The sequence below is a fragment of the Vigna angularis genome, chromosome 8 (genome assembly GCF_016808095.1).
Source record: "Vigna angularis cultivar LongXiaoDou No.4 chromosome 8, ASM1680809v1, whole genome shotgun sequence".
Lineage (NCBI taxonomy): Eukaryota > Viridiplantae > Streptophyta > Magnoliopsida > Fabales > Fabaceae > Vigna > Vigna angularis.
The window spans coordinates 31,487,059-31,602,863 of record NC_068977.1 but is presented as its reverse complement, the minus strand read 5'-3'; the positions used below and the strand labels follow the sequence as shown (position 1 = coordinate 31,602,863).

The 115,805-nt window shown below is 32.6% G+C and overlaps 10 protein-coding genes and 1 non-coding gene across 21 annotated transcripts; 4 read left to right on the top strand and 7 right to left on the bottom strand.

The window, feature by feature from the left end:
* Positions 1 to 3,423: 3,423 nt before the first annotated feature.
* TRNAM-CAU (transfer RNA methionine (anticodon CAU)) lies at positions 3,424 to 3,508 on the bottom strand. Its single transcript is given in 2 exon segments — positions 3,424 to 3,459; positions 3,471 to 3,508. It is a non-coding gene; the product is annotated as a tRNA-Met (tRNA).
* Positions 3,509 to 4,595: 1,087 nt separating this feature from the next.
* LOC108343824 (uncharacterized) lies at positions 4,596 to 7,997 on the bottom strand. Of its 2 annotated transcripts, XM_052867485.1 has the most exons (6): positions 7,762 to 7,997; positions 7,584 to 7,654; positions 6,663 to 6,744; positions 6,481 to 6,624; positions 5,215 to 5,297; positions 4,596 to 5,118 (listed from the first exon to the last, which is right to left on the bottom strand). In XM_052867485.1, exons 2-6 carry the CDS (start codon positions 7,616 to 7,618, stop codon positions 4,815 to 4,817), a joined length of 648 nt encoding a protein of 215 aa, XP_052723445.1. In that variant the 5' UTR covers positions 7,619 to 7,654; positions 7,762 to 7,997; the 3' UTR covers positions 4,596 to 4,814. The 2 variants fall into 2 exon arrangements, 1 of the variants encoding a protein (XP_052723445.1); XR_008244957.1 differs by having other exon boundaries at positions 5,215 to 6,587; positions 6,696 to 6,783.
* Positions 7,998 to 14,859: 6,862 nt separating this feature from the next.
* LOC108345255 (abietadienol/abietadienal oxidase) lies at positions 14,860 to 24,056 on the bottom strand. Of its 2 annotated transcripts, XM_017583842.2 has the most exons (10): positions 19,615 to 24,056; positions 18,519 to 18,801; positions 17,743 to 18,067; positions 17,492 to 17,641; positions 16,938 to 17,177; positions 16,712 to 16,795; positions 16,499 to 16,577; positions 16,040 to 16,161; positions 15,807 to 15,934; positions 14,860 to 15,182 (listed from the first exon to the last, which is right to left on the bottom strand). In XM_017583842.2, exons 2-10 carry the CDS (start codon positions 18,749 to 18,751, stop codon positions 15,080 to 15,082), a joined length of 1,464 nt encoding a protein of 487 aa, XP_017439331.1. In that variant the 5' UTR covers positions 18,752 to 18,801; positions 19,615 to 24,056; the 3' UTR covers positions 14,860 to 15,079. The 2 variants fall into 2 exon arrangements, with proteins under 2 accessions (XP_017439331.1, XP_052723030.1); XM_052867070.1 differs by having other exon boundaries at positions 18,519 to 24,056.
* A 293-nt stretch (positions 24,057 to 24,349) lies between these two features.
* LOC108344773 (uncharacterized) lies at positions 24,350 to 29,720 on the bottom strand. Of its 4 annotated transcripts, none has more exons than XM_017583262.2 (5): positions 29,513 to 29,720; positions 28,347 to 28,509; positions 27,816 to 28,197; positions 25,625 to 26,271; positions 24,350 to 24,809 (listed from the first exon to the last, which is right to left on the bottom strand). In XM_017583262.2, exons 1-5 carry the CDS (start codon positions 29,592 to 29,594, stop codon positions 24,695 to 24,697), a joined length of 1,389 nt encoding a protein of 462 aa, XP_017438751.1. In that variant the 5' UTR covers positions 29,595 to 29,720; the 3' UTR covers positions 24,350 to 24,694. The 4 variants fall into 4 exon arrangements, with proteins under 4 accessions (XP_017438751.1, XP_017438752.1, XP_052723031.1 ...); XM_017583263.2 differs by having other exon boundaries at positions 28,347 to 28,506; positions 29,513 to 29,719; XM_052867071.1 differs by lacking the exon at positions 29,513 to 29,720 and adding an exon at positions 29,328 to 29,506 and having other exon boundaries at positions 28,347 to 28,506.
* Positions 29,721 to 38,964: 9,244 nt separating this feature from the next.
* LOC108345195 (probable leucine-rich repeat receptor-like protein kinase At1g68400) lies at positions 38,965 to 41,455 on the top strand. The gene is made up of 3 exons (XM_017583775.2): positions 38,965 to 40,017; positions 40,188 to 40,577; positions 40,662 to 41,455. Exons 1-3 carry the CDS (start codon positions 39,147 to 39,149, stop codon positions 41,258 to 41,260), a joined length of 1,860 nt encoding a protein of 619 aa, XP_017439264.1. The 5' UTR covers positions 38,965 to 39,146; the 3' UTR covers positions 41,261 to 41,455.
* Positions 41,456 to 43,373: 1,918 nt separating this feature from the next.
* Positions 43,374 to 45,185, top strand: LOC108345743 (probable aquaporin TIP-type alpha). Its single transcript, XM_017584478.2, has 3 exons — positions 43,374 to 43,741; positions 44,000 to 44,250; positions 44,548 to 45,185. The coding sequence occupies exons 1-3, from the start codon at positions 43,609 to 43,611 to the stop codon at positions 44,932 to 44,934; spliced, it is 771 nt and encodes a 256-aa protein (XP_017439967.1). The 5' UTR covers positions 43,374 to 43,608; the 3' UTR covers positions 44,935 to 45,185.
* Positions 45,186 to 45,289: 104 nt separating this feature from the next.
* Positions 45,290 to 50,519, bottom strand: LOC108345742 (uncharacterized). Its single transcript, XM_052866859.1, has 6 exons — positions 49,840 to 50,519; positions 48,976 to 49,095; positions 48,803 to 48,856; positions 47,320 to 47,483; positions 45,971 to 46,153; positions 45,290 to 45,671 (listed from the first exon to the last, which is right to left on the bottom strand). The coding sequence occupies exons 1-6, from the start codon at positions 50,245 to 50,247 to the stop codon at positions 45,446 to 45,448; spliced, it is 1,155 nt and encodes a 384-aa protein (XP_052722819.1). The 5' UTR covers positions 50,248 to 50,519; the 3' UTR covers positions 45,290 to 45,445.
* Positions 50,520 to 58,736: 8,217 nt separating this feature from the next.
* On the top strand, positions 58,737 to 64,017 carry LOC108344724 (alpha-galactosidase). Its single transcript, XM_017583196.2, has 15 exons — positions 58,737 to 59,136; positions 60,579 to 60,637; positions 60,734 to 60,790; positions 60,899 to 60,933; positions 61,399 to 61,502; positions 61,582 to 61,657; positions 61,749 to 61,807; positions 61,885 to 61,950; positions 62,115 to 62,198; positions 62,397 to 62,461; positions 62,611 to 62,693; positions 62,795 to 62,885; positions 62,968 to 63,017; positions 63,431 to 63,571; positions 63,680 to 64,017. The coding sequence occupies exons 1-15, from the start codon at positions 58,910 to 58,912 to the stop codon at positions 63,764 to 63,766; spliced, it is 1,284 nt and encodes a 427-aa protein (XP_017438685.1). The 5' UTR covers positions 58,737 to 58,909; the 3' UTR covers positions 63,767 to 64,017.
* Positions 64,018 to 64,908: 891 nt separating this feature from the next.
* LOC108344880 (pentatricopeptide repeat-containing protein At2g03380, mitochondrial) lies at positions 64,909 to 67,125 on the top strand. Its single transcript, XM_017583411.2, has one exon. It carries the CDS (start codon positions 65,081 to 65,083, stop codon positions 66,923 to 66,925), a length of 1,845 nt encoding a protein of 614 aa, XP_017438900.1. The 5' UTR covers positions 64,909 to 65,080; the 3' UTR covers positions 66,926 to 67,125.
* Positions 67,126 to 67,546: 421 nt separating this feature from the next.
* LOC108345860 (uncharacterized) lies at positions 67,547 to 75,185 on the bottom strand. Of its 3 annotated transcripts, XM_017584680.2 has the most exons (7): positions 74,461 to 75,185; positions 74,121 to 74,353; positions 72,463 to 73,141; positions 71,708 to 72,059; positions 70,572 to 70,666; positions 69,104 to 69,298; positions 67,547 to 68,553 (listed from the first exon to the last, which is right to left on the bottom strand). In XM_017584680.2, exons 1-7 carry the CDS (start codon positions 74,656 to 74,658, stop codon positions 67,879 to 67,881), a joined length of 2,427 nt encoding a protein of 808 aa, XP_017440169.1. In that variant the 5' UTR covers positions 74,659 to 75,185; the 3' UTR covers positions 67,547 to 67,878. The 3 variants fall into 3 exon arrangements, with proteins under 3 accessions (XP_017440169.1, XP_017440170.1, XP_052722828.1); XM_017584681.2 differs by lacking the exon at positions 74,461 to 75,185 and having other exon boundaries at positions 72,463 to 73,174; positions 74,121 to 74,260; XM_052866868.1 differs by lacking the exon at positions 74,461 to 75,185 and having other exon boundaries at positions 72,463 to 73,167; positions 74,121 to 74,250.
* Positions 75,186 to 84,636: 9,451 nt separating this feature from the next.
* Positions 84,637 to 90,234, bottom strand: LOC108343693 (uncharacterized). Of its 4 annotated transcripts, none has more exons than XM_017582026.2 (6): positions 89,552 to 90,234; positions 86,379 to 86,596; positions 86,049 to 86,292; positions 85,852 to 85,937; positions 85,572 to 85,663; positions 84,637 to 85,246 (listed from the first exon to the last, which is right to left on the bottom strand). In XM_017582026.2, exons 1-6 carry the CDS (start codon positions 89,681 to 89,683, stop codon positions 84,975 to 84,977), a joined length of 1,044 nt encoding a protein of 347 aa, XP_017437515.1. In that variant the 5' UTR covers positions 89,684 to 90,234; the 3' UTR covers positions 84,637 to 84,974. The 4 variants fall into 4 exon arrangements, with proteins under 4 accessions (XP_017437515.1, XP_017437516.1, XP_052723120.1 ...); XM_017582027.2 differs by having other exon boundaries at positions 86,379 to 86,563; XM_052867160.1 differs by lacking the exon at positions 89,552 to 90,234 and adding an exon at positions 86,949 to 87,146.
* Between the last annotated feature and the right edge of the window lie 25,571 nt (positions 90,235 to 115,805).

Genomic DNA, 115,805 nt, shown 5'->3' with positions numbered 1-115,805 from the left:
TGACATCCCAAAAATACAGTCATAAACTATATAATTAGAAAATCACTTTTAACAATAATCCAAAACAGTTTTTAACTAAAAAGAAAAACGAACGAACGCTCAAGGACGAACGTCCTTAAGTACAGTCTTACAAAAAGGGAGCGAACGCGCAAAGCCGCACGTCCTTACAAGAGTTACAAAAATTCAAAGCCGAACGTAACTTGAAACCTGACCGAACGGTTTACACGGAAAATACAGAACGGTCGAATATAGCTAAAATAAAGGGATAGGGTGGTCGAACGACCTTTCAGTCATAAACCTACACTACTAGTCGAGCGTCTCACTGCTCGGTCTTCACTTCGACTTCCACCAGGTCCTCTTCGTTTAGCGCATCCTCCAGACGCTTGTCTCCCTCTCCTCGCATCCACACGGATGATCATTGCAATGACAGGACGAACGTACAAAACAAGGAAAAACGCAGGGTAAGCTTATGTAATTTAACTCATGCATCAACATACAAATTCAAGTAAACAGTTCATTGCACACATACATATCAACGCACGCATTCATCACATCAACACACTTTAACGTACGTACTAAATAAAAACTCAACACTAGACTGACCGTTCGGACTGTATGAATTCTGCGTAGTTACAGGCGTTCACGCACCCGGGTGGTGTGGTAACTGGCATCCTCATCAGCTGCCACCCGAGGTTAGTCCGTTCCGTCCGAAGTACCCCTAGGGACGTCGACCTCCTGCCGTTCCCACGCATGACGTGCGTCCTCTACTTGAGGACGAGCACTCACGGAACATCAGGATCGAACAGCCAGCATTAACTATCCACAGTCATACTTTACAACTTTCAACATTCATCCATGAGTCGTTCCTGCCTGGAACGCTCGTTCAACATTCATAACTTTCATTTCATCTCAGATACTGTTCATCATTCACTATTCATCATTACATAATCATTTTCATCATTAATAGGGGAACCATCGAAAACCGAACGTTATGTCCCCCAATAAGACCGAGGACGAACGCTGTGAGCGAGACCAAAAAAACGCTCGTTCGGATCAGAGTACGAACGACCAATTTACTATCAAATTTGAATACTATCAGGTTCTAAGTGACGAACGTCATTTACAAGGTGAATCAGTTTAATGAACTGACGCTCGTGAATTTCAAACCAATACTCCAAGAAATAATTTAAGTATAGAGGCCCTGGGCCGGATACATCAGCGTGAACATTTCAAGACTTCCAGGAAACATTTTTATAAAAATTATCATACGGAACCCACTGCCAGTCAATGACCGAACGTGGCAAATCTGAAGTTGGACGTACGCTATTTCAATAAGACTAATTTACGAGAAAGGGTATGAGCGCTCATAATAAGACCGAGCACCATTTTAGGGCGAGCGCTCAGTATAAGACCGAGCCTCATTTAGAGCGAACGCTCAGTATAAGACCGAGCACCAATTAGAGTGTGCGCTCAGTGTAAGACCGAACGCTTCCCAGTACGAATGTCAGGTGTGAGACCGAACGTTTAATAACTTAAAGTAACAGAACTTGATAAATATACTAAGGGACTTTTGAAGAAGTGTTTACGAACGGGAAATATACTATTTCATATATATATATATATATATATATATATATATACAATTACAAAAGAAGGAAGTTTATCAAAAATATCAGATTCAACAGTGCTTGGCCGAACGCTCAAGCAGAGTATTTTAACAAGGGAACGCTCGTCCTCGACTTAGGATTCCATCCGGATGATAGAATCCCATTTCCAGTTTGTTCACCAAGAAAACCGAACGGTCAGTGACCGTTTCAGTAACGAACGTACAGGCAAAGTATTTTAGGACGAGGACGCTCGTCCTCAACAAGAGTTTTAGTCGAGTAAAAGTTTTAACATTTCAAACATGTTACTGAGGGAGAACCGAACGGTCAATGACCGTTCAGTACGAACGTACATGTTCATGGGAAGTTCATTTTCAATTCCAGTTACATTCCAGTTTATTTGTCATCATAGACTTTCATAGCTTCATTCGTTCATATCAAAATTCAACTTCCACATTGCATACGATCCAGATCATCAAATCTCATGTATTTCATACATCATATATAAACTCAGTCATATTTCATTTCACCCATTCAACAACGAACGTTCATGCAACTTAATCACAGCACATCATGCATCTTATTCATACAGTCAAATAACAAACGTCCATACAGCATACATCAAAACAGTTAAATTAAATAAGCTTCCCTTACCTCTTAGATGACCGAACGTTCTCAAACGTAGAGACACGACCTCTCAAACACTGATTCGCCTACTGTCAACGCACGTTAATCCACTACACGAACGAACCCCGACACCATCAGATCTAACCATTTTTAAGAATGGTGATCAACGTACGCACACAGAACAGAGGTTTGCATGCATTGAAAACGAATGGTAGGGAGCGGAGAAAGACTTACCAGCCAAGAATCACGAACCGAACGGTTCCTCTGGAAGTTCTGGTCACCGAGCGTCCTTCTACGGTGTTGGAATTCTGGCCGGAGGAGATGGACGGTGGTTCCTTAGAGAGAGGTGCAGAGAGTGTAGAGAGAAGGTGGAGAGAATTGAAATTCTCAGAAATGGCAAATGGTGGTGCGTGCAGAGGGAGTGAGGTATAAGTTCAGAATCTCAGATTTGTTTCCCACTCCCGCCGAGCGCTCGTCCGCCCTGGCAGCCACGTTCCCGCTCTGCAATCGCACTACACCAGCCCATCACGGACGCACGTTACACTCTGGCAGGCGCATGTTCTGCACTTCTGATTTTCTGACTGCCCATAACGAACGGTCGTCCATTCTGAGCCGGACACGTGCAATCCACTCTCGCCGAACGCACGTTCACACGCTGGCAGCACGTTCTCCACTGACGTTTCTGACTGCCATGCTGGACGGACGTCCACTCCCAGGCGAACACGTGTAATCCACTACCGGTTCTGACTCAGCTCGGCGTGCGGCAGTCTGGCGTCCGTCAGTGAGGCGTCAGACGCTACAGTTCTCCATGTGCGCTGCTGAGGTGGCGCGCTTTCCTGCCGCCACGTGGACGCTCGTTTTTCTGAGGCCTGACACAAACCAAACTCTCACAATTGTAACTAAACTTGCTATAAACATTACTTCCTCCCAACTATGCATTTAATTTAAGCAATGTTTTCCTTTCTTCATGCATTTTCTTTCCTTGCATCTCAAAGTTATTTTTCTCACTTTTCTCATCAATTTTCTTGCCTTTCCGATAAAAGGTATCATTCTGAAAAATATCATCAAAGTTTTCTGTACCGATGGATCTTCACTAAATATATATTTTAAGTGTTAAAATATTTTTTAAATATACAAAAGTTTTGTCAACATCAAATATTTAAAATATATAAAAATTGTAAAAAATAGAACATGGGGTGAGAGAGGCTCGAACTCTCGACCTCAGGATTACTCAGAAGCTATGAGACCTACGCGCTAGCCAACTGCGCCACCACCCCTTGATGTTTTATTTATACCAAAACGGGTATAAATTAAAATATATATGCAATTTATAAAAGACTAATTATAAATTGTGAGGGTATCTGTGTTTGATTATTCTCTCTAATAGTTTCAGTATTTTGGTGAAATACAATTTTAAAAGATGTAATTTTTCTTGCCTAAAGTTTCAACATAGAGTTGAAAATGTCTGCAACTATATACTACTTCTATTACTCAAGATGTTAAAATAATCAAAACACCAAAAGAGCATAAAAATATATTCCATGCCTGATTCAAATGAATTAACACAATAAGGATAAATTCAGATTTCAACATAAGAAAATTAGACAGTTTTTTTTTAATTAAAATACATTAGAACAAGTTTTATGTAGTTGAACATAAACTGTAAACAAACCTTTTATAGCTTGAATCCGTTTTGTGATTTTATTTTATATTTTTTTAACAATACATTTTTATTATTTTAATATTTGATATTCGAATAAACTTGATTATTAATATATATTTATTCTCTTCAATATTTTGAACAGTATTAAATAATTAGTTTAAGTATATTAATAGCTCTCCTTTTGTAATCAATGACTAAAATATAAAAGGACGTCAATTATTTTACAATAAAGAAAAATCAAATTTAATTTATATGAAAGTTAAAATTGTTCTTCACCAAATTTCTATACACAACAGATTTTATTTATCCAACCTTGTCAATTTTTAGTGTATAACCTGGATAACTTGCATTAATTATCCATGTTTTAACGAGTCAAATTTAAAACATTTGCTTTCACATCTTTCTCCTTAATATTAATAATACAACATTCATATTATTGTAGCAATTTTTTTTCCACCATGTTCATATAAAGTTACTGATGTATATGTTTGTAGAAAAGTCCTTATTCATGAATTCATACTAAGTTTCTCATGTGTCATGTTTACAGAAAAGTTTTAATTTCAATGAAAGTTAAAATTATTCTTCACTAAATATTTTTACTTAATTTCTTGATAAAAATCGAATCCATGCTACAACAAGCAACATCCATAATGCATGGTTATAAACAAGTAATTCCTCAAGGACCACCATCACACTTCAGATGAGATGAGATGAATTCACATACAAAATTGTATCTCACATACTTGAACAGATATAGTTAGTACATCATTTTCTTTTCCAACCTTCAAAAGACTAAACTTTTTATGCCTTGACTACAATTCAATACTTTCTCTAAACAAATCAAGCATTCTGTACTAACACTAAAACCTACAGAGACAATGATGGAAAGAAGTAATCTGCCAGCGAACTGCAATTACCAATCATTCATCATCAGAACTATCGTATGCCAGGCCCAGTAATCCCCCACCAGAGTTTTCAATCCTAGGCTTAGCTTCGGTTTCCTGTGACCCCAAAGGAGCATGCTCCTCAGCTTTCTTTGATGCAGATAAAGATTGTTCCTCCACTTTCTTTGGTCCTGACAAAGATGGCTTCTCTTTTGAAGGATCATGATCAGGCTTACATGTTGTGACAGGGGCATTTTGAGAAGATGGGGTTGGCTGGTTGCCATCAGATCTTGGCCTCTTAGGTTTAATCTCGACAACTTTTTTCAGCAAATCTTGCTGCCTATATCACAAAAGCTCATAAATACTTTGAGAATCACTGAAGCTAGGAAAAGACAAGGAAATGCATGGAGGGACAAGAAAGATTGGGAAGATCTACCTAATACCACTCTTTGGCTTTGGCTCAACGCGAAATGCCAATGGTACAGATGCAGGTGTTGAATCGGCTAAACTTGCAGCTCTGTATTTGTTGGTGAAGGGAAAACAAGGTAATACATACAACTTAACAAGCAGCTTTATCAGAAACACGTTACGAGTATCATATAATATAGGTTTCACAAACAGTGAAAGAGGACAAATGAATATGTAAAGAGAGCCTAGGTTGCATTTTGTATATATCAATTCAGCAGAAGTTACTAGGATCAGACAACTATATTAAAATATGTAACACCTGTTTAAAATTCATTGAATAAAATTTCTAGACTAAAAACTGTATTACAATCATAAAGCTTGAAATATGTATTTTTGTCATGCTTAAGGATCAACCCTACTCCTACATAACTTCTTCATCAAAGCACTTGCATAGCAGTCAACATCTTAAATGTATGACGTAAGATCCAATGCATAGTTTCTAAAACTGGACCAGAATGGCTAGTTTGATTGAATTGACCGTGCACTACTGAACAGTCCAATCAATGCTAAATAACATTAAAAGCCAGCCTTGAACATGCTAAACTCCAAGTGAACTGAACTAACCGGGGAACCAGTCAGTCAGGGTTTGACCAGCCGAACCAGTGCAAGCTAAGTTGAGCACAGCCAAAATCATGCAGAAAGGGATTCAAACCCTGTGCAATAAAATTAATGCACCATCGAAGCACTAAGTCAGGAGTCAACCCTTAAAAGTACTAAGTCAGGGCCCCATATGTCAGCATAAAACTACATACCGATAAACACCATGCATTGTGAGAATAATTGTATTCATAGAAATCTGTTTGTTATAGCACATTTAAATACTTATATCGAGTAACAGTGATTTATCGTAACTTTGTAGTAGTTGATTTGTTATAAACTACTTGTACCATAATACACACACACACATTCTTATATTTTCACTTAAGCATATATATGTTACACCTTATATATATTATCATACTATGTAGTTTGTTCAAAATCTTGGTTCAACCCACCACAAAACCTTGAGCATCTCCCATTATCAGTTCACAGTCAGATCTAGTTAAGAATATATTGATTCACAGTTTTCAAGTGCAATTATGAAAATAAGATGACTCTGGTCATACGCTAAAATACATGCAAAAATAAAACAAGAAATTTGTAGTCATAGGCTATGAAAAATCAATATCAAATCAACTCAACATGAAAATGGAAACATGGATTGTTATGTATTGCAATCACCACAAAAGGATATCTTAAATGCAGCAAATGCCCTTTTCTCAGTTCGGCGAAGGAGGCGCTCTGCATCCTCCTCAGCTTCCATTTGCTCCTTGAGATAAAGTAGATCATCACTGTCCAAGGCTGCATACTTAAAATTTAAAAAACGGGAAGAAAGAAACTAAAAAAGCAGGTGAAGCAGAAGCACAAACAACAAACAGACACACAGAAGTAAGAGGAAGTGAATAGTACCGCCTCGACCATGAAGGTAACCTCCACGCTCCCCAGCAACCTCTTGCATCTGCTTGAATCAGCCACCCAATACAGGAACCCAAGATCCCTGCCGGGGCATGTTATCAGCAAAATCCCTCAAATTGCACAAAAATAATGCTTGAAAATTGAAAAAACAAAAGCATAGGCAGGCAGCACATGGCCAAAAGAGAAAACCAACACAGGAAAATTACAAAATTCTGATTAGCTACTTTCCCTGATCAAGGTCAGTGAAGTTAAAGAAAACACAAACAAAGGCATACTAAATACCTGATTCATCGCTCAAGAATAAATAAGTCCATACATAACACCAAGTTTCATGCAATGAAGCAAACAGCTACTTCATTCAAAACTTTTTCAGTTTAATTTTTCAAAATACTTTTGTCCGAACATTATGAAAATTGCATTTACATAATCATTTTAATACGTTTGTCTTATACTTTCATGTTTCTCTAAATAAATGATACCATCTCATCACATATCCGTACCAATGTTGTAGAATTTTTTCAATTCCTCGTACTGATACCATACCAATGCTAGTAACACCATATCGGAACCATATCATGCAACACAGCTACAAGGCTTATTCCAAAGTTACTATCCTAATGCCCATACAACAATTACAGAACAATCGAAATCATAGAATGGTTTCATGAATAGATTTTTAGGCATATCACAAATACATGAAAACCAATTCCAAAATATCACGAAACATTAAAAAGAAAAGGCCCTTAACCATAAGGGTTTCTTACAAAAAGAATCAGACATTAGATTAGCTTCAACAGCACATGCAAAAGAGAACCAATTTACATATTTCATTAATATCCACACACACACATAATATAACGGAGGGTGAATCAATGCGCTAACCTTTGCAACCATTCGTTGGAAAGTAATATCCTCATCGTCAATCCTATCTTTTCCCTTACCCCATTTCTTATCTGCGAAATTAACACAAGCCCAGTAATTAAAACCCAAGAAAAATCAAAACTTTAAACAAGAATAACAAATTGAAAAGTTCAAAAAAAAAAAATTAAGCATGGGATACCTTTGGGGTCGCTGAGATTTGTGTATTCTCTAACTTCTCTTCCAGCCATCGCTTTTTACTCTGCAAAATTGTCTTTGATAGTGGGAAGTGATGGAGAAGAGAACGCCGAGAGTCTGAAATTGGATTTGATTCCTTCGCTGCGTGTGTGCGTGCGAGAGACACTCAAAGAGGAAGATGACCCTTCCCGAACATAAATCTTCTATTCTACTTTTATTTCACTAAAACCTACAAAAACAATGCGGTTTATTGTTTTAATTTGTGGGGGTAAACGGATAAATAGTGTGAATGAAATGATTAATTGAATTTTATTTTATTTTTTGGTAAAATTGGAATTGACAAACAGGGAAAGTGTTTAAAAAGACTGGCATGAAAAATAAACTTGTCTTTATTGACGACATGTTTATATTAATTGGAGATACTATGAATAATGTTTTATTTTATTTTAAATTGGGTATAAATATAAAAGAAAAAAAATGTTTTCCATATTACATTATTGATAATAATATATTTTTTATTTTTAAAAGAACTATTTATATATATTTGATGGATAAGAGTATATCCATCGTTAAAAATACCAAATATAAATTACATATTTATTGAGTATAAGAGAAATAAATAAGTTTATAAGTTTACTTTACATCCCTAATAAAAGATACTTAAACCAAGGAAATAAATAAAATTATAGTTACTTCATCGATAAATTTTAAACGTTTCAATTTTCATATCTTAAAACATTTTTGTTGGAACAATTAGTTTTTCTTTCATGTCATCTCCTAAATTTGGTGAGACGTAATAGAATATAGAATACCTTGAAAAATAATAATAATAATATAGTATATTAACTAAAATTAGCATCGTTAATATAAAAAAACTGATGAAAGAATTTATTTAATCTATAAAAAAAATTTAAATAACTAAAATAAAAACTTTAATCCGAACAAGCGATATTAAAACCAATAAATTTAGGAATGAAATTATATTTTATTATGTAGTTTGTAACATCTCATTTTAGAAATATAAAATTATTGGAATAAGAGTTATAAAGAAGATAACTTCCAATAAACTTGAAATTTCAAGAGAAAAAAATCTATGCCTTAAAAATAAAAGAAAGGTTTAATGTCTCTTTAAGTCCCTATTTTCGTTCAGAATTTCAAATAGGTCCCTTTCTTGTTCGACGTCTCAATTGGGTCCTTATTTTTGTAAAATTGAAACAAATAAAGACCTTCCGTCAAATTAGACATACGACGTTTAAATTGGTGTTATGTAGCATGCTGAGGGTATTGTTTTAGATGATGTGGCAGTTTATACATAATTATGATGTGTATTTTGTAATTTCTGAATTAAAAGATCGAGGATAAATTGGGAAAAAGAAATTAAAAACGACTCTTTTCTCTAAAATTAAAGGCAGCTCCTTTCAAATATGCTAACATTGATTATATCTTCATCATGAAGCTGGAAGACCAAACACAAAAATTGGCACTCTCAGAACTATGTTTTTAACACTCTCAAATGGAATCATTCATGCTAAACTTCTACTTCTAGTTATGTCTAGGTAGATAGCACATGCTGCTCAGCTCAGATGGCTCTTTTGCCTGCAAACTCTCACTACTTCATAAGAACATTCCACCCACTTGGGCACATGGGCGTCGAACACTCTCAATTTTGTACAATCAAAGTCCTCAACCGGAAAAAAACATGTTCCTTATTGCAAATTTCTAGTTGATACCAAAATATCAGAAAATCGATTCATTATCAAAAGCCCCAAATCATGCCTAGATCACTGTTACCACATGGTAACAACAATCTGCGAACAGCTAAACAATCATGCTAATTTCCAAAATAGCATACACGATCATTCAGCGATACAAAATCAGAGATCGTATAAAGTTCTTCCATCGAAACCAAACTTACAAAACGAAACGAAAAAAAAATAAAGAAAAAAATATTGGCGTTGCAAAGGTCGTGCCCGGCGCCCATGGAACCTTCGCCGGAAGTCGCGACTGCGGGGGAGGCGGCGATGTCGTTGGCGAGGAGCTCTATGTTGGTGGCGGTTTTCCTCTCAGCAGCGAGCACCGACCTCCAACGCGCCCCTGGGTTCGAGGACACCATGAAAGCCGACATCGAAACCTGTGATACAACTGCGAACAAGCGAAGAACCCACGACGTAGCGTATAAGAATAAATCTCTTCACAGAAGTAAATATCAAAATGGGCAAAGGGAAAATGGAAAGTGAAAAGAAAATTTCAAAAACCAAAGAGAAGAAAGGAAAAACCATTACCAATTTTCCTCAGATTTCAATTGCAGAGAAAGGGTTGCCACGAAACCACTGCTTTTTTTTTTCAGGAACCCTAATTTCGCATTCCTCAGTTGCAGAGAGGGAAAGGAGCTGCCATTAATTTCTTTTTCCTAATTTGCCCTCAATTTTTTAATTCAAAAATTATAGAAATTATAAAATACAGGTCACAATTATTAATAAACTTCCACGTCATCTAAAACAATACCATCAGCATGCCACATAACATCATTTTAAACGTCCGTTTGTCTAATTTGACGGAAGGTCTTTATTTGTTTCAATTTTACAAAAATAAGGATCCAATTGAGACGCCGAAAAAGAAAGGGACCTATTTGAAATTCTGGACAAAAATAGGGACTTAAGGAGACATTAAACCTAAAAGAAACTATCTATACTGCTGCCCCACCACCAACCCCTATGGTGAGACAATTGGAAAGATGTTCTTCCTGAGTTCACACTTATTAAAGTGATCATCGCAAAAGAGAAAACACACATACAAAATAAAAGCAAAAGTAATGGTAGACTAACGATAAAACAGTTTAACATAGAAAAATAAAATTCAACATATACTTTCAATCACATAATTAGTAGAATATCTTCCACCATTCACACATATCAAAACATCTTTCCCTTTCACCCCATTGACTTGGACTTGGCCAAACCTTTACAATATAGTATAAATGTCAAGCCATGGAAGGTTCTGCACTTGTGTGGTGGAATAATTGACCCACTCAAAACTGCCACATAAGGTTAGTCCTTAAAACATCCTTTGCCACCATGAAGAAAGGCCTCAGGCTAGGACCTCCTACTTTTCTCACGACATGACTCACCACTCTATAATTGAGCATGAATGATCATCAGAGTGTTAGGATAATCCCATATCAACTTCTTACAATTTATACTATTTATACACATGAAACCCCTGATAAGATATTCTTCCTTGGAATTCTCTTTTCCAACCTTGAAAACCATTTGAAATCATACATATGTCCATACACTTCACATTGAATACCAACATATAACATCACTCATCATACATTAAATAATAGAAACACCCATACAAGTCATTAGAAATCACACAATAACAATTTTCTTCATAGCAACATGATACTCCCACTTAGGTAGAGAAAACAGCTTTGAAACCCTCACCAACAGCTCTGGAAGGTTCTAAAAACCCCAAAACGACCTAAAGAACATCCAAAATGGATACTCGAAATCCCCAATTTGGTATTTCTAACACCTGAAACAGAAACCAAAAGTGGTACGGTAGCGCTCAACACCCAAAAGCTACCCCTCAGCACCAGAGCCACTCGAATGATGGCGTTCAACGTTGGTGCCCCTAGAATGGTAGCGCTCAACGCCTGGTTTGGGCGCTCAGCGCTATCAACAGAAATTTACCCTTTTTAAAATATTTTCCTCACTTTCCCCACAACTTATAAAATCTCTTAAGACCCTCTAGACCTTAAGAAAACTATAAAAACATTGTTGTAACTCAAATTTACCACCCCAAACCTAAATTAAGCTCTTTAAGCTACCAAAACACATTTCTTCCTCTTTTAACATTCAATCCACTGCACAAGCTGCATAAACTAGTTTTAAATGACTTGATAACATACCCTAAACTCTCCAATTCAACTCAGAATCACTCCCTTAGAAATCACTACCCAAAACCCTTTATTTGGACCAAAACCATGCAAAAATACACCCTCACAACCCTCTACTACATAATACAACAAAATTTTACTGGTTTAAAGTCTCAACAAGTCCTAAATGACTTCAAAATAGTCCTCATACTTATGCTTTTCTTAAATCACTATTCTCTCAAAAACTCACCTATCAAAACCCCCCAATCCACTCTAGAGCAGTAGAAAAATGAACTCAAGTGCTCTTTCTCAATCTAAATTCATAATATAACTATTTTAAAACTTAAACCAATTATACTAGACCCTTTACCAAACTCCAAATTTCTCTTTAAACTAATTATTTCAAAATTTGACATATCAACACCCATCAATTTAAACCACAAAGTAGTAACTCAACCATTTCTCTTCATTCATCTCCAATAAAGTTTTGCATTTACTACCATACCAATTTCAATATACATGTACCCACACAATATACATACATACATATAGACGCAAGCACACATCATAAAGTACAACAATCACTTATTCACCTAATTTATCATATCCAATTTATCATGAACCACATTAAACACATCAATAACAGATTCCAAACTTCCTACTACATATATGAAAAATGAAATTAGCTTCCCTTACCTCTTAGAAACTCCGGCTAACTCTAGAGAACTTTACTTTGCTCCCTCCTCTCAAAGAGATCAAACAACATCTACAGGCCTCGAAAACATGATCAAGGTATACATTAGAATCACTAATCAATAGAGAACCTAAGATACATGCGATAAAGAGAAACTTCACACGCATTGAAGAACGTGAAACTTAGAGAAAATGGTAAAACACTAACTTACTCTATTTGAGAAATTGATCGGGCATACTTGAAGATCTCACCACAAGAATCACACAAGTGGTCTCTGATCTTCAAACAGATGAACATGGTATAAGAACCCTTGGAGAGAAGACAAAGGATTTTAGAAAAGTGGGGTCTAAAGGGATGATGTTATTGGATTTAATTCATTTCCGTTCATATATGTGCATTTATGTTCATATATTTGTATTTTGTTTTTATATTTATATTCTGTTTTTATATTATTTTAAACAGCTATATATATGAATTGTACTATTTCTTTATCATTGAATAAGATACACATTTTTCATCCTTTCTTTTCTCATAACAAATGTGTTTTAAAATAATAAAACTCATTTATAACAATTCCTTTTATATTAAAACATTTTAATATTAAAATAATAGAGTCTTATTATTTTTAACTCACTACCACTTATAAAATACTATTTTCCTAGATCTTGACGTAGTTCTATAAACAGAAGTTTGTATTCCTAAAAAAACTAGTGTCGTCAAAATGGGTTGAAACCCGTGAGCCAACCCGGCTCACCACGGGTTTGAGCTGGGTTGGGTGGGAAAAAAATGATAGTTTCCATAAATAAAATCACCTACCTTAGTTTCAATATTGAAAAATTTTAGCATCAAGCCGAGACTAGGGTCGCGGGTAGCGTGTTTTTTAATACCCGCTTATAAACGGGTCGGGTGCGGGTATTATACTATCCGTACCCACAGATATCCGCTACCCGTAAAAAATAAAAATAAAAATTTAATTTATATTTTATTAAGTTAAATTTAATTAAAATTAACATTAATTTATATTTTATAAGGTTAAATATAATTAAAATTAAAATTAAATTTATATTTAATTTAATATATATTATATTTTATATATTTTTTGTAATTTTATTTAAGTTTTATTATAACATTTTATAAAAATATATTTTTTTTAAATATTTGCACGTATCCGCGGGTATCCACGGATATCCGCGGGTTTTAAAATATACACGGGTATTTTTTAAGCAGGTATCCGTGCGGGTAGCGGGTGAATTTTTTTTTGTCGGGTCGGGTTGCGGGTAGGCACTATCTGTGCCCGACCCGACCCGTTGTCATCCCTACCCGAGACAATATTACTCATATATGCCTCTTAGATTTATTTCTAGCACACTAACACCTTAATTTGAAAAAAGAAATAGTAGAAGGAATTACAATTGGATTTTGAAATCTACTATGATTTCTCATCCTCCAAATCATCCAAATAATTGTAGTAATAACAACCACTTTAATCACTTTAAACAAAGGACTACAAAATGACTTGATAAACTAAACAACCAAATCCAAATAAGAAAACTACAAATCTTGAAAAGCTTCCTTTTAGTCGTGTCCATAACCATATGATAATAGAACAATGAAAGAACAGATGAGAGAAAAATTCAACATTATTACCACACAAAGAACACATAAAGCATACAACCACCTTTTTTTTATTGAACTTCCAAATCAATAGGTAAACAAACGTACAACAACTTCTAAAGAACCAAAGTTTTAGCTCGTGGCTTCTCATCTAACCAAATCAGATTTCCCGAATCCACACTCCCATACCAGAAGAGTAAAACTTTTTTGTAACTTTTTGAGAAAACACTGTCTAGGTCAAAGTAACAACGAAGTATAACTTTATTACATCAAAATAAGAAATTCTAACCAATTTAGATATATAAATGTCACAACACCAACAATCATTATAAATATTAATACAACCAACCTTACCTAGTGTCCAAAAAATATTTTCAAGAGAAATATCATCTGCATCCTTAATACCATGTCAAATTGATGAAAATTTAAATAACATTTATTTCTAATACTTTAAGTTAAGCAATCGAATACGTATGAGTTCAACTCAAGTCATTCTTCTATAAGCAAAACTCCCAAACTAAGCGTAAGATAAACTTTATTCTCTAACTCAATATTAGTAACTTGCAAACTACCATTCACCTCAGAACCACATAAGATAGGTCCATGAACAATTCCAGTTTTTGTGTATCTTAATTCTAAACAAAAGTTTTAATCCATTGTTCCACCTCAATTTATTACTATTATTATTATCATCAAATGTTGTAACCTACTACATTATAGATTAATGAGAAAGACTAATATAATTAACGGACTTCAATTCAAAAATTTATTTGATACTTATCAATTTCATCCATACTAAAGTAATAATCTACTCATTAAAAAAATAATAAAGGTACTTTTTGATTTCACAAAAAGTAATGAACATTGGACTTTGGAAAAAGGAAAAAAAAACACCCATAAACTGAATTGGTGTATGCTATACAACCTTTTAGGAGTAATGTACATGTTACAATATAAAAATATAATTTTACATTCATATTTTATACATGGCAAGTGACTGCAGAATTTGAACTCTGAAACATACTGTTGTTGGCGAACTGAGATAGAACTCAGCAAAAACAATAGCCAGAGAAAACAATTACTGAAAATTAGTGAAGAACTAGGGTTGATTTTGAGGTGAACTTTGTGCATCTTCTAATCTGTCTCATCCTGTCTTCTTGTTAGACAGATTTCAAAACCATTCACCAAACGAGCAGAGGGAAAGAAGGACATCCTATCTTCCTTCATCTGTGTCCATCTGTTGATGAAAACATTCAATCAATCAGCTATGGTTAAGTTTGCTAATTTATGATTAAGCTAAAAATTATTATTATTATGAGCACTTAAATGTCTTTTAACGCATTCTGTATTATTATTCTACAAAGTTGATATAGTGCTTGAAAATAATAGATTCTGGTAGTTTGAAAGAGAAGGATTACCAAAAAACTGAGACGTGTGTAGTAAGTAATACTTAACAAATAAGTTACTAAACATGTTACTAGTATTTCTCCTTCACTCAAGAATGAAGATAGTATGAAAAAACTGTATTGTTAACACTTTTCAAATGATTAGCAGCAGATTTGTAAATACAGATAGACCTTTTGGTACATTCTAATAGTAATTAACAATATTTTTATTTTAACTATAAGTGAGAATCATTATCAGTAGTAAAAAGTTGTGTTAGAAGGTATATTTTGATCTTCATTCTTAGACAAAAAGTGAAATTTGCAAACTTTTAGGTGAAGGAGTATTAAGATGTAAACTTTATATCTAATTCAACTTTACAAAATCAACTTAGAAGATGAGATTTACAATCATCTATATATTAGAAATTCATCTTATCTTTACTCGATGTAAAATCTCGAATAAGAAGGCACAATACCTGTATGTAGTAACAAAGTAATGAAGAAAAAGAGCAATTTGAAGGCGTGCCAGCTCTGCTCCTGGACAGAATCTGGCACCTCCACCAAATGGTGCATAGAATGGACTACTTCTCCAGTTTCTCTTTTCCTGCATTCAGACCATAAAAATTAAGAAAAAAATAAAATACAAAATAAAGAACTATAGAGTACTTAATTAAATCAAGAATGCATCAAAATGGTATGAGAAACTAACCTCATTTTCATGTTCCATCCATCTCCAAGGATTGAAGTCTAGAGCTCCACTGTATATTTTCTCATCTAAATGGACTGCTGAAAGAAATGGAACCACAAAGCACCCTTTGGGAATAATGAAATCTGCTCAAAAACAGAGAAGTTTGTGTTAGATAAATTGGCTGCAATAGTACTAGAATGTATCAATGGTAAGTTATTAACCAAATCAGAAAAGAAAGGTTTAGAATCTAATTGGTCTCTTACTATCAATATAAAAGAGTTATACTCTTGTATCAATGTTTTGACAGACTATTATTGATTGCTTTTGTTTTATCATTAAGATTGAATCATTGACATTGAGAGAATGAAATTTAACTGATGAATGATAAAGTGTGAATATATATCAATGAATGTAAAATGTAACAGAAAAACTATTGTAAGACTATGCTTATCATATTTACACATACTCAAAATTTTGTACCTTGGTATTGAACGTCTTCTTTTGCTTCTCTCATTAACCAAATTGCAATGCCCCCAAGTCTCAGTGTTTCATCAATGACCTGTTCGTGAAGACAAGAACAGGAAAACTTAAATAACCCACTATTTTCTACTATTGAATATACAAAAAAAATTTAAATTTACTCTAAATAAGTAGAATTTAAATTTGTCAGACAGTGAAAAGCTAATCACTTACACATTGAGTGAATGACATTGCTTTGTAGTCCTGCCATGTGAGCAATTCATCTCCAGAATCACTCCTCAGTGAACTATGTTCTTCCTGTTCAAGGAAAAAATTTGTAAGAATTATTGAACAAATTCTTCTTCAGTTTAAGTATAACTCAAGAAATCACCTAATGATAGTTTCATGTATCAAATAAACATGCAGGAAAAAATTTCAAGACTAGTTGTGCCATATATACCAGCAACTGCTTCATGGCTCTAGGACATTGAGTAAGGAAATAGACTGCAAAGAGCATTGTTTTGGTTGTTGTTTCATTTCCGGCAAAGAGAAGATTGATAATGAAGTCCGCAACAGCATCATCTGGCAAGCTTTCTTCCTCTAGCAATCTTCCAAGTACACCACTGCCTTCCATTGGAGCACCCTTTTGTCTGTGTTCCTCAATGATCTTGTTTATCTTGCTTATGATATTCTCCCTTGCCTGATATCCAAACAATGTAGATTTCAATACCATATGACTTGACAATCTCATATAATCATATTAGTCTTAGAATTGTGTTTTATAAATGCAATTTCATTACTAGACTAATGCCTAATAACAATCATAAAAGGAAAGAAGGGTGAGAAATGATAAATTTGAATACTAATGTTCTTGAGTTCACTCATTGAAGGAAGTGACAATGAGAATGATAATATTCCTCTTTAAGCCATAGTTCAAAAATCATATAACTCTGTATTTTCTGTCTGTCTGTATGTATATATATAAGTATGACTTTAGAAATTTAATTGTTGTACCTTCATAGCAGTGTGGTATGCATATCCAGGGATGTTGATTGGAATGGATAAACAACCATCAACAAAGTCAGAAAACAACTGAGCCATTTCATTGACTTGAGACTCACTTGAAACCCCCAATAGTTGATTAACCATTAAATGTATAGCCACCTGAAGTAAATCATGTAGATATGAATTGAAAATGAGCCACATGCAGTAAATACTATGGTAACCTGACATATAGAAATGCATTATCAGTTGAAATTACTTACTTTCCTACAAACATCTTGGAGAAGAATGACTTGGTTGTTGTTAAAATTGCCCAAAGTTTGGACCATGACCTTTTGGATATCATTCAAGAAGTGGAACTTAAGCTTCTCCAGACGCATCATATTGGAGGCAATTCCATGTAGCTTCCTTTGTTGCTCTCCTTGCACTGTGATCACACCATTTTTTCCAACCAAATCTCTGAAAGATTTTGGGTAGCTGGAAATGAATAATCTTCCTTCATTCTGCATTACAAAGCGGTTGAAGCTTGGATCTGCTGACACCACTGCCCATTTGCCAAATAGGCTGCATGAAAATATCTTACCATACCTGTGCCAAATGAAGGTTCCATCTGTCAGATTGGTTTCACAAATGGATTTTTAGCTTTTTGCAAAGTATTCCCTTAAGAACAACTTAGTTTTCAAACTAAGTGAATTCTAAAGAATGACCCTCTTCAGAGCATTTTTCATACAGAAATAAGCTTACATAACAGAAATTTTTCGTATTGTTTTCCTATCAGAGTTTTATATCAGTAACCTGTGGTAACATTTAATGTAGGTCTTCATTAGAAAATAATAATACTAAAAGTACCAAAATGCTTCTAAACTTATCCTTTCGTAGGGTCTGTGATCGGATTAATCACCTCTTACAAATTGAGAAATTAGCCTGTTAAAATTCTTGTCTAACTAGCAACTTAAATTCCAAATCAACCAAACTCAACTATTTCAAAAGCTAGAATATGTAGCACTTTTTGTTGAGGTGGCAAATTGGCAGTAAATACCTCTTCACCATTTCTTCAACAAACTGAGGAGGATGAGAACTTGCAACAGCATTGTACCAATTGATGCTGTCTCCAATCAAAGGCCACCCTCTCCTTCCTGGTGGTAATCTGCATTTTCTTTTATCTTCCTTCCCTAACTTGAATAGAATTATTTTTGCAAATATGGCCGTGACCAATATCACTGAGATCAAAACTAGCCAAGTTTCTGAAATATTCTCTCTCATTTTCTCCATGAAATAAGATGCAGAGAAAAAGAAATCACACCTCAACCTGGCAGAGAAAACTGCATATTCATAGTGAGCCAAACATGGTAATCATTTGTCAATGCAAATCTGAACTATTTATAGAGAAAAGGAAGAATTTATGAGGGCGAAACACGCATAGTTGACCAAACTTAAGAAGATCTGGTAGGGCCATGTTAACTTAGTATTTTACATCAATAAATCATTCCCAGAATCTATTTTATTAAGACAAGTTTGAACATGTACCGATACAACGAAAACTAAATAAAAAAAGTTGTGTTGGAGAACTATAAAATTCCACATTTAACAAAGGAAAAGTGTACATAAACATAAAAGGGTTGAGTTCAATTGATTTTAAACTTTTTGGACAATACATCTCCCTTACTTGATATAAATCCAATCAAGTGCGGACTCCTATTTGGCCCATACAATTTCTTCATGTTAACTTAGTATTTTACATGAACAAATCATTCCCAGAATCTATTTTATTAAAGCAAGTTTTAACGCGTAAACATTCAAACAAAATTAAATAAAAAAAAGTGGACACAAGATCACAATCTGGCTGCATTATTTGGGGAATATGAATCCAATTTTTTGTCTCGATATGCAATCTAAAGGATAATCATACGTCTACTACGCGGCTACCCCATAAGACTAAAAACTTTTACTATATATAATATTTGCTGACTTTTCACAATCTTACATCCTAACAACCAAATGATAGATACTATGAATCTTTCTGGTGTGAGAACCACACAAAATTGATGTTTAAAATTTGAGCAAAAGATGAGACAGTAATTTTAATACCAAGTGGTAACAAAACATTAACATACCCTACCAGAAAGAACAGTCACCTTATAACTCTGCTGATGAAGTAATATGTAGCATTCAAGAACTTGCTGTGTGTTCCTTAGAGCATAGAAACATTGAGGAAAGGAAGAAGGTGTGTCTTGTGATGCTTTCAAATTAGAATATATATAAGGAAAAGGGTCACTTAACTGGTCCAAAAGAGAGCTTTTGGTGTGCATTTAATAGTGTCATGAACTCATGTTCAAATTGATGAGCACAAAATAAGGAGCATAATGATCAACTAGTAGAGGTTGTCATCAAGAAAAGTTAGCTAGAGTTTGACTTGCCCTTCTTACGCTATGCAGTTATGTAGCAATGCGTTAATCAATTTGCCACATTCCAGTGACGCAACACTCACCTTTTGTGAAAGAAAGAAAAGAAATCATCTGAGAAAATATTCTAATCAGAGTATCATATTACTTGCTGCTATAAATACTGACAGACATTGAATAGGTGTGTTCCCTGTCATATAGAATAGACATAATTTACAACCATCAATTAGTGTAGGTAACTATAAGTAGGAGCCACAACTCTCATATCTATCAAATTTAAAACTAATAAGAGAAAAACAGTTTCTTTTTCTTTTCTGGCTTTTATAGGGTGCTTGGATGAGAATACATGTTCCAACTATACTGTCACTGAATGTATACTTACAAGAATCTGACAACATTTTGACCTGTCTGTTCAAGAAAGAAGAACATTATTCTTAAGAAGTGTTTGTCAGATTCTTGTAAGTACACCATGTTAGGATTGTTGTTAACAGAAGTTTACTGAGAAATTACTTCAAATGTTCAAACCACAAGCAAAACAACAAATGGTTTTCAACTACACTATGATGCTATGTAATTTTTTTAAAATAAGTCAATTTTATAATGAAAAATAATAGCTTTAGACGACAACAATAACAAGAATTATTTTTTTATTAAGTACATTTGACTGCATGAATCAAAGAACATCATATATTATTTGTTGTAAAATATGACAACAGAAAACATTCACTTATAAATCTTTGATGATATATACTAAAGGAAATAATGTGGAAGCTAGTAGAATTACTATTACATTATCTAAATTGGAGATAAATTCTTTCTTGTTTAATTTTCATGACTTTGTCATATGAAAAATTTGTTTCTATTTCTATGTTGATATACATCAAATAGGTGAGGGCGTAATTAATGTTTGAGTGTTTAAAAAACACATAAATACATACTTTGTGTATGATAACGTGCAGAAGTTTAACATGAAATAAATATTTTTAATTAAGTGGTAAACTTTATAATATAATTTTTATAAACGACAATAAAAATCGAAATTATGTTTTCATACTGTTCAAAACTTTTACTTTTGAGACCTTGATGAATTTTATAATATAAATACAAGTACAATAGGACATAAGAAAACAATATTCTAATTGACAAAGTTTTTTCACTCGTTACAAGTCCATTAATTTATTTGAATTTAACCAATTCCAAAATAATTACAAACTACATTTTTTATGACCTTTAGTACTGTAGGTTAATTTATTGATTTATATTTAACTAAGCTTTGCCACGTTTTAAACTTATCTAGTGAAAATATTAGAATGTGGTTTTTGTATGTATAGCAATTATGTTGCCTCATTATTATTTAATGGATTTAATTAATATGCAATTTTCTACATAACTAAATGCAATAAATATTTAAGCAGCAAAAAATATAATAAAAAAAATACTTACATTTCAAATACATACATTATAACCAAACATATGGAAATATGAAAACCAGAAACCTGACATCCTTTCATAGTTAAACAAGGAGTTTAATTTTAAGATTATATGAAAATTTTTAATTAAATTACATATGGTATATACATGGTATTTGTAATTTTTTTTCTATGTTTTCACTGTACATTGTGATTTATAGAAATAGCTAATCCTTTAATAGGAGGAAAGATTGGGTTTCTTAGGTGACAATTATGGGTGTAATGGAAATGGATGGGTTATTATGGAGCCACTAAATGGACCAGTCAAAGTGGTAAAGACTTTGAATCCTAATTTTAAGGCCTTTTTCCAGGAATGAGCACCCTAAAGCTATGCAGTAAATTATTTAAGCATTATAAATGTTTAATGCTTATTGGGTGATTGATGTGAACTCAATTATAATAAATAAATGCCAGCAACAGCCAGCCATGTAATGCAACACAATGCCAGTTATGTCAGCAAACTAGGGTAGCTTGCTTCAACACAACACAAAATAAACCAAAGGATAATCACATATAAACTTTATACCTTGATTATCAGTCATTCAAATAATTGCTTCAATAAAGTAAAAAAAAAATAGTATTTCCAATCCGTGTAAATAATATTATGATGAATGATTATTATATTTGAAGTACTTTTGTTTTGAATTATGAAATTTGAAGTTTTTGTCACAATTTTATTTTTAAAAAAATGTTTTTTATTATTGAAAAAAATACATATTTAAATGACTCTCTTACTTTCACATTCCTTTTTAGTTTATTAGTATGTAAAAGTAGTTTTGTCCACTGTAATCTATAATTGTCCTCCTAACACACTTTTAATTTTAATTACAATTTACTGAGAACTATAAAATTACAAGTGAAATTTATTAACCCACCAAATCAAATAGCAATGTCTTCATGTTGATTCGGTTCATTTTTAAAAGTGATTTCTATTTGATTGTCTTCATTTATGCTTATCTACAACTCGATTAAATTACTCCTATGCTTTAAGAAATGGACGATATTATAATCAGTGTAGTTACCAACAGCCACAAGTCACATTACTATCATCATTAAGAGCATTCCAATGTTTTTGGGGGAGATAATATGAAATGTTGGTTAATGAACTCAACTGAGATGCTAGAATCAGATATTAAATTAACGATGCTTTTATTTAAAGCAGTTGAGAATTGGCGTTTCTTGTTTGCAGAAGCCACCCCATTAATTTTATCACACAAGCATCTTGCAGGGTTAGAATATACAAATAAATTACTTGAGTTATAGTTATCTTGCAATACCAGCCAAGAGCTGTCATTCTTAAATTTTATATTACAATGTCTGCTGCATGATGAAATCAGTGACGCAGCAGTTTTGTTTGCCACAAAACATCTTACATGATCTGAACATACAATATTCAATTCAGGCAGGGCATAACACCAGAAACATTAGCCTCTCATTTCCAGGCAATTTATAAATCCACACCTTTGTTGCAACATGGATATTTCTTATGAATTTCTACTAGTTGATAAGATTTTAAAAAAGAGTTAATAATTATAACAGCTTATGATGAAACAAACACATTCTTTCTTACTACCAAATATTTTTTGTCGCTAGACTAAATGACATTTTTTTACATAAAGAATTCTCCTTAAAACTAAGCCTGAGTTGTTTTTTTATTTTATTTTATGTTGTGTATATAAGCTCCCACCATCTCCTATGCTGTTTTACCTTTTTAACCTTGCAGATGTTCATCCAATTTGGGATAAAATCTCTTTTCTTTTTCATCTGTGTTTCTGCATCTGATTATTATGGCTGTTCAGAAAAAAAGCCACACTAACAAAGTGGTGTCTAAAATGATAAAGGAGAAATATATCAGTTCCTAAATATAACTTATTTCATATTTTACAATGCTTTAAAAGAAATTGATCGCAGATACATATTTAAATACTAACTTTAGAAACAAAATACAATACAACTTGCATTGCAGGCCTTCATTGTGACATCATGATCTACCATATGGGAGCCCTGCAACTTGCAAGCCGTCATTGTGACACCAAGATAAGCCATATGAAACCTTTTTCACCCACTACCCTAAATTGTCTCCATTACAATTATTTATTTAATTTAAATTGGGTACCTGTGAGTGCATTAGATGTATCCATGCAGCAACAATCTCTTTCTAACATATACCTAACCTCGAAATATCACATTATCCTTGCTCAAATCGCAAAGGTATTATTACATAGAAAAACAGCATTTGCATAAAAAAATATATCCATTGCCATTAATGAATATAACACAGTTGCAGGACTAATTTCTATTGAACTGTCACTTCGTTTCATTTGTGTCTATGGATGGCAAAGAGCCAATCAAACAATACCCAGTTTTACATGTAACCCGAATTGTTGTGCTCTACCCAGATAGCATGGAAAAAATTATATTATATTGCATTGTATTAAATCATATCATCTATTAAAAAACGCATAGCTTTACATGTCATTTATAACCTGAAAAGTCTTTCTGTCAGATACCAAGGAAAATACATAATATAAAAGGAAACAAAAAGTTGCCATATGGTAGACGGTCCTAACATAAATGTTGGACATTACATTCGAATCTGATGCAAATCACATGGACAAAGATGGAATATAAAGGATAAGACTAACTTCTGATTTAACTCTAAGTTACCGTAGTTTCAATTTCTAATCACAGCAATTGGTGCTCATGCTTTGCAAGATTGGAGAACATAAACATATTTTGGATTGAGGGTAATCAGTAGTATACTTATTGATGGAAATCAAAACAAAATTTCAAAAACCCTTATAATTTCTTCAATTTTGGAGTCTTGTGCCTAGAGGGGGAGGGGAGGGATGCGGTCCTTGAAAACCACTTGGTTATTCTTCTAATGCTATCCAAAATACAAAAGCCTCATCATCATAAACTGACCTTGGCTTTCTTTCACCCTTCTATTCTGCTCCTCAAAATTCATATATGAAAACATAATTTGAGTAGGGGAGAAATTTGAAAAATCGAGCATTTCCTTTGAGACTCATTTACAGTGGAAAGCTAATTACCTAGACTGGGAACTATAGTATTGATCCCCTCCCGCCCAAAATGGGGGCCAAGGGAGCAGAGGAGCTAGAAACTCATGCGCAAATATCTTACAAATAAGTCGAGCAGGCAGCTTTATCATAGCTGAACTCAGCTTCAAAACCTCTGGAAATGTCTAAGGATAGCAAAAAAGGAGAATAGAATTTGCAGGTACATAAAAAGAGTTAGGAATCCCATGAATCCTATGCATACCGTCTAAGATGCACAGTAAGATTGAGATCCTTACAACTTGCACCATACACTTTCATCAAGCTTCACAATTTTTTCCAGATATTTAAGATGCCATTAGCAAATGACTTGACATTTCCCCACAAAGTTGATTTTTCTGAATAGACTGCAACATTGTTATCCTTGGTATTAGGGATGTCCCTGGATATTTGCGGGAAGGAAAGCAACTTTAATATCACACAAATTTGCGTCAAACAAAATACACATGAAAATTGAAAAAATAGAATAATATAAGGAAACACATAGAAAAGGCAGGAAATTTTGCACAAGACAGATATGTTCTATGCACATGCACAATCCATGAATGCCTATTTCAGGAAGAATAGACATAAGTTCCAAAACTCAGAAAACAACATAATCTATTTATGAACAACGAAGATGTACCCAAACCTGGTCCCAATGCTTCAACTTATATGTGTGCATAATTTTAATCTACCTCAGATGTATTTTGCACATAGAAGTGACTTGTTTTTCCTTAGTAAATTTCATTTATTAGATTTTATGACTTCTATTTCATTAACATAAAATGATGCTCTCATGTAAACTTCGTTGCACCATTTCACTTTTAGACTTTAATCAAGACTAGGAGATGTTATTCTCTGAATATTCTCCTGGGTATATAATAGGATGATGTGGGTTTCAGATTGTGTATTAGCTTATTGTACATGAATAACATTAATTTTGAAAATGTCTACGAGCCTGTTCTTTGGTGCTTCTCTACATCATTGTTTAAACTAATATTTAATTTCAAATTTCTTCATCAATGTTTTCTGCATGAACACTAAGGAGTGTCCATGGAATATTAACCGTTAGACTACGTCTATCCTCACCTTACTAAATTAGGTACCATTCCAATGTTATTCACTAGTTAACTAGTGCTGGTATTATTCAAGTGGTAATGCAAATTATAATAACATTATATTAGCTATATATCTATAAAGATATGAAAAACTCACATTTTGTACTCATCCAACTCTGAAGACTTTTGCGGTTGCTCTATTTCAAGCTTTGAACCATTGACAGCCTCTTTGTCTTTTGTCTCATACCCTGCTTTCTCAAATGCTGAATGGTTTTCCATATCAACAAACTTAGAATCGTGGTTCTTACCTTTGCTGCAACTGCTTACAGATTTTTCAATAAAAGGAGCAGAAAATTGGTTTATTTCTTCTTTTAGAGGGTGCCTTTCTGGGGTAACAGAATCAGAAGAACTAGATAAAGCTTCACTACACTTCACATCATTTGGCACCTGGAGACTTGAATGGGGAAGCTCTCTAGACAGGTCTTCCAAATCAAGTTGCTCCCTTCTCTCGCAATCTGCTTTCTTAATGCACTTTTCATCCAATTTTTTATGATTTTCTACATGAACAAAGTCATATTTGTGGCCCCGAGCTCTATCGTAACCAGTACCATCATTTTGACTAGACAAAGGAGAAAAATGATGGCTTTCCTCTAGTAGCAGCTGACTTTCAGGTGCAAAAGAATCAGAACAACTAGGGACAGCTTCCTCTGTCTTGATATCATTTGGCATATGGAGACTTGATGGGTAAGGCTCCTTAGAACACATTTTCACAAGATTACTTTCAGGTGCAATGCAATGATTATCCTGTCATAAAAAAGAAGGAAAAGTATGAGTAGTGCGAGAAAACTGCTTATTTTCTGTACATAATAAAAGCATATTCAATCAATGTTATTAAAAATAAAATTAACAAAAGTGAAGATTTAAGGAGCCAGATCAAAAAGGTGAAACTACTGACTACCCTGATGAAAAAGAATGAGATGCAATTTGAAATGTTTTGCACAATTTATAAGCACAATACATATTTGTTGTCAAGTAGATGATGAAGGTTATGCAGTATGGCAGTGGCATTAAATCTAAAGCTTTAAAAATTTGTGGCCAGTTTAGTAAGGGGTTAGAAATAAGAGTGAAAATGTATTCATAATTTTACTACCATAATGGATCCATGAATTTGTCACCCCCTATGTTTTTCACTACACCAAACTGACCAACTTTATTTTAAATTTGGTTTTAAACCTTAATTCTACGCCCTAGTCAGGCTAAAGATGCCCTTGGTGTGGCTAAGAAAACTTTGACAAACTAACAACACTCCAATTAAGGTTGAGCCGTGGACTGAGGTCAAGCCTACAATACCTCAGTTGAAGCTGAGTAGATAAGGATTGAGCCACCGATGCCCCAGTTGTGCCTGAGTAGACACCATTGAGCCAATAAAACCCCATCTAAGGTCAACCCAACAATGCCATGGCCAAGCCCAATTGTGGCCAAGCAGATTACTCCCCATGCAAGGACAAGGCGACAACACCCAAGTCAAAGCTGAAACGACAATGCCTCGACCAAGTCTGTATCAATGACATCAAAGTCGAGGTCTAGCCAGCAATGCCCCAATCAAGGTTGAGTAGACTTTAATCAAGGCCAAGTCAATGACTCCCTAGTCAAGACTGAGCACTGACTCTGTGGCCAAGGCTAATCAAAAGATTTCTCAACCAAATGATGCTTTAGGATGAACAGTCTAAGATTTATTAAAACCAAAACAAATATCTAATCCATATCCAATTAATTGGATTGATTTTAAAATCCAAAATTTGGAGTTGGACATGAAACTACGGGTACCAAAGCAATCCATTTATCTATCATCCATCCTGTCCATCCACATGTAAATCCATCCAATCTATCCATTGCAAAAGTATGAAATGTTGATAAAATCAAATTCGTCCATTTAATTTTATGGATAATTAATTATTCATCCTCATTTCTCAAAATCAAATGGATCCTTCTATCAACACTTATCAGATGAATTATCCAACCAATTTTTTCATAATTAAGTATTTCATGAGCTTACCTTTTTAAAAAAATTTCAAAATATTTTTAAAATTTGTTTACGAAATTATTTTTGAAACTTAAAAAAAAATATTAGCCTTTCATGTAATGGATATCCATTCATGAAAACATTGTTAATCGATGGATTGAATTGGAATTTTATTGAAACGGAGTTGAAGTGATTTGATTTGGTTATGGATTTGATAATTTGGATATTTTGCACACCCTTAACAAAATTCATAACCTAATCAAGTAAACCTACTATATATAATATATTCATAACAACTAAAAATCGCTGTTAATGCAATGCTTACTGATGTAGACATGATTTCTACTTCTTCAAACAATCTCCTCTCCCCACACGAAGTACGTGTCTCTCTCTTTCCTTCATGATGCTCATATCCAGCGTTCACAGTCTCCTTGTAATTCAAATCTACAGATTGAGAACCATATTCGATAGCATTGTATTTTGCAATCTCAATATTACCAGATGAAACACTCGCAGACTTGGTGGCGGGGTGTTTACTGTTATCAAATTGTTTTTCCACCAAAATCTCATCCACACTATTTGAAGAATTTGTTCTAGACTTGTATTCTAATTCCTGAATGATAGCCCGGACAACATAAAAACTGCCACCAACTTGTTTCTGGGCATCTGATATTGTAGGGAATTTCCCAGCATTCTCTGCTCTATACCTACATGTGAAAATAGTCAGAAAAAGTCAGGTATCTATGATGTGAGCATCCCTGAATAATTGAAACACCGACATGCCAGCATGAAACATAGTGCAGGAAAGCTCATAAAAGAAACCAAAGCTTCAACTACAAAAGAAATCAAGAAATACTTGTTCACAAAAGACTCCACCATAGCTATTCTTTCATGTCTTGGAACCCTTTTTGGGCCTTTCTGGGCATCCGATGCCTCAGAAGGGACAGTAGCAGCATGTGACCACCCATGCCTGTGGACTTTAATTGGATCGACAGAATAGCATACTTCAAAGGATACTGCTGTCAAACAACACAGTAGATATATAATCAAGTTATTCAACAACAGAATCAGTATCACAGTAACTGGTAATGCATTACAACCACAGTTCCAAAGAAAGGCATTGGAAAACAATAATCAACACTGACAACTAGAAACTCCAAAAAGTCAAAAACCAGTCACATTGATATGCGTCAAGTAACACCAAAGAATTGAACAAAAAAGTAAGTAAAATTACAGTAAGCATCAAGAAAAGTGCTCCCACTTCCCCAAAAGTAACAATCAAGAGTTATACAATGGCAGTAACGAGATTTCAACCTACAACCTCATGCAAACTTCCCAGAAATCTAAGCACCAAGACATACTCAATATCACACATACAACAATAGTGTCGTATTCTCTATCCGAGGTCTGCAACATGGATCATACATGCAATTTGGCAAGATAAAGCTCCAAGGATTATTATTTACCGTGAGATCTCCTTTGAAAACTTCCACCAAGTATTATTTATTCTACCCCTTCTCTCATGACAACTTCGCGGAACTAAAAGTCATAAAACAGCCTTCTTTGTAAAAACTATACAAAATCACAAGCTGTTCCCTTTTCCTTAAAACACTCTAGAGACCATTCCTCTTGCTTTAAGATCATTATCATTTAATCTCCCAACTTCTTTTTCCAAAGAAGATAAACGCCAAAAAAGAAAAAAAAAAACAGAAACCTTAACAGACATGAGAAAAACACGACAATGTCATAATGCCATTGACCCCAATCCCGCATTCTAATTCAGTTTCTAGCCAGATTAAACTTAACAAGGCACCAAGCCAAACTCATTAAACAGTACCTAAAATATTACTGCTATTGATTAGTGAACACAGCTTCATTTCTGTAAGACCGTAAAAAATCTTACTTCTAAAAAACAGCAAAAAAGAGCATAATACTTGCTATTTGACAAAAACAACAGAAGAATGTTACTAGAACATAGATAGAGACGAAACATGAGAAGAAGATGAGAGGGGAGATAGTTACAGTGGTTGGGTTTGGGAATAATGTTGCGATTGGCGCGTAAGGAGAGGCCTTTTGTGGTTGCGATCAGAAGCTTCTTCCTCATCTCATCTGTGTGCTCAAAGAGAAAGAGAATGAGGGTTTAGGGTTTTGCAGGTTGTTTCATGCAAAATCCAACGGCGCAGAAGTTTCGCTGTCCCAGAATTCAATTAGCGTTTTCTACAGGTGAGCACAATGCAAAATTAATTACACTCAATTAATTATGTTAAATTTTTTTAGTCTAATGTTATTTAAGAATAATGTTTCACGTTAAAGTTATCATTAGTTATAAAACATTGTCATCTTTTTTTCTTAAATAAGAATTAAATATACTTTTAATCATAAATTTTGGATATAAAATTGTCAGAACCATTAAAAACACACCCAAACCCCTCTGAACGGACGCCAGGTGTCAAGTTAAGGGGAGTCAAAAATCAGATAGTGGAATGCAGGTGTCAGCAGAGGAGCGGACGTTTGTTTTAAACAAAACTGAGTTTTTGAAAGTTTACGTCACACTCTCTGCATGCATCTTCTTCTCCAAAACTCTGATATTTCTCATTTCTCCTCCTTCTCACTAAAAGCTCTCCCTTCTCTCTACGAAATCTTACCTTTGCTCTTCTCCGATCACCGTTCAGGCACCGTAGAAGCATTTCCGGCGTTCTGAGCTTCATTTTGAACCGAACAATTTCGAGTTCTGAACTGGTAAGTTTCCTTGTCTTTAGCCGTTTGTTCTCTAGTACATGCAAATCAAGTTCTGGTTGCATGCTGTCATCTTGTCTGAGCCATTGTTGGTTTTCTGTTGTTTGATTTAGTTCGAAGAGTTGTTGAGCGTTGAGAGTAGAAGGATTTATAGTCAGACGAACCGTACTTCTGTCTCTAGGACGTTCGTTCACGCTCAGAGGTAAGGGAAGCTTATCTAATTTAATTGTATGTTTGTTTGTACGTTCGATGATAATGAATGCATGTTGCTGAGTTGTTGAATGTATATAAAGTATGAATGTTGATGTGCTTGTTTATATGGAATATGATTATTTACTATGATATGGATTGTATGAAGCATAAAAATTTATTATGATATGAATTTATAAAGTTATGAAATTATGTATTGATGAGTTGAAGATAAATGAGTCCTGGATATGAAATTTCCCTATGATAATGTACGTTCGTCATTGAACGGTCATTGACCGTTCGGTAATACTAGTAACCTTGGTTAAAATTGGATTCTTTCATTTGGAAAGAACCCTCGTTGAGGACGAGCGTCTTCGTGTGGTAATACTATACTTGAGGGTTCGGCCAAGCGTAGTTGTATCTGAGTATTCTGTGATAAACTTAAATTTTGTAAATATATGTATTTGTATATTTGAGTTATTCCTAAACACTATTCCAATAGTATCTTATTATATTTATCAAGCTTTCTATTATAAGTTTAGTAGTGCTCGGTCTCACACCAAGCACTCGTAATGAGTAGTGCTCGGTCTTATACTAAGCGCTCGTACTTGTTTCTTGTATGATCTATCTTGATGAAAATAGCGTTCGTCCAACTTCAATAGAATTTTCCCTCTACCATGTTCGGTCATTGACTGACATTAGGTTTCTTTATGTGAATTCTTCTAAGTATGGTTCTTTAAATGTCTTGACGTGTTTACATTCATTGGTTCCGGCCTAGAGTCTTAGTACTTGGCAGGGTCTTTTCGGTGTTCGATTGAAGCTCTCAAGAGTCAGTTCATCTAATTGGCTCACTTTGCAAGTAATGCTCGTTCTAGTCGTTCTTGTGACATATAGTTGTACTCGGTTTCTGTCTCAACCTGACAGTAACCCTCTCGGTCTTATTCTATATTGGAACGGGAGACTTCTCTGTCTCGTTCCAAGTGTTCGTCCTCGTTTGGAGTGAGGATTGAACGTTCGGTATCGGGTGTCCTTAAGAATCCTTGAACAAAGATGGAATTTAACTGATTGGTAATGAAAGATGAATTTGAGAAGACTGATAATGAAAGATGAAGAAAATATGAGATGAATGGAATGTTGTGGATTTGAACGAGCGTTCCAGGGCGGAACGACTCATGGATGATTATTGAATTTGTAAAGTATGACTGTGGGCATGCTAAGCTGGCGGTTCATCCTGATGTTTCGTGAGTACTCGTCCTCACATAGAGGAAGGTAGGTCATGTGTGGGAACGGTAGGAGGCCCTAGTCCTTAGGGGTACTTTGGACAGATAGGACTAACCTCGGGTGGCAGCTGTTGAGGGCATCCAGTTACTACATCACCCGGGTGCACGAACGCCTGTAGCTACACAGATTTCATACAATCCGGACAGTCAGTCTAGTATTATGATTTGTATGAAACGTATGATGAAATATATCTTGTGTGTTTGATTGTGTGAAATGAATGTCTATACATGAATTAAATTACATAAGTTTACCCTGTGTTTTCCTGTCTTGTCTTGTTTTGTACGTTCGTCCTTGTCATTGCAATGATCATCCTTGTGGATGTGAGCAGAAGGAGACGAGCTACTAGAAGAGGCGCTGGAGGAAGAAAACCTAGTTGAGATTGAAGTTAAGACCGAACAGTAGGACGTTCGGTTAGTAGTTTAGTTTTATAGTATGGTGGTCGTTCGATCACCTTCTCTTTTTATTTTTGTATGACCGTTCGGTAATTCCTTTTGTAAACCGTTCGGTCAGAATTGTACCTTTGTACAATTTTACTTCCTCGTTTTGCTTTGTAAAGTGTTCGGCCATAAGCGTACGTACTCTTTAGTGTAAGACTGATCTGTATTATTATTTAATGTGATTATTCTATTATATAGTTTTTAGACTGTATTTTTGGGATGTTACAAAAATTAAAATTTATCATTCTCCCAAATTTCAATATATTTTATTTATCAAATTTTAAAAATAAACTAAAATAATTTTTTAAACTTAATTGTATTAACTTTTTTAGGTTTGTTAAACTATATTCCACACTAACATTTGAGTAGGATGGAAAGAGCATAGATAATTTGAAATACATTTGACATATAAAAAAAATCAAAAAAATCAAAGTAGTTGGATTAGAATAACTATATATATTCATTTCTAAAGTTTTAGAATCAAATTTGAAAATAGATGATTTCCAATTTAATGTCAAAATTTAATGACTATATTTAATCCCTAAAGTAATTACTATAATAGAGATACTATTGATAAGTGGACTTTTTTTAAGTTGGTCTAACCCACAAGATTTGAATCTAACCTATATGAGTCTCGTGGCCTACGTCAGTTTGTATGAGTCAGTCTCAAGTCAAGACAAACAATGTTGGATCACGCATCGGATGACTCGGCTCTTAGGTTAAGTTCACGCATCGGACTTAGGTTGACTCTTATGTCCGAATCGGTTTGGTTAAACCTTCGATTTAGGTTGACTAGTCTTAACCCTCTAGTCTAATCCAACTTTCTACCACTCTCTAGCTCAGGTCAACTCATCTCGACCTTCGACTGAGCCAGCTCATCTTAACCTTAAACCTGGACCAACTCAGCTTGACTTTTAGTTCAAATCAACTCGACTCGACATTGAGCATAGATCGGCTCAACTCAACCTTTGACTTAAGCGAACTTAACTAAATCTTTGGCCTAAGACGATTCAACTCGACCTTTTGCATGGGCTAGCTCGACTTGACCTTTGACCCATACTAACTCATCTTAACCTTCTGTTCGAGTTGAAGGTATTGTATTTAAGAGTTAATTAAAGTATTTTAATAGGAAGAACCCATTTTGATCTTAACTTTAATTGACTTTAAGAAAGGGCTTTGAGGTAGGGACTTTTTTAGGCCCCATGTTTAGTGGGCAATAAAATGAAGGCTTGTTAAGGTGGGTTGGACTGGTCCATGGGTCATGAGTCAAATTGATAGTCCTACTAATAAGAGAAATGTTAAGTTATTAGTAACAATGTTACATAAACACAACTATATATTGGTTTGTGATTCCCCAGTTGAAGTCATGCTTTTACTAGAAGTGTCAATTTAATGGTTGAGAAGAGTCAATATGGGTGAAAGGTCGAGGTAAATCAATCTAAACTAAAGGTCTAACTGAGTTGGTCAAGGCTAAAGGCTAAGATGAGTCAACTTAGGTTGGAGGATAAAGAAAGTTGAATCAAGTCAAATGGTTGAGATGAGTTGATTCAAGCTGTCAAGCCAAGTCAACTCAGATCATAAGTCCAGTCAAGCTAAGAGTGTCTTTTATATTAAAATACTATACATAAAAAAGGTAATAAACTATAACTTTGTTATTAATACCAAATAAACTTATTTAATATGAAAACTAACAATTATTAAAAAAACAAAATATATATTGATTTTTTAAAATAATAATTATACAGTTATAAAAAATATATATTAAAAACATAGAAACTACTAAGATATTATATTGATTTATTTGAAAAATTATATGAAATCATTTATTTTATTTTTTTTTCTTAATGATATAAATACTTCAAATAAATTAATATAATAATTTTTTTTTCTTTTTTTATTATATGTTATTTTACTTATATATAATTGCATGTCTTTTCTTTTTTATAATTGATAATTTTTTTATTAAATCAATTTATACGTCATTAATAATAAATTTATAGTTTGTTAATATTCATAAATAATGTTTTAATATAAAAAAATTTATAATATAATATCAATCAAGATTTTTAAATAAATAATACTAAAATAATGAATATAAAATAAAATTTTACAAAAAAACACATTTGTATAATCAAAGTTGTGTAAATAGAGTATAATCTCGCTATGATATAAAAATAACTTTGCTTCATGAATTTCAATCCTAGTTGAATTTAAAAATGGAAGAAAAAAATTAAACAAGATGGATTGTATTAAACAAACAAATTTGTGTCACACATCTTTTGCTACGAATGAATAAATCAATTTGGCTAAACAAAACTTCACTTGAATAGTCAAACATCATTTCACATAGGAAGATGCCACCATAAAGTTATCTTTAGATAATATGACTTTTTTTAGAATAAATTAAGAAGGGCCAAAACAATTTCTTTTATAAAAATTGTGACTAATGGGACTAAAATCCTCTATTATAAAACTTGAAATAGAAAGTCTATTTGGTGTAGCTAGAAGAAATCAAGATCTTATTTTGCAACAACATATAAGGAAGAAGACCCAAAAGCCTATTGATTTAAGGTTTTATGTTGAAGGTGATATCAATCTCTTATGTGGTTTGGTTCCGGTCTCATTTTATGTCAAATTTTATTCGTAAATCTCCTTCTGAAGATCTATCAATGGTATTAGAACTAATAGTTTGTACTGATTGTAAGACCCTGAAAAATTAAATGAAAATGTGAGTCTCGAGTCATTAGAAGATTAAGAAACTCAAAATGTATAAGTTGTAACAAAAGTTCAAGTTAGTGTGCAAAATACAATGTTGTCAACTTTGACATGGTTTAATATTTTAATTATAACTTTTTGTACAAATTATATATTGATTTGATTCCTTTTTCATTGGAAAGTAGACTCGAAGAGCTTCGATTCGAGTACTCGGATACGTAATTACGACACTTGGAAGGGGTTCAACCGAACTGACAAAGTTGTCAAAATCCTTTCCACTCGATGGTCAACTCGCTGGGCGAATTTACCCTGCGAGTGAACGTGTTCTAATGCGTTTTTGACTATTTAAACGCGTTTTTGGCCATTTTTGGCTATTGAAGGACGTCCCAGGGGACATGAATGGTTCCTAAGTCGAACCAGAGGCCAGAGTACGGAGGTTTTGGAGTAGAGGGGCTTTGGAGCTGTGTTTTGAATCGGGGGAACGTTCGCAAAGTGTTTTCGAAAGGCTAGCTAAGGAGAAAATCGTAAGGGGAGCTAACCTTCAGTCTTTTTTTTCTGTATGATCTTAAATCTTGTATATGTATAGGATTTTGATTCTCTTTATGTTTTGTTACATACTTTAAATCGGTGTACGATTTGGATTTGGGATATGCTTATGTTTTGAATCTGATTGAGGATTAATGGAGAGCCTTTGTTTCTATTAAGCATTTTGAATTAGTGGAAGGTTTTTAAATGAAGGAATGCTTATGTCTTGATGATTCTGAATTTGTTTATGGATTTAAAAGGAGATTAGGCTTATAATACGACATTTTGAATTATACTGTTTATCCGTTGTCTCATGAAAATATTGATTTTAGATGTTTACAAGATTTTGATGAATCTGGGCTGTTGATTTGATAAGTGAAAATTATATATGGTTTGGGTATTGATTTAAGAAGATAGCTGATGATGGAAATGAAATTTGTAGAGTTAGGACATAAATCCTTGATGTTTGAGAGTATTTTGGTATCTATGATGATTAAGGATGAATTTTGGATGTTTGGAAAGTCTGTATAATGAAAGGAATAGTCGGAATAGCCAGGAAAGTGAATTTTCGTGTTTCTGGGTAAATTATGAACAGTTAATCGATTAACCTGCAATGTTAATCGATTAACATCATAGATAATCGATTAACACCATGCTGAATTTGTTTTTAGAGGTTATGGGGTTTTGGATGTCCGTTTTGGACGTTCTTTAGGTCGTTTTGGGGGGTTTTGACCATTCCGGAGCCATTGGTCAAGGTTTCCAAGCTGTTTGAACTACTTAAGTATTCGGATTAATAGGTCGTAAAGAAATATGTGTTAATAGGTAATGTTTTATGTGATAATATGAAATGTTTGAGAATGTAAGAGTTGTTTCTTGAGATATGACTAAAGATTATAATATATTGTATGTTGACATGTGTATTTATGAATGGAAAGTATGGAATAGAGTTCCTAGGAGAAACTTCTTATTGATTTGTGTCAAGTGTTGTATGTATGAATGTAGGACTCCGACTTAGGGGTTCATTCTGATGCTCTAAATAGTCTCGATCTCACGTAGAGAGAAAGTTATGTGGTGGAGAGTGGGAAATCTTACCGAAGATCCACTTTGGGGGGACAGAGTAGAAAAGATGTAGCTTTAGTGGTTATATTCATATCCGAAGATCCAGTTCGGGGGACAGAGTATGATAGGATAATTGAGCTAGCAAGTAAGTGCATCCATATCCGAAGATCCACTTTGGGGGACATAGTATGATAAGATGTATCTTAGTAAAGTACCACTGCAAGTGTAGAATCAGCTAAGAGTTCAATATTCATATGATTATCTGGATGAGTCTAGTTTATGATAATTGTGGTATGTTTATTGTATGATTGAGTAATTTGACTTGTAAATTGAAAATTATGTTATTAATTTAAACATACCATGTTGTTTTCTGTTACATTAGCTCACCCTTGCTTTGTCTGTTGTGTGGTTGTTATTTTGTGTTGTGTTTTCTCTCGGTGATGATCATCCGGTAGGTGTGAGCAGAAGGTGATGAGATGTCGGTGGAGTAGGCATTAGATGGAGGATCGACTGGGGTTTGTATAATTATGAGGAAATTTATTCCTCCATCTATCAACTGTCTTATTATATCAATAATGTAAGAACTCTATTATAGTTTAATGTTATAATTATTGGGATGTTACACCGATGATCGATTCAAACAAGTACAATATGGACAAAAAAAATATTCATAATTCCTTGTATTGAAAATTTATATAATAGGAGTTTCAAACAAATATGTCATGTTATTCAGTATAAGAAGGTTATTGTTAAAGTACTTATAGTTAGAATGCTTTCACGGGAGTGAGAGTGTAATAATAAAATGGACCCATACATAAAAAAAGTTTGTTATAAATTTAAATATAAATCTAATTCTTACATTAAACACGATCTAAAATATAAAATCCATAAATCTCTTAAATAAGTTTGATTTATATCATAAGTGTTTCACACCTTTAAAATAGAGGTAAATTTTAACTAATTTTAACATGTTTAATGAGAATTTCTAAAATACATCGACATTCAAATTTAATTATTATTTTTATATTAAGTTTCAAAGAAGAAGAATTTAAAAACAAAAGTAAATAAGATTAGTATAATTAAACAACATTATCTATTTCTTTTAAGCGGTTATTTTATACCAAATTTAAAGAAGGGGAGTGTTTAGCAATATTTTTTAATTGAAAATGACAGATTTAATGAATCCATAATCTAAAACTATGTGTCTTGAATGAATTAGTACAAAACTATTCCTATTTAATCAGTAATATCAATGAATAATATATAATAGGTTTAAAATTTAAATGTTCGAAGGGAATGTGCTCTTACTCACAGGACCTCTCTCCATCCAAGAACTTTATCTTCTAGAAATGATAAAGAGGCAAGAATTGACATTGAAAAAAAAAAAAAGAAATCTAAAAAAATCTCAAAGACTAAAAGGTTCTCTATGATTAAGAAATTCAATAAAAATAATATTCCATTATTCACAGTAGGTACACCAAAACAAATGTAAAAACAATAAATATGTTTCAATCCTTAAAATGATTCATTAATTATGGCATAATCAAATTAGTTAATAAATACGAACATGCGTAGCCACGAATCCACGGCGACTAATCAGTGTTTTACTTTATCTTCCACGAAACCCTTTTTTTTTGTTGTTTTTTCTCAACGGATAATCACAGTTTTGTTTATGCTATAAGACCAAACTGGCACATAATGCAGCAAAAGATAAACACAACAAAATAATTTACTTTTTTATCAGTAGGAATTAAATACAGATGAATGAATTTAAAACCCTTCACAGTTACTCAGCCAACTTAATTATTGGACAATGAAATAATTCACTTTAGATTAATTTAATATGTTCTTTAATAACGAAAATTAGTTAATATATGAAAACTTACTTATAAATTGAATAAAAAAAAGGGTTAAATATGTTTTTGGTCCTTTAACTTTCAGCGAAAATTGGAATTAGTCCATCTTCAAAACTTTGGTCTAATTTAGTCCCCAAACTTTAAAAATGTGTGAATTTAGTCATTTTAACTAAATTTTGTTAGGTTTATTTGATGTTTTAAGTGTGTTTCATGATAGCATTTGAGTTGTTTATCCCGTTTGACACATTTTTGCTCCAATGTTCACTGATAAATGCGTTTGAAACATCAAATAAAGTTAACCAAATTTGATTAAAAGGACTAAATTCACACATTTCTAAAGTTTGGGGACTAAATTAGTCCAAAGTTTTGAAGAGGGACTAATTCCAATTTTCGCTGAAAATTAAGGGACAAAAACATATTTAACCCTAAAAAGAAAAGGTAAGCAACCATGAAAATGTCCAAATTAAAGATCATTGACATTCCCTGCTTCCCACGATGTCACTATATTTGAAACAACCAACATTTCTTATTCTTGAACAACTCAGTTACCAAATAAAAATGTGGAACATTGCATCATGCAAGATCCTATTATGAAAGCTGTCATCTTATGTAACTATAATTAATATATTATATACTCAAGTGATATAATAATGTTCACAAAGAAACTGCAAAACATTGTTCTGATCGTTCCTGTTCAACACTATGTTCGGCAACTTAGCACAACTTTACTTTGTCAACATCGTCAAACTGTGAAATCATTGGAGACAAAAGAGGATATGATATGATTCACTTTGCTAATAATCCCTGTTTGGTTCAAAAATCCATGTCAAGTTGTTTTGAGCAATTTCATCCACCATCATGAGCTTGGCCTTTACCATAAGCTTTTTATATGTGGTCTTGTTTGTGTCATTCAAATCCAACATGGTGTTGTGCGTTGAAATTGGGGAATTCTTTCCAGAAGAAAGAGATGCTTTGATACTCATAAGGGATTCTTTGAATTCATCTGTGAATTTGCATGGGAATTGGACAGGCCCTCCTTGTATAGACAGTCTGAGTAGGTGGATTGGAATCACTTGCTCAAATTGGCATGTTGTTCAAATTGTTCTTGAAGGAGTTAACCTTAGTGGTTATCTACCTCCCACATTTCTTCAAAACATAACTCTCTTGAGCCAACTTGACTTCAGAAATAATGCACTTTTTGGACCATTGCCAAGCCTCAAGAATTTGGTGTTTTTGGAACAAGCCCTTTTATCATTCAATCATTTCTCAGGGTCAATTCCTGTGGAGTATGTTGAACTTACCAGTCTGAGAGTGTTGGAGCTGCAAGAGAATTACTTACATGGTCAAATTCCACCCTTTGATCAACCATCATTGACAAGTTTCAATGTGTCATATAATCATCTGTCAGGGCCTATTCCTGAAACTTCTGTGCTGATGAGGTTCCCAGAGAGTTCTTATGAAAATAATTCAGATCTTTGTGGAGAGCCATTGAATAAGTTATGTCCTATTCAACCTCCTGCCCCATCTCCAGCACCATTTTCTGCACCGCCTCCTTTTGCTATGCCTCCAATTCCAGCAGTGAAGCCAAATAACAGGTTTCAAGCATGGACTGTTGCTGTGATTGGTGCTGCAGCTGCACTGATTCTTCTTTCTCTGATCAGTTTTATTGCTTTCTTGTTTCGTAAAAGACAAACAAGTGGAAAAGAAGTAAGAAGAGATGATTCAGCTGGTAAGATATATCTTATGCATATCAATTCTACCATTCACTTTATTAGCAGCTTATTGCAATGCTATTTTGCAAACTTAGAATTTCCTGTAGTAAAATGCAATTTCAGGCTGATTCAGGATTTCTAAAGGTGTTGAATTGAACTCATAAATGTTTTGAATTTTCTAATATAGGGCATGTTTTTGGGGCATGGGCAAAGAAGATGGTGGCTTCTGCTGGGGGCAGTGATGTTTCTGAGAGATTAGGCAGATTGGAATTTTCCAACAAGAAACTACCAGTTTTTGACTTGGATGATTTATTAAGGGCATCAGCAGAAATTCTAGGAAGAGGGAACTTAGGTATTACGTACAAAGCAACTCTTGAAACTGGAACTGTTGTTGCAGTGAAGAGACTTAACCACATGAATGAACTGAGCAAGAAGGAATTTCTCCAGCAGATCCAATTGCTAGGACAGATGAAGCATGAAAATATAGCAGAAATAATCTCCTTTTATTATTCAGAGGAGCAAAAGTTGGTCATATATGAATTTACCTCTGATGGCACTTTGTTTGAACTACTACATGGTTAGTTTTGATTCTTTCCTTCCTTAACACAAAAGAATTAACTTAAAAGTTAATACTCTAACATTCATAATCTGCTGGTGCTAGAGGGTAGAGGAATTGGAAGAATGCCACTTGATTGGACCACAAGACTTTCTAGCATCAAAGACATAGCAAAGGGTCTTCTTTTTCTTCATCATTCCTTGCCTTCTCAAAAGGTTCCTCATGCCAACCTCAAGTCATCCAATGTCCTAATCCATCAAGATAGTAAAGGGTACCATTCCAAGCTCACAGATTATGGTTTCTTGCCTCTACTCCCAGCCAAACAGAATGCAGAAAAACTAGCCATAAGGAGGTCACCAGAATTTGTTCAAGGGAAGAAGCTAACACGCAGTGCTGATGTTTATTGCTTTGGCATCATTGTGCTAGAGATTGTAACCGGCAAAATCCCTGGCCATATCATTGGTGAAATTGAAGAGACTACCAATGATCTTTCAGATTGGGTAAGAACTGTGGTGAACAATGATTGGTCCACAGATATATTGGATTTAGAAATACTTGCAGAAAAAGAAGGGCATGATGCAATGTTAAAGCTAACAGAGTTAGCTCTAGAGTGTACTGATATGACACCAGAAAAGAGGCCTAAAATGAGTGTAGTGTTGATGAGAATAGAAGAGATAGAGAAAATGAAAAAGGAGAGTGACTAAAGTTTAAGCACACTGCACGAAGTGCATCTCAAGAATGTCATTGTATTAATCTGAACACTCAATTCATTTGATAGAAACATCATCCAAGTTAGAAATGGCTTAACAACTGCATATAAGAATGTGAGAGAACATTTTTTTCCAGAAGAGATAAAATCTCTCTGATTATGTCCTCTGTTTTTTTTTTATGATTTTACTTTAGAAGACAGCAAAAAAAAAACTATGTAAAAAGGCACATTCTTTTAGCTAGATAGAATTTGTTAAAAACTAAAATTTTTGTTATCACGTTTTAAGATATAAAGTATCAGTTGTTCAAAATCACTTGGTATCACCATTCTGGATGTACTAGTTTTTGTGCCTTTTGCTTCAGTTATGACAGGATTTTGCAGAATATCAGAGTTTGAGCTGTTTATTGAATGAGAGTATGATTATTCTCTCCATTAGATAGATTCATTTGAGAGAAGGATAAGGATTATAATCAAGCATTTTGAGTTTGAAGATAGAATGACACTTTTTAAATATTTTTGTACCTCCTATTTTATTTCTTTATTTATCTCTATCTATTATTTCTCTATCAGATTAAATTATACAAGTTTTTCTTGTGGAGAACTTGTCACTATGAGTTAATATGAGGAACATGAACTGGGCCAAAAATATTTGGGCTAATCAAGCTTCTTCACATGGGGTACCTGCTACAGGCACAGTTACATCCACCTCTTACACATAAATAATTTGCATCTAAGCACTGCTTTTGACAAGCAGAGTAAGATGCAACCAAAATGCAGGAGAATACAGGAGGCAACTTCTGGAAATTACATATATACTACTTAAAATTCTTTACTGTTTTAACTTAAAAAGATAATTTGTCAATGTTTTTTATTTTAATCAAATATTATTTCTTAGACTTGATTATTCTCTTTATTACAATAAAATAATAAATTCATTAGAGTGGTATGCTAAAAGAAAGATCAGGTTAGATATGATCACTAGCCCAAAATTTAATCATTGATCAATTAATCTCATGTGTTAACCATGTTAAAGATCAAGTTAATTTTCACTTGTCACAAAGTGCGAGTAGAACTGTCAAAATGGGTCACAACATGCGGGTCAACCCAATCTACCACGGGTTTGAGTTTGGAAAAAATCTATTTTTTTTATATGGGTCAGATTTCAATCCGACTTATTTAAATTCGACTCATGCGGGTTGAACCCGTGGTGGGTTGGGTTGGCCCACCAATCCACCTATCTAATTTTATTTTATTAAAATTTAATTTTAATTTATAAAAAAATATTTATTTCTTTTTTTGCTTGAAAAAATTATTTAAGTTTTTTATTTTTAAAATTAATTAAACATCCATGTTGGGAGTGAAATTTGTTTAGATTTAAATTTTAGAAAGTTTGTAATTTTTTTTATTTAAAAAAATTGTGATTAAGTGAGTCAGTAAGTCAATCTGTTTACTCTCCAACCTGTGGTGGGTCGGATCGAGTTTGAATTTTTTTGACTCGCTAATAAATAAGGCAGGTTGAATTGACTTACTAACTTACCAACCCGTAGTGGATCGAGCCAGATCGAGCTGGGTGGCCCGGAACTAGGTGACCCGTTTTCACACTTCTAGGTTCATCGAGTATCACGATATTATAATTTTAGAGAGATTTTCTAGGTTAAAAAATTGAATGGCATAGGTGTACTATTGTCTAAAACATTTCCTCTAAAAAAAATTAAGTGGGACAAAGGTGGTAGTTAATAAGTTAAATTTATTAAATTCTACATGTAATTATAATTATATATAATGTTTAGATTTTGTTCGGTGAAAAGTTGGGTTTTCTAAACAGGAAAATAAATATAGAGATTGAATAATCTAATTTAAAATTAATAGAAAAAAAACTCACTTCAATGCACGAGTCAGCCAAACCTCTGAAACCGCAACCGCAAGGCTTAGCTGGTGGCTGCACTTTGGTTTTTGTCCTGTTCAGAAAATGTAGATTGACGTAACACTGCATCACATTGATGTTGATATGTGTAGCAAATAAAGAATGACTCAAATTGTAAGAAGCAGCCAACACATACCAATAAAACCACGTGTAAACCATGTAGCATTTCACGTACCTAGGTGTCTCTCGACTAAGTTCTACTCTGAGTTTCCCCTTATAAGCACGATCACTCCACCTTTTTCATACATGCACCATAGTTTCTCACCTTCCAAATCTCCATTCTGCAAAGAGAAAATCCTTTTCAGAAAAACGTAATACAGTCTCAGCTGGCCAAGGATCTTTGATCTTGAAAGGCTAGGTGTGTGACAACCTTAGTTGGTAGTCCTAAGGAGTTGTGCAAGAGTGAGCTTAATTTGCTGATGGCAACCCGCAGATATGCTTTTGGAAGGGCTGATGAGGCCACTCATCCTGACTCCATGAGGGCCACTTTGGCTGAATTTGCCTCAACTTTCATCTTTGTCTTTGCTGGAGAAGGCTCTGGCCTTGCTTTGGGTTTGTACATATTCTAAATCTTGGTTCATTCTTGGCATACAAATGTTTCTGAATTGTTTATTTTATGTTTACATGGGCTGACATTTCATGACATAACCTAATCTTCCTTAGCTGACACCTTTTCAGCTTAGCTAAAGGTGCTACTTAACCTTGGATTACCTTATACATGGATGCTAAGAATACACACACACATATATGTGTGCTGGTTTTTTATTGTGTGCTTGTGGAGGTGATTTGTGTGACTTCTCTTTGTTGCAGTTAAGATTTACCAGGATTCAGCTTTCTCAGCTGGTGAACTGTTAGCACTTGCACTTGCCCATGCATTTGCTCTATTTGCTGCTGTATCTGCTAGCATGCATGTATCAGGTGGCCATGTCAACCCAGCTGTGACATTCGGTGCTCTCGTTGGGGGGAGGATCTCTGTTGTTCGTGCAGTATACTACTGGGTTGCTCAACTTCTGGGTTCTATTGTGGCTGCTCTTGTGCTCAGGCTTGTCACTAATAACATGGTAAACTATTTTCTTTTACAAAATTATTTGTATATATCAAGGATGATGTATATAACGATGTTACTGTAGATGTTTGTTGTAATGATATCTTCTAACTAGAAGATTGCAAAACTATGGCTTAACCTTAATAATTATTTATAAATAAACTATATTTTGATTTGAAGTTTAAGGATTTTAAAAAACTTGAGAAAAGTAAATAATCATGTAGGTTCAGCATAATCATTTGAATTTTATGAGCGACATGATAAAAATTGGATTTTTAACTGAAACTGATATGTTTGCGGTTGCTTGTTGTAGAGACCATCAGGGTTCCACATAGCACCAGGTGTTGGAGTAGGACACATGTTTATACTTGAGATTGTGATGACATTTGGGCTGATGTATACTGTATATGCTACTGCAATAGATCCCAAAAGGGGCGCTGTTAGCAATATCGCACCCTTGGCAATTGGGCTCATTGTTGGAGCAAACATCCTTGTTGGTGGGCCATTTGATGGAGCATGCATGAACCCTGCTCTGGCTTTTGGACCTTCCCTAGTGGGCTGGAGATGGCACCAGCACTGGATCTTCTGGGTGGGTCCATTGATTGGGGCAGCACTGGCAGCACTGGTGTATGAATATGCTGTGATCCCAATTGAACCTCCCCCACACCACCACCAGCCCTTGCCTTCTGAAGATTACTAAGTTGTTTCTACCAGTTGTTGCATTTGTGCATCAAAATGTGTTATCAGTTGCTTTTTGTCATCTAAATAAAATGGTATGCTTGTGTTTTCCTGTGTTTTTTCAGCCAGCCTTCTACTTGAGTGGTTACTAGGCTTCTGCATGTGCATGTTTATTTTCTTGATTTGGGGTCACAACTTCCAAAAACCCAGTTGAGTGTGTAGCTGTTGTATTTACACACTGAATAAAATGTGCGAAACCGTATGTTGTGTAGCGATGCTGCATCAGATTATATCACTCTTTCATGTAGATTACTATTACTCTAAAAGTAACTAACAGGCATTTAAGTAGGGAATACTAATAAAAGGACTGCAAAAGATAACAGTGGAACCATTCAAGATTTTACATTTGGCTTGTGTTACAGCAACTTTCACCTTGCAGAGGACTTATATATTGATTTAATCCAATAAAAACAATACAAAAGAGGAATATATAACAACAAATATATCCAGCTTACTAAAGTCAGTAGTGAATACTATACATCTACGGTTTCTGTTTGCTTATAAAATCTGGCGACCCAAGGGGCAAGTTGAGTATTATGAGGTGTCCTGGGGTTTGCAGAGTAATAATCAGACCAATAGCAAGGGCTGAGTCTATCAGCAAATTTGTTGTCAGCATAAAGGCAAAACGGTAGCCAATTTTCACCTCCATTCATTCTTCTCTTCCTTTCCCTTGGATAAGCTAAGGGTGCCTGAACATACCTGCAATTGTGTCAAAACCATTTAGCAACACAGCAAGTTTACTCATTTCCAGTCCAACCAACAATTATAATTAAAAAATAATAGGCTAAAACACATTTTTGGTTCTTCCTCTTGTTCTCCTTTGATTTTCATTTTTCTTGATGTTTCTGTTATCTTGTTGATTAAATTCATCTTTCTTTCATCTTTTTGAAATATTTACTTTAACACAATTGAAACTTATAAGTTTAAGAGACTAAACCGCAAAAAAATAAAGGACAGATGGTATTTTAAACCAAAATACAACTACTAACAGAACACACCTGATACCATCAACAACAGCATCCCAGCAGAAGTGAGTATGACCGAACACATGACAAGAAGACGCATCCTTCTTTCCCTTAGCTCCATGTATGGATCTTATTCGATCCTCAAGAGAGTCTGAGCCAATTATCTTTGGAAGGTTGGGGTAGAATAACATCCTCTTCTCGGGACAAAGTTCCTGCCTGTGAACGTGCAGCCATTACCACAATAAATCAATATACTCATCTTTAGAAGTAACACAATCACAAAAGTGTTATTGTTTAAGCAGCTCCTCAGGCACCAAGAGACGTGTATGATAAACTAATATCACGCATGTTGGTGTTTATGAGGAATTATGTAAAGAAAAGTCACAATTTGTACTTTGACATCATGCATTCAAGCATTATGGGCCACTTCTTATTAGTTTAGTTTTGGTGTCCACAAGAGCCATGTAACTGAGTGGATTCTAGACTCATTTGGAAATTAGGAACGTGAGCACCATTACACTGACATAAACATCATCTACATAGCAATAAGGACAGAAAAACTTGCAATGCAGATAAAACAAGTGATGTGGCTAAGCAGAAGAACAGTTTTACGTAGTTGGCACTGACAACAACATAGCTACAAGCCTACATCTAAAAAATGAGCGAGGGAGACTAAAAGGGACTTTAGAGAAAATTACCAAGAGGGTTCTCACGGTGAATATCTGAGAATTGGTTTTTTAGCCGAATCCTATAGCGTCGAGTGATTCATGCAATAAATAAGGTTAATTGTTCTTACGGTAGTTGTTATTACCTACATCTTTTCACAAGTGTCAAATCATATATCTTCAGCACAGAATTGGAAGGTTACATAGCACAACCTTGTGAGTTTTTAGGAATGAGCTATCCTTTACATAATGCAGGGCGAAATTAAAAAAGAATAGATGGCTACGGTCAAGCAAAATATCAAATAACACCATGGATTAAGTAACTGCTAGTCTGCTACAAAATTTCCAAGTCAATCATCTGAATTGTTCAACACAATAAACAGTATCGTGTAACGAGATCATGTGTGATAAATCTATGAACACTAATCAATTTCTCCGGAAAACCTAAGTTCTATAGTGAAAAAAAAAATACTACAAAAGGGAATTAATTAAAGTTTTTCAGGTTGTCAATTAACCACCACAGTGCCACAACATAATCGGTTCCCAGAGATGATTAGGAAAGAACAGTAAAGGAGTAAAGGACTACTGCATCATTTTCGTAACATGATTAGATAGATTGTCAGACCATGTCAGTTCAAACAGCACATCATACATGCATAGAAACAAATGAGTAAACCAGACCAATAAAGCTGCAATTTAAATGATAGATTTAACCACCTGGGAACAAAATGGGAAAAGGTAATGATGTGATCACAGGTCATCTGAACGTCCTTTATTACTTCCATTTGTTTATCATTCATGGCATCAAAATATGAAGCGAGGGACATATCACCACTTGAAAGGCCCTCTGGCCACTTGCACGCATAGAAGTCTTTACATGCCTAAGAAAAGGGTATAGATTTCCATCAATATCTATCATATTGGAAACTACTTGAAAGTTAGAACAAAACTATAGCAATAGACATATTTGAATACTAAAATGCTATTCAAGAAGAATCTTCCTACCATTATCTGAGCACCTAACTTTGCCCAAAAGCAGGCACAAGGAACTGTAAAAAATAATATTTTATGTCCGGAGCTAAGTCGTGTATTAGAGTGACACTTTTAACACAGTTAGTTCTATTCATTTCATTAAGGCCAAATTGATGGTATCCCTAATACCCAAAAAAACCAACAGCATTATCTATATTCTTTTACAACTTACTACTTCCCCACTGTGAAGAACAACCTCCAAAAAATGTACTAAATGTCAACGAAGCACGGTCCATTTTAACATATGCTGAAATGTAAGTCTTGATTTTAAAGAATGGTAGCGGCAAGAATCAAACTCTCAAAAGCTAGATCTTTTAGGTGACGGTTTAAAATTGATTTTACATCTCTAACAACTTTGCATGAAGCTTGCATCACAACAACCAACCTACATTATCTTGGATATATATCATCAATCTAGCGTAATACAGCCCTTACAAAACTGTTGAGAGATATCTTCCGGCTGCGGTTCTCTGATTTAGTGCTCCATCTTACGAAAAGAGTGAATAGTGCATTGACTTGGGCAGCCTTTCCACACAATATCAAAAGCTGAGCTACTCGGTTTCTTCTTATCTTATCTACCACTAAAATCTTTGCCTTTACCATGGTCTATATCATGCTTGACTTTCTTCTTGGTTATCGTTTGCTCCTTACTACTTTGCATTTTTTCTTAAAAAAAAGATATATAGATAATGTCAACCTTAAGAGTGACTCAGCATATTGTTTTATCAGGACTTGATTGGAAATTTCTAAATTCTACCAACTAACTAATCTTGTTAATCTGATGACCTTAGCATGACTGATATATTTCAGCTCAATTGATTGGCTTAAGTGAAATTGTCCAACAAATATATAAACAATCCAAGAATTGAGACAGGTGATGTGAAATTTTCCAACATATTTACACAATAATTACCAAACCATCACAAGCATGGTATTTCAACACCAGGGAACAATTTCAGGGATCGTGATTATATTATATTTTGTACACTAGTAACACCATATCCATATACTTAAATCACATACATGTTTATCACACAAGACAGAAATTGGCCTCATCCATTATGCAGATAGTCCTTCTCAATCAAGCACTGTAGGAAATCAAGCGCATGATCAGACCATCAACTATTTTTTGCCAAATGGCTTACTAGGAGTTAAGGAGAATAGTCACCATCTCCAAAGACGGGATGCGAAAGCCTGTTATGTCCTTCTCTTTGTCAAAGCTCTGTCAAAGAAGCAGGTTGAGCATTCAAATAAATTGTCAGTAAGGAAAACTTTGGATCCAGTCCGCCACATGGTATATAAGATTGAGGAGCTAAAAACTGTCACTATATAAGTAATCACCTCATGATACCAAGAGAACAAAGGAATGATTCCTATTTCATCTATAACCTTTGGGTTTGTCTCCACTCCAATTCTATTACATGCATCAAGCAATTCACTCAGCTTTTCAAGAGAATCAACCTGAAAAAAAAAATAGAATGAACTGCATCATACTAAAACTATTACAACAAAGATAGAAGGATTCAACACGTATAAACCCCCGAAATAATGTTCATGGAATAAATGGAATGACATTCCAAAACAAAGTAACAAATCCTGTCCCATTATTTGTTTTCATTTTGGTGTGGAAAGCTCAAAGGGAAACTACGATCGACCGACCCAGAGTAGAAAAACAAGTCACTAATCTAGAACTCATTCAGATATTTAGACCGCAGGAATGTTATGGTTCATTCTGTGATCAAGTATAGGGATAACAGTTCATTGTTTACACTAAAGCATGGCCAAAACCAAATTTAACAAAGAAGCTGTAATTCATGATACATAATATTTAACAAAGTCAAACTAAAAGCATACTTTCAAATAATGGTTGGTTGCATAGCTAATTAAGTTGTCAAACAAACAAGTCCCTTTAGAATTGTGACACAGCTTTCTCCTGAAGCAAGTAACATGTGTCTATGGTGTCTCAAATCATAAGCATAGTCACGGACCATGAGAAAAAAAATCACACATTCAAAGTAAATAATATCACAAATAGCATCAAGAACCAAACATCCTTGCCTGACAACAAAAACCAGTCATTCAACCCAAAATTCTCAGTAGTTAGTCTGATAGAGGCATAGAATAATTTTCATCTGTAACAAATAGGAGTGTCAATCAAACATCACATATAATGCACAAACGTGAACCTTGCAATCAAAATCTTACATAATTCTGTCCATCACGGCGGCACCAAAGATCATGGTTTCCAGGAACATAGAAGACATGTTCAAACCTCTCTTTCAAAAGAGACATTGTCAAAACAAACTTGGAATATGTCTCAGCTACATCACCGGCCACAAGAAGCACATCATTTATGTGCTTCACATTAGACAAGCACTCTACCCACTTCAAATTCTCAGCATAGTCAGTGTGCAAGTCAGACACCACAAACACACTCACCCCCTCACTGTTACTGTTCCCCAAAACTGAAGGCACTATCTGAGGCCGTCCAAGGCCACCCCTTTTCATGTGTTTCCCATAACTGCACCTAACTCTCACTTGCTTGGAGAAATATGCAGTGTGGTGAGGATTGTGATAGAGGGTGAGACATGGAGGGTTAAACCTCACCAACATAGGCACAAGAAGCTGACAAAAAAAATGAAAAAAAGAAAAAACCCTTTGATATGATTAAGATCCAAATTCACCAGGGTAAACGAATGAAAAGGGATAGTAGTCAACTAGCTCAGAATAGAAAAATCAAGATCAAATTTGGAACACGAAAAAATACATAGGAAACATCTAACAAAATACCCCAAATCCAAAAGATCATGAGAAACTCACAAAAGGGTGGGAAAGCAATTTCATGATGAACTGACAGCCACGTGTAAGATGTGATTATTTAGGATATTTCTTACTTTCATTGTACTAGATTAATGTTGATTTAGACTACTTTTTCTGGGAGGAATTCTTTAAAAGCTACCTTTTTTTTTCTTATATTTGTTTAAAGTTGTTGTACAGGTTAAGTGTTATTACTAATTCATTTATTTAACTTTAACCGATTAATTAATCTTGATTCTTTAAAGAAAAAACATTTCATAGATTTTTTTTTTGTGAGTTCATCTGTTAATTCTTATGATTCTCATTTTTAAAGATTAGGCATCTCTTCCTATCGAAACTTTCATGAGCAAAGATTAAAACTTTCTATATTTCTTATCAATCAATTCGGGAAATTCTCAAAATTTCTGCCTCTAGATGAAAATTTACAAAAGTCTTTAATTGTATTAAAATTAGTATCTTTTGCTTGTATTGTATCTGATTTCTTTCTATGAATCCAGAACAATGCATATTGTGTCTATATTATATATATATATATATATATATATATATATATATATATATATAATGTATTAAAAGAAGGTAACCTTTTGTAACCCTAAAGAGTAACCAAAGTTTAAAACTAAGAAAGGACCTAAACTTTACCTTCCCAACACACTCATACAATGTTTATAAAATCTATGAAGTTCTATATTTCACAATTCATTATAAAAAGTTAGCAAGAAATAAATATAAGTTGAGGTATGATTTTGAACTAAAATAAATGTAAGTTTAAAGGTTTTCTTTTTATATCCAATAAATATTGAGTAAATTGATGGGGTTCAGGAAGTAAATGTAACCCAACAAGAATTTAAGGCTTTAATTTTTCACCAATAACATAATTTCTAATTGCACCTCTTTTTCTATATATATATAAATATTTTTTTATGTAATATATAATTATATCTTGAACAAGACTGTGTCCAATGGATGTAAAAAACCTTTTAATTTACTGTGCTCATGAAAACTTTTCGTTAGTAAATTATTTTATATTTTATGTGATTATAGAGTCTCTTACACTTTCGGATATCTTAATGAGAATGTAATTATTTTGCTATGTCTAACTTTTAAATTATTTTTGTTCCACCAAATTATTTGAGTGTGTTTTTCTTTATTTTATGTTTAAGCTTTTTCTTTCCTTTTCAAAGCTATAAAAGTTTTTTTGTATGTATGGACCAAATTTTACTCACAAATATTAATTTGTCAACAAATTCAAATTTGTTGACGAATTTTAAAATTTAAATTCTTCATGAATACGTCAATATAATTTTATTAGTAATAAATTTAATGATATTTTTTTTTGATAAATTTTATTGATAATTTGTGATTTTTATTAATGATGAATATTTTTATTGATAAAATAAATAATATGTTTTCCACCAAATTTAATTATTCTTTTTAGTATATTAAGAGGAGATAGTGAGATGAATAATAGAACAAGGAGGAGGAGGAGAAAGAATGTAACATCCCAAAAATATAGTGTAAATTCATATAATAGGAACATCACATTCATAATACTACATATCAGTTCATACAAAAGGTAGAACGTACGCTTATGGCTGAACGACCTTACATAATAACGGGAAAGCTAAAACTGTACAAAAGTTGAAACTATGCCGAACGGTTTACAAAAGACCTATACCGAACGGCCTACAAAAGAAGTAGCCCAAAAGATGACCGAACGGTCATACAAAGAAACCAACAACTAACCGAACGGTTCTACTGTTCGGTCTTAACTTCTACCTCTACCAAATTTTCTTCTTCCAGCGCCTCTTCTAGCAACGCTTTTCCTTCTGCTCACATCCACATGGATGATCATTGCAACAGAAGGACACACACCGTACATACAAAACGGACAAAACAGGAAAATAGGGTAAGCTTATGTAATTCAATTCAATCATCAACATGTACTTCACACAATGCAATTAAACAGATAATTTCATTCACTTTTACATGCAAAGCCTAATACTAGACTCTAACTGTCCGGACTGTATGAATTATGTGTAGCTACGACGTTCGTGCACCCGGGTGATGTAGTAACTAGGATACCCTCAACAGCTGCCACCCGAGGTTAGTCCGTTTCGTCCAAATTAACCATAAGGACGAGGACCTCCTGCCATTCTCACACATGACTTACCCTTCTCTACGTGAGAAACGAGTAATCACGAATATCAGGATGAACCGCCAGCTTAGCATGCCCGCATTCATACTTTACCAATTTCCAATATACATTCATGAGCTATTCCTCCCCGGAATACTCGTTTATAACCCAAATCATTTCATTCATATCATATTTCATCATCTTTCATTATTAATAATCTCAACCGAACCATTCGTACAAAGATCCCTTAGGATACCAAATACCGAACGTTAAACATCAACCCCGAACAAGACCGAACGCTCGGAGTGAGGCCAAAGGTCTCCAGTTCCAAAACGGATCAAAACTGAAAGTGTGAACATCGGGTTTAAGAAAGAGACTGATTTCAATAATATTTCTCGAGGACGAATAAAACTAAACGTTATTTACTAGGTAAGCCAATTGAATAAACTGACTCACGAGAGTTAGACCGAACGCCAACAAGCCTAGGCCGAGTACTAAGACTCTAGGCTGAAACCAATTGAGACAAACACTGTGGGACATCAAATAATGGTACCCAACTGAATCTGGTGAATAAACCGAACGTCAATAAATATACTTAGCTTTTGAATGAGTTAAACATAAAGAACAATCAGAATGTCAGTCAAAGACCGAGCACTATAGAGAGTGAACTCTATTGAGTTTGGACGAACGCTCTTATTATAAAGATAGATTACGGAAACGAGAACGAGTGTCTGGTGTAAGACCGAGCACTTACTTAGTACGAGCGCTTGGTGTAAGATCGAACACTACTAAACTTATAGAAGAAAGGCTTGATAAATATAATAAGATATCATTTAAATAGTTTTCAATAACGAACGAAATATATAATTACATATAGATATACTTAAGTTTACAATCGAATACCAAGGAACGACTACCCTTGGCCGAACGCTCATGTACAATTATTACAAAACGAAGACGCTCATCCTCAACTAGAATTCTTTTCAAATGAAAGAATCCAGTTCCAACCGAGTCTACTAGAAAACCGAACGGTCAAGGACCATTCAGTAACGAACGTACACTTTCATAGGGAATTACATACTTAGAATTCTTTATATCAATTCATTTCTCAACATCTATTTTCATAAAGTCAAACATCCATATCATAGTAAATATTCATACATCATACAGTCAATACATATCAACAATCATACTTCATATTCATTCAACAACTCAACAAACATGCATCCATTAAAAACGAACGTAGAAACGAACATACAATCAAATTATATAAGCTTCCCTTACCTATAAGCGTGACCGAACGTTCAACAATGCAGAAATATAGCTCCTCACTATTGAAGTCTTAGAGTTCGACGATCACCCCTTACAAACTAAACCAAACAGGAAAACCATAAATACTCAGAATAAAGTGACCCCCCCCCCCCCCTTCATGCAACCAAGAATCTGGTTTTGCATGTGTAAGAAGAACGAACGTTCTAAGGAGAAAGTAACTCACTAGTTTAGAACCAAAAAACTGATTAGTTCAACTGGAAGCTCTTGACATCGGGAGTGCTTCAGCGGTCCCTGAGTGGTGATCGGAGAAGAGAAAGAGTGAGATTTTGTAGAGAGAAGTAAGAGCTTTTAGAGAGATGGAGGAGAAAATGAAGTTTAAGAAATTGGAAGAAGAGGGTTGCATGCAGAGAGTGGCGTGAGTTTTGAAAAACTAAGTTTTACGACAACCGTCAAGGACGAACGGCCACTCAGCTGCCCACACCTGTCTCCCACTTTCTGATTTCCAGATTCCCTTTGCTTGACACCTGGCGTCCGCTCAGAGGAGTTTTGGGTGCGTTTTAAATGGGTTCTGACCAAAAATGAGAAAAAGGAGGAGAAAGATGAGAAAGAATCAAAGGTAACAATAATGATAATGAAATGTAAGGAGGAGGAAAAAGAGTTGAAGATGACGACGAGACGATGAGGTAAGAGAAGGAGGAGAGGGGGGAAATGAGAGGATGAAGAAAAAGAAGAAAAAAAAAAGAAAAAAAGAAGACAAAATTAAAGATTTTACTGACAATTAAAATTCATTGATAATTATTGATAAATTTGCGATTATTGATAATTACTAAAAAATTTGTGATTGCTCAAATTTTTGTAATCTAACAAATTATCAACAAACTATTTGTTATTACCTACAAGTTATAACTATTAACATTATGTAATTTTCCGTAGTGCAATTTATTATTTATGAAAATATTTATTTTTTAATAAATTTATAAAATAGACATCTAAAATTATATAAAAGAGATATCTTACTTGTTTAAATAAAACAAATAAATAAAAAATTATATCTTTTCAAATATGGATATTATTTTGAGAATATATAAACACATTGATAACATATGATAAGTTGTATATGTTTTTAATAAATATATATGATAACTTGTGAACTTTTCTACTATTGTGTACGGTATTTTTTCTTTATATATGAATTTATCCAACATATATCTAATGTTGTATAACAAGTCCTTTTATAAAATGTATAAATAAATATATTTTTTCAGAAAAGAAAATAAATATATTTTTTTCAGAAAAGAAAATAAATAAAACCAACAATTTAAAAATCTAAAATTATATGCTGGTTATGTCTCTATATTAAAAAAGAAAACTATATTTAGAATATAACTTACTATATGGTTTTTTAAGGTTTAAATACTTTTGATTATTATTTTCACTTTGTTTAATGTAAGATTTTTTTGTGTATTTAATATGGTCTCTATTTTGAAATATTATGTTCAATTTAGTCATTTTTAATGATATAATCTCAATTGTAAAAGAAAGATGAATAATGTGTCTGTGTGACTTTTTTAATTTTTTTTAAATTTGTTCATAATTTAAAAAAAGTTATCAAGTCAATATTGTGTCACATGATATAACAATGTTAGTATCACGTGACAAGTCAGTGTCAGTGTCAGTTACGTATTGAGTCAATATCAATTTCTTATATTCAACTCAGTTAAATTTGGTTAATTTTGTTCAATTTAATCTCAATTTTTATTAATTTTATTCAATTCAGTCTCAATTTTCTTCCTCTGCAAACTCAGACCAGATTTATTTATTTTTCTAAAATTCACTTTTTATTAAATAATTATTTTTAAACTAACTCTAACTATATTATTGGAATATAATTTTTATATTTATGTATAATTTTTTTACATGTAAAAAATAGGGTTAAATTAGGTTTATAAATAATGAAAAAAATTTATTCTATTTTAAAAATAACAAAAAATTTTCCTTCTATTGTTAAAAATAAACAAGAATTTTCCTTATAATTTTAGAAATAAATTACAATTTTCCTTTTCATTTTAAAAATAATGAAGAATTTTTCTTACAATTTTTAAAATAATGAAGAAGTTACCTTTTAATTTTAGAAATAATAATAAAATTTCTTTCTAATTTTAAAAGTAATGGAGAGTTTGCCTTCTAATTCAAAAGTAACGAAGAATTTTTCTTCTAATTTTAGAATTAATAAATAATTGTTCTCTAATTTTAAATATAAACTAGAATTTTCTTTCTAATTTTAGAAATAAATTAGAATTTTCCTTACAATTTAAAAAAAAAATTAAACTTTCTTTCTAGTTTTAAAAATAATGAAGATTTATTCTTATAATTTTTAAAATAATGTAAAATTTTCCTTATAATTTTTAAAATAGTGAAGAGTAATACACTTTGACATTATATTGATAAAAGAATGACTGTTTTAAAATTTTAAAATATCATGAAGTGACTGATGACACATACATTTAGATAACATTATCAAAAGTGACTAAATTAAAAGTAATTTACCAAAATAAATACTACATTAAATATAAATGAGTTTCACATTAAATAAACACATTAAATAAAGTCGACAAAAATAAAGTCGACAAAAATAAAGGTATATTGAATTTTTTTTAGTTAATATAAAAAATTTGAAATGTTTCAATTTTTTTTTGTGTTGATATTAATTTTTTCTTTTTTTTTAAATAAATTTTATACTTCTATCGAATTATATTTTTAGGAATCTATAATAAAATCTATAAAAGTGGTAAAGTTTAATTTTTTATTTTCGTAATCGAAAGAAATATTTAAATAGTTATAAAAAGTTAAGTTTAACTTTTGTATTTTCATTATCAAAAGAATATATTTTAATAGTTAAGTTTAATTCTTCCACCTTAGTAAAGTTAACCATATTTTGTTAGTTTATTAATTATTCTCTTCAGCTAAATTGAAAAACCTCATAGTTGCTAATTTAATTAGAAAAACTTACCTATGGTATTTCTTTTGTTAAATTAAAATTTATATACCAAACTTACCGAAAAACAGTAAGTAAAAAAGGAAATGTAGCAATTGTATTAGTAATATCTTAGGTTAAAATCGTATCCAATAATCTTCAACCCATAATGAAATTGAAAATTAAAATTTCTTTTTTATCATTTATCTTACTCTTTAACCTAAATTTTAGAAGAGATTAAAGATACGAAGACTATAATAAAAGAAAAATTGTTTCTTAGGATGATAGAAAAATATGTTCAGTGTAAAGTTAAAGGAAAGAAAGTGTAATCATAAAATAAACCATGGAACCCATAAATTATCATATAAAATTTTAACTTGAACAATAAATTAAAATAAAAATAAAAATTAAAGCATGAGGTTAAGGGCATAAATCCAAAATAAGATACGTTCTTAATATTTATAGTTGAGTTTAATCAAACCTTGAAAAGAAAGTTTATTTTTTTGTTTATATACAATCTTCAACAGTTGTAAAGCTAATATTTTGGTTGCATTTCCTTGTTTCTACCATACAAGACATGAAAAGTTCAAGGGATTTATCGATAGTAAAATTATTTTTATACTACCTTAAAAGTGAGTTTCTGTACTAAAATAATATAATTTAAAAATTAATAAATAAATATATTTATAAAAAAGAGATTATTTCTAAGTTGAAGTTATTATGATATTATCATTATTTATTATTATATAGAAATAGTATAATTATGTATTTTACCACATAATAAAATTATTTAATTTAATAAAAGGTAAAATATATTACTAAAATACACCAAAATAGTTACAAAAGTCATATTTTTTTTTTATATATAAGTAAAGAGTAAGACACATTATACATGTACTATTTTAAAATTTCAATGATAACTAATTTTGTGATTTTTCAAATTTTGTTACCTGGATTTGATTGAAAGTGATATGGTTTCTTGTTTTCATCTATGTTGAGAATACATATAAAAATACAGCAAAGCAAATGGTTATTAGTACTTATGTGGGCCGGTTCAATTAAGGTTTATTAAAAATGAATTGAATTTTTTTTCTTTCAAAATAAATAATATTTTTAAGTTTGTATTTGATCTATAAAACTTTGTGGATAAATGTACCAAGTGTGTTTCAACTAAAGAGTAATTTGAGAAAAATGACTAATTTATCAATATTTTAAGAACATTTATTTTTTCTTCTTTCATTTATTAGGATATAATTCATTAAACTAAAATGTTACTTTGTTAACGAGGAAATGAAGTTTAAATTTTATTAAGAAAAACTGGTTTTAATAATTAGAGATGATATGTGATATTCATTATTCGATCTATAATATAAAAAAAATCAATTTATTACTTATTTGATATTTATTTAAAAATATATGTGAATTTTTTAAAACCCTTAAATATATATATATATATATATATATATATATATATTAATAATTTAAGAAAATTATAAAATTTTAAAATAAAATATAAATAAAATTTTAAAATTTTAAAACAAAATTATAAAAAATATAAAATCAAATATAAATTAAATTTAACCTAATAAAATATTTTAATTTAAATTAAATTAAATTTAATAGAATATAAATTAAATTTTAATTTTAATATTTTTGTCAATAATATTAGCTTATAAATGAAAATATTAAAATACTCACAAATAATAAATAATTGTATATATTAATTATTTATCACATTTTATTCATATATACTCGTAATATTTATGAGACAAAAATATTTTAATAAACCAATATTTTCATTGTGATAATATTATTTTTAAAAGTAAGTTGGTCCATTGAACCAACCATCACTTCCACTACTTATTGCTCTTTAAATTGCAAGTTACTCTTCTAAAATAACTCCATAAATTGAACTATACTCATGGTAGCTTAGCTCCCACCTCTTGCAAAGTTTCTTTTCCTTCTTCTTCCTCTCAAATCCCTTTCAATAGCTTTTGGCACATTCAATACCACCCCATATAATAAAGATAAAAACTTTACACATTTATATATTCATATAGTGCATAGTTTGCAACATGGCACTTCAAGACTCATCTTCAAGTTGGAGATTGAAGTTATCCATGATGGGAAAACTTGCCTTGTGCTTCCTTGTGTTGTTGAATAGTGCAATATTTTCATCTGCCAGATGTTTGATGAATAGAACAAGAGAAGGAGGGTTGATGAATGTGAAGATGATGATGTCTAGAGAGGAACATAGAAGAAACCTGGTTGAGAATGGACTTGGCCAAACACCACCTATGGGGTAAGCTTCTTTTTCTTCACTTTCCTCACCAAACTTTTCTGGTTTTCTTCCTTCCTTGTGAACCCTGTCTCCTTTACCTTTTGCATCTAACTAACATGCTCAAATAATTGAAATACTATTTAACATGTGTGTGCAAAGTCTAACATTGATTTTCACATGCATGATCTCATCTCAGCTAATCATTGTAGGATAAGACTAATTAAATTTAACTTTACAGCTATTAAACTTGTTTAATATCATTTTCAATCAAAATCACAGTTTTACTTCGTTAATATAAATTTATCTTATTACAATTACTTTTCTTCCTATGTTGTATTCATCCTAATTCAAGAGAATACTTGTGATGTTCATTGCTCCATTATCAGTATTGGGAAATTAGGAGAGGCAGTGAAATCAAAAGGATCTTTAAAATGAGACAAACTTTTGTCATGTAGAAGTTCAAACACAAATTTCAATAGAAAGTAATAAAATAATATTATTATGTCTCATCATGATCTGATTCTTCATTCATATCAATGAATAATTTATGGTGGCACCGTCAAGTTCTGCCACCACATCCAGCTTGCATAATCATGAGTTGAAGAAGATGATGTGAGTGCTCCAAGGCATGTTCATGGTGGTGCCCTGATTTGTCTTTTAATTGGTTAAGCTTTAATTATGATTGTTGTTTGGGGTTTGTGGAATTTGCATTAGTTGTTTAGCTTCTCCAACCAGTTGGCACTTGGCAAAATGAAAAGGACATTTGATGACTTTATTGATTCAAATAGGCACAAAATGTTAAGAAAAAGAGTTACTATTGTATTTCTTTGTTTTACCAATTTCTTAACCTATGCTAATTTTTGTAAATAAAAAAAAATCCTAGGTTCTTGTTTCATCTTTATTAATCGCTTTCATCAATCATAAACCAAGAATTTATATAGTATATAACCATTAACATAAATAAATTAGAATTGACTAATGATGGTATAGAAATAGATGTCACAAGCTTTCTTTAGGGTCCCCATCTAAGCATTATTTGGTTCTAATTCTAATCCACTATTTTTCCTCTTACTTTGATTGAGCTTTCAACTCAACTGAATTTTCCATTGACATTCCAACCACTTTTTATTATGGTTAGGGTAGGCCAATAAAATGTTAATGATTTTCTAAATGATCTTATCTTGAACTTTAGACCAATTTTTTTGTCACGATCACTTCTATAATGTTTACTTGATAGATTGTTTATTTTTTATTATATTACGAAAAAACCCAGCCAGCAAGAAATGGGAATTTATCATGGAAATTCAACATTTTAGATTGTGATTACATTTTATACCTTTATGAATAAAAAAATATAACTGAAAGGAAATGGTAAAAGAATTTCTATGATTTCATTAGTGATGAAAATTTTCAAATATATGGAAGTAAATGTACAGTGATAACTTACTGATGATAAAATTCAGATGGAATAGCTGGAACCATTTTTCCTGCAATATTAACGAAGAGTTAATTCAAGAAACAGGTACTTAACTATTTCTACATGAATTTTGAATTTACTGGAACTGTATTTAGAATACTAGACATATTCTTGTTAATATATGCTGTAAATTTTGCACAGCTGATGCTATGGTGTCAACTGGCCTTGCTGCTCTTGGTTACCAATATATTAACATAGGTAATTCATTTTGTATTATAAAAATTATTATTGCCGTTAATAGTACAAAACTATGGCACATTTGTTCACAATAAAAAAATAATGTACAACTCTTTTTCAAATGCTCAGATGATTGTTGGGGAGAGCTTAATCGAGATTCGCAGGTAATTATGTTATTTAGTTTGAATAATTTCAATTAGAAAGGTGGATTAGACACTTTGGTTCATTTTCCTAATTAACAATCTGCTCATGATGATTGCAAAATTTGAATTTGAACATAGGTGCCTCAAATTACTGACTAATGATGAATTTAACATTTTTGATACTTAGTATTTTGTTCAAATATATTAAACTTAAATTTCAATTTCTAACATGGTATCAAAATCAAATTTATTTTAATAAAATCTATTGTTGGGGGAGATATGTTATTTCAATCGATATTAAATTGCTATAGAACCATTCATAAGTATTTAGTCTTATGTTAGAGATCTTACATGATTAAATGTAAAATAAAAGTATAGAATTGACTTAAAATTAAAGTTTACTTATCAACATGTGTAGTCTTCATGTCACAATATATATATCCACTTTCTATGATATTTAATTTGGCTAATGTAAAATGGTGGCAGGGAAATTTGGTTCCTAAAGCCTCAACATTTCCTTCAGGAATGAAGGCTCTTGCTGATTATGTTCATAAAAAAGGTTTAAAGTTGGGGATCTATTCTGATGCAGGGTATATAACAAATTAGAATCTTAATTTTGCATCTCTGTTATTATTCAACCTTTTTTCAAACTCTCACAAATTCTTGCAGAAATCAAACATGCAGCAAAACTATGCCCGGATCACTAGGACATGAAGAACAAGATGCAAAGACATTTGCTTCCTGGGTAACATCCATTCATTTCAAATTCATTTCACATTTGCATCAACCTCTATCCTATGTAATTTTACTAAGAACTAATTTCAATGTTACTTTAGGGGATTGACTACTTGAAGTATGATAATTGTGAGAATAATAACATAAGCCCCAAAGAGAGGTATTTGTGACCTTCAAATACACATAAACAATCTACATGCCTCCATAATTCAGGCATTGATACATTTTGTAACACAGGTACCCTCCAATGAGTAAAGCTTTGTCAAACACCGGAAGGCCAATTTTCTTCTCTTTGTGTGAATGGTGAGAAAATTTGTGACCATGTTTCACAAACATTATTCTGACGAATTTGACTCTTCATTTGAGGTGTTTATACTGCTAGAAGAAAGTGTAGCTGGGTTTTCTTCAACTCTGTTATTCCTCTAAGCCAAAAAACTCACAAGTATTAATTGCTTTCTCAAACATAGGGGATCAGAAGATCCAGCAACTTGGGCCAAAAGTGTGGGAAATAGTTGGAGAACAACAGGAGACATTGAAGATAAGTGGGATAGGTAAGCATGCATGATATGATGCAAATCTATTTATCTTCAATGTCAATGTGATATGAATCTAATTTGAGGAGTTTCATTTTCTAGTACTCAATTTGAAAAGGCATGATAATTAAGTTATATCTGCATCACATTCATCACTTTCAAAGAATTCATTTTCTTTCCTTTTCCACATCAAAATCTGAGTTATTTTCTCCACAGTATGATATCTCGGGCAGATCTGAATGACAACTGGGCTTCTTATGCTGGACCAGGAGGATGGAATGGTAATAATCTTCACCACAGACTAGTTTTCTACATAGTAATCAATCTTAGATTGCTTAGTGATTGAAGAGACAAGTTCTTTAACCAAAATAAATAAATAACTATGACTATGTACAGGTTTTGTTTACTATAATCATTGTGTTTTCTACAGACCCTGACATGCTAGAAGTTGGAAATGGAGGCATGACAACAGAAGAATATCGTGCTCATTTCAGCATATGGGCACTGGCTAAGGTAACATGAAACAAGGAAATGATGAGATTTATTAGGCTTTTGCATATAATAATGTAGTTTTGCATATTGAGTGCATTTCTTTCTTTCGTACATATATATAGGCTCCTTTGTTGATTGGTTGTGACATTAGAGCACTGGATGCCACCACAAAAGAACTGCTTAGCAACAAAGAAGTTATTGCAGTAAACCAAGGTATGGAACTACCAAATTAACATTCTTATCCTTTCTTAAAAAAGAGAATGCTTTTATAGCTAATCATCCTAGGCTTTTGCAGACAAGCTTGGAGTTCAAGGAAAGAAGGTGAAAAGTAATAATGATTTGGAGGTAACTTCCTTTTCTTTTGCTTGTGCAGTGTGTTTCTTTTTCACTAAAATTGATGATAAGATTGACATCTTAATTTATAATGGTTTTTTCAAGAGATGATTCATCGAAAAACACCATACTAATAAGACATAAAGTCAATTTATGTAAAAAATTATATAACTTTTAATTTAAAATCTTAAAACGATAAATTTATAGATTTTTTTTTATATATAGTGCTCAATTTTTTGATTTTTTTATTTAATATGAAACTTAGATTAATATATAAATTTTTCAAGAATTTTCTACTAAGTGAGTTCAGAAATTTTAGTGACATATTTTTCAAAAGTTACACAAATTATTCTGTCACTAATTTGAATTTATCTTGTTTCTCAAACTACTTAGTAGAACTTCTTAAAAGAAAGCAAGTGTTGCAGGTTTGGGCTGGTCCTCTCAGTAATAACAAGTTAGCAGTGATATTATGGAATAGAAGTTCATCCAAAGCAAAAGTTACTGCATCATGGTCTGATATAGGCCTCAAACCAGGAACTGTAGTTGATGCAAGAGATTTATGGAAGGTGAGCTGCATAGTTTGATTCATTGTGTTCTTTACAATGCAAATTATCTAAAAATAGTTACAAATAGTTATGAGCTATGCATTTCATTATTTGTTTTGAATTTTGCAGCATTCAACACAATCATCTGTCTCCGGAGAAATATCTGCTGAACTAGATTCTCATGCTTGTAACATGTATGTCCTGACAAGTACATAAGTTGTTGATTTCACGAGGCAGAAAATAAGGTAAAAACAGAAATCAAGAGAAATAAATGCACTGAGTCTTCCAGAGAAGGAAAAGGAAATCAACAAGATATTTCTTTATCAGTAGAAAATACAAAAAAGATACCTATTAATTGTTATCTCTCCAAGACTTCAATATTAAATTATACATTATGATTGAGGTCAAGTTATATATTATGTTGCAAGCTCACGAATGAAATAATATCTATCATTCCTTCTAAAGTATATTCCTATTTATAGTTTCAAGTTTCTAGTGCTTTAATTTTAAAAGGTGTCTAAAAGATAAAAAAATATATTTAATTTTTTTTTTCAAAACTTTTAATCGGTTCGAGATTATTAAATATATTACATGTATAATGACGGTTAAAATAGAACTAAAGGGTTTTTTAATCTCTTATTTACGTATTAATTAATAAAGCTGTCCAAGATACAAACTACATTTTGATAAATTTTTCTCATCCAATCATGATTAACTTATTATTGCCATGAGTAATTGTAACTGGAAAAAACTTGTCCTCACCAATGAGGCACATTTTATAAAAAAATGTACAGTTTGTGTAAAAAAGATTTTGATACTACAATGTTCAAATAATAGTGTTCGTTAAAGAATAAATATAACAAAATTTTGTGCGTGTTTAAGCTCATTTGATTATTTTGTCTTTGAGTGTACAGTAACTCTAGCATAATTAGTGGGGTGCAATGAAATCTTATGAGTCTAAGCCAATATTGGAAAATCAAAACTACTTTATGCCTATTAAAACAATCAGAGATAATTTCTAAGTGATTGGTAAATTTAAATATTAAATATGTTTTTAATATTTAAAATATATATATATATATATATTATTTTCTTTCTTATCACATCTTTTAGATACTTTTTTTATCACAAATTTTATTTATTACAATTTTTTTTTAAAGTTATGTTGAAATTTTGTATTATTAATTTAAGCCTTAATTTTAAGTATTTAATTATGTAAAATATTTTCTTCTTTATTCTCTTTTATACATAATTTTTTTTATTTAAAAAATAATTAATTAATATTTAAACAATAAAAAAATAAATATAGAATATATCCGATCCGATAAGAATAAAATAAAAATCATTACACATGAGGAGGACAATAATGAAACTGGTATTGGACCTTCTCGTCCCTGATCAGTAAGGTTGAATTCGAGAACATGGTAATCAAAAACAGAAAAAAGAAAACCAGAAACAAAGAATTGGAATTGTTTCCCTGGAAGCACAAAAGAAAAGAAACAAAAATGGCTTCAAACTGAGAAGAAGTAAATGTCATTGGTTTCTTCATCCCTTGTCAGCTTCCGAAGACCACTTTACCTATGGAACTTGATGATTCGAGACTCCACCAATAATGGCTTCTTCATACAAACTTTAAACATATACTTTTCCATGGCACACTCTGGTGTCCATGGCAACAACCTCACCTACCCTTTGCTCCTCAAGGCTTGTGCTAACCTCGCTTCCATTCAACATGGCACTGTGCTTCATGGCCATGTCCTCAAACTTGGGTTTCAAGCAGACGCCTTTGTTCAAACTGCTCTTGTTGATATGTATTCTAAATCCTCCCATGTTGAATCTGCACGCCTTGTGTTTGATGAAATGCCGCATAGAACTGTTGTCTCATGGAATACCATGGTTTCGGCTTATTCTCGTGTGTCTTCAATGGACCAGGCATTGAGCCTCTTGAAAGAAATGGGGGTTCTTGGTTTTAAGCCAACTGCTTCAACGTTCGTTTCAATTTTGTCCGGTTATTCAAACTTGGATACTTTCAAGTTTCGTTTGCAGGGTGTGTCGATACACAGTTGCTTGATTAAACTTGGGATTGTGCATAGGGAGGTCTCTCTCGCCAACTCACTAATGGCTATGTATGCCCAGTTTTGTAGAATGGATGAAGCAAGGAAAGTTTTTGACTTGATGGATGAGAAGTCTATAATTTCTTGGACAACTATGATAGGGGGTTATGTGAAAATTGGGCATGCTGCTGAAGCATTTGGTTTATTTAAGCAAATGCTACGGCAAAGTGTTGGCATAGACTTTGTTGTGTTTTTAAATCTGATTTCTGGTTGCATACAAGTAGGAGAGCTTTTGTTAGCTTCATCTGTTCACTCTCTTGTACTTAAATGCGGGTGTGATGAAGCGGATTCCGTTGAAAATTTGCTTATTACCATGTATTCAAAATGTGGTAACCTTACCTTTGCTAGAAGGATATTTGATCTGATCATTGAAAAGAGCATGTTATCGTGGACATCAATGATTGCAGGATATGTCCATTCAGGGCATCCAGTGGAAGCACTGGATCTGTTTAGAAGGATGGTAAAGACAGATACTAGACCAAATGGGGCAACACTTGCGACTGTTTTATCAGCTTGTGCTGATTTGGGATCACTGAGCATGGGACAAGAGATTGAAGAGTATGTTTTTCTACACGGGTGGGAATCAGAGCAACAAGTCCAAACGTCTCTCATACACATGTACTCCAAGTGTGGAAGCATCAAGAAAGCAAGAGAAGTGTTTGAAAAGGTGACGGATAAAGATTTAACTGTTTGGACTTCCATGATAAATAGTTATGCAATCCACGGGATGGGGAATGAGGCTATCACCCTCTTCCACAAAATGACTACTGAAGAAGGGATAATTCCAGATGCCATTGTCTACACTAGTGTTTTGCTGGCCTGTAGCCATTCCGGATTGGTTGAAGATGGGTTGAAGTACTTCAAAAGTATGCAAAAGGACTTTAAAATAGCTCCTACAGTAGAACATTGTACCTGTTTGATAGATCTTCTCGGTCGAGTTGGCCAACTTGACTTAGCTTTAGATGCAATTCAGGGAATGCCACTGGCAGTCCAAGCTCAAGCTTGGGGTTCATTGCTTAGTGCTTGTAGGATTCATGGCAATGTTGAGTTGGGAGAGCTTGCAACTTTTAAGTTATTGGAAACTAGTCCTGGACGCTCTGGAAGTTATGTTTTAATGTCTAACTTGTATACCTCTTTAGGCAAGTGGAAGGAGGCGCACATGATGAGAAATTTGATAGATGGTAAAGGATTAGTAAAAGAATGTGGCTGGAGCCAAGTTGAGGTCTGTGGTAGCCATGATACATTAGCTGCTGGAAATTGATCACATCTTGGCTTATAAAACACTAGAAGATCTAAACTTTGTTCTTCAAGAGGGTGCTATACAGTAGAAGTAATATCAGAAAATGACCAAGTTTTTACTCATGATTCTGTTACATTCTACTTCACGTGTAGTTCAACTTCTTCACCATAGGATGAAAAATGTAAATTAAAAACACCATGCCTTTACTGTCTTTTCTGCCAGACACTACATTCAGTTACTACACCGGATTAATACATCATTCTTACAAGAGGAAGATTACTCGATTTAGTCACAACCATCATCTATCCTTTTTGCATATTGCATAATTTCTTTAGTTGATCTTCTTTATTATTCTCAGTAAAAACTATTGCCTTCATTCATGCAAGTCCTCGTTTTTGTTTTCTTTTCTTAAAAAGGGATATCATCATTATCATTAAAACATTCGAGAAGTCAGTTAGGATGCAAGACTTGTGCTTACCTTAAACGTGATAATAGCAACTACAAAGATCAAATTTAAAGACAGATGTGTGGAATAATCTCAACTACGTTCTACAATCCACTTCGTAGTTTCAAAATACTTGCAGATGGCTAGTTAGGAAAGGCATTAATTGCAAAATAATGAAAGGAAATATTCCTCAAATGAGAACTATAAATGTATATCTTTTTTTTTCTGTAACAACATTAATTCGTACACAACAATTAAATGTGTATTCTATCTTAGCCTGTGGCCATTGCAAATTTACAAGTGGATTACGTCAGTGTTGTGGAACTCCCCGTGGAATGCAATTAGAGTATTTTCTGTGATGTGTATATCTAGTTCCATTTGATCTTCTAACCTCTAAAAATATACAAGTCATCAATGAAATAATGCCTAATATCCCACATTCTTATTTATGAATGGCACTAATCTCTGACATGGTAAAAAATCAGTAACAAATATGTAAGCATTCTGACATTTACTTCGTCTATATTTCTCATGGTCCTCGCATCTTCTCAACAATGTTCCTACCCTTTTCTTCAATGTTGCGCTTCTTTTCTTCAAATTTCTCACTCATCTTTTTTTTTAAATCAAGAATTTTTTCCCTTCTCCCAATTTTCCTTGGTCTTGAATTATCCCGTTCAATTGAACTATCCTGTTTGTCCATCACCACGTCCCTGCGAGGTGATTCACTAACAGAAGTATCCCCCATTTTCACTAATTCACCAGTTTCATGTGTATTGTCGTTGTGCAATGAAGCCGTTCCAAGTTCTTGTAAATCTCTTGTTTCTTGTGGTTTGCCATACTCTAAAAAGGGTCTTGTCAGTTCTTCCGAACTTTTGCTGCTCCTTAATGTTAATGCACAAGAGTAAATAAGTGGAAACGCCAAAGAATCTGATTTCCTAGCTGGTTCCTGACTAGATTTGGTACACTTTGGTGGTTTTTGTGGTTTGAGATCTGGACCATCTATTGAGGTCCCTGCGTTAGCTTTCAATCCACCAGAAGGTTGATTATGGGTATCAACCGAGGCTGAAGCCTCGTTTCCAGATTCATGGTGGATCCATATGAACGGAGCAACACTCCTGGGAACCCAATCATCCTTTTCAGCTAGCATCCATGAAATGCAAATGCTTTCACAATTTGGGAGCACTAAAGTATCCCGGATGGCTGCCTGCAGGAGAGAACATAAATTAAGTTTGCAAGTGAAAAATGTTGTAATCCTTTTTAAAAGGATAGGCAAAAGAGGGCTTCAGTCCAGAACTACAATAGATTACAACAGAGAAAACATTGGTCTAAAGGTGAAGGTGACGGATTTAACTGATCCGAAATTAGTGTAGGCTACACAAAATAATTTATTTACTAAACCTTCTGGATGGTGTTATTTGTTGAGAAACAGAGAGAGAACCAAATGTATCAAGGAACAAATACTCACAAATCCAGATTTCTATAGCCACAAACTCGAGAGAATGGAAGCTACTCACAATAAAAAACATGGGCACTTGAAAAAGCAAAAAGAATTTGCCCTTACATCATTTCCCAAAGAAATTCTCCTCATGGAACATAGTAACCAATACTGGACGTGCCTATGATTTATTTGTACATAGATTTAACAAAAACATAGAAATGAACAACATAAAGCTTGAAAACCACATCATCTGCAGGGAAATAGTAATTGTTCATCAACATCCCGTAATAACTAAAAGGGTAGAGGACTATCATACCTTGAGCCGATTGACCAGAAACAAAGCTATGTGTGAATTCGTTATCTTGTGTTCTCCAACATATGATTCCAAGCTGAAGTCTATATCAGGCATAAATGTGAAACCAAACCACACTTGATCAGAAGGAGGTGGTTTTATCTGCAAACGCAATGTCCCTTTGAGGGATGCTATCCTTACTCCCAAGGTGAGAGGAACCTTTTGATAATGAATATTCCGTTAACTTCAGAATAACACAGCTTAAACTATTTGTAACTGTATGGATAGATAAAATAGCATAACATCTACGCATTATTATAAAATATAAATTAGTATAACATCTATGCATTATGAAATACTGATATGTGTCTCGATGTGCATCTAATTGACTTGAAAATGCTCCAAGACATGATTCACATTATGCTTCTTCTGATAGCTTATTGTTAGAGATGGAAAAAAGAAATCTCCAACTTTATCTAAAGGCTTAGATTTTTGGCACAATGATTTTAGCACATCCTTTCAAAAAAAAGTTGGATTTTTATTGCAAGGTAGGTAAGGAAGCCACTGCGTTGTCCTTCAGGATTGCAAGGTCTTGTGTGAAGGGATATTAGGGTTGTAAAATAAAAATCATTTATGTATCTTTTCCTGAAAGCAGTAGCTTTCAGCAGAATTGAATTAAATTTATAATTGTGGAAATTAAATATGTGAATTGACTCTAGTTAAACCCAAATGAATATTGCTTATTGGGCTCCCTTTCTTCCAGTTTAGAGACTCACTTGATTTTCATAACACCAACTTATACAGTTATGAACTAATGCTAACATGCTATTTTCATGACATTTCACCATATAATAAATTTTCTATGCACGACAAAAAAGAGAGTACCTTCGATAAGAACCCATGCAGTCATAATTTGCATAGATATGCTATTGTGAATAAGCCAAGGTAAGAAAAGTAGAGCAAAGTATAATCCTCCAAAAGGGTTTCACAAAGCATATGCAGACATCACATCTAGTTTCATATCATACAAAGATCTCCTTTGAGATTAATTTTTTCATTGAAAAAAAAACATGTGATATCATGTTTCTCGAAAAAGTTTACAAACAGGAGATATTTATCAGACAGAATTATAATAGGTAAGGCCGGTGTAATAACATGAAACTGGATTTGAGCATGGGTTTGGAAAACCTCAACAGGAGGTTACTGTAACGTGCCTAAAAATCAAAGTTATTTCTCAGCAACAGAATAGAATTAAATAACAAGACTGTGCATTAAATAAACATGATAAGAGAAACTAAACAAGAATTTAGCTAAATATCATTTAACTACAAAGCAAGTATATATATCTTTAGCCCTGAAGAAAACAAATCATAACACACAGAACCACGCTTAATACCTCATACAAGTACAGCCACACTAAATAATATAGCAGACTCCTAATAGTGAAAGAACAGCTGAAAAATTGAAGTGGGAATAAATAACAAGGTGCTACCTGTGAAACATGCTTGGCAACAGAATGTAACATAGACTTCCATCTTGATCCTTGAGACGAGGAAGATGTACTGTGCTTAGAGCTCTTAGACCCATCTGAAAAACACAGACTGGAATTCTCAATATGAATGCTTTTGTTGAAAAACCGACTTTGATTAGTGATATCACCAAAATAATACATAGAAGAGGAAGGTAACCCTCCCCTCATGAACTAGCTTTTGCGGTTTAGTTATATAACAATATCTAACAATATCTAGATACAAGAAACATTTTAACATCGTCCAACCAACACAGACAAATCAACTTTGAAAACTCATCATCTCTAGGAGAAAAGGACTAGAAAGGGCTGAAAGGATATTCTAGAGGAAAACACAAAAACATTAAAATAACCACTGTTTCATTACTCCTAAAAATATAAAAAAAAAAAGATTTAGTACTGTAAGAAGACACCATAGTCCATGGGTACGATGTAGAGATACTATTGGAATTTAAAAGGCATCTTCTGTCAACCTAGTATATCAAGATCCAAATTAAAGTAGAATACATATGCATGGTTATCGTAGAAAGTGATGAAACCTTATATGAAAAACCGATATCCTATGAAGCAACCAAACAAAATTAAGAGTATATTCTCCTTCGGTGATGATATAGAAACAGTAGTCCAATAGCAGCCAAAAGAAGTTTCAGTATACGATATGTCCAAAATATTCAAAGACTCAATCTTTAAAAGCCTAATTATTAGAATGAGACCAATGAATGGTTTTAGTATTCAAATGAGCCAACTGGACAAAAGCCGTTTGAACTTGAGATGTGGACAATGCACAGACAATCACTTTATCTTGTGAAGAAATAAAATTTAATATGATGAAATTGGAAAGAAAAGGATTGAACTCCAGATCAGTTGATTATAAAGGATTTAATACCATGTCAAAGATACACTATTTCAAAAGCTGAAGATGTTTCACAGAGGCCCAAAAATGGTTTTATATCTTGAACAAAAGCTACTACCATGGTCCTCATTTATTCCATTTTTATGTGGAAAAGAAATCCAGTATAATTTCAACAAAGCACTATGTAGAGAAATTGCATAAATAGTTGGATTTGTCAGCACAACGTACTAACCAATTATCCACTCACCATCTTCTTTTGGCTCTTGTAAATCATTCATTCCTTCTTCAAGATTCAATTGCTCACCCAAATATTCAAATCCTTCAAAAATATCTGATGGGACAGCCTCATCATTACTTGATTCTGGATTTGAGTCCTTTGTTTCCCTTTCGAGCTCTAGTTCTCCTACTTCAAGCCTTGTTTCAATCTCTAACAATGCACCACCAGAATATTCAATGTCAACCTCTAAGGCACACGCCTCACTCATTTCCATTGGAAGAACCCTCATTCGAATTATACAGGGTGGAACATTTCCCAAGTTGATTTCTGTACAGATTACTTCCCCTACATAACTGGGAGTTCTCATGTTTCCCAATGTCCTCTGTAAAAATAATATAGAAAAGAGCAACAATTATCTTACAAAACCAAAACAAAATGACGTTTCTGTAGGATGTTCTGAAATAAATCGTGCATGTGTGTGTGTGTATAGAAAAGTGAGAAGGGATTAATTCTCTTTTAATCTAATGAGTCTAAAGAGTAACACACCTTTAACAATTAGATTAAAAGAAAATGACGGGTTGATAAAGAGTAACTTGATCCCTCTTACATTCACACACACACACACACACACACACACACATATATATATATATGTATATATATATATATATATATATATATATATATATATATATATATATATATATATATATATATATATATATATATATATAAACAGACTCAATGACAAGCATATTAATATCATCATAAGGGAACTTTGTTACCTGAATCCTTTCTTGTATGGATTTCTTCATTTGCGCATTTTCTTTTACATCAAAAAAGAGTCGAGAAACCAACAAATTCCAACATAATGTTCCTTCATCAATACCTAACTTTTCATCTGCATCTACATCGGAGAATTGACTCTGGCTTGCTGAATGAGATAATGTTGAAGATGATGGGGCAACATTCTCTAACAAGGGAACTTTTAGATGGTTTGCTGCTGAAGTAGATTTCATGTAACTAGTGGCTAGAACTGCATCTTGACAAGAACGGAGCTTCTCAGTGATCTTTCTTTCTTCACGGCCTGACAATGAAGTCCAAGCTGATTTATTTTCCACGCCAACTCGGGAAGATTTTTTTGTAAGTTTTTTCAAAAATTGACGAACCTTAGAGGAACCCCCATCAGGCTTACTAGCCCTTTCTACTGCATCAGCAATTGATCCTACCGATGCTTTCATATGAGAATGATATTCAGTATTTAATGATATCAAATAACTGTGAAAGTTATCTTGCAACTGGGCAAACCACTGGCGCTTTTCTTTTTTATCAGAAGACGCTAGGCGGAGGGCCTTACACCATGCTTCTTTTTCACATGCAGTCTCAAGATATATGTAAACTGTCTTGCTTCCATGGTAGATCATAGACGTCTTGGAATCCACTTTGATGGGGTATTTTTTCGCCCTATACGATTCATTACATTGAAGCACCTAATTTCTTCAGTAAATAAGCAATAATATAAAAAATTTATCTATCCATTATCATTTGAAGTAAGACAACCATAAATCAAGAAATAACAAGCTACTTCATCAGAGAGGAGTGCTAGCAAAACACCATAGCAGTTTTAAGAATAATTAAGAACCAAAAAATTAGGAGCTAGAAACATTAAATAAGAAGTGAGACCTACAAAAAATTGTGATTTCCAACAAACTGCAAATAATAGGAGAGTGTGTTCAAAAAGAGCATGCTAGAGGATGTGTTACTCGCATTCCTCTCATTAGGAAGTATGCATGGCATAAAGGAAATGAGACTTCTCCATTTTCAATTTAATAACAGGAAAAGTTCAAAAGAAAAATCTTTAAACTGTGAATCCTATGTTGAATCAAAATAATGGGCATTTCAATATATATCCTATTGAAGAATAAAATAAAGTTGTTGTATAAGAGGAACTGAGTCTACAATACAGTTGATTGCACTGATTTGACATGTATTATACCTTTGTGTTGAAATAAACTTAAAACCAACTACAGCTTCTACACAGTACCTATTGTTTAGAATAAGGTATCGGCTAGAGCAAGTCTAATACGACTAGTACAAACCCAGCCCAGAAACACTCCTAACACAACAACAATTGTAACTCTAACTTTGTGAATTACTTCCCCTCAAAATGGCCTCATTTCCCAGTTTGCATGCAACATATAAACACACTTATCTAAAGAAGGGGACTTCAAAAACATAATGTAGTCCACCAACCATAAAGTGAAGTCACATAATGCAAGCAGTTAACCGAAATGGAACCAAACCAACGCCACCATCACGACAACAAAGCCTTATTATCCAATTAGGTGACGTCGGCTACATGGATCACACAGGGGACTCAGTTAAAGACCAGACAAAATGAAAACAAAAGTGTTGCTCTCTCCACTTTAACATTACAAATTACCATTTTTTGGAAGGAAGACTTGTTGCCGAAACAGCTTCCACTGAGCACCCGTTAAGCTGAATGGTGGTGTGAAAGCCATCAGCATCTGTGATCACAAGTGACTGCCCATTGATTTTCCCATACTTCCTAACCGGAGTCACTTCCATCACATCTTTCTTCTTCTTCAATTCTTTCGAATGTTTCTCTACCCGAAATTTCGAAACCTTGTCAGGCTCCAAAACCCAAACCACACCCTGGAGATAAAACAACACAAAAAGCCAAACCCATCAACAAATTAAACCCCCAAAACAAACAAATACAAAACTAAAAAAACAGATATCATCCGGAATCAGAAAGTCACCTCCTTCTTTAGCATCTGCTGATTGGAATCACTTTGAGAACCATTCAGTTGCGTTTTTGACGCGATTTTAGCCTGGTCTCTGTCGATCCTTCTACGCAGTCGTTTTACCAGCCAGAACAACCCAAAAGCTTCGGCGGCCACAACCACCACCACCCCAAGAAAAAACCCGAGGAGAATCAAAACTAAAACAATAATCATTTCACACCTCAATTCTCAATTTTCTTGAATCAGAAAAGAACCAAAGAGAGCACAATGAGACAGACCCAGGTTGGGGAAACCAAAGAAAAGCCGGGGGACGATATGCCCAGATACTCAAAACGGAAACTTCCAAAAGAATCTGATGCCAAACAAAGTGGCAAGCAATGATCACTTTTCTTCCTTAACGGTTATAGAAAGAGAGAGAGAAAGCGCGTCCGTGTAAGTTTTGTTTGCGGGGAAGGGAACAACAACAAAGGGGAACGTGAAAATAAGGGTGAGAAAAAAAAGGGAGAGAGATGAAGGGATTTCATTGGTAAAAAAACGGGGTTTTTGAGTTTTCCAGAATTTGTGTTGTGTACATGCAGAGAACGAAGAGTGGAAGTTGAAGAAACTGAAAGATGTGGACATTGTGATTAAGCATTGCAGTGGGTCACCATTTTATGGACACCAAATGAATCAAAGTTGAGTTATTCATTCTTCTTCACGCATGGGATTGTGGGATTCTGATCCAAATATTGTCTTTTGGCCACAGCTTTTAACCATTTTTCATTCACCTTTTGTTTCATCATCCATGAATGTTTGTCACAAATCTCTAATTTCACCATGGATTTTCAAAGATCTTGAAATGGAGAATATGATTAGAAAATAAGAAAATATAATTCTTATTTTGTAAATTCTTTTACACAATATTTTAATATTTTTAATCTCTCTGTGTTTTACCATTCATCGTTAATAAGAGACAAGTATACATGGTAATGAAAAAAATTGAAGAAAAATGTGGATACAAAAAGATGATGAAATGGTTATAATAATATTATTGATTATAGAGTTTATATAATTTACATGGTGATGATAAAAGTTTTCTTTTTTTCCCACAATTTTTCTTCCTCGGTGTTAATATAATTTACCTTTTTCAAAATTTGTAGTCAACTTATAATAGGATTATGATTTTAAAACTTTAGTATACTCTTATTTTTAGAAGATATTCATATTTTATTCTTAAACTATTTATTTAGGAATTGGTCCATGTCTAGAAGAAAAAAGAATTCAAAGTTTTAGTTCAGAATGATCGCTTAATATAAAGTGGTCTTAATTGTCATGTTCTTTCTTAATTCCATCAATTTAAGGAACTTATCATTAGAATAATGAACTAATCTCTGAACAATGATTGGAGATAGACCCTTATGGAAGTAAAGTTACCTTTTCATGAAAAGATGCGTTTGGAAGTGCAAAAAGTGGGTTTCTTGATATGCTAAGTTCTAAAGAATTAAATCAATTTAGTTTAATTAAAATTTTCCATATTGAAAAAGCATCTTAAATGAATTTCTTATGAAAATATATTAAGAAATAATAAATAATAAAATGTAGAAAAAAAAATTAATTTATTAATGAAATAACAAATGATAAAATGTTTTGAACATGCTATATTGTTCAACGTTTATTAATTCTCAAAACATTTAATGAATGTATGAAAAAATAATTCGATACATTTATTTTTTGATATCATGCAGATTAATAAAACTAAAAAATATTATTAAAATCACGGAATTCAAGAAAAATACATTGTGAGAAAAGAAGAACGCTATGCTATCGTATAGACCTAAACCTAACTAAGCTATTGAAAAACTCTTTTAAATTTATATTATTAATTAACTCGGTCACACTAAATAATATATAAAGAAAATCAACCCGAAAAGAAGATGTTAATGAAAAATGTAAAAGAAAGAAAAGATGAAAAAAAAATAAGTGAAAAGTAAAAAGAGAATATGTAACATCCCAAATTTAGTAATATAAAACTACTAAAATGAAACATTACATGGATAATGATATAACAAGAACTACAAATTTGGTGAATAAAAATTTCACCTGAAGAACAAGATAACTACCTATATTATCAGCTTCACTTTCCCCATTCAGCTGCTCCAACTGAAAAGACGGTATCCCTAAGCTCACACCATTAAGGTGATCATCGCAAAAGACAAATAACGCAAAGACAAGCCACATAAAAGCAAGGGTAAGCTAGAGTAATTTAATTTATTACAGTTATCATGCAAATTAAACAAATACATAAGCACATGTCAACCGAACATTTTAAAGCATACAATGACCGACCATACATTACAGGCAATGACCAAACACTTGACTTGACCATCCGGATTGTATGAATATGTAGTTTTGGCTGTTCGTGCACTTGTGGGTGTAGTAACTGGAAACCCATCAGTTGTCGCACGAGGTTAGCCCGTTATCCCTTACCTAAGGTGTCTCTCCTTAGACTAGGGCCTCCTACTATTCTCACGACATGACTTACCCATCTCTACTTGAGACTTGGTAATCATTAGAATGTTAGGATGAACGTCGTGGATTTCGCTGCCCATATTCATACTTTACCACCACCTTGATAACCAATAACTGAAACATTCCTCCTTGAAATTCTCTTTCATACCAGTTGGAACATCATACCATACTTTCAATTTGACACCCTTATGATAATGCATACATCAGCCATCAAAGCAATTGGAACAATTAATTATCCTAACACATTGGAATAAATATAAGCTGAACAAAAATAACCAAACACATATGAACAAGACTGAACACTCTGTGAATGTTGGAGACCGATCATTCTCTCACTACCTAAAGAATAGGACCGAATGGTCAATAATAGATATAGCTGAAGAGAAGGCCGAGTACTATTACTGACCTACAACTAGAGGATTATGAATACCACAACATGACCGAATACTACCACCATACCAAGTATTAAGTTTGGACCAAACGCTTATGGCTTAGGCCGAACACCTATAGCTGGCCGAACACTTAGAGTTGATACTGATTACTAAAATATCACCGAACGGTCATTAACAGGTAAGACCCATGAGAGACTGAGCGTAGTTAAAAACACAAGTACGAGGTCGAGCACTAGTACAAGAACGAGCGCTACTAAGAGACCACACAATCCACTAATAATGATCGCTACTAAGAGACCACACACCCACTATGACCGATCGCTACTAAGAGACCACACAACCCACTAATAACGATCGCTACTAAGAGACCACACACCCACTATGACCGATCGCTACTAAGAGACCACACAACCCACTAATAACGATCGCTACTAAGAGACCACACACCCACTATGACCGATCGCTACTAAAACAGAATACTAGTACAAGACCGATCGGTCATTAACTGAAAAGCTCTACATAAGTGGAACTCAGTTAAGATCGAACACAAGAAGAAAGCCGAAAGGTCAATGAATGACACTCGACGATCTGCATAATTCTGCAAAATAACTGCAGAATTATGATCAACAACTATCTTCACCAATTCCTACCACTTCCCAACTTCTAATCCTCCAAACATGATTCATATACCATTTTAAGTATATCCAAAGGTACCTAAAATCGTTTTAACATCATCCCAAAGAGTCTCATACCAGATTTCACTCCCAACCCCAAACTATCGTATTCACATACCCATTTTCTTAAGATTAGAACAGACCGAACACTTATGTAGAGAAACTCCAACCAGTTCACAAATTCAACACAATTCAATCAAACATTCAAGTTACACACATGCAACCATCCAAACAATAATTTCATACATAGAAAATCAGAATTAAATTAACTAGCTTCCCTTACCTTTTATCCGAACGGAAATCTTCTACCCTTCTAGAAATTTGCTCACACTTCCAGAAAATCCCAAGAACACCTATAACTCACTGATTGATGAGGATAGACCACCAAAAGACCAGAAATATGATCAGAAATGGGAAGAAGAAGTTGATGAACACATGCAACCAGAAACTTGGCTTGCATGTGTAAAAAAGTTTCGGAATCTCACAAAAGCTCAAGAAATCGAGACTTACCAGCTCTAAACAAAACATTGATCGGTGGAAAAGGATGTTTTTGACTCCAAGATTACTTAAACTCGATCTGATTGAAAATCAGATGAAGTAAGATGAGAGATTTTTAGAGAGAAAGATGAGAAAAGAAAATAGAAGAAGATTTAGAGAGAAATGATTATATCAAGAAATGAAACGAACATTTAAAATTTTCCTTTATATAATATTATTATTTTAATATAAATCATTCGGTCCCATTATTCCCACCTACCTGTCCATTCCAAAATCTTTAAAATTCTCTATTGTTACATAATATGTCAAACAATCAAATTTAGAGTTTTTTGTTTGTTTATTATCTATGTAATTTTTGTCATCTTTCTAACAATTTATATATTATATTTTTAATTGAATAATTAATTTATTATTATGTTTTCTCATTTTGTTATAATCATGTTGTGACTCGAAAGTTAGGAATAATTTACAGTTTCTACTATGATTTTGTTATTATATATCTGCATACTGTAACAAACATTTATAAATAATAAGATAATATGTAAAGTTTTGTTTCACTATACCTAAATTTCAAATTTTGTAGTATTTGAAGTTTTTTATTTTTATTTTGTTTGTACTTTTAGAAGTTGATGCAAATATATTGTATTTTTTTATATTGAACTTATATAATGCTTATGTGTATATATAGTCTAAAGGTGTTTTATTAAAAGATCGTCAATTCATATTTGTTTAGCTTTTCAATTTGAGAAATGTGATTTTGTATCATGTTCGCTTAATTTCATAGTTGTCTCTTGATTTTTATTTTTCTTTTTTGTTTCCTTCTTCGTTAATGGAGAATTATTATGTTTTGAATATGAATTGTCAAGGTTACATTGTCTCTAATTTTGGATTTGTAGTCTATGACATTAATTTATGTCTTGGTTTTAGGAATCAAAAATTAAGAATTGATTATATTTTTATTTAATAATTATATGTGGATTATATTGAATGATATTTTGATTTAGTTTAATTATGTTTTTCAATTGAACCAATGACTACTTGTTAAAACTTGAATTTGAATCCACAAAGAAGTTTGATAAGAGAAATTGTATGAATATTAAATGTGTGAACTGAGCTTTTATTTTCCAAATTTCATTTTCAGTTCTTGAATTTTTGTAATATCACCTTTCCAATTCCATTACATTTCAATAATGTTTCATTATAAAACTCTCAAAATTAATTTCTACAAAAAGAATATTAAACACAAAAATTAATATACATGTGTCTTTTGATAATCAATTTAGGTTGTACTTTTATATTACAAAAGTTTTAGGCTTAATAGAATATTTGATTCCAATATTTGTTAAATTTATTTAATATAACTTTTTAATTTTTTTATGCTTAATTCAATTTCAATTTTATATAAAAGAATTCAACATTTCTTCTATTAAATTGATTAAATGAATTACCTGTGAAAGATTTCAATATTTTTTTTCATTAAATTAAGTTTATGTTATTTAATTTTTATGTTAATTAAATAATGTAATTATTATTGTATCCATCATTATACAAGATAAGGATATAAAATAACAAATAAGGTACTTGCTTCATAGAAAAATTAAACAACATATAAATTTATTAAAAATTATTTTTTAAAATTATTTTTTTAAAACTATTTTAATTTTTTAAGTAAGCATATTCTAAACTAAAATATAAATTTAACCATTTTTTAAAATAATATCATTTTACCTTTTAAAGTAATCTTTTATTTAAATTTATTTTTTTAAATTAAATTAATTATATCTACGACAACAACAACGAAAAAAATTCATGTGGAAATGCATATATTTCTACTAATTAACAATAATAATTTTGAATTATATAACCTAAAATACAATATCTAAATTCTTAATTTCTAGATTATATAATAACAAAACTTCTAAACTATTGAATCTAGAATCTTCTCGAGGGAGAGATATTTTTAACATCTTGTATAGTTATGGAGGTGTCGGAAGAAATTATGAAGTTGCAGAAGAAACCGCCGCCTTCGCGGGATTGGGCGTTTCCAATTTATGTGTTGAATACTAAATTTTCAACCTTTTCTTTACAATTCTTTTACATGCATAATCACATTTATTTTCCTGCATTCAACAATTTTATATATTTAAAAATCAAATTTTAAGATAATTTAAATATTTTTTTAAAATTAAAATTGTGATAAAATTTTACTTTTAAACAAAATGATATTTCAAATATACAATGAATAAAAATATCATAATATTAGTATAGTATTTATTTTGATGAAATTCTAATTTATAGTATATAAAGATATGATCTCTTATTTTATCATAGTTCATTTAATTATCTGTTATTATTTGTAGGGAGATTCAATACACATATATCTCTATACTGAACACATGTTATCCATTTATTTGTTTTTAGTATCAAACCTCTTTTTAAGGAAGATGTCTTATGTATATATAATGAGACATTTCTCACTTATTTGATCTGATGTGAGATTTTATTTGTATCCAACATTAACAACTTTTAACCATTAATTAACATTTCAACTTCCAATTAACTTTTTGACCTTGAACTAATTTTCGCAAACACAATCTAAAACTTGAAAAGTCTTGATGAAATTAAAGAGTAGATAGATAAAATGAATGAGACAAAGAAGTCATAGGTGCAGTGTGGCTTATGAGCCACAATCGTCTTGGCCAATAACATAGTGCCATTTTCCTTATTCCTAATGCATGGTGAACACCAATGACAGAGACAAATACCTTATTTTGATTTTCTTATATCATGTTGCTCCTCTTGTCTAAGTATCAAATTAAAAAAATTTACATTGACAAAATCCATACACATGTCAAAGTGACAATCTCCTGCCCTCACGGGTTAATGCTTCTTTCAAATTCAAGAACTAATAATTCAGTTACATATTTAAGGTTTTTGTTTCATTATTTTTTTATATTTCTTTTTTACTAATTAAATTTCTATCTATTATTTCTTAAAGAGTAATTGTAACATTCTAATTTTCATAATATTTTATTATAGTATTTTATTATCATTGAATTTGTCACATAAGAAGCTAATTTAAAAAAATTATATAAAATGCTATTATAAATATCTAGATAATATTTATAATAGCAAAATATATATACACAATCATGCACTATTACGAGATATTGTACTGAATTAAAAGTGTAATAGGTCTTTATAAAAATCAATAAAAATCAACAAAACCTTCTAGTTTATGTTTCTGCTCCATCCCTTCCTAACACATCACATCATTAAGGTGGTCACTACAAAAGAGAAAACAAGTACATACAATCAGACAAAGACAAAGATAAAAAGGTAAGCTAAAATACCAAACAACATTCATACAATTTAAATAATTAATATATCAATAATTGTTGAAATCAAACAATACAAAAATGAACATATCAACTCTAAACTTCAACCATCTGGATATATATATTGATGTGTGTGGTGAAGCAACTCGCCCACCTCAAACTACCACTCCATCAAACTACCACACATCAAGGTTAATCTGTCAAACATCTAAGGTCAATACATAACCATCAGACTAAGGATCTTCTGCTACTCTCCATGACATAATTATCCATATCTTCTTGAGATTGAGAGTTATTGAGAGTGTTAGAATCATCTCCTAATCTTAGAGTCCCTACTTTAATACACCACACTACAAAAAAACAATAAGAGTTCCCTGTGGAATCCCTTTAACAACATATTTAATTCATACACTCATCCATATTTATCCTCCATAAAGCATCCATTAATTCCACACAAATAAGTATTAAAGCTATATAAACCATTAAACCAAACAAGGAAAACAAAGGAAAAGGAAACAACATAAGAACTTGAAACAGGGTGCCCAACAAACAACTCTTCTCACCTAACGAGCCAAGCCCTCGCCTAGCGAATTAAAGAGGAAAAAGAAACCAGACCTGTAGAGGAAAGTGACACTTAATGCTAAGAAACCAGATTGGACAACGCTCAACGTCCCAGAATACTGCTCAGTGCCCAAAAACCAGTGACTCACTAACTTAGGCAACACTCAGCGTCCAGAAGCACCGCTCAGCGCCCAAGAGTAAAAGGCTCGCTATTTTTTCTGGCGCTCAACCCTATACCAGTACCATTCAGCCCTATACTAGATATCAACAACTTTGAATTTTGATTTGGTTGCATCTAAGACCTATCTAAATGATCAAATTGATATCTTTGACACTAGAATTGATTCAAAAGCATGTTTATGACCAAATTGAATACCATTTTGCTCTTTTGGCTAGGAATTAGGTGCACCAAACCAACCTAACACTTCAAAAAAACTCACATACCAGATGTTATACATTTCAAACCAAATTTTGATGAACTCAACGACTAAACAAGTCTTAAATGACCCAAAAACAGACCATAAACATTAGGTTTATCCCCAAATCAACTTCTCTAGAAATTTACCCGTCAAAATCCTAACTTGGACCTAAAAATCACCAAATTTTAAACCAATTTCTCACCATCATTCTAACCTATTAACAAAACACAATTCAATAGTAAAAGACCAACCCCAAAACAAGTTTTCTATGATGTCAACCCATCCAAACCAGTTTCAATTCAACAAGTTATCTACAATCAGGATTCACCACACTATCACATAATTCTACATAGATTCAACAATGGTTTCATATAATTTCACATACCAAATCAGATTATCAAGTTACTAAAAATTTTAAAACAAAGTATTTCATTTTCCTTACTTACAGAAGACCAAACGACTCTATTAAAACATCGATGACCTTTCAGGCAGTCTCTGATATTCAAATAAATGAATAAGAGACAAAAACTCAAAGAGAAATAAAAAAACTCTAAAAAAATTGTTTATAACAAAATAATATATTTTAAAATTATAAAACTTATTCATAACAAAACTATTTATATAAAAATTCATTTAATATTAAAACAATTTATTCTCACTATTTTTAAACTACTGGATCTTCTAAAATGTCATCTTCTAAAGTTTTACATTAATCCTTTAATTAAATTAATGTTAAAGCATTAAATTTAGGTTATCTTTTACATTTGGAACTCCTATTATGTTTTTCAGGTTTATTTATTTTCTTCTTCCATCCTTTTTCACCTTTAACCGATCACCTTCCCTCTTTTTTTCATCTCTTTTCCACCATTCCCCTTTCATTACCCTTTTGCCTTTTCTTTATCTGTTTCTCCACCACCACTTTCCTATTTTTTTTTTCTTTTATGATTGTTATGATTTATAGATTGTTGTTAAAACTTTAGTACAAGTTGCATGTAAGTTGATTATTACCTACTTAAAATTTAGATTTGTGAGAGATACCCATGCGATGCTTGAATAAGTTTTTGTTGGTATTTAGAAGAATTGAGCTAGATGGAATGATTCTTTATAGATAATAAAGAAAGATGAAAGGAGAAAATAAAAAACAAATCAGAAAGAAAGAGAGATGATTCAAATATAGAAAATAATTCAAACTCTGATAAAAGACACATTCAAAATTTAATAGAACAATGTCTTTTTAAAAAAAAAAAAAACTCTATTGAGTAGCAAAATAAATTTAAAAAAATAATTGAAAATGATTTTAAAATTATTGAAAAGACTAAAGACATAGAGAGAGAACAAAAGTGAAAAAAAATATTATTAAAATTCTAAGTCAATTTATTAAAAGGAACAATTTTCTTTAGGAGGAGATAAATAAGAAGAAAGGGAGAGAATAATAACATTCCTTTTTTATCAATAGTGGCACTAAAATAAAATAGAACTTCCCAATGTTTATTACAACCATTTTATTAAAACTAAATGTCCTGTTTTAAGTTAATTTTTTATTCTCTCGTACAACATACACTTCCACTTTTTATAATACTTTTTGGAATGCACCAAATATAATATCAAACATCACATCACATTCCATCCTCCTAAAATATCCTTCTGGCAAATACTACCTTAATCTCGACATAAGAACATTTTTCTTTCTTTCAAAATACTACATTTTCAGGAATGGTTGTTCTTTTTAAGCAGCAACAGTTCGACAATGGGAAGAGAATAAAACAACAGATTCTTCTCTAAAACTAACAAGTGCAGAAAATAGCAAAATATACAAGATTGTAATTGATCAAAAGTTTGGAGAAGAAAAGGTATATAGTACAAGACACTTATGACAGTTCAGTAACCTAAAACAAACTGTTATAACCTTACTCAAAAAGAGTACTATTAAAAAAATGGTAGGTAAAAAAACTCACCCCCTTAACAAAACTCTACATTCTATGGGGTTATACACTCTCTTTTGAGATATAACTCCTCAGATTGTGAATGTTTCCAGAATTTCTCTCCCAGGGGAACCATTTTTTCTTAGGCCGGTGTCAGAGTTCAGAGCCTAACAAAGTGATGTCAGTGAAGGATGAAGATGGTGATGGCTCAGCCAATTTACATGGTGGAATGTAATGTGAAGAAGTTGAAGTCATGGTGATGGACATTGAGCTGTTTCAACCAAGAGTCTGCTGCACTGTACAGACAGGATATGCTCTCATTGTCATAAGGGTCAGTGTTTAGCCAAACATCTCCTTGCATTTTGTATGTAGCCAGTCCAAAGGGCAGGAGAGAAACATGGTCATTTTTCTGTTTCTTGCAGTTCTCTCCTTCGTTGGAACAACACAGATCATTCCCTATTTCCATCTCATCACACTCCATTGCACAATCTGCACACACATTTGATGAGATCATATTCACAACATATTATGTGAACCAAAAACAAGCCAAGAACCTTATGCGTTATGCAATGCTCATCATTCAGTTTCTCTCAAAATCATGTTTAACTTTGTCATATACTGATAAGCCAAATGAAATTGTGTGTAGCACTTACCTCTTCACATAGCTTTTAGAAAGAAATATAGTATAATCTACTCTTTGGCATGCTTATCTGATCATATATAACTCATTTGAACACAATCCGATACTATAATGTTTGAAAATACTGCAATTTGAACTACAATTATTGATTGGAAAAACAAAAGATTGAGATACCTTCGAAAGATGATGACAGAGTATGGTAAGTGAGGAAGCATGCTTCCAATTCCTTTTCATTGTTTCGGCTTGGGACAGTATAAATTGGGTACCTATTCAATGATGAAAATTCAGTATAACATCTATGTACTATGGAAATTAACAGAGGCTAATCATCTGATAGAAAGTAACATAAACAAGATAAGATGAACTTTGCCATGAGATCAACCATATTGTCACATGACATGATTCAGTTCAGTTATATACCAAATCTTCAGAGATAGCAACAAACTATGCTCACCAAGAAACAGCCATCCAGCTTGCTGGGGAAAGATCAACACTCTTCAATGTCAGTAATGCAGGATGGGTTCGAGCTAACTCATCAATCTGAAACACGAAAACCAAAAACAATGTAACAGGTGAGTGTAGTGACATACAAATCCAAAAATGTATGTCATTTCCATTGGTAAAAACTGCTGCTTCACAAAATAAGAATACCTTCTCAGCAAGAGGAACCCTTGAGTAAGGAGAAGCCATCTCAGTGTACTGTAAGTAAAGGTAGCCAAGCTTGTTATCCCTTAGCCAGGAACCCTCCTGATCACAGCATGAATCCTCAGAAACAGCATCCTCCCAAGATTTGCTGGAATTGTTACTCAATGATCTAGAAAGGTTATCACTTGAACTATCCTCACTCCAGGAATCACTTTCAAATTCAACTCCATCACTATCCTCTCTCCGGTTGCTGCATAACACAAAACAGAAACTCAATTACACCATTTTTTGACATGTTTAGCACATACACACTAGGCTTTGTTGTCTCCTACATACCGAGATGCTGCAACAGACTTGTTGCAGTAGATTTGCATAGCAGATAGGTATGGAACATAGTACTGAGTCACAGTCTCACCATCCTCCAACATCACTGGGGTACCAGCACCATATGCACTCCATTCATAGTAGCAGTCCCAAAGATCTTGAAGAGTGAAGTATTCAACTTTCTCCTTGCCAAGAGGCTGCCAGAGTGGATTTAGATCATTAAAGCAGCTCTGCAAATTACATGATAAAAGCAAAGAAAATTAAGGATACCAATCACCGGGTAATGGTCCTTCTTCCTTCTAATAAATTAATCAATAGCAACGTTTCTTAATTGAAACACATCCAGCACTAACTAACACAACTTCACTTCCTCCAATCTCTTGACTATAAACAAAAGTAGTTTATCACAAAAGGACAACTAATGCAAGAGTAGACGGTATATACACTGAATATGTAAACAATTTTATACTGTTAATCAATAACAAACAGTTATGACCAGTAAATTTGTTCACTTCTAAAATAGCAGTGGTTCCCAGTGACAAGTTCTTTATAGCAGCAATGCATGTAAAGTAAACTCATTACACCGTCAAATATTGCAAAAGAGGTTATGTGTAAGAAACTAGAGTTAAAATGGAAAAGACACATTCCTTATTTCTTTTACAATGATGTTTATAAACTACCAATGAATTGAAGATAGAGTTTAGGCCAACAGAATATGATAAAATATAAGGAACAGCAGACAAAAAAAAGTCATTAGCCAAAAAGCAGTAACAGCTTGAAAAGCATCGGTTTTGGTAGCACCTAGCATATTCCAGAAAACCCTGTTTTCTTTTCCTTTCCATCATTTGTCTCCCTTATGGAAAGCCAAAAAGCATTGACTGATTCTCAAAACAGCAGATGCTGATGGAAAACCACTCAATAAATGACATTGTAACAATAAGGCAAGTTTGAAAACGGAAGTAGGAAAATCCCAGAGGACATATCTTCCTCAGTAGGTTGTCACAAAAAATCAACTATTATAATACTAGTATGAACATTTTTTCACAAGACGACCAATCAAAACTGTTGGCTTGTGCCCACAAATTCTGCAATTACCAATTTCCCCGTCACATACGACACACCATGTAAAGTAGAAGCAGCCACAAACACAAGCTCATCTCATTAATGAAAAAAGATGGTTTTATCTTAAAAGTTTGGCCCTTGTCCCTTGAACCACATGCCAAGATTGAAGAAGAACCCTATATTTTCTCTCCAAGTCAAATCAAGTATCATAATTTCCACGTAAAACCATGTTGACTATAAACAATTACCCATCGTTCATGCCTAATTAAGACAAAAGCCATCAGAATTCCCTCAGAAATATATTAATGATCCCTCTTTCTGAAAATTTGCCTTCCTAATCTAGATATTTTTTGAATTTTCTAATCAAAGAATGATTAGGGTAAGTGTCATCAAATTTGAATTCTACAAACAAAGTATATAAAAAAATGCCTAATTAATTATTTACTTTCAATTGTTTTCAAACTGGAATTGCGGAAAGGATAACGGGAAATCTCATATCCAAGTAGGAAGACTAATTTCATGCAATTGGGTTAAGAAAAGACAAAATAATAAATGAAATTTGTAAAGAAAAAAACATATAATCTGACTTTTCTAAACTAGTGAAAAATTAATAATTATATAATAAAGGTATTTTTCTTGAAGCAATAAAACACTGGTGTCAATGTCAACCATGATTCAAAAATTACTTTATGCACCATAATAATTATAAAATGACATGTGGATAAAGATTTTTCAAAGGGCATCAAATGGATATTCCCTTACACAAAACAAAGGCTTTATTGTACGACATCGTTTTAGCCTATCCACAGAAAATCATCCAGAATTATGAAAATACTAGTGATAATAAGATATTATATTTTATATTAATTACGGATATATTAAGGTTATTAATTCAATATAAACGTATTTCATCAAAGTTAAAAATTTAATATTACAACAGTTACGATTAAATTCTTAAATGAAGGAAGTTAAAGTCATTAATGTTATACCAGGTTAACACCGCGTTTTTAAACCTTTAGCCAACACTAAAACAAACTACATACAACAAAATAAAAATAACTAATATTTCTGATAAAAAAACGGTAAATAATATCATTTTTAAATAGAAAAGTAATTTTCTTTCATTTTGATTATTACAAAATTTCATTCACAAGATAAATATTATACACAGTTCTTTTGAGAGAAAAAGACATCGATATTCTCATTTATTGACTGAGATAGGATGTTGAAAGAACAAAACTACATCTTTAATTTTTTATTTTTCGAATCCACTTTTTTGGAAATTCCAATAATTAAATTAATTTGTTTAAAAACGACCTCTAATATCAATCTTTCTATCATATTCTCATAAATGAGCGTGACAGGTACAAATATTTTTGAAAACCTGACAAAAATAAAAAAAAAAACTATGCACAGTTAAAAAGGAATTTTTAATTAAAATAATCGGTTATCCAGTTTTTTAAATTTACTATATAAATTTAAAAAGTAATACAAAAATCAATTAAATTATGACAGATAAATTTCTTCTAAATGGCAATGTTTTTATATGTGTAATCTTCTAAATTTATTAATTATTACTATAAGTATCTTAAATTCATTCCAAATCCGTCAAACAGATAAAATTGTCTAAAATTATTAATGTAAAGTTATTAAATATAATTTTAATTAAATAACATGTCAAAAAAGTCAATGAAAAAAGTATTTATTCAAAGTGGAATATTAATTCCTTATTCTGAAAAAAATTTCTTTTAATAAAATTTATCATAAGAAGAATATTGTTTTTATTTTCTATTATTTAATAAGTTTCTCTCTCTTCGATTTAATGATAAAAAAACGAAATCAATGACATTTTTTGACATTTTATAAGAATTAAAAAATATTTCACCTCCCAATGATTCATTAAGATAAAAAAACGAGTGGAAAAGGAAACAATATAGAAATTGAAGAAAGATCCAAAAAAATATTCCACTTTCTGTGTATAGCAATTGCAGAAATTAAAAAAATACAAAATAGATGAACACAAATGAACAAAACAAACGCACATGAAACTTGAACACAACCCAGAGAAACAAAACGCACAAAATCAAGATTGAGATATAAATCAAAACAAACGAAAGAATTACCTTCGGTAGAATCTGAGAAGGAACACGAGGAGTGACACATTGAAGAAAGCGTTGCAGGTTGGATGGGGAAGTTGCAGAGAAGCACGTGAAGGAAGAGGTTGAAAAGGAGGAGGAAGAGATGGAAGAGGGCATTGTCGTTTGTGAGTGATTTTCTCGAGAAAGTGAGAGAAAATGCAGAGAAAACAGCAGATGAAGCAAATGGGGTTTAAGGAGATTTTCTGTTTTGGATATATAGGAAGCTCTCAAGTCTCTCTCATTGTGAACAAGAGGGTGACACACAGAACACAAAAGATCATATTTTTATTTTGGGTTATGTTGTTCAATCAAACAAGGTGGCCTTTGCAACTAGATTTGGAACATTTTTCATGGAAAGAGGAAAATCAAGAGCAAAATCTGTGAAATTGAAAGGGATGGAGGATATGGACAAAGTGCACCCACTCAATATTTTAAGCTAGAAAATGCAAGATGGAATTGATTGACACTTCTGGGTTTTATAAATGCTCCATGAAACTAAAAAAGTTGAAGTTTTTTTTATGGTCCAAGATAGAGAATTTGGAGTTGATGAAGACAAAGAAACAAGAAGAAGAGAGAAAAAAATGTAAATGGTTTTGGTATTAATTGAAGGTAAGAGAAACGGATTTTGGGGAGTTTTGTTCTGATTTTTTTGTTGACAAAAGTGACACAGAAGAGAAGATTTATAGAGAGAGAAAGAAAGATCTGTGAGAGAGAAAAAAAAAGAAGAAAAGGAGAGTGAAAAAAAAAGTATGTGATGGCGCGTCGCGGTGGCGAAGGAGAGAGAACTCGCTTCGCCGCGTGTTAAGGTTCAATTGTTGTCAGTACTTGTTGTTTATTTTTTTTTAAGTTGAAGACCGTACTAAAGAAATTTAGTTTTATTATTATCATTTCAAAATTTATAATTTTGAGAAATTTGTTATACTAATCGAATATCCCGTTTCTATGAATATTTTGTATTAGTATTAATTTTTATTGTTTTTATCTTAAAATTATTGTACTTTACTTTTTCAGAAAAAGTTAAATTGACTGGTTTTCTTCATTTTTATAGAATTTTTTTTCTTAATTTAATTTTAAGTATATTATGCTTATATTTATATTATAAGAATGTATAAAAGTAACATATTTATTGAGAGGGAGTAATTACGTGAATAAAAGAACATTTTAATAAAACCATATAAATAGCAACTATTTTTTTTTACTTAAAGTAGAAATTTTATATTGTGATGATCATGTTTGAAGAAATTATACAAGATTCAAAGTTTCAGTTATGGCTGAGTAATTAATGCGTTATTAATTGTGATATTATATTTATTAATAACTTTATTAAATACTTTTATTCTGGTTAATGCTATTAATCAGTTATTAATTTAATATTTTATACTTTTCTTTAAAATTTTTGAGAATTCAAAGTTTAATATTAATATTTTTTATTTATGAAATTTTGGGTCCAACATGATACACGTGTCAAATTTGTTTTGGGATAAGATGGGTGGGGTTGTAGAGTTTTTTTTAATGCAAATAAATTTATTACCTGTAATCTATTTATTTATTTTGTTTGTTTTTTCTCAATTGTCTGTAAGAAACATATGCATGGTAACATATGCATGGTTCATTATGTACAAATCAAAGCCATAATTGAATGGTGATGACGATGAGATGAGTAGTCATGAAAATCATTTTCTGGATTTATCACTATCACAATGAAAATTCTAATAATGATAATTTATTTTTCAATCAAATATAGTACGTAAATTATTACTTTGTTTAAAGTTTAAGATTTGTATGCATTAGGAGATTCAATATATTAATTAATTAAATAATTAAAAATAATTTTTAATATGTCATGATAATTATTATAAATTAATAAATGTAATACATATTTAAATTTATAATTACTCAAGGATAAAAATTTAAACCATTAGCATATGTATTATTTTGAATTTATTATTTTTGAGATTTCTGAATACAGTCCTCACTCAAGTTTTAAAATCTTTAAGATTTTTCTTACTTACAACATTTTATTCTCTTGAGTTGAGAAAATATGTTAAATTACTATGTAACAGTGAAATTAGATTTTTTCTTTTTTTTTAATGAGTGACTCAAATAGTTTAACATTAACCTATTATACTAATTCATGGTCAACTAATCAAACTGATCTAGAAGTTAAAAACTAAACTAAAATTATTAAAAAGTAGTAAGTTATATACCGCTGGTAACAGAGAAAATATATAAGAAAATAACAAATCAAAATTGATATTGAAAATAGGTTTAATTAATTTTTAAGTGCATCATAAATTTAAATAATTTTAATTAATTTTTTATTAAATATTTTTATTTATGGATTTTTTTATACCTTTTATATTTTTTATTAAATTTATATTATTTAATAATATTAGTTTTTTTATCAGCTGAGTGACATAAATGTTATTTTTCTATTGCTTTATTTATATATTTTTTATTAGAGTAATAAAAATTATTTATATTTTATGTTAATTACAAGATATTTATATTAAGACATTGAAATAATCAAGATGAAAAATAATATACATGTCACTCAATTAATATGTACATTTTTGTAAATAGGTAGAGACAAATAATTAAAGATAACGGAAAAATAAGTCACCCAATAAAGTAATAAATATTTTTTATTATTTTAATAAAAAAAATTGATGATACAAGAAGTTACCTAATTAATAGAAAATTGATTAAAAAATATAAAAATTCTGAATACCTGTAAACTAAAAATATTTAATGACAACTCGATTAAAAATAAAAAAATTATGAGTATTTATAACTTAAAATTAAATTTTTTTAAAATAAAAGGATAGTGATGATATTTTTATTTTTAACATAACGTTTTAGGCATGATTTTACTCTTTTTTTTTAAGTGTATTGAATTTTAAATTAGTGAGGTTGTTCAAAAGTGCAATAATTCATAAAATTAGAGTAAATTCTTAAGTTGATATTTCAAAGTAACGTATATATATAATTATAATAATGTAACATGGAAATCCAAAAAGTTTTAGAAAATAACTGTGAAATTTATTTTTTATACGTTTCATGAGATCAATTTATATCATATATACTGACTAAAACATTGTTGAAAAAAAAAGAAATAATGTGATATAAATGCTTACAACAATTTAGTCAAAATATATTGATAGAAATAAAATATTTCTATAATAGCATTTCATTACAAATTTTTATGTATAACTTGTTGAATGCTATTAAAAATTATATTTGAAACAAAAAAATAAAATATATTGTAGTTTTCTTATTGCAAACTTGATTTTTTTTAATAAATAATTTTTATAGTGAGAAATGGTGTAATTGTATCTATTAAACCACTAAGAAGGGTTAACACAGTGTAGGCATAGAAGAAATATATAGATTTTTTAGTTCATTTGCAAATTACATAAAAGGTCAGTTGTAATATTTATTCTTAAAATGTTTTTTAATTAATTAATAATGTAAATATATGTACATTGTGGAAATTCAACTCTGTCATAAACACAAGGTATGATATTTATATAGATGTACAATGAACATTGATATGTATATATATTTATGAGAAAGTATAAAATGATGATATTTATGACAAAAACTAATGAATATTGATTGACATAACTAACTTCTCTTTTAATAATTTAAGTTGAAATTATTATCAATATTATCCAAGAGTAATTGCTTTCATAAAAGTGAATTTTGACTTTTGACATTTTGAAAGAAAATTTGATCTAATCATGATTCCATTAGTAGATACACTACATTCAAAATAATATACAATGTACCAAAGTCAACTAATACAGTTTATAAAAGGTACGGAAAAAAGTATTCAATTTATGTTTTATACGAGATATATACATTGAAAGATTTTTTTTTTCCAAGCAAATTTATTCAATATTAGTGGAACTAGTTAGGCTCCATCCACCACAATTATCAATATAAAGGTCTAAAGATTAAAAATAATCGAAATATTTAGTAATGTTAACAAATATTATATTGATTCCAAATTATTTGAGTAAAGGATATTTTTTTTATGGGATAAATAAGTGTACACTAGTACAAAATGTGTTTTTAAACTCGCATATTAGACCTCTGTTTACACCAAACCGCTGCCTATCCAGACGCGGTGGCAGTTTCGTAATTAAGGAGACTTTATAGGCCTCGGTTCAAAGAAGATCGGTGCAGAACAATTTTACCACTTCGGTTTCAAAGGCAACCGGTGCCTAAACATATACTAACTTTTCAGGCTTTTCGTTTGAAATGGTCAAAAAACGTGATACTGCTTCGGTTGTACACAGAACCGAAGCATAAAGACCTGAAACACGCCTGCAACACGTCAAGTCAGTCAAGTCAATATTAATAGGCACCGATTAGGTTGAAGAACCGAGGTCGTATAAGCCCAGATCCTTTCTCTTTCTGATTCCAAGTGGGCCTAGTGACCTAATTAAGGGTGAAGCTTCTTTCCCTTGAACGCGCACCAGATCCTCCTCTTTCCCTTGAAGGGCACCAGATCCCTTTCGGAGCAAGCCCAAATCCTCCTCTTTCCCTTGAACGCGCACCAGCAGCGAGGCAGTATAGGCTGAAGCTTCTTCCCTTTCTCTTCTTCCCTTGAACGCGGACGAGCAGCGAGAGTGTTGTGATGGAGGTGAGTGGCTAGCGAAGACGTGGAGAGACGCGGCGAGGCGCGACGAGGTCGCGTCTGATAGCGGCGAGGCACGACGAGGTCACGTCTGATAGTGGCGAGGCGCGACGAGGTCGCGTCTGATAGCGGCAGCGCTTCCGCGAAGGTTCCAACTCCGACTTCTTCGATGGAGACGATTGCATGAGGACGGCGGTGGAGCGTTGCGAGGAAGGCGGCAGTGGAGTGAATCGTTTTTCGATTTGGCATTTTAGGGTTTTTGAAATTGAGAATTGGAGAATTAGGTTTTTCATTTTCAGATTTGGGGTTTTTGTTCTTGTTTTTGCAACTTAGGGTTTCAACTATTCATCTAATTTTGGGGTTCCAGTTGTGTTATCTGAGTTTGCTGAGTTTGTGAAACAGCGTGGTTATGTCCTTGGATTATTCTCTCCAAGCGCGGGTCTTGTTCATTTTTAACGTTTTTCAGTTTGGGGTTTGAAATTAGAATCTGAAATTGAAATCAGAATCAAAGCACGCTAAAGAAAAAAAAAAGATCCTACTACCTCGGTTTAGGTTCTAACCGAGGCCGTAGAGACAGACAAAATAACTCGGTTCGGAACCGAGGCAAAGAGTCTACCACTTTTTGCCTCGCCTGAATATGTCTCAAGAACTGCTACCTATGAGTGAAATTAACCGGTGTCGTTTCCTCTTACTGCACTAGTGGTATAAAGTTAATTGGTGATATGATAATTTAATTTATTTTATTTACATTCTAATTAATTAATATTGTATTTTATATGTATAGATTTGGAGAATGTGGATTAGTTTTGAGTCTATAATTAAGAGTATAATAGTTGTATTGAAAAGAGAGGCGAGTGAGAATATGAGTAATGATTATAGTAAACTAATGGAACTCCTTGGTTGAAAATAACCAAAAGAAAATTTAAGATGTTGTACTCAGTGTTACATGTGGTGCATATAAGAAATTTTTGTTGACTTTGAACTTATTTTATAAATTATAGCTTAGATTTTGTATTTGAATGGTGTCTTGATCATGTTATGAAACAAACTTTCTTTTAAGAATAGATTATGAGAAGATTTACTTTTAAGATGTATAAGCTAGGGTTGAATTTTATTTCTTGAGATAATTTTGGCTTTTTGTTAATATTTTTATGTTTGAAAAATTTAAGAATGACAAAAGAATTATATAAATGTTAATAATAATGTATTGAATTTAATAAATTGAGTCATTTACTAGTAATTTAATTATTAGAAGGTTATTACAGTGCACTATAATGTTCTATATGTTACATGTTGTAATTGTTTGTGTTGATTGAAGGACAAAAAAAACTATATCTAGATCTACTAAAGATAAAAGATTTGAAAACAAAATTATCATTCAAATCATTGATAGGTCTATTCTAGAAATTAATATTAACAAAGAAACATCTAATTATATTTGAAATTCGATAAAGAAGAAGTATTAAGGATTTGTACGACTTAGGATACAACAATTTCAAGTTCTTTATGGTAAGTTTGAATCAATTAGAAGAATCAATAATTATCTATTACGTGTGATGAAATTTTTTAACAAGATGGACGCAGTGACAAAACTAAGATTCAAATGTTGTTAAAAAAATACTTTAATCTTTAGCACCAAAATTTAATTTTGTTGTATGTACTATTGAAGAATCAAAAGACATTGATATTTTTTAACTTGATGAACTACAAAGTTCATCATTGGTCCATGAAAAAAAAAATTAAAACATCAGAAATTAAGTGAAAAACATTGAGAGCTTCTACCAATATTTATTCCAACAATTTCATAAGACTGAGTAAAGGTAAAGACAGAAAACAAATGAGACAAGGTGCTAGAGACTTCAACAATAATTCTGAGTTATAATGACTAACCTTAAGGTGTAAGAACCTAGAAAATAGAATATTATAGTAGATAAATGTATTAAAATAATAAGATGAGCATTTTATTTTAAAATAATCTTATAATATAAAGAAATAGAAATTTCTAAAGCTCGGTTCATTATCAAAATCACCTCTATCTCTCTACAACTCTATTCTCCTTGAGTTCTCTGACCTCTCTCTACCTTTTCTCACTATAGTAGAGTTGTCAAAACGGGTAACTCGGCTCAACCCAACCCGACCCACCACGGGTTGGCCAGTTAGTGAGTCAACCCAACCCTGCTCATTTATTAGCGAGCCGAAAAAATTCGAACCTGACTCGACCCACCACGGGTTGGTGGGTTAAACGGGTTGGCTCATTCGTTCACTTAATTAACTTTTTTACTTTGATCGATCAAATTGAAACAGTAATAATTGGACCAATTGATATAAAAGAAAATGAAACAAAAGAAATATATTGTTATATATATTATAAGCTATCAAGCATAAAATTTTGCCAATTTAGTTTAATGAGACATATACAACCGTTTGACCAAGAAACTACATGTCGCCGTTAACAAAAATATATAGCACAAGATAAATTTGTCATGCTTGTGGATAGGTCTAAAAACAAGATCAAACAAATGATATATTTTTTAATTATCCAATCTATAATATTATTCATCTATTAAATTGGAGTCCTGAATGAATAAATTCACAGTATTATGCTCTCTTGAAGCAAATTCTTCTTTATCTCCATCTATAATATTATCCAATCTATAATCTTATGATTTTATTTGCATAGGAGAACTTTTGAAAAGACAGCCGCGTGAAAGGCTCTATTGCTAAGTAAAGGTTGTGCATTTTGAATAATTAATTTAATTAATTTGATTTCAATAAAAAAATAGGATTTGAATAATTAATTTAATTAATTTAATTTAATTAAAAAAAATAGGTGGGTTGGTGAGCCAACCCAACCCACCATGGGTTCAACCCATGTGAGTCGGGTTCTTAGTGAGCAGGGTCAAAATTGGCTCGCATAAAAAAATTTGCATTTTTTTTCCAACCCAACCCAGCTCAAACCCGTGGTGAGTCGGGTTGGCTCACGGGTTTCTACCCATTTTGACGGCACTACACTATAGAGTTATCTATTCAACGATCAGGGAGTGCCTAGACAATCCTTGCGTCAAGGGCAACAATCTCTACCGATCAATTTCTCGTTTTGAACCGATAAGATTCGTTCCCCTTTTCTCAGTTTTCTATAATTCTGTGGTTTCACAGAATTTCTGCTCCTGCATGTGTTTGGAGTTTCTTTCTCCTAAATTCTAGTTCCATTTTAGCTCTAAGAGTTGTTTCTATCACCAATTGGTGATCTGTAGGTGTTTCTAGAATTTCCTTGCAATGCAAGGCACGGTCGGAGTAATCCTGTGAGATGGGCAGTATATCTCTGAGGTAAGGGGAGCTAGATATGTTTTAATTTGATAATTTGGTTGTCCATTTTGTGGTTGTATGTTTATTGAATTAGTGGCATTAAAAATGATGTTTGTTGTAAGTAGATACTATGTATTTTTATTTGGTTGAGTGTAAAATGATGAATGGGTGATTTGAATCGTTTGAAATTGTGTAAATCTGTAATTGTATGATTGAATGGTGATAAATCTTATATAGAGTTGTATCTTGGGAAATTGAAGTGAGTTATTTTGATTTCATAGTTAATTTAGAGGAAGTAAGATAGTGGAAATGAGAAATTGGAGTTGAGAGCTCTTGGGGTCTGTTAGGAGAATTTAGGTAAGTCAAATATGACTTGTTTGAGTCATCAAAATGGTCTAAAACATTTGCAAAGTGGTAGATTGTGATTTGAGTCCTTAAGTTGATGAATTTGATGTTCTAAAGTAGGAATTGATCCATAAACACTTTGCATTAATGTTATGAAGGTTTAGAATCACTTAGTCAAGTCTAATTACGTATATAAAACAATCTAAGAGTGTTTGAAGTTGGGAAAAATTGATAGAATTGGTTATTGGGGTTTGAGTTGCATAATTTTGCAGATTTTCGTTCTGCAGATTATGCAGACTCGCTGTGCGAATCCATTCGCACAACGAGTCACCCTGGCGAGATGCTCTCTGCCAGGGCATTCGCACAGCGAATAGACACGTTGTGCGAATGGTTTGAGAGGGTTGCTCTCTGTTTGTTGATCCACATGGCGAATCAGAGCGTTGTGCGACTGGTTGGGGTCTGGGACTATTTCCAATTTTATTCGAATAGCGAATAGGTGTGCTCTGCGAGTGTTTAGGGAGTCTGAGCCACTATCTGGGGCTCTCGCATAGCGATTTGGGACGCTATGCGAGGGGTTTGGGGTCTGATACAATTAGGAGTTTATTCGCATAACGAGTTTAATCGTTGTGCAAATGGTGATGAGGGGTGGGTCTCTGTTTGAGGATTCGCACAACGAGTTGGGTTGCTGTGCGAGAAACCTCTAGATTCGCTCTGCGAATGTGTGCGTTGTGCGAATGGTCCAGGTTTAGTTCACTCTTTTCTTTCAATCTTAAGTTGATTTAAATGAATTGTTGAGTGCAATATGAAGTATGTTCGAGTTTGTCTTACATTACATAATTGATTATTGTCACGAGTTATGTTATAAAGTGAAAGTATGTGATTTCAAAGTATGGTTGATGGACGTAATTCCATGATCCTCACGGAGAGGTTACATGGTGGTGCCCTATGTTGTGATCCAAAGTGAATTCTCTTGTTGAGATTCAAATATGATTAGAATGAATGCAGGAGCTCAGTCTTGGGGGTTATCCTGAAACTCCAATGGTCTTTCATTCTCAAGTAGAGAGGATTGATCCATGTCGTGAAGAGTAGCAGGAGGTCTTAGTCTTGGGGGCTTCCAGTATGCTCTAAAGCGTGGTACAAACTGACCTCGTAAGTGTGGTAGGGTGAAACCCATTGGCAATGGCTTTGCAAAGCAGTAGAAGCCACCACGAGTGCACGACCCGCCATAGCTCGACAATCATTCTAAGTCCGGACAGTCAAAGTCACTGTAGTGTTCATGTATGAAGAGTTTATGTGATGTGAATGAATATGTATGATTGTATGAAACTTAGTAAATGAATATATGATTAATCTTGTTTAAACTAGTTTACCATGTTGTGTGTTTGTGTTTTGTATGTATTGGTATTCTTTCTTCTGCAATGATCATCCTATGGGTGTGAGCAGAGGGAGATGTGGTGTCTCTGGAGCAGGCGTTGGATGAAGATGACGCGACAACTTAGACTAGTTGTTTCTAGTATTGTATATAATTTTGTAGTAGTCTGTTTGTATATAAAGTTTTAAATTCTATAGTTATTTTGGGATAACTGTAAAATATAATACTTTATATTATAGCTGGATGACTGTTCTAGATTATTATATATCTGATGATTCTATATTATATAGTTTTACACTATATTTTTGGGATGTTACATAAGGTACATGCAGAGCAAAGGAGAATGAAAAATACAAGATAAAATTGTCATAAATTTGGTCATTATGCTTCTAAAAAGTCATACAAGATTGGCTCGTGAGAAGAAAAAGACAGAAACGTCAACTATAGCATAAAGGGAAGAAGAAAATAGAAATTGCAAAAGACTTTTCAATGTTATGTAGATACAAGCTACAATAATCATATGAATGAGAATAAATCTTTACGATTTCTAAATAAAAATTATTAGTCTATTGTGAGCTTTGGAGCTTGCTCTATAGTTAGGCATGACAACGAACCAGGTCGAATACAGATAATACCTATCAATAATTCAATTCGCAACAAAAAAATTCACCCATTATCTGTTGGATACTAGTTTAAAAAATACCCACGACTATTTTAAAATTTGTGGATATCCTTAGATATCCACAAATATTTAAAAAAATATATTTTTATAAATTTTTAATATAAAATCTAAATAAAATTACAAACAAAATATAAAATTAAGTATAAATTAAAATTTTAACTTTAATTAAATTTAACATAATAAAATATAAATTAATTTTAATTTTAATTAAATTTAACTTAATAAAATATAAATTAAAGTTTTGTTTTAATTTTTTATAGGGTAATGGATATCGGTAGGTACAGATAGTATGATATCCACACCCGACTCGTTTATAAGCGGATATTAAAATACTCGCTACTCGCTATTCGCAGATAATAAATACCTGCAGGTACAAACTATCCGCTGCGAATTTTATTTGCGGATACCCACGGGTATGAAGAGTTTTGTCATCCTTATCTATACTGAAGGTGATGAGAAAATATAATTTAAAATAAAAATAAAAATGGTTTTGTTGGAGGAATTTCTAATCTGTTATATGTTCCTGATTTAAAAGTTTTGTTAAGTGATGGACAATTATAAGAAAAGGACTACAATATCATTATTAACAATTCAATATTGTTATAGGTGTTAATGAAAATGAATTCAAATTGAATTTTCATCTAAAGATTTAAAGTATTCAATTTTATTTTAATGGTCAAATGAAAATATATTTTTGGCTTTGACAATATCGATACGAGCATTTGAATTTTGGAGTTAAATTTCCTCAAATAATAATATGTCTTTCACATTTTGTTTCTTTTCAAAGTTTGAGAAAATGTGTTGTTAGTAAACAACATCAATCTTAATTTTCAAGCATAAATCATAGAGAACAAATAATCTTTTGGAGTTAGTGCATTCAGACTTATGTGATCCAACAAAACCATTATCTAATGAAGGTAAAAATTATATCAATATGTGTTTTATCGAAGAAGTAAAAAATCTTTAATGTATTTAAAATTATCAAAGCAAGAGTTAAAAAAAACATTAAAACTCTGAATAAATCATGGTGAGAATACTACTCGAATGATTTTAATGTTTTTTATAAACAACATGAGATTTGGACATCCTAAGACAAGAAAGGAGTATTAAATAAGTTTTAAAATGACATGTTCTAAGTGATGTAGGACTAATAGGGATGACAAATGAACTTATTCTCGTGGGTATTGTCCGAACCCAACACTATTTGATGAAAAATCCTCGCATTGAATCCATACAATTCACTCACGTATCTAAGGTACTTTTCCTTTTATCACAATTTTGATTATACATTTTTTTCTTTGTATAATTTTGTTATAATGGTGTATTATCAATTTTAGTGAATCAAATATATTTTAGATCTCACATTGATAGATCTTTTGATGGGAGGATTCACAAGAAAACATAACATTAATTAGACTTGAGTTCAACCCACATAAAGTATTGACACAACTTCCAACCTAAAACCTTAAGACAATGATTTTATGGGTTTTCTACCTCTATGTTGTTGAACTTTCTCATTTTTATCAATGTGAGACTTGGCCTCATACTTGGATTCATAACACTCTCCCCTTCAAGGGTAAGTTCCTTTCACATTGGTACACTCCCCCTTGAGCAGAAACATTCTCAATCATGATTACTTATTTTGTATAGTCATTCATCTTAACAAAACACACTTACTCACTACAAGAAAAATTAGAATTACATACGACCAAAATTCGTATGTAACATCCAACATCTGTAGGTAATACTCTATTACATACAAATTACATACGAACAAAAATTCGTATGTAATATGCTCGTAGGTAACTTACATAGGATTTATCCGTATGTAATATCCATATATAATTACATACGGATAAATCTGTATGTAATTGCATACAAATAAATCTGTATATAATATTTGTATGTAATCACCTTATAGAATGATAGTGTAAGTTTTGTTTGACATTAGCATAGACTTGTACACGATTTTCACATCAACATTCTATTTACACAAACCTAGACAAAATTTCGAATTAATACTTAAGTAACAAACAAATATTTGACATTAATACTTAATCTCAATTCCAATGTTCCCAAAATGCACCTCGATATATGCTAACAAATGCACAAAATCTCTTGAACCACACCGTTACATGCCAATCAGAATCAAATTAGGGTTAATCAGGGTGTTTTGGATTTTCAATTTTAGGGCTTTATGAATGAACGATAAGAGAGGGTATTACTTACCAAATGCTTTGACCGTCACTGACAACGCCAAGATGGACTGATGCCGAGATGGACTGATGGCGAGAAAGAGTAATGACGATAGGAAGTGAAAGCGAGCATTGTGGGATAACCTTTCACGGCGAGATGGACTCACGGCGAGAAGAAGACAACCTTCCATAGTGGCACGGGCGAACGACGAAGCACTGTGTAAGTGATTGGAGGAGTGAAGCTCGCGAAAATACTACACGAAAAAAGGGAAATGAATACAAAGAACCTTCGAACAACCAAACAAAACCATAACTATACTTTTACTTTTATTTTTTGTTAATTTTTAATAATTTATTTTAAAATTTCGTATGTAATATCAGTAGGTAATGCATCTTCGCATTACATACATTTTAAATGCTTGTATACAAATTATATCCTTAGGTAACGTTCCCACCTAAACGCGTTAGTATTACATACGAACTTTACATACGGAAATATCAGTAAGTAAAATCTAAAAAGAGAGTTTACTATGGAAACACAACACTGATGAGATATGGACCCAACCTATATAAATAATTGACACTAATTCCAACTCAAAACCTGAAATTAATAGGTTTATGGATCTTAAGCCTTATATGGTGTTCAACTTTCTCATTTATACTCATTGTGCGACTTAGACTTACACTTGAATTTTTAACACACATTTAATTATTTTTACTCTTTTTTAATATTTTTATTTATTGTTTATTTTTTCGCATGAAAATATTTGAATCTCGATTTCAAGTGTTCAATCGTGTTACTAGGTTATATAAAGACTTTATTTTATTATCTTTTATCCTTTATTTTTTGTGTAATTTAAAGAATTTTTCTCGCGGAAACATTTTTCATTATTGCTTAATAGTTTGACTACGTTAATGTCTAAAAAGCTTTCTTAAATCTTCATGCTACTTTTCATCTTACCATACTTTTAATTGTACATTTTGTCCTTTGTGCTATTTGGTTTAACGATGTATCAAATTGTTTCAAATATACAAATTTTATCATTTTGACTTCTTTTTAATATTTTTATTATGTAAAATATTGTTTTGATGATTTTTTATATAATTCTTTTTGTTTCTAACTCATTCTCTCACGAGAGTGTAATTTTACCATAATAATTGTATAAAGATGTTTAATTTATTATAATATAATAATTTAATGTCATGGTTATGAACGTTGTTTATCATTATCTAACCTAGATTAAAATTTTAAAGATAAAAGATCTATGACTGAATTTAAATTATTATTAGTTTAATTTTTTTCCCTCTGTATGCTCAAGAGGTGCATTATAACCTATATTATTATAAAAGAGACATTTGAAGAAAAAAATAAAGACACATTTGAAATATTTTTAAACTTAAATATTTATTTTATTTTTATAATATTTTAAAATATTTTTTAAGTTTATTAAATTTATTTTCAATAACATTTGCAAAATTAATGAATGTTTTAATTATTATAAAAATTTATGTGTAATATATAAAATTTTACATAATTAGTTTACTTTTATTTAATTGTTTATGATCTGATTATAAATTTATACAATTATAATTTCTTTTTAAATATTTGAAAATAAAAAAATACATATTTGATCATTTTTTTTTATGTTATAATAATTTTTTTTATAAAAATTTTAATTAATTGATATTGAAAGTATAGAAAAACTATAGGAATACAAAAAAATATATGTATAGTTTTTCAATAGGAATGAAAATAAGACAAAAAAAATTATATTAGCTAGATATAAATATAGGGACGTTAATGAATTTTCACTTAAAAAATGAAAATAAGATAATAAAACATATTTTCATCTAACCTACTGTTATCTAATTGTGGAATTAAAACTAAAAACTACAAAATGACAACACTAGGGATGGATTTTCACATTGATAACAAAGAAATCATAAAAAAAAATCTTACATACTACACGTATAACTATTTATAGGCAGTGAAATTTTTTTGATTATTTAATTATGTTTTTATCAGATAATTATAACAGTAAAGAAATTTTATTTCTTTCTTTGTCTCTTCTAGAAATAAGAATATATATATATATATATATATATATATATATATATATATATATATATATATATATATATACTTTATTTCTTTTTTATTTAAATTTTTATTAACTAAAGTTTTAGTTATATACTATTCAAAAAATGGTAAAATATTTAAATCATTGAAAAAATATAGTATATAATACAATATATTAATTTGAAAATTATTATATTATGGACATTTAAAATTTTGAGATGACTCCATACATAATGACGGAGAAACTTCTCTTTCCATGTTTATTATGTGTTATTAAGTTTTATTTTAATAATGCTTATGAAATCAACATAATCTGAAATTTTAGTCAATGATAATTATAACAATTATCTTGGGTTTATTTTAATAAAATAATGAAGAAGAAATAAGTATTCAATAATTGTTTTTTCTTTCAATTATTGTCACGTGCTTATCTATCATGTGACATTTTGCTTTTAACCTAGGTCTTGTGTCTGTCTCTTGCCTCAATCGTTCACTACTAAAGTCAAACCTTTCATTTATTGTATACAAAATTATGCTCAAATCTTCCTAATTCACTTCTTGTTGGGTCTCTATGATTGAATAAATTTTGGATCCTTTCTTAACTCAAAATATTAATATTTCATTGTTTGGTCATAATTATGGTTGATAACTCAGTCACTTGTCATGTTATATGAGATTTTTCTTCTATAATCATTATAACAATATTCAACAACAAAGACTAGAAAAATATAACTTTTTTATAGATATTCTTCTTATATATTTTATCTGAAATTATGTCAAAAAAATAGATGAGAGATTAACGACACAATTTATATAGGTGCTCTTTACTTGGCTAAAATTTTCATTAGAATATTATATTAAATCTGATCGTAAATCACATCTTGGTATCAAATACAAGCCAATAATGCAATATATATATATATATATATATATATATATATATATATATATATATATATATATATATATATATGACTTTATATATTTGCATTTTTTTCAAAAATATAATGAAATGGAACCAAATAAATGTGATTATTTTTTTAATTTTTCAGTTAACAATTGTCAAACTAAGTTAAGAACAATATAAAAAGTAATATAGCTTTAATATGTTTGCAACTTTTTTAAAGGGTAAAACATGAGACTGTACCAAATAAATGTGTTTTTTTATTTCTTTTTCCATATATATATATATATATATATATATATATATATATATATATATATATATATATATATATATATATATATATATATATATATATATATATATATATATGGTATATAGTAGAGACCGAACGGTTAGTATCATAAGTTGTTTGGTCACCATCACAACAATAGTCAATAAGGTCAAAAGGTTCTAATGATGTTAGGTCATAATTGGGCCGGTATTCAAAATATTATTATTGGACCAAACAGTCCAGCAAACGATAAAATAACCAAAAATATCTCATTAGAGATATTGATAAGTCGTTTATGAGTAACTAACTGAATCTCCAGGTAAGTTTGTTTTTATTTGATCTATGAAGCACTTATAAATATTATTTCGATAGATATTTTGTAGGACCCAGAGACGTACCTTTTTGACGTGATCTTCCTACCTTCCAACGCTTGATTCGCCTGCTATGCACCCTTTCACTCTTGGCCGAACGGTATTAGCGAGTGACCGAGCGGTTGTATTCTTGACCGTCCGATTGTACTCTTGACCGAAGAGGGAGGTACTTGCAAAAGGTGCTCCGACGCTCAAGTTAGGAGCGATTTTATGAACTGTTTATCACAGTTGAGTATTTGATTTCTGATCGAACGTAAGTAGAATGTAAGTGGAACGTGAGTTGAACGTACCTGACTTTTGGCCCTGTCATTATATTTATAAGTGCTTCATAGATGAAATAAAAACAAACTTACTTGGAGATTCGTTTAGTTACTCATAAACGACTTATCAATATCTCTAATGAGATATTTTTGGTTATTTTATCGTCTGCTGGACTGTTTGGCCCAATAATAATATTTTCAACGCCGACCTAATTATGACCTAACATCATTAGAACCTTTTGACCTGGTTGACTATTGTTGTGGTGGTGACCGAACGACCCATGATGCTAACTGTTCGGTCTCTACTATATACCATACAAATATAATGACAGGGCCAAAAGCCAGGTACGTTCAACTCATACTCTACAAGACTCAAATATTCAACTGTGATAAACAGTTCATTAAAAAGCTCATAACTTGAGCGTCGGAATACCTTGTGCAGGTACCTTCCCCCTGGTCAAGAATACAACCAAGCGGAGTAGGCGACACTAGTGCAGAAAGGGCTTTAGACGTCTATTCTTTTGGCTTTTTGACGTCCGACCTCCCCCCGACGTCTTTGTGGGTGACGTTAGTCAGACGTCGGGGGGTACACAACGGATGTCTATGTAGACGTCTGATGTGTCAGCACCGACGTCTATGTAGACGTCCGATGTGTACCCCTCGGACGTCCACATAGACGTCCGATGTCTCATCCCCCGACGTCTACACAGACGTCCGAGGTATATCCCCCCGACGGCCATATGCCTGAACGATTTTGTTCTAGGGATAGGGTTGGACGTCGGTTTGTGCACTGCCAGACGTCTATAGACGTCCGTCAGTGCACTAACAGACGTCTACTAGGCGTTTTTTTTTTTAAAAATTAATTTATTTTTGCAATAAAACCACACCTGAAAAGCAAAAAATTGTCCCAGAATAATATAGTATAATATATATATATATATATATATATGCGTTTCATATAAAGAAAGTTCTACTTAATGTAAAAAATAATCCACTACCAAAACTATCAAGATATAGACTTAAAATAAAACTAAGCAATGTTCAACAACAAATAAAACTATTCCTAACTCCATCTTTGCAGAAGATAAGTTGTCCACTCCTGCCTTATCTGCCTAATTGTGTCCTCTGGTATAGGAGATATACTCTTGAAGCGCTGCAAAATTCAAGAAAGATTCATTATGGTTTCATATATGTTTGAAGATGAATTTGATTTGTAATGTATTCAAGGTATACATCATTACCTCATTCCAGTCATCTGTAATGACAGCTCGAATGATGGTCTTAATCCAACACATCACATAGAAGTCACATTCCCATGAATCTAGCTGCTGGTTACACTAAAATAACAAACTAAATAGTTAAGAATTTAGATCATTCAATAACATAGGAAATGAATTAGAACTATAAATGACTTACAACCTTTGGATACAAAATTTGAACCAATTGACCTCAAGATTTACCAATAACTCTGTACAGATTGAAAACACAAAGTAAAATTAATATAACTATATTTATCATAAAAGTTTAAGGTGAACATCAAATTCAAAGTCATTTTTGGAGAAACACTTACCCTTGAAGCATTGTTCTCAAGTCATTTTTCATCTTCCTATGCAACGAACAAAACCATATAATTTTACATTGTTTGGGAATGATGACCATCAGCTGCCAGTGCGACCTATCACAAAGGACAAATAGTTATTTAAATAATTAAGGAAACTTTAATAATGAACTTTTACGTATAACAACACCTACCCATCAATGTATGACACAAGGTATACGTCTCTTTTTGACTCATCCATCCATGTTTGCAAATAATGTTGTATGTTTTCAAGTGTGTTACCAGAAGGTTGAATGGTCTGAGGTTCAACAAATTCGTACATGGAAGACCGACCTTGGTCTACAACGATTGTGTCCATGTACCTAAAACAACAAAGTTAAGTTGTTAGAAACTATAAGAATCTAAATAAAAGTAATATGAAAGACAAAATTAACTATCTTACATGGACCACAGTTGAATGATGGAAATATTCAACATCCTGTCTCTCCCAATCACCTCCAATGCATCAAGCAATGTGATATATACTGGCACATGGGCGGGAAGACCAAATACTCTCAAATCCTAGTATAGTTCTAATGGTGCTTTCTTCAACCTGGGTAATCTTGTCATTAGCTTTGATAGAGGATCATCCTCCGCTTCAGCCATGTCATCATCTTCATGTATGACTGTATCATGAATTGGCTGCTTCTGAGGACGTGTGAACTGAAGATAAGAATTTCATCAAAGAGTTATCAACAAATATTTGAAGAATAAACATAGAAATACTAATAAAAAAGACATTATACCTGTGGAGTAGCGATGTGTGACATGATCAATGCTCTAGGCCAGGCTATAAATGATCCTATGGCCTCCCCCACAAAGTTAAAATTCTGGAGTGGGTACAGGCACCTGAGCCTGGGGATCCCGAATCTCGTCAATCGTTACACGCACGTGGTGGGGTAATATGGGAACACCATGAATAGTTTGCCCTCCCTCAAGCACTCGTCTGACAGCCACAATGCGTGGGGGATCCCCATCAACCAACAGCTCATATTGACCGCTATACTGAGTAGGTTCTACAGCAGAGCATGATCCTCTAGTGCTGACACGAGGTGGTGTGGGAGTTTCAGCGGTCCCCATGTTGCCTTGCGTCATGGAATGCAGCTTCTCTTCAAGCGCTCTTTGTATTTCTTTTTGTTCTTGTAGCTGCTCCATGAATTGTTGCTCCATTGATCTCATGCTTTGGTTGAGTATTTCCTCCCACTGAAGATCCATCTGCCTCAGTGTCTCCTGACTCATTGATGTGGTGGTTTTCTGTGTAGGGCCAAAGTAGTCACGAAGACCAATCGCCCTAGGAACTCCACGTACATGTCCTGGGTGCTCGGGCTTTCCAATGGCCGTTGTTAGAATGTCGTCCCTACCTTGGCCAGCAAATGTTCCCTGAGTCTGCTGCTCAACCAACTCATCCTGCACATAAAAAAACCAAGTTACTTAGAAGACATGTTGTGATAGATACACAATCAAACAACTGTTTAGAATTTGAACTTACAATTCTTTGTGAGATCAAGGCAGTTGAGGAAGATGTCATGTTCCCATCAGATTTAGTCCGAGCAGCCTTCCACAGCTCGTACCTAGCAGGTGCAGGTGCAAGGTCCGGCGACTCAAGTCCCAAGGCATCCGCTCTAGACTTTCTAATTTTCTTTTCCAGTTTTGCATAACCACCTCGTGATAACAAGTGTGGTGCATCGTTTAGCCTTTGTCTTTGTTGGGCGGCTAACCTTTTACCCTGTGAAACCATGTATATAAATAAGTGTAAAATCATAAAAACTCAATGAAAGACTTTTCAGATGTTAAGAAACATGCCTTCCATTCGTCAGACTCTCTAGATGCACGAAACTGTATCCAGTCCTCCTCTGTGAAGGTATATTAATGACATGGATTTTCATGTTGCCTGTCTCCAAAGACATATAGTCGTGTCAGCCTTGTCTTGAAATCCCTCCATCTTATCGCTATATGCGATAACACTTTCTTTCTAATTTGTATTGTGTTTGGAATATCATAATGTTGCTGTTTAAAACAAAAAAACATGTTATTGATAAGAAAACATGAAAGAAATAAGTATATCACAAAACTTTTAAGTAAACATACCTGAATATATTGCCACAAGAGGTTTTTGTCGACCTCTGGGACGTCATCCCAAGTTGCATGAAGGATAGAGACATGGCTTTTTGCTAACTTACCCAGATAACTCCTAAACCTATCAGCATTTGGCCCTGATGGATGACCTGATCTAGGGTCGATGTCAACATGTCTCCTCTGCCCATCCACGCGTCCGAATGTCACATCTGCCAATCGTGTGACGCATCGACCACGTCTGGTCTGTCCCGATCCTGAGTCTGAGGCCGACATACCTGAAAAATTATACAAGGTTAGTAATAATTCAATTATGATGAACATACATATAAAGTCAATACAAAAAATATCACAACCTATTAAGATATTGTTTTTTCCCAAATCCCTTCATTGTGATCACTACGAATTGCCTGGATGGCATCGGCAACGTCATCAACTGGGTCTTCAATGGGTCTAGATGCAACAGATGTTGTCTCAAGTATATAAAGAGAATCGTCATCATCATGTCCATGCATGTTTTTTCCTTCTAAAACCACTGACCATTTTTTATTCGCTGGATCATTTACGTAGAATATTTGTCTTGCTTGACTAGCCATGATAAATGGTTCATCAGTGTAATTCATCTTGTTCAAGTCTACCAATGTGAAACCAAAGTCATCTGTCATGACACCAGAATTTATATCAACCCATTTACACTTGAAAATTGGGACTCTAAAAGTGACGTAATCAACTTCCCATATTTCTTGTATTATTCCAAAATAACTCATGGATGCTGTGATTGGATTTTTGTCTTTAGAACTAGCAAAGTGCACAACCTCAGCTTGTAGTGTGACGCCACTATTTTGAACTCTACTTTTGTCATCTTCTACCTTTGTCTGAAAAGAAATATTGTTTATATAGTACCCACCATATGTAATGACATCTGTGTTCGGCCCACGAGATAACCTCAATAAACTTTCAGAAACATGTGGAGTCGCATAAATCTTTTTCTTAAACCATTGTAAGAAGGTTTTCACATGTTCATTAAGATGTCATTTTTCACTCATTCTTGGGTTTGCTGCCTTTATTTCATTAACGCGGTAAGAAATGTAAGGAATCACATCAACAGTGTTGTTTAAGACGTATAAATGAGCTTGGTCAACTTCTTTTCTACTAACACTTTGAATTCTCACACCTCGAACACCCTTACCTTCACATTTTCCTTCATGTCTGCTCTTGGGAAGACCCATGGGTTCACAAGATGGCATATAACTTGAACAAAATTCAATGGCTTCTTCTGCAACGTATCGCTCTATGATTGAAGCTTCTGGTCTATACTGATTCTTGACATATCCCTTTAAGATCTTCATGTATCTTTCAACTGGGTACATCCACCTTAAGAAGACCGGCCCACATATTCGAATTTCTCTGACTAGATGAACAATCAAATGTACGATGATTTCAAAAAAGGAAGGTGGAAAATACATCTCCAATTGACATAGTAGTCTTATTCCTTCATTTTCCAATTCATCTAAACCTTGAGGGTCAACAACTTTCTTGCAAATGGCATTAAAGAACAAACTCAAACGTGTCAGAATACCCCTAACAGAAGGAGGTAATATGCCTCGAATAACAACAGGCAACAATTGTTGCATCAATACATGACAATCGTGAGACTTTAAACCAACTAACTTTAAGTCTTGCATAGAAACAAGGTTACTAATATTTGAAGAATAACCTTGTGGAACCTTCACACTTCTTAAACAGTTACAAAAACTTTGTTTTTCTTTTTTAGAAAGTGTGTGACAGGCTGGGGGCAGATAGGTGCGTCTTCCTATTATCTGTGGATGTAACTCATATCGGATTCCCATGTCAGCCAAATCTTGTCGTGCTTTTATTCCGTCTTTGCTCTTCCCTTTGACGTTTAATAAAGTTTCGATGACACTGTCACAAACATTTTTTTCAACGTGCATCACATCAATACAATGTCTAACATCAAGTTCACACCAATATGGAAGCTTAAAAAATATTGATCGTTTCTTCCAAATGTTTTATGCAAAGGTACTTTTATGATGTTTTCCAAACACAATGTCAATGTTTTTGACTTCGTTGTACACCTCTTCACCATTCCGGGGTCTGCACACAACCTCATCCTCAGCACTTCCATTAAATGCTTTTTTCAATCTACGATAAGGATGATTACGAGCAAGAAATTTTTGATGTCTTGTATATACCGTCGTCTGACCATGCTTCAATTGAAGGTAACTATTGTTTTCTTCACATATGGGACATGCAAAATGACCTTTAACACTATAACCGCTCAAGTTTCCATACGCTGGGAAATCATTTATAGTGCAAAACAACATTGCATGCAAACAGAATTGTTCCTCAACATGTGAATCAAACATGTCGATCCCTTCTTCCAGCAACAATTTCAAATCATCAATTAAAGGTTTTAAGTAAACATCAATGTCATTTCCAGGTTGTCTAGGACCCGATATCATCATGGACAACATCACATATTTTCTCTTCATGCACAACAAAGGAGAAAGATTGTAAATCATCAACATAACTGGCCATGAACTGTGTTTGCTACTTAAGTTTCCATAAGGATTCATACCATCAGTTGCAAGTGCAAGTCTTAAGTTTCTTGGATCTGCACCAAATTCTGGAAATTTTTCATCAATCTTTTTCCATTGTGGTGAATCAGCAGGGTGTCGAAGAAGATTATCGCACTTTCTTTCGTCAAAGTGCCATTTAAGGTTCTTTGCATCTTCTTTAACAGAGACATACGTTTGAACCTAGGTATTATAGGCAAATACCACATCACCTTAGCAGGTGCACCATCATTACCTTCATTAGCAGTGATTCTGTTAGATTTCTTTTTAAAACGGGATAAACCACATGTTGGACAATACTTTAGCGAAGCAAACTCCTTTGTGTACAAAACACAATCATTAGGACAAGCATGTATCTTTTGATATTCAAGACCCATTGGACATAAAAAAAATTTTGCCTCGTAATTACGAATAGGTAGAGTATTATTTTCTGGAAGCATCTCCTTCAACAACTCCAACAACTCGGTGAAACTTTTATCGGTCCATCCATTCCTTGCTTTTAAACTTAACAACTTTAAAGTTGCAGACAGACGTGTAAAGTTCGAGCATCCTAGGAACAACGATTGCTCTGAATCATTTAAAAGAGAATCATACAAATTAGCTCTTCCAAAATTATCTTCACCAACATCACGTATCATGTCCTCTAAATGATCACTCATCCATTCTTCCACATAATTTGTTCCTCGTGACGTGGTAGGCTGGTCCAGTACTTCTCCATGCCAAGTCCAAACGGTATAAGTCCTCATTATGCCGAACATGAATAGATGGTCACGCACATTGCCTAAGTCTTGTCGTATTTGATTAAGACAACGAACACAAGGACAAAAATATGTCTCGTTCACAGACTTAGCATTTTGTTCAACGTATTGCAAGAACTCCGAAACACCCTTATCATATTCTTCACTGATGCAACGTTCATTCATCCAGCTTCGATCCATACTATGTTCGTAAAATCATCAGTATAAGTTTTTAACTCTCACAAGGTTAGGCCCTACCCATTCAAAAAAATTAATTTTCATAATTTGCTAAGACACATGCAAAAAAGTCTACATCATAAAATTGATAAGATTTCGGCAGCATTTCGCATTGGTCTCCGAAATACACGAAATGAGAGTAGTCAACGATGACCACAATCAAATATGCATCCGGAGAACAACACAAATACTGAACCGAAATTTTATCAATCTTATCCATAAACTCCAATTGACATGTTATTGCAAATTATGAAAATTAATTTTCTCAAACTGTCCAATCGGACAATTCAAAATTTAACACAAACGATTAAAAGATTAATTGTTTGTGTTAAATTTCAAACGGGAACTAAGTGTCACTGAATGATTTGATACTTATATTCTAACATATCACAATTATAATAACACAACTAATACATGCATATTCAAAAGCCAATAACACATGCATACCTAAGAGTCAAAAACATGCATACACAAAACCCAATAACATGCATACAAAAAACCTTTATCAACGAACAAGCTAACATGAAAAGTAGATTCCAAATGAAAGGGAGGGAAATCGAGGAGGGCACGGCCTAAAACGTAGGCCAAAAACAGTCGAAAAAGCCGCCCAAGAACACGTAACAAACTGCACCAAAACGCACCGAAAACGATTTTTAATCGGTTCAAATCAAAGATATTTCATCACAAAGCAATGTAATCGGATTGAAAGTAAATTTAAACGGTCCAAAAGAGAGAAAACGCACCTGGAAATGCAATGCCGCAGAGTGAAATCGCGGGGAAGACGATGAACAGTGAGCGTAACTCCTCGCGGGTTCGCCGTTTTAGTATAAATGGCACTAGACGTCTGGTACTTGGGGGCCCCGACGTTTATAATATTATAGACGTCGGGGCCATAACTAATATCACGTGTTTTGGATTTAAAAATTGATATTCGCTGGGGGTTTTAGACGTCTGTTGGAGGGGGCCGGACGTCTATAATATTATAGACGTCCGGCCCCCGCCACAATGGATGTTTAAGATCTTGAACACAATTAACTCTTCAACTACCCTGTCAACAACTTAAACGTCCGTTGTGGGGGGGGGGGGGGGGACGTCTATAATATTTTAGACGTCCGCCCCCCCCCCCCCCACAACAGACGTTTAAGGGGCTGACAGGGTAGTTGAAGAGTTAATTGTGTTCAGCCCCTTAAACGTTCGTTGTGAAGGGGGCCGGACGTCTATAATATTATAAACGTCGGGGCCCCTCCAACAGACGTTTAAGAGGCTGAAACAATTAACTCTTCAGCTTCCCTATCAGCCCCTTAAACGTCCGTTGTGGGGGGCCGGACGTCTATAATATTATAGACGTCCGGCCCCCTCCACAACGGACGTTTAAGGGGATCAACACAATTAACTATTCAACTACCCTGTCAGCCCATTAAACGTCCGTTGAAGGGGGGGGGGGGGGGCGGACGTCTATAATATTATAGACGTCCGCCCCCCCCCCCCCCCCCCCCCCACAACGGAGGTTTAAGGGCCTGACAGGGGAGTTGAAGAGTTAATTGTTTCAGCCTCTTAAACGTCCGTTGGAGGGGCCCCGACGTTTATAATATTATAGACGTCCGACCCCCTTCACAACGGACGTCTATAGTCTCACTTATTTACGGATATGCCATCGGTCAATTATTTACGTTGGTGTTTTTGTGGACGGACGTCTATTGGGGGACGTCAAAGGCTAATTCTGCACTAGTGCGACAACCGAGCTAAACAGGTGACAATCGAACGGAACAGACGACACAGGCATTGAAAAGAAGGAAAGTCACGTCAAGAAATGTACGCTTCTCAGTCCTACAAATCCCTACCGAAACAATATTATATATATATATATATATATATATATATATATTTATATATATATATATATATATATATATATATATATATATATATATATATATATATATCGTACACATGAAACAAAACCAATAAATATGATTATTTTTTCAGTTAAGATGTTGTTGGGTCCATCTCTATATCAATTTAGAGTTTAGAATTTTATGCTATAAAAACAATTAAATTTATTTTTTCAGTTAATAATTAAATTCAAAATTAAGACTTCGCTTAAATAGTCAAAATGTCCATTGCTTGATCATAAAAGATAATAATATTTTTTGGTTATTAGTATATAAAAGATAATAAAAAAATGTTCAACAAATGAATAATTTATGATAAAATATGGAAAAATAGTTTTTCAAATGTGCATATATTGATTGAAATGTATTTGTATCTATTAAAGATAATTTAGTGTGTGAAGACTTAGAAAATGGTATCTTAAAAGTAACAATGAGTTAAAAATAATGAAACTCTATTATTTTAATATTAAAAGGTTTTAATATAAAAGGAATTGTTATAAACGAGTTTTGATTATTTTAAAACACACCATCTCTTTTTAGAAACCACTTTTCTAGAGTTCTCTCCCTTCTCTCTAAGGGTTCTTGCACCATGTTCATCTATTTGAAGATCGAAAACCGCCTGTGTAATCCTTGCGGTGAGATCTTAAAGTTTGTCTGATCAGTTTCTTAAAT

What these genes read in the sequence shown, in the direction of transcription:
- LOC108344880 (XM_017583411.2), top strand. Translation starts at nt 65,081, where the DNA reads ATGTCATTGGTTTCTTCATCCCTTGTCAGCTTCCGAAGACCACTTTAC.
- LOC108345743 (XM_017584478.2), top strand. Translation starts at nt 43,609, where the DNA reads ATGGCAACCCGCAGATATGCTTTTGGAAGGGCTGATGAGGCCACTCAT. An exon ending in AGGCTCTGGCCTTGCTTTGG is followed by an intron (nt 43,742 to 43,999) that starts GTTTGTACATAT and finishes TCTTTGTTGCAG; the next exon opens with TTAAGATTTACCAGGATTCA. An exon ending in GGCTTGTCACTAATAACATG is followed by an intron (nt 44,251 to 44,547) that starts GTAAACTATTTT and finishes TGCTTGTTGTAG; the next exon opens with AGACCATCAGGGTTCCACAT.
- LOC108345742 (XM_052866859.1), bottom strand. Translation starts at nt 50,247, where the DNA reads ATGTTGGTGAGGTTTAACCCTCCATGTCTCACCCTCTATCACAATCCT. An exon ending in TGTTCTCTTGGTATCATGAG is followed by an intron (nt 48,857 to 48,975) that starts GTGATTACTTAT and finishes CTTCTTTGACAG; the next exon opens with AGCTTTGACAAAGAGAAGGA. An exon ending in TTTTCCCATTTTGTTCCCAG is followed by an intron (nt 46,154 to 47,319) that starts GTGGTTAAATCT and finishes GCACGTTCACAG; the next exon opens with GCAGGAACTTTGTCCCGAGA.
- LOC108343824 (XM_052867485.1), bottom strand. Translation starts at nt 7,618, where the DNA reads ATGAGGATATTACTTTCCAACGAATGGTTGCAAAG. An exon ending in TCCAACGAATGGTTGCAAAG is followed by an intron (nt 6,745 to 7,583) that starts GTTAGCGCATTG and finishes TGATTCAAGCAG; the next exon opens with ATGCAAGAGGTTGCTGGGGA. An exon ending in AAGCCAAAGAGTGGTATTAG is followed by an intron (nt 5,119 to 5,214) that starts GTAGATCTTCCC and finishes TTTGTGATATAG; the next exon opens with GCAGCAAGATTTGCTGAAAA.
- LOC108345860 (XM_017584680.2), bottom strand. Translation starts at nt 74,658, where the DNA reads ATGATTATTGTTTTAGTTTTGATTCTCCTCGGGTTTTTTCTTGGGGTG. An exon ending in CCATACAAGAAAGGATTCAG is followed by an intron (nt 72,060 to 72,462) that starts GTAACAAAGTTC and finishes TTATTTTTACAG; the next exon opens with AGGACATTGGGAAACATGAG. An exon ending in ACAAGAGCCAAAAGAAGATG is followed by an intron (nt 70,667 to 71,707) that starts GTGAGTGGATAA and finishes TGTGTTTTTCAG; the next exon opens with ATGGGTCTAAGAGCTCTAAG.
- LOC108345195 (XM_017583775.2), top strand. Translation starts at nt 39,147, where the DNA reads ATGAGCTTGGCCTTTACCATAAGCTTTTTATATGTGGTCTTGTTTGTG. An exon ending in AAGAAGAGATGATTCAGCTG is followed by an intron (nt 40,018 to 40,187) that starts GTAAGATATATC and finishes TTTCTAATATAG; the next exon opens with GGCATGTTTTTGGGGCATGG. An exon ending in TTTGTTTGAACTACTACATG is followed by an intron (nt 40,578 to 40,661) that starts GTTAGTTTTGAT and finishes TGCTGGTGCTAG; the next exon opens with AGGGTAGAGGAATTGGAAGA.
- LOC108344724 (XM_017583196.2), top strand. Translation starts at nt 58,910, where the DNA reads ATGGCACTTCAAGACTCATCTTCAAGTTGGAGATTGAAGTTATCCATG. An exon ending in GCATATGGGCACTGGCTAAG is followed by an intron (nt 62,694 to 62,794) that starts GTAACATGAAAC and finishes ACATATATATAG; the next exon opens with GCTCCTTTGTTGATTGGTTG. An exon ending in AAAGTAATAATGATTTGGAG is followed by an intron (nt 63,018 to 63,430) that starts GTAACTTCCTTT and finishes CAAGTGTTGCAG; the next exon opens with GTTTGGGCTGGTCCTCTCAG.
- LOC108345255 (XM_052867070.1), bottom strand. Translation starts at nt 18,751, where the DNA reads ATGGAGAAAATGAGAGAGAATATTTCAGAAACTTGGCTAGTTTTGATC. An exon ending in CATACCACACTGCTATGAAG is followed by an intron (nt 17,178 to 17,491) that starts GTACAACAATTA and finishes TTTGGATATCAG; the next exon opens with GCAAGGGAGAATATCATAAG. An exon ending in AGAAGACGTTCAATACCAAG is followed by an intron (nt 16,162 to 16,498) that starts GTACAAAATTTT and finishes GTTTTTGAGCAG; the next exon opens with ATTTCATTATTCCCAAAGGG.
- LOC108343693 (XM_017582026.2), bottom strand. Translation starts at nt 89,683, where the DNA reads ATGCCCTCTTCCATCTCTTCCTCCTCCTTTTCAACCTCTTCCTTCACG. An exon ending in CTTCTCAGATTCTACCGAAG is followed by an intron (nt 86,597 to 89,551) that starts GTAATTCTTTCG and finishes TGTAATTTGCAG; the next exon opens with AGCTGCTTTAATGATCTAAA. An exon ending in AAGTCTGTTGCAGCATCTCG is followed by an intron (nt 86,293 to 86,378) that starts GTATGTAGGAGA and finishes TGTGTTATGCAG; the next exon opens with CAACCGGAGAGAGGATAGTG.
- LOC108344773 (XM_017583262.2), bottom strand. Translation starts at nt 29,594, where the DNA reads ATGAGGAAGAAGCTTCTGATCGCAACCACAAAAGGCCTCTCCTTACGC. An exon ending in GTGGAGTCTTTTGTGAACAA is followed by an intron (nt 28,198 to 28,346) that starts GTATTTCTTGAT and finishes TTTCACATGTAG; the next exon opens with GTATAGAGCAGAGAATGCTG. An exon ending in TAGAAATCATGTCTACATCA is followed by an intron (nt 26,272 to 27,815) that starts GTAAGCATTGCA and finishes TTTTTATGACAG; the next exon opens with GATAATCATTGCATTGCACC.